Here is a 144179-nt window from a genome sequence, read left to right on the forward strand (position 1 = left end):
CCAGCATGTGCTAGAGCAATGTTCTAATTTTATATTAGTTCAATATTTTTTTCTAAAAGTCTTTGGAGAACTCAGTTGCAAACTGAGTAATCCTTCCCTTCTCTGTAAGTTCTATGGATATATTTCTCCTGCTCAGGGCAGTTTGCAGGACTGTAATCTACAAGTTTGGAGGGGAATTATCTTCACCCTTAGGTTTTTCACACTTCTGATCCTTGAATGCTTTTAGGGTTACACGTGGAACACGTCTAGCTCTCTAGTTCATAAAAACTACTTTGTAGTGTAGTGTTAGTTGCTCAGTCGTGTCTGACTCTGCAACCCCGTGGACTGTAGCCTGCCAGGCCCCTCTGTCCATGAAATTCTCCAGGCAAGAATACTGGGAGTGGGTAGCCAATCGCTTCTCCAAGGGATCATCCAACCCAGGGATTGAACCTGGGTCTCCTTCATTGCAGGCAGATTCTTTACCATCTGAAACACCAGAGAAGCCGATACCTTTAAAAAGCACCAATTAAAATACAATGAACTAGGACATAGAAGACAATTTATACACTCTCGCGCTTCCACGTGAAGCAGCTTGAAACTTGGGACCAACTTGAACGACTACTTAATTTGCTATATGAGAGTAAGTATTACAGAAGTTTGATGTGTGGGCAAGAGGACCATGTGGGTGTGAGGGTGTTGCCAAAGGGCTGTACCCAAGAGCATTCAGTGACCATTCCAGGACCCCTTTTTGACTGATGTTTAGACCATGTTGAGAAGACAGTTGTTATAACTGTGGGAAGTTGGTGGCATATGAAAGCACTGACTCAACCTTGGTACTGGAGAAGAAAGATGTTGAAGTCATTTACTTTGAAACTGACACTCCCATCCTCCAGTTTCCACAGCCCCAGAAAAGTTCCTTATCCAAAATTGTAATATTGATGTCTATAGACTCAATTATCTAAGCCTTACTCTTTTTTACTGTAGTTCATGTTATGTTATTATGTGCATATATAAAATAGGGCATATTATTCTCAAAAGTATCATGTGGTTTTAAGGAAGTGAAATATTAGTAAAAGCTATCCTTGCAACTATACATTATAGTAAGTGAAGTAAGTCAGAACAAAATACCATATGGTATCACTTATACGTGGCATCCAAAATATGGCACAAATGAACGTAATTATGAAACAGAAAAAAACTCACAGATAAAGAGAACAAACTTGTGATTGCCAGTGGGGATGGGAGAGGAATGGACTGGAACTTCTGTATTACATATCGAATCGATAAACAAGGTCCTACTGTTGGGAACTATACTCAATATTCTGGGATAAACCAAAATGGAAAAGAATATGAAAGGAATGTATGTATATGTATCACTGAGTCACTTTGCTATACAACAGAAATTAACACAACATTGTAAATCAACTACAGTTTAATTTTTAAAAAAAGCAAAAAAACTTCCCCCAAACTATTATCCTAGTTAAGAATGAAACAAACGAGACTATTTTTTTACTGTTCAGCATTTTAGGGATTTTGGCCACAAGATGGTGCTCTAACCCTACTTCTCAGTGAAGTATTAGTAGCATGCAAAGTAACATTATGGGGAACAGTCTTTTCTCCCCAAACAGGAAAGATTGATTACATAGAATTATAGTGAAATATGACTTTTCTAGACCTCCTACAGCTCTCTCCTGTGAGCTCGCCTTTTCTCCCCTCAGAGATGTAAGGTTAAGAATTTCATGTATGAGCAATTCACTTCTGATGAAAGAGCCAATGTTTGGAGCTCTTTTTATCTTTTCTAGAAAAGAGTGAAAATTTAAGGGCTGTCATAGTTAATATGTTGAAAATACCTTTTTTTTTTTCTTTTCTTTTTTTGGCCCCTTCTTGTTATTCTTTCCTCCTCTTTTTTTGATGAAAGAAAATGCACTGCAGAGGCAAGGGACACTGTCTATCTTGATACTTAATAAAACCAGATGGATGTGACCTTCCTTCTCATGGGGGTGGGGAAGGTGGGGTCCAGCTCACAGCTTTCCCCAGCTGCAGCAGCCCCTTGAGGATGCCCAGCAGGCAGCATGCTGCGCACCTCTGCATCTTTAAGCCCACCTTTTCTCCTCCCTTCAGCAGATCCCTGAGTCGTCTCTGTTGGGGAAGCCCTCCAGCATGGTCGCTAGAACCTAGAGCCATGGTTCACAACTTCTGTTGTTCCTCAGAGCATTTGAAAGCCGCAGTTCTTTCTGGGATACCAAGACTGATTGCTAGCCTGAACTGAGTCTTGCAGACTGAGGACAATTTTTCCAAGAAAAAGATGCATGCAGTCCAAAATCATGGCCGCAAGCACACGGGCTCCTGAAAGAAGCACGCTTTCTTGGCAGTAGTGGTAGCTGTGCGTCCCACTCAGCCTTCATTGGCTGTTGTTCAATTACCTGGCTGCCTGTTAGTTCTCACTAACGACCAAAGAGTAAGGGTTTTAAGAAAATTTTCTGAGACTGAGAAAATGGAATACGTTAATTTATTCCCCTTCAATTGAGGAGGAACCCATTATTTGGTTATTCATAGAACACCTTTTTAACCTATCTGTTGTGCGGTAAAATTGCACAGTGAACCTGTGACTTTATTTTAACGAGTTTTGCAGAAGAGAAATGAGGACATTGTTATCTGGAGAAGGACATTTCTAGTCAGACGAGGAAGGTCTACCTGACTTTCTGATGACACTTCCTTTACATAAACTATTGGAATCAGCGTTTCTACAGCAAGACGTGTCAGTAAGAGATATTTATCAGTAGACGATACAGTTAATGAGGCAAATGCAGTCAAAACAACACAACCCTCAGACTAACAACAACGATCACCATTAGGTGGGGCTCCTGACAACCTGCCACTCAGGTTTTGATCCTGGGATTGTTTTTTGTTTACGAGGGACAAGCACGAAGGCCTCCAGTCTTCTCTTTACCTTCTGCAGCTGAGATTATAAACTTTATTTAAAGTTTTTTGTTATTTTTTATTAAACCTTTTTTCTAATGTGGACCACTTTAAACTCTTTATTGAACTTGTTACAATAATTATGTTTTGTTTTTTTCTCCAGAAGGCATATGGGGTCTTAGTTCCTCAATCGGAATGCACCTCCTGCGTTAGAAGACAAAGTCTTAACCAATGGACCACCAGGGAAGACCTGGGATTACAAACTTTAGATGAAAGAGGTACAGCATAAAGAAGTTAAAAAACTTGTTTACATTTTGCTACCTCATATACAGTAATTTAATCTGCAAGCAAGGATGTACCTGGTATTGTGTAGAGTAGTGGTTTCTCATTTAGCAAATTCCTCCTTTAAATCACAACTGCCTCCTTTTTTCTTCAAGATTTCAGTAAGTGTCAGAGGTGCAGTTTGGGGAATCTTGAAAGAAATGGAGCTTAGCCAGTGGTGGTGTCCACACTTTGGCCGTCCAAAGTGGACTCTTGGTAGGACACAGTGTCTTTCTGCATCACAGGATGTCAAGGACATAGCAATCAGCCATCAGCTTACAAAAGACCTCACCTCTCCCAGGGAGTCACACCAATCACATCTACTCGTCCTGTTCCCAGCAAACTCCACCCTTCCTCCTTCAGTTTTTTAGGTCCTTCAGTGTGGAGCTCAGGTGTCCTTCAGCTTTTAGTTTTTGGAAAAACAAAGAGCTACAGGGACAAAAGCCACTCCTTTGTGTCTTTTTGTAAAGTGCTCTGATGATTGGCACTTTTTTTCAGGTCATCTGTCATCATTTCCTTTTCAGGACGAAGACTCAAAGGCCAACAGTACGGCGCTTTCAACTTGCTTGGGTCCGTGCCCACTCTTTTTCCCCCTCATGTGTCAGGTGAATTGAAATCCCCATCTCATTAAGTGTCCAAGGAGTGAGTTTCCTGGTTGCTGATCTCTGCTTTTCTGTAAGTTTACCATTTTATGACCTTAGGGAAATCGCAGCCAATCTCCTGTCCAACTTCAATGTGACATCTAATCCACATAAGAATTGTTTGCTGAAATATCCACATAGCAAATAAAGATTCTGATACCCAATTCCAGCTTGTGCGGGGGTTTTCCCCACACCAGCTGCGGGTCCTACAATTCAACTCAATTCCAACACTACCCACCTGAAGAGAGCATCAGATTCCACAGATTAAGTGCTCATAAGACGCTCCATTTGACATGCCAATTGCAAGCCCAGGTTGTTATCTGTGCCTTTGACCCACTGGCTATAAATTAGAGGTTTCCATGACCCCTCCTTGGGTTCAATAAATTTGCCAGAGCAGCTCCCGGAATGCAGAGGAATATTTCATTTACTAGATTACTGGTTTCTTATAAGAGGACATAACTCAGGGACAGCTGGATAGAAGAGACCAATAGGGCAAGGGCTGAGGGAAGGGCAAGGGCAAGGGCAAGGAGTTTTCAAGGAGCATGGTGCCCTCCCTGTATCTCAACTGTTGAGTTCACCAATCCAGGAGCTCTGCAAGCCGTCATCTTGGGTTTTCACAGAGACTTCATGTCATAACCTGCTGCTGTTGCTGCTGTTTAGTTGCAAACTCGGGTCTGACTTTTGGCAACCCCATGGACTGTAGCCCACCAGGCTCCTCTGTCCAGGGGATTTCCCAGGCAAGAATGCTGCAGTGGGCTGCCATTTCCTTCTCCAGGGCATCTTCCTGACCCAGGGATTGAACTCGCATCTCCTGCACTGGCAGACAGAGTCTTTACCCCTGAGCTACCTGGTTTCATAAGCATGATTGGTGAAATCATTGGCCATCAGACTGATAGAATCTCTAGCCAGCCCCATAGCCCCAGAGGCTGGGGGATGGGGCCCCCGAATTACATGGTTGGTATTCCCCACCCTTGGGAGCTGCAGTTACCTTAACATATTAACATAACAGAAGACACCTTTATTGAGCTCCTCATTTAAGACATTCCAAGGGTTTTGGGAGTTTGGTGCCAGAAGCTGGGATGAGGAACAAATATTGTATATATATTTTTTATTATAAATCACAGCAGCACAGCAAATATAATCATTTAACCCAGGTCTGTCATATTTGTGGCAATCTCCATATTTTAAATTTATTCTAGTTTCCTTCAAAGTTTTCATAAATGTTATCATTTTGAAGGCAAGGCCTTCAGACCCACTAAGTGTATCAAAGATAAAAGTTGAATTTTAGAAAAATAATTCGATCAACTTTCCCCCTAAACCCAGGAATTATAAACAAGGTTTACACGTCAGCTCCCTGGGCTGGGAAGATCCCCCGGAGAAGGGCATGGCAACCCACTCCAGTATTCTTGCCTGAAGAATCTCCATGGACAGAGGTGCCTGGAGGGCCTATAGTCCATGGGGTCACAAGAGTCAGATATGACTGAGCAACTAAGCACAAGCACAAGGGTCAGCCAGGAGCAAAAGTGGGTATTGACTGATGAGTATAAAAAAGTTAAACTGGAGCCTATTACACAGAGTGAAGCAAGCCAGAAAGAAAAACAATACAGTATACTAACGCATATACATGGAATTTGGAAAGATGGTAATGATAACCCTGTATTCGAGACAGCAAAAGAGACACAGATTTATAGAACAGCCTTTTGGACTCTGTGGGAGAGGGCGAGGATGGGATGATTTGGGAGAATGTCATTGAAGTATGTATATTATCATATGTGAAACGAATCGCCAGTCCAGGTTCAATGTATGATACAGGATGCTTGGGGCTGGTGCACTGGGGGGGATGACCCAGAGGGATGGGATGGGGAGGGAGGTGGGAGGGGGGTTCAGGATGGGGAACACATGTACACCCATGGCGGATTCATGTCAGTGTAAGGCAAAACCAATACAATATTGTAAAGTAAAAAAAAAAATAATAATAATAAAGAATAAAATCTAAAAAAAAAAAAAATGAATAGAAACTGCAATAGAAACTGGAGACCAGAAGAGGGAGCTCTCACACCTGTGAAGACATGAGCCTAACAAGGAAAAATAATTTTCTTTCCTGGCAAGGACTCAGCCAGTGGGAAGACATGAAACCTTTTTTATCACAGCTTCTCAACTTCCTGTTCTCCTCTGTAAAAGCATTTCCTTATCTTGCCCTGGGGGTAGATAGTACTCCTCTCACCATTGTTGCATATCCCAAATTGTAATTCTCTGCCTATCCTGAATAAACCCATCTTTGCTGAAGAAATGCCTGGCATTCTACATGTTTTAGGTCAACAGGAGGAAGGACTAAAGATGAGTAAGTTGAGAGGATCAAATGAAAACCAGAGGATATACAGATATATTCAAGCTCAACATTCAGAAAACTAAGATCATGGCATCTGGTCCCATCACTTCATGGGAAATAGATGGGGAAACAGTGGAAACAGTGTCAGACTTTATTTTTCTGGGCTCCAAAATCACTGCAGATGGTGAAGGCAGCCATGAAATTAAAAGACGCTTACTCCTTGGAAGTAAAGTTATGACCAACCTAGATAGCATATTGAAAAGCGTAGATATTACCTTGCCAACAAGTCTGTCTAGTCAAGGGTATGGTTTTTCCAGTGGTCATGTATGGATGTGAGAGTTGGACTGTGAAGAAAGCTGAGCACCGAAGAATTGATGCTTTTGAACTGTGGTGTTGGAGAAGACTCTTGAGAGATCCTTGGACTGCAAGGAGATCCAATCAGTCCATCCTAAAGGAGATCAGTCCTGGGTGTTCTCTGGAAGGACTGATGCTGAAGCTGAAAGTCCAATACTTTGGCCAGCTCATGTGAAGAGTCGGCTCATTGGAAAAGACTCTGATGCTGGGAGGGATTGGGGGCAGGAGGAGAAGGGGACGACTGAGGATGAGATGGCTGGATGGCATCACTGATCGATGGACGTGAGTCTGAGTGAACTCCAGGAGTTGGTGATGGACAGGGAGGCCAGGGTTGCTGCGATTCATGGGGTCGCAAGGAGTCGGACATGACTGAGCGACTGAACTGAGCTGAACAGGTGTATATGGGCTTCTCCCGTGGCTCAGAGGGTAAAGAATGCGCCCACAGTGCGGGAAATGTGGATTCGATCCCTGGGTCAGGAAGGTCCCCTGGAGGAGGAAAATGGCAACCCATTCCGATATTCTTGCCTGAAGAGAATCCCATGGACAGAGGAGCCTGGTGGGCTACAGTTCCCAGGGTTGCAGAGCTGGGGCCAACTGAGAAACCAAGCACATGCTCAGATACATACAGCCTGAGAACCTTGACATCATGAACCTTCCATACGCTGTTTCCAAGTTTTATGCATGATAAATTTGAAACATTATCTTTTGAAGAGGCATTCAGAAATGAGACCAAATACTGCCAAATTTAATATGCCCAGTAAAATTGGACTAATTTACTAGGGAGCAGAATGCCTATATCACATAACAGGGCCACTACATTGACAACACAAACTCTTTTGGTCCTTTCTGGAATGAGAAGTGTAGAGTCAATTGTTAGCACTGCAGGCACTTTTATATCTTCCTGGACTAATGAGCACTTAGTCCTACTTCCTTATTTTATATATACACTTGCAATAGTTAAAGACTTTTCTAGGCTAACATTCTCTTACCCTTCCAAAATCAAGCCACTTAGGGAATGGTCATATTTATCTTTGTACTGCCTGGTACTTGGTACCCAGCAGGAATACAAATGAATGAATGAAGTGTATAATTCTCAAATTACTACTCACATTATACCTTTTTAAAACTATTCAAAATAACTGGATGGGATCAGAAAATTGAACACCAGTAAAACTACTTTAAAAGGCTTTAGTGACTATACTAGCACATTTGCTAGAATACAAGTGGTCTTAGGTAACCATTCAAAATAATTTTTTGGCATTTACACTTAAATCAGGAAAACAATTGTCCCCTTGCTCCCTTCTCTCTTGGTTAATAATCAAGGTTGTTGTTCAGTTGCGGAGTCACATCTGATTCTTTACGACCCCATGGGCCGTAGCTAGAGAATACTAGGGAAGGTTGCCATTTCCTTCTCCAGGGGGTCTACCCAAACCAAGGGATCAAACCCAAGTCTCCTGCTTGGCAGGTGGATTCTTTACCTCTGAACCACCTGGAAGCCCTAACAATCAAGGTATCCACATTTAAATAGTTGCAAACAGCCACACTCAGTCCATCTGACAAATAATGGTAGACGACAAACTGGTGAAGAGTTGAACGTGAGGTTTTAATGTACGAGGAGAGGGATAGAGCTAACAGGTTTTTTAAAAAGTAGTTTTTGATAACTACTGTTCTTACAAACTATTCTTATTTAGATAAGGGTACCCAAATCTCTAGAAAATTAATAAAAACAGACAAAAAATGGTAAACTTAGAATTGTGATGAGCTCTCCCAAAACACAAAAGACAAAGAAAAAACCCACAAAAACTTGCCTTGAAAAACAAGCGTTCTAGCCTATCATCAAAAATGAAACAGCCACTGTTCACCAGGTAATTTCTTTCTGCTCTTGCTACCAAACCCCTCCCTACCTTTGCTGGGAAGCCTCAGCCCTGGCCTGAGGAACCCTATCTAAAATTAGAGACAGGATTTCTCTGTGATAGTGGTTCCCCTGAATTGATGCTTTTGAACTGTGATGTTGGAGAAGACTCTTGAGAGTCCCTTGAACTGAAAGATTAAACCAGTCAATCCTAAAGGAAATCAGTTCTGAATATTCATTGGAAGGACTGATGCTAAAGTTCTAATACTTTGGCCATCTGATGCGAAGAACTGACTCCTTAGAAAAGATCCTGATGCTGGGAAAGAGGAAAGGCAGGAGAAGGGAACGACAGAGGATGAGATGGTTGGATGGCATCACCACCTCAATGGACATGAGTTTGGGTGAACTCCGGGAGTTGTTGATGGACAGGGAGGCCTGGCGTGCTGCAGTCCATGGGGTCGAGAAGAGTGGGACATGACTGAGCGACTGAACTGTGTGTGCTGTGCTAAGTCACTCAGTTGCATCCGACTCTTTGCAGCCCCGTGGACTGTAGCCTGCCAGGCTCTTCTATCAACAGAATTCTTCAGTCAAGAATCCTGGAGTGGGTTGCTATGCCCTCCTCCAGGGGATCTTCTCGACCCAGGGATTAAACCCAGGTCTCTTGTCTCTCCTGCACTGGAAGGGAGATTTTGGGAGGTGCTGGGGCAGGAACAGTGACTGCCAGATTTAGGTGAGGGACAGGAAGGCCAGGGGGTTTTTTGCTGTTTGCCTAAGTGCAAAGGTTTATTAGAAGAGACTGAGGTATTTTTAAAAGGCTGTTTCTTTTGTTGTATTTTCAAATAGCAGATAAATGGCTTTTTCTTCTTCTTCTTTGTTTTTTTTACTACTCATAACACTTTATTTTTACTTTGTACAAAATACAAAAATGCAAATCCAAAGAGTACAGACCAGTAGTTGACAGGCACACTGCACAACAGCAAACCTTGTCTAGCAAGACATTAGTTTTTTAAACTTTATTTTAGTGGATACATGCATTATATAAAATAACAACAACAAAAACACACAAAGAGGCTAAAGATTTCACTATTTCTACCCCCAAAGTAATACAAGATTACTTTCAAGACTTTGGATGAGACCCAAAAAAATTTTTAAAAGGCCAATAATATTTTTTTCATATAAAAGTAAAAGCTACCATAAAATGTCTTTTTTTCCCCCTCCCCCATCACGCTGATTAAATTTTTCTGAAAAGCCACACATATAAACAAAACAAAACAAAAATCCTGAACTGGATAGTAAATACTCAAGAGGGTTGTTAACCTAGGTAACCGCTCAGTAGTTTAAAGAATCTTTCAGACATTTTGAAGCCTTTCTATTCATTTCTCAGTACAGTGTTCCACCATCCTGCCCCTTACCCCCGTTAAGACTTTCCAGAACAGAAATGCTGCATCACTGAGTCTCTGAACCTAAGAACTAGTTTTGAAAAAGAAAGTCATGTACAAAAATATTTAACAGAACTAGGCAAGATGTAGGAAAGGAGTCTTTTCTTCATAGCAAAGTAGTCTTTGCTCTGCATGGTTCCTTCCGTATACTCTTCAGGGTTTGTTTATCTGCCCCATGAATAAGACAGCACCTAGAGAATTAAAAGGAAACAAAGCATAACTCTAGTCCTTCACATAAAATGGAAGATATATCTAAGGGGAGGTTTCTGGGCTGTCTTTAACCCCACTGCTCTTAAGCAATGCTATCCAATGGAATTTTTGCAGTGATGGGAGTCATATAACTGCCCCCTTTGCAGAGAAAGGAGAATCAGACTGTTTTTACACAGTGTGATGGCATCTCTCAAACACAGGATTTTAGGTTTTGTCTCTTCATTGTCCAATATGGTAGCGCTGGTCACATGTAGCTATTGAGCCTTTGAAATGTGGTTTAAGAAACTGAATTTTAAATTACATTTCAATTGTTGTTGTTTAGTCACTAAGTCATGCCCAACTCTTTTGCAACCCCATGGACTGTAACCTGCCAGGCTCCTCTGTCCATGGGATTTCCTAGGCAAGAATACTGGAGTGGGTTGCCACTTCCTTCTCCAGGGGATCTTCCCAACCCAGGGATCGAACCCAAGTCTCCTGCATTGGCGGGTGGATTCTTTACCTCTGAGCCACCTGGGAAGCCCTTCATTTTAATTAAAGTCAAAAAGCTAAGTCTCACGTGTGGCTAGAGGCTCCCGTTTGGACTGTTTGGCTCAGGAGCATACTAATTATAATGATTAAGATGCAATGAGATAAAAGGATAGGAAGCAGCTTAGGTTATTGATCAAAAGCAGAGTAAAAACTAGAATATGTTAGTTTCTACTCTGCACCAACATGAAGACAACCTCTTCACAAAGACAGTCTTAATTATTCTTTATAACTGTACTAAGAGGTAGGAATTACTGTTATTCTAATTTTAAAGATGAAGCTAAAAGACAGAGACAACTTTGAACCCATGACTCACGGAGCTAAGACTGACTGAACTAACAATTCTCAGGTCATAACAGCAGGGTGCCCTTACAAAGGTTGAAGACATGTAGCTTCCTGAAAAATTTACCTAATTGTATTCATTTAAAAAAAAGTCAGCAGACGTCAAAAAGCCCCAAAGGACTGCAGAGCTCTTCAGATGTTAAAATAAAAAAATAAAAAACAACAAAGAGACAAAACCTAAAATCCTGTGTTTGAGAGACGCCATCACACTGTGTAAAAACAGTCTGATTCTCCTTTCTCTGCAAAGGGGGCAGTTACATGACTCAAAGCGTTGGCACTTGTTGACACATGGGAGAAGGATTCAAAGCTAGTGAGCAATGGGAGAAGACAATCACTCACCTGTAGGATTATGTCGGATGAAAAACAGAAAAGGCCTGTCTACTATGAACCAGGGAGGCGACGACCTTGCAATCAGAATCGCAGCTGCAGGAAGAAAAGGAAAACCCATTGTACACCCAGCATGAGGCCAGCAAAGCAGCACGTATTTCAAGGCAGGACATCATTCCTGTCCCAGAGGCTGGCCACGAAACAACAGGCCCTGTGGTCACCACTGACGGCACAGCCACCATGGGCCAGGCCCTTTCCAATCTGCCTCACGTAGTTCACACAAGCCCATCTCCTTTAGAAAACATGCTTACTCCAGGTAGCGCTCTTACGAGGATGAACTGAAACATGTGACAGCTCTCAGAACATCGTGTGTGTTTCTGCTCAGTCACTCAGTTGGGTCTGACTCTTTGCAAGCCCATGGACTGTAGCCCACCAGGCTCCTCTGTCCGTGGGATTTCCCAGGCATGAATACTGGAGTGGGTTGCCATTTCCTCCTCCAGGAGATCTTCCAGACCCAGAGACTGAACCTGTGTCTCTTGCACCTCCTGCATAGGCAGGTGGGTTCTTTAACAGTGTATGCCACTTAAGAAGCACCCAACACGTATTCACTGTTACTATGAACTGTGCTTCATTCATACCATCTACCTAGCTAAGGCCTGGCCCCTGGTCCTTCTGGCCTATCCAAATCCTTTCTCAGTACCAAGGACCAGCTCACTTCTAATCCGTTTTGTCTGTGCCTTCTCCCTTGGACTCATCATCTAGACTTTCTTCGCATTGGCAGTATAGACTGCTCATCTGGGGCCTACTACCTGGCACCGCTGTTCAGCTCACCTGGTGCGGACACTGGAAGCAAACGTGTCTACGCTTATGGTCTTAAACACGTTTCCTCTGCCCTGTTTCGTAACGGTAGCTCTGATCTAATAAGGCAGTGATAAGGCCTGGCAGAAGGGCGGATATCTGGCATAACTGCCCCATGCTTGCTGCAATGGCCCAGTCTTCTTCCTCAAACCCCTGGGAAGTTGTAATGACTTAGGCTTGATGTTGTAAGGGAAACAGTTATAGCTATGCTTGGACAAACTGCTCAACCTAGGGTTATTACAATCAAATCAAGAGTCAGCAAGAGATATGGACTGAACTGTATCCCTCAAAATCTGTCCGCTGAATCCCTAGCCCTAAGTGTGACTGTATTTGCATACAGGGTCTTTAGGGAAGTCTTTAAGTTTATTTTCAAATTTTTAAAATTTGATTTTGGCTGTGCTGGGTCTTCGTTGCTGCGTGGGTTTTTCTCTAGTTGCGGTAGGCAGGCTTCTCATTATGATAACTTCTATTTTTGGGGAGCACGGGCTCCAGGGCACAAAGGCTTCAGTGGGTTTGGCTCCCTGGGCTCCAGGGCGCAGGCTCAGTAGTTGTGGCGCACGGGCTTAGTTGCTCCACGGCATGTGGGATCTTCCTGGATCAGGGATCAAGCCTGTGTCTCCTGTACCGGCAGGCGGATTCTTTACCACTGAGCTATGAGGGAAGCCCCAGGAAGGCTTTAAGTTTAAATGAGGCCATGAAGGTAGGGCTTGAAGCTAACAGGACTGGTGCCCTTATAGGAAGAGAGTGAGAGGCCAGGGACGTGAACACACAGAAGAGGCCATGCGGGGGCCACAGGGACCAGGTGGCTGTCTGCAAGCCAAGGAGAGAGGCCTTAGGAGAAGCCAACCCTGACAATACCTTGATACGGGACTTCTGCTTCCAGAAATGAGAAGTCAATTTCTTTTGCTTAAGCCGCCTACTCTGTGGTAGCTTGCCATGGTAGTCCTAGCAGACTAATACAGCAGGGCTGGCTTCGAGGGCATGCGACCTGGGCAGTCACAAGACCCCACACACACAGTGGCCCTATACTTGGTCTAGTGCTTTGTGGCTGCTGACTTGAAATTGTTGTTGTTTTTTAATATTATTTACTTATTTGACTGTACTGGGTCATGGTTGTGGCATGCAGGATCTTTAGTTGTGGCGTGTGGGTATCAATCCCTGATGAGGGATTGAACCCAGGCCCCCTGCATTGGGAGCACAGTCTTAGCTACTGGACCACCAGGGAAGTCCTTGAAATTCTTAGTAAGTTTTGAACAAAAGGCTCCATGTTTTCATTTAGCATGGGGCCCTGCAACTTACGTAGGCAGTCCTGACAGTACTAATGGCAACACTTCTCAATAACTTTGGCAAAATTTAGATGTCACTTTCTAGCTCTTTGTTTTAAATGTTATTTTAAGGAAATAAAAATTAAATGTTTATTCTAGAAAGGCAATAAAGGGTCTATTTTGAGCACAAGTGGTACATTTTAGTGAAATATTTGACCCAGTTACAAGTAAAGCTAAGACCGTCAGTTTATGAGTTCACAGAGTTTGGCCAGATCTATTCATCCAATTTCGTATGGATAATTAGGGGGTACAAAAACCAACCTAAGACTGTTCTGTTTTCTCCTCCATTATATGAGCCATTGAGGAGAACGCCAATGTGGAAGTTCTAATTATCCAGGAAGGCTGCGGAGCAATCCTGCCAGAATTCAACAGTTGCTGCTAATTCTTCACTTGGTCCTGGATAGACTCAATTGGCTATTTTCCTATTAGTAGTTGCTAGTATTTTGTGTTTCAATATGAAGATGGGGCTTTTCTGCCAATAGGAAGCCACAATATGCTTGATCCATCTGAGGGTGGGGGTGGGAGGTGTCAGTTAACCACCATCCCTAGGTCAAGTCTGAGGAGCGACCCCACAGACTGTAGCCTATCAGGGTCCTCCATCCATGGGGTTTTCCAGGCAACAGTGCTGGAGTGGATTGCCATTTCCTTCTTCAGGGGATCTTCCCGACCCAGGAATCGAACCCGAGTCTCCCGCATTGCAGGCAGATGCTTTACTGTCTGAGCCACCAGGGAAGCTGGATTAGAACACAGCCATGCCTGTTTGCTTGTATAGTCAGTCTATGCTGCTTTCACACTGTAAAGGCGGAGCTGAGAAGTGGAGAGGGAGCCTGTACAATCCACAAAATCATAAACTAGGTCCCATCCAGCTCTTGACGGAAAAGGTCTGCTGACTCCTGTCCTGGAGGAATTTCTACTGAAGTACTTTCTGTAATGTAACAGACCCTGAGCTTCACGGACTCGGGTTTTCCCCAATTCACCACTGTCTCCCGAGGGTCAGCCCGCAACGCCTGGCTAGAAATGCGACTCAGGACACAGAAGCTGAGTCGAGGAAGGAACTGGGTGTACTTGCTCCCGGCCCCGAGACCCAGGGCTTACTTACTTGTTGCTGCTGAAGCTTTGGTTCCATCTTCACTGACTTCGATTTTTGCTTTTTGCAAGATGTGAGAAACATGAAGGTTTTCTGACCCTGTTTCCAGAAAATAAACAGAAACAGCATTTGCTTGATATGCAGGCTGCTGGGTTAGGTGAGAGAAGTAATCCTGAAGCCATGGCAAGTTTCAGTCCTTAAAAGGTGTTAGGAAAGGGTGGGACGAATCCAGAGAGTAGCACGGAAACATATATTACCATATGTAAAATAGATAGCTAGTGGGAATTTGCTGTATGATGTGCAGGGAGCTCAGACAACGACAACCTAGAGCGATGGCACAGGGTGGGAGGGGGTTCCAGAGGGAGGGACATATGTATACCTATGGCTGATGCATGTTGATGGATGGCAGAAACCAAGATAATATTGTAAAGCAATTATCCTTCAATTAAAAATAAATTTTAAAAAATCCAAAAATCAAAACAAAAAAGTGTCAGAGGAAGTGACTTCTGACAGTCCCCATGATGGAAGGGTGTAGCGTGACTGTCAACTGTGGTGAATTTCAGTCTCTGCTAAGTGAACTGTGACGTCACTTCACAGCAGGGAGTCCGGGACCGCAAGTGTGTTATTGCCTCTGTCGGTTCAACTCCTATCACTTAAGAATTTTAAAAAGGGCAGAGCTTTAACAAGGTAATCTAGTTTTCTGGAAGAAGCAAGCCAACAATATTACTTTTCAATTACAGAATCTCACATCCAGAAAAAATATAGCACTTACACACAGGGAACCTGTGGCCGAGAGTGTTAAGAAACTGTCCCCCCGTCACATGGCTCATTAGTGGCAGAGTAAGAGCGGTCTTTTCCTAACAAAAGTCCCTCACTTAAGGGCAGAGTAGTGACAGAGAAGGAGGAGCCAGGCTCAGAAGTGCAGCTAGGCCCCTGGGACCTTCTATTGAACACCCTTTCCTTCTCAGCAAACCTCACCATTCCAGCAATACCCACTGGGGTCAGCATTTGAGGAGAATGCAGACAGAAGTTAATGCTGACCCTGATGGGACACAGGTCTGGTGCAAAGGGAGAAAAGCGCTTTTGGTGTTGTCTGCTTTTAAATCGTCTGCACTGGTGCTCCACTCTAACGTGACTGATCATGAATGAGAGGCACGTTTCCAGGGCCCTCGTCACCTGCACGGTTAAGCAGAACGTCTCAGGAGAACTTCTGGCACCTGCTCCTCCCTCGGGACACCTGTGAATACCCTGTCACAGGTATCTAGTATTTAAGCTACAATGCGTAATCCTGAAGGGGAAAGTGCAGGGTGAAACAGCACTTCCCAGGCTGCACTGGGATGAGCTTGTTCAAGCAAAGATGCTGACTCAGTAGGTCTGAGTCAGACCCACGATTGTGACTTTCAGACAAGGTGATGCTAATGCAGCTGGATGAGGGAAGAGAGTTTGGTTAACACGGGATGAGTCTCAGAACATCCATGGAGCCGCAGTTTTACCAGGGGAGACACGTTAATCCCCATGACAGGTACCCAGGTGTTCACTAACAGGCAACTGAGGTTGGTACTGAACTATTCTCTTATCACTCAAGGGGAAAAGTACGAAATGGAGCAAAAATAATGTTTAAGCCTTGTCTGTGGAAGGAGCTGGCTATGCTATCAATTAAAAAGACAAAGACCAACCATTGAGATATGACTCCAGGGGAAAAAAAATTACATGTAACTGGCAAATGAAGGGATATCATACCAGCTGTGTCCTAGATGGTTTGGCAAAGGCAATTAATGAGCCTCCTTTGAACTTATATTTCAGATTAATGGGATTGAGATGCCAAAATCCTATTTGCACATACTGGCACCTGCAGTTGTTTGGTGGAAGTTAAGCCATTTGAGAGCTCAAACATTCTTGATCTTGAAAATTTGAAAATACAGGAGAAAATTGTGCATTTGGGAAAAGAGACTAATATCTAATTAAGAGCCAAATTTTTAGGTTATGGAAACAATACATGAAATGTTCCTTTAAATGCATGCAGTCACGTAGGTTTCCCATGAAATGTACATGGGAAAGGTAAGGGATGGATGACTCGTGCTGACTTAAGTGATGAAGGCTTGGTAGCATCATTTGGTGAGGCATCCAATGAAACCCTGAAGAGTTTTACAGCAACACATTCCTAATGTTGACCTTTTCCTTCTGAACAAATCAGAAACTCGGTTTATAACATACTGTTCAAGTTTAAGAGCAAGTTTTAAATTGAACATACTTGTTATTTTTGCAAAATTCGCCTTTGATGGATCAAACATATCGGTGATGCCAAGGACTTTCAGCGGCTCCTTCAAATCTGTTTGTGCCACAGCTGTGAACCTAGCACAAAAGCCAAAAACGGGGAAAACCATTATAAATGATACAGAATGATATAATCAATGCCAGTGGGAAAGAATGTTTACAAACGTGTTTTTAAATGTATACTCTGAATAGTCATATCTTAAATTTTAACCCCAAGATTTAAGTACTAGGTGAGTAGAGAACAATCCATCTCTCAAACATATATATGGCAAAACGGAACAGTAACAGCAAGTAGGGGGGTCTTCACCCTCGTGGGCAACAGGCTCTCCATTCTAGCCTGAGGAAGAGCTATGGAAGTACTTTCTCTTATGCTGAATGGGGAGATACAGGGCTGCAATAGGAAAGAATCTCTGTATTCTTACAAGTTAATTGCTAAAGGGCTGTTGCCTTTAAGCTTAAATTATACCTACTGGCCCATCTCTGGGAACCCTGCCTCCCAGGTAATCAACATTAAGCTAACACACTTTTGTTTAGCTCTTAGGAAATAGGCCAGGCCCATCTGTGAAAGACTGCAGGGAGGAAGAAATTGACACATCCTCTCTGGAGACTGATGGAAACCAGGAAATGTTCAACTTTACTCCCTCCCCTTTTAGTATAAAAGAAGCCTGAATTCTAACTCAGGCAAGATGGGTCTTTGGAACACTGGTCCACCATCTTCACAGTCTGCTGGCTCTCTGAATAAAGTTGATGTTCCTTGCTCCAGCAACTCATCTCTCTCTCTCTTCCCTTTCTTTGAGAATATTTTTTTATTTGGCTGCTCCAGGTCTTAGCCGTGGCACTTGGGATCTTTGATCTTCATTGCGGCATGTGGGATCTTTAGTTGTGGAATGTGGGACCTAGTTCCCTGACGAGGGATTGAATTCAGGCCCCTTGCATTGGGAGGAGGAAGTCTTAGCTATTGGACCACCAGGGAAGCCCCAGCAACTCATCTCTTTATTGGTCTATTGCTCGATGAGCAGTAGACTCAGTAACAGGGTATTGACAAGTGTTTAGTATTCTACAGTCTTCCCCCGTATCCAACCACAGAACCACCATGGTTACTGGGATTGTGGATGCTCAAAGAGAGGAGATACATTCCTGATAATTAAGTGTTTGCATTCTGGAAGCATTTTACCATTAAATTAGGGGTAAACATTAGGAATGATATTCCTTCGCATATGATATGGATTTGTGGGATACTTGGACTATCGGGCATTATAGCTATACATATGTAAATGTCAGTTATTAAATCTGTCAACAGAAGATATGTTTACCAGATTTTATCGCATCCTGTGGCAGAGCAGCAAGGGTAGGTGAGCAGACCCATCACAGATGGGCTGTAGTGGTAATTTACTTACAATTATAATTTATGTACCTCACCAGCCTATTCATTTATGGCAAGCATTGCCTTATGTGAAGGCTTAGTTTACAACAAAAAACTCTTGGGAGGATTATTATAATACTCATTATGAATATATGCCTCTGATTGCTTATCTCAGTGACTAGAAAATTAAAAGCTATCAGAACTGGAAGGTATGCGTGTGTGTGTGTTCGATTGTATCCAACTCTTTGCGACCCCGTGGATGTAGCCCACCAGGTTCCCCTGTCCATGGGATTTCTCAGGCAAGAATACTGGAATGCGTTGCCATTTCCTATGCCAGGGGATTTTCCCAACCCAGAGATTAAACCCTCATCTCCTGCACTGGCAGGTGAATTCTTGACTACTGAGCTACCAGAGAAGCCCCCTTTGAACGGTGAGATATACTAAAAAGTGGCACAGCAGCTTGTGGTCTGGTAGAGGGCTTAGTGACCAGGCTGTTTTCTCTCCTTCCCCATTGCCATTATCCTGCTACAGAAGAGGCGCTGCTGCTGCTGCTGCTGCTGCTGCTGCTGCTGCTAAATCGCTTTAGTTGTGTCCGACTCTGTGTGACCCCATAGATGGCAGCCCACCAGGCTCCCCGATCCCTGGGATTCTCTAGGCAAGAATATTGGGGTGGGTTGCCATTTCCTTCTCCAATGCATGAAAGTGAAAATTCAAAGTGAAGTCGCTCAGTCCTGTCCGACTCTTCGAGACCCCATGGACTGCAGCCCACCAGGCTCCTCCATCCATGGGATTTTCCAGGCAAGAGTACTGGAGTGGGGTGCCATTGCCTTCTCCGCAGAAGAGGCATAGGGATTGAAAACCGACTTCTACAAAAGCATAGCTTTGTATTCCCACCATGCAACTTCCGCAAAATAAAGCGGGGTTCCATGATGCGTCAGCCTTCGGGTGTGCGGTATGTGACACAGTCACTCCCAGGGCTCAGGGCTCCCGCGCTTCTCTCTTTTGGGGACAGGGGCTACTTACTTGGGCAGGATGACCTGCACCCGCTTGGGCACCATGGTGCTCACCCAGCTGTCGATGGTCTTGGTGCTGATGTGAGGGACAATGGCCGAGAGTGGGACGGAGCTCTCTGTTGGCAGCGCGATCAGCATGCTGATGCTTTCGCCGTGGTAGGGCAGCTCGATGAAGTTGTACCATAAGCCACTGGGGGTGCTTGTAGACCCTGAAGAAATCAGAGGCAGGTTCAGGGCATCCTTGGTGACTTCCAGAAGGAGCATGAGCAGTTGCTGATGGCCAGGGTAGTTTTTTATTTATTTCTTTGTGATGACTTTGGGGCACATACTTTTATCGTTCTCCATTTTTTATATGCCCATTTCCCAAACATGTTTATTCACCTTTTGAATCTTTCAAATCTTTGGGGCCTACTACATAGTGTGTGTGTTAATCCCCCAGTCGCATCCAACTCTTTGTGGTGCCATGGACTGTAGCCCACCAGGCTCCTCTGTCCATGGGATTATCCTAGGCAAGAATACTGGAGTGGGTTGCCATTTCCGTCTCCAGGGGATCTTCCTCACCCACCCAGGGATCAAATCTGCGTCTCTTACGTCTCCTGCACTGGCAGGCAGGTTCTTTACTGTCTGAGCCACCAGGGAAGCCCCCACCATATACCACATAGCAGGCATCAACAAACATTTCATTTTCAAAGGATGGCCATTCATGCATCCGTTCTCCTTTTAATTGTAAGAAGACAACTGAAATTCAGGCCCCATATGTATATTTTTAAAAGATGAGGAACAGCTCATTTTCAAAATCATGATAACATTCAGGTGAGTGTGTCAGGTGGTTTGGTCCTAACTGCTTCGCCTTTGATTTCATTTTTTGTATTATAAGATCTCTAGAAGACAAATAAATGCCCAGCCACGTTCGTCTACACGGCACTCACTGCTTTCCCCCTTCATTTTCTGTTTTTATGAAAGCTTCCAAAAACAGCTTTCTTAGAAAGTCAAAGACAAGGGCAATTATTTCTTCCTTCCCTGGTAAAGAATTCTTTAGTCTAGACATGTCTAGAATGCCTTTGGCCACACTAAATCTAAGTAGAATTAAACCAGATCACAAGGCATGTAGAATACAGTGCTTTGTAAGAAGTTGACCTTTATCAGATGGATGAAGGGATGAATGTGAGCTGCCTAAGCATGATTCTTTTGGTGGAGTGTCTGTGTGTGTGAAGATGAGCTGTCGGGGTGTGGGGGTGCAGTAAACAGCTTCCCCTGTTTAGAGTCCACTCTGTGCCAGGCCCACATCTACTATGCAAACACATTTAGAATCTACAGCACCTCACAAAGTAAATTTAAGCAGTCCTATTTATAGCTGTGAAAGTGAAAGTGTTAGTCACCCAGTCATGTCCGACTTTGCAACCGCATGGACTGTAGCCAGCCAGGTTCCTCTGCCCATGGGATTCTCCAGGTAAGAATACTGGAGTGGGCTGCCATTCCCTTCTCCAGGGAATCTTCCCAACTAAGGGATCTAACCTGGGTCTTCTGCATCACAGGCGGATTCTTTACTGTCTGAGCCAGGAGGGAAGAATTTTATAGCTGGGGAGGCTACAATTAGAGACACTAACTAACTTGTCAAGAAGGGACACGTGGCTGAGAAGTGGAGCAAAGCTCCATAATGACTCAGTATGTCTAAACCCAAAGGTGCTCCTCCTTCACTCCCACTCCCTACTCACTCTTCATCCATTCTGGGAACCACCATGAGGGCTTTCTGATAGTTTACGGTACCCGTGATTACTAATAAAGACCCAACAATGACTTAAACCAGCACTTCTCACAAAGTCATCTAGAGAACACACAGCCCGCAAGACACCTGGTAGACAAAATGAATTCCACATCCCAGGAAGCTCCGGACACTTGATTCTTCTTGCACATTCATAATACACAACAGTCCGAGAAAGGTTCTGAGAGGTCCTGAAGAAACCTGTTTAACTCTAGTTATTCCCAGGTTTCCCAAATTTATTTGATCTTAGAGTCCTTTTATCCCACGTGGAGGGGCTTCCCTAGTGGCTTCATGGTAAAGATTCTGCCTGCCAATGAAGGAGACAATTCCTGGGTTCAATTCCTGGGTCTGGAAGACTCTGGAGAATGAAATGGCTGCCCACTCCAGTACCCTTGCCTGGAGAATCCCATGGACAGAGGAGCCTGGTGGGCTACAGTCCATGGGGTCATAAAGAACTGGACATGACTTAGTGACTACATAACAACAACAATCCCATGTGAAACATTCAAAACATTTAGCAACTAAGCAGTACCACCGAGGATCGCCCATCAGAGTCAGCACGAGTGCAGTCACGGCGGGTGTTGGGGAGGAGCCCAGGGAGCAGGTGTGGGGCCCAGAGGCGCCATGAGCATCCCAGGAAAAGAGCCTTCCACAGAGCATGCCTGAGCATCCCAAGAAACCTTTACATTAGCCATGCAATGGGAGACCTGTAAGAATTAACTACGTGAATGGAAAACCAGCATTGCTAGATTATGTGGCATTCTGAAATGTTTTCTTGAACACTTCCAACTTTAGAGGAAGACCTCAGTGATCCTGGTGAGGCTCCTTAACCTCTGTGTGCCTCCTGGTTTGGAGAACAGAGAGATCAGGAATATAAAAAGTGTGAAAAGCGTAACCAACAAGATCCTACTGCAATAGCACAGGGAACTCTGCGCAATGTTAAGTGGCAGCCTGGAGGGGGACTTGGGGAAGAGCGGAGACATGCATATGTATGGTCGGGTCCCTTTGCTGTCCACCTGAAACGATCCCAACATTGTTAATCAGCTATACTGTAATATAAAATAAGACGTGTGTAGCCGACAGGATCATTGTGAGGATGAATTTAGAAGCCATATACAAGGTACTCAGTGGGAGTTCCCTGGTGGCTTAGTGATAAAGAACCCACCTGCCAATGCAGGAGACGTGGGTTTGATCTCTGGCTTGGGAAGATCCCCCAGAGGAGGAAATGGCAACTCACTCCAGTATTCTTCCCTGGGAAAAATCCCATGGACAGAAGAGCCTTGTGGAGTCGCAGAGTTGGACACAACTTAGCGATTAAACAACAAGGTTCCCAGCAAGGCCCGGCCATGGTGGGTGCTCAGTGAATGCTGGCCCCCTCTTCCTCCTCCTCTGAATGACCAGGAAGGACAAAACATTTAAGAATGAGAGAAAAGAGAAAGTGAGTTTCTCTCATGATCTTCACTTGACTGTTCTCTGGGGATGACCTTTGGTAATCACTGCATCTGAGACAAGGAACTTCAGTAAGCCTTTTCTCCAGATAGGGATTGGGAGGGAGGTCCTGGTGAAGGGAGAAACTGCAAACTTTGATATGTAGTGAAGTGAAGTGAAAGTCGCTCAGTCGTGTCCGATTCTTTGCGACCCCATGAACTATACAGTCCACGGAATTCTCCAGGCCAGAACACTGGAGAGGGTAGCCTTTCCCTTCTCCAGGTGATCTTCCCAACCCAGGGGTTGAACCCAGGTCTCCCACATTGCAGGCGGATGCTTCACCAGCTGAGCCACCAGGGAAGCCCAAGAACACTGGAGTGGCTAGCCTATCCCTTCTCCAGCGGATCTTCCTGACCCAGGAATCAAACCAGGGTCTCCTCCATTGCAGGCAGATTCTTTATCAACTGAGATATTGGGGATGTAAGAAACACTTTTAGCTGTGTCTGTGTGTGTGTGAGTCGCTCGGTCGTATCGTGACTCTATAGACTGTAGTTTGCTGGGATCCTCAGTCCATGGAATTCTCTAGGAAAGAATACTGGAGTGGGTAGTCATTCCCTTCTCCGGGAGATCTTCCCAATGCAGGGATTGAACCTGGGTCTGCTGCATTGCGGGCAGATTCCTTACTGTATGAACCACCAGTAATACGACAAGATGGTGAAGCTCTTAGAATACATAACACTGTAGGAGGACACGGCAGGCTCTCCCTGAGGAAGAAGCACGCGAGCAAGTTGTGGGTCACTTGGTGTCCCCTGTTCCCATCATATGCCTCTGCCTGTGGAACTGCCCAGGCACCTGGGGTGCTGGTCTCAGCTCAGGACACACGTGGACCTCACTCTCACCCAGGTTCTGTCTCAGGGCTGCCTGAGAATCCAAGATGAGATTCTGTGTCTTTCCCCTGCATCATAAAATAGTCTCAGCAGAAACTGAAAATGATGGGAAAGAGAAAAAACACAACAACAAACCACTTCCTAGTAAATCTTTTAATTATCAAAGAAAACATCAGGTTCCTATGCTGGTAGAGCTCATTTTTGGAAATTCTGAAATCTGGGAAGCTGCTAATAAAGGACGGCTCCGTAGCATGAAATAAGGACCTGGAGGTGTTCATTAACCACTTCTAGAAGTGTTTTCTGTTCTGGTGAGAATCAAGGTCATGAAAAATGAAGTTATGAGCTGGAGTGTGTTCCAGGTGGGGCGAGAGCTGCTACTTTTACCAGGGAATCCAGCCTCGAGGGGACACATCGTTAGCTGATCATTAAGGTGAATAATGGCTAATCAATTTGCATCTAGTCGCTCAAATCTGCCTGATGTTCCATTTCTCCCCGGCCCCACTTTTCATCACAGGAGCAGATGACAAACGTCAGCTAGGATGACTCCATACACAGCCCCCTTCCACGCTTATCTTTGCTTGTGGAAAGTGAAAGTCAAAGTGTTAGTTGCTCAGTACTGTCTGACTCTTTCAACCCCAGGGACTGTAGCCCACCAGGCTCCCTAGTCCACAGAATTCTCCGGGAAATAATCCTGGAGTGGGTAGCCATTCCCTTCTTGGATCTTCCTGACCGAGGTATCAAACCCAGGTCTCCTGCACTGCAGGCAGATTCTTTATCATCTGAGCCATCAGGCTGAAAAAAAACACTTTTCCTCTCCATCCACCCAATCATGGAAGTACTGCTTTCATAGTGTGGTTGTACGGAGGGCAAAGGTTAAAGACATGATTATCTGGAGTCAGAGGACCTGGATTCAAACCCTGGCTCCAACTCACTAGCTCTGGGACTTGGGCAAGTTCCTGAACTCCAAGTCTCAGTTTCTCTATCTGTAAAATGGGATGATAGTACCCACCTTACAGAGCTGTTGGGAAGATTAAATGAGGTAACTCATGCCTAGAGCTCAGCCTACAGTCGCTACACACAGAAAAAAGCCTTCATCTATGGGTGTGAGCAGCTTTGTAAGATACTTTACTTCCTGAGTGTCAGAATCAATCCATCAGGAGAAACCACACCTGCTTCAGTGGGGCACAGCTCCTGGGTGGAATGAACCAGGTGAGGAAGCGGCATCTAGGGATTTTGTGTCAAAGCAGAGAGCCTGTTGCCATCCCAGACCTCCTTCTGCCCCAGGCCGTCCATCCTTTAACATCTGGGAAGCAGACTGAGGGTTCTCCAGTGAGGAGAATTCTTAGAGTATATAGAGATGTGAATGGAGCAGCCCCATTCATTCTAAAGAGAAGGGAAAGGGTGAAAGAGGGAAAAATCAGTTTTTTCTCTTAGATGAATGAAAGTGAAAATGTTAGTTGCTCAGTTGCGTCTGACTCTTTGTGACCCCATGGACTATAGCCCGCCAGGCTTCTCTGTCCATGGGATTCTCCAGGCAAGAATACTGGAGCAGGTTGCCAATTCCTTCTCTAGGGCATCTTTCCAACCCAGGGATCAAACCCGCATCTCCTGTATTCCCTACATTGCAGGTGGATTCTTTACTGCTGAGCCACTAGAGAAGCCCTCTTAGATGAACGGCGATCCACAAAATCTTTTAATGAACAGGCAAAGACTCAAACATGGAAAATACGGAGAAGATTTAGAACCTTCTGTAGGTGGTACTTTGCGGATGGTCTGGTTTTTCTGGAAAGCCCTATAAAGTACTCTGATTCCTACTTTAAGTCCTATAATGGAGGAGATAACCACGGTTCTTAGTGTTAAGAACCCTTCTCAGCCTGTAAAAAAGGAGAGAGAATATTTTAAATATTCAGTATCAGGAAAGCCTTGTAGATGAAAGTCCCTCTAATTACTTCAACTACAAGCAGCTTTGTGGATTTCGGGGTTCTTAAGGAACGGTTCAGGCTATTCTTAAATAGAAATCGAAATATATATTTGAGAAAAAGAAGCACACGTTGATCCACTGTACATGGTAGTCTACAATCAGGCTGCAATGGAAAGGGAGTCTGGGGAGAGTTGATGGAGATGGAGATGTGGTTTGAGCAACTGGGTTGAGTATTGGTGCCATTTGTTGGGCGAAGGAACACTGTGGGGAGAAGCAGACGGTGAGGGCAATAGTGTGACTACCTGCGGGACTAAAACTTGGTAGACAACTAAGCGGACATGTAATACGGACACACGGGCATGAGCTGTAAGCTCAGAGGAGAGTGGAAGCTGGAAACATACTGTGTAGTCACAGAACACATGCGCACATATTCATATACATGGATGTCTGGGTTCTTCTGTGGTCTTTTTCAAAACAAGTGAGTCTCTTAGGTCTAAATTCATAGCAATAAAAATAAGTTGTTAACAACGTTGACTCAGCAATTCCTATCCAAGGAAATTACCTTCATTTATTCATTTGGCCATGTGGCATGGTTTGCGGGATCTTAGTTCCCTGACCAGGAATCAAATCCAGGGCTCTGGCAGTGGAAGTGCAGCATCCTAACCACTGAACCAGCAGGGAGCTCCCAAGGAAATTACCTCTAGCAGTTCCAACACAAACATCTACAGATTCATGTACAAGAATGCGCATTCTAGTGTTGTTACAGGAGAAAAGTAAACAGCCATCCAGAGGATACTATGATATGCGGAATGCTATGTAGCTGATAAAAGGATCAAGCAGATCCAAAGAAGTGACATAAAGTTTTCCAAGGGAGATTGTCTAAGAAAACAGATTACCGAATAGAAATTATAGTGTAATCCCATGTATGCAAAGAGTTGCACAGACATTTTATATACCCACAGAAAAGGTCTCAAACGATACACCAAGCACTTAATAGGAGTTCTTATACTGGAAAGGGGATTATAGGGGGATATTTTTTTTCTACCTTATATACTGTTATGTTTGAAGATTCTGCAATGAGTGTGAAATATACTTCCACTAATTTTAAGGCTTTTTTTAAATGGAAAAATTTCTGCCCTCAAAGTACTTACAGTTTATGGAACTTCAGTCAGAAGGGTTTTCCCCTCTTATTTCCATCCTCTCCCTTACTGTTTTACTAAGTGAATCCTCTCAGAGACCTTGAGATCTCGGGTGAAAAGTCAGGAAGGCTGATAAATGGGCAAATGGAACAGCAATGTTCCAGCAAAGTGATCAAGGATGGCTCAGCTTGGCTGGGGCCCACAAGAAGCTGGGCAGCAGGCACGAGAGGCCATGTGAGTGACCAGCTGCCAGGACAGCCTGCCTCCCAACCCTGGCTGGTCATGTGGGTCAGACAGTGATGAGACAGGCAGAAAATGGGTGACCCACTGGGCGGTCCACTGTCATGAAAACAAAGGCCTGCCTGCGGCCACCATGGACTACTGGGCTTTCTTCACAAGACAAACTGGCCCCCTCTTTCCATGAAAAGCTGCCTTGCCAGCCAAAGGGGGAAACCTAGGAACAGACAATGCCACTGGACTCCACTGCATGGTCCATGGAAGGCCCTGGGTTCCAACCCCAGGTGCAGAAAGTGGGGCAGGAAAGACGGCCCTGGGCCACTTGCAGTGTTGACTTGGGACCACGGGGACTTTCATGGTCTGCTCTGAATTCAGCACAGGTGAGTCAGGGTCCAACAGCTAACAGGCAGGACACCAAACAGGGGCAATTAAGTTTCATGGAGGGACCATTTATAAAGCAAGGGGAGAACACAGAGGAGTCATAGGATGGTACCCTGGGCCACAAACCTGAGCGCCACTACCAGCCCTAGTCGGGGAGGGCTGAGGGGAGGGGCTGGTGGCCCAGAGACAAAGGGCCCTTGGGCAGCTCCTGACAGTGGGAGACGTTGCCTGGAGAGATGAGGTGCCCCGGTGATGCAGGGAGAGCGCTGGGGTGCCAGTGCCTGACCCCGCTCTTCCCCTTTACTCCACTGCCTACTGGTTCACCCCATCTGCCAACCAACAGGAAACCCAGGGGCAAGGAAACCCACTGATGCGGCCTCCTAGGGGCTCAGAAGGGAGGGGATGAGTGAGAATATGAATCAGAGAAGGTGGGGAAGAGATTCCCCACACTGTGGACCATAAGAACTCATTTGTCTCACTTTCTGTAAAGTGCACACATATTCTTAGATAAATTAGTTCTTAATTGAGAAGCCACCTGGAGATATAACTCCCTCCCAGGAACGTCCTATATGTTCAAGAAATTCCTATGAATACAAACATTTTCATCTTCATGGGAATGTCTACAGAAGACTTGCATTTGAATCTTTCCTGACTTACTCATTATTTTTTAGCAACAGAAATATACAGTGAGGCCCTCTCCAATTTGGTTTATTAGAATGTACAAATACTGATCTAAAACAAAATAGCCTTTCTTCAGATAGGAGCTAGAGGCAATGCTAGTGTTCTAAAGATGTCTTCCTAGGAAACATAACCTCCAAGTGATTTATAGACAAAATGAGCCTTCTATTTTAAAGTTTTTATTTATTTCCTTTTTTTTGGCCATGCTGTGTAGCTTGTGGGATCTTAGTTCTCTGACCAGGGATTGAACCCATGAGAGTGTGGAGACCTAACCCCTGGACTGCCAGGGAGTTCCCAAGAGACTTTTATTCTCCTCAGTTTCTTTGCATGACACCTTTCTGTAGGACTTTTAAGTACATATTATCTTTAAAAAAATGTATTGAGTGAGCAACAAAATACCACCTGGAAGCTTAATAAATGACAAGAGGGAAGAAAAATGACTTTGTTTATTGTATCCCTCCCATGAGCCGTTCCTTAATTTAAAGAATTAGGCAGTTAGAGATATGAAGAGACGTGTTGATCTAATACATACTGTCTATGCAAACAGTGCTTGGGACCCACATGTCCACATATAGATTGGAGACATGAAGGTTAACTTATAAATGAAAAGGGAGCTTAACTGGACCACGAGTATTTCAATGAAAGCAGGTTTATAAAATAATCGCCAGCCTTAGTTCTCTGTGGTAATGAGGCAGAAATGGGTCATTTCCCCCCCCCAACTATAAAACTGACATATGCTCATTTAAAAAATTTTCAAACTCAAAGAAAAAATAATCATTTGAAATACTACCACTTAACATTTTATTGAACATCCTCCAAGACATGACTGTATGAATATATAGCAAGTATTTTACATAAACGAGATGAAACAGCATCTGCTGTTCTGTAACTTGTTTTCTGAAATCAACCACATATTATATAACTTTCTACTTACATAAATCTAATTGTCATGTGTGTTCCACTACATGCACGTGTACAGCTTCTATTTGTTTGCCAGTGTGTGGTTATCGTCAGATTACAAATCCCTTGGTGTGACACTGTTGGGGCATCGCTTCTAGAAAGTCAGTCAGACCACAGCCCCCCTACCCCCACAGCACTCAAGGGCACCCATGTCCCCCCACACCAGAGTCATGACTGGGTTGGCCTTGTCAACCTTTGCAATTTTTGCTAGTCTGATCAGTGGAAAAGAAATCTAATTTTTGCTTTCATTTTTAATTTGGTAATGTAAGATTGCTAATGATGAGTTGACAGTGCATTCATATGCTTATTGTCCACTTATACTTCTTATGTCCTAAATAGCCCTTTTATCTTTAAATTTCAACCTAAAAGGGATGCATGTGTTACATACTAATACACGTTGCTGTTTAGTCGCTAAGTGGTGTCCCACACTTTCACAGCCCCACGGACTGTAGCCCACCAGGCTCCTCTGTCCATGGGATTTCCAGGCAAGAATACTGGAAGGGGTTGCCACTTCCTTCTCCAGGGGACGTTCCTGACCCTGGGATCAAACCCACGCCTCCTGCAGTGGCAGGCGGATTCTTTACCACTGAGCCACCAGGAAAGCCCATAGTATATAACCTTTGTAAATAATGCCAAGACTTACCACGAGCTTTTAAAAAAATCCTGCCCTCCCCTCCCCTGTGCTTTTTAAAAACTAAAAAGGCAGACTGCCCCTCAACTTAGTGATAGCGCTCGAGGGCTTTTCCACGGCTGGCACATCCTAGAACACAGCCTCACCCAGGGTGAACTTACCGCAGCGGAACACAGAGAGCTGGGCCAGCATGGGCACTTGGTAGGACTTTCCGTCAGCTGCCACAAACGTGCGCTTCTTGGTATTCTCAGGCAGAAACCGTGATCGCCACAAACCCTTAAAATACACTGCGTTGACCAGGACCAGTCTGGTGAGGGCACCATTGAGAAGATCTGGGGACAGCAGATTGTCGATCATACCTGCGCAGGCAGAGAACAGACACGGAGGACACTTGGTACCGGCCATCCATTAGCGGGCAAAGGCAGCTGAGGGATTGGGGGAATGAAAAAATCTAACAAGTTTTAAGATTCAAAGATTTTTAAAAGACCTTTCACAATATCCTCTTGTCCTTCTAATTGTTTTCCTCACTAAAAATTAAAAGCTGAAAAATTAAAAATCAGTGAACTAGAAAATACTTCAGAGACCCTCTATTTAGAGTCACCACACTTTTCATCAAGAAATTCTTTTAAAGTTGTAGGATATAACAGCAACATACTAAAAATCTGTATCTCTTTCTGTACACTCACAATGACCAGTTAAAAAATAAAATGAGAACAAACCCACTTATAATAACATCAAAAATAATCAAAGGAATATATCTGATAAAAGCACAGGACAAGAACACTGAAAAAAATTATTTTAGAACTAATACCCTATAAGCTCCCTGTTTTAAGACATTTTACTTATCCACATAAGCTATACTCATTAATTCATTTCTGTGTTTGATAATAACTGACACGTATGGCTGCCATTGAGGGCTTTTGGTTGGTACATGATAAACTGGTGTCATGTTGATTTATTTTAACTCTTGGGTTGATTTAATCCCAGTTAAAAATAAAGGAACATTTCAGCCTATCCAGTGTTATCAAAGCTAAACGCTTAATTTCTCTTAAGATTTTAGGAATGTGGAGCATTAGTTTGGAATCCCTGGTTATTACAAAGCTACTTAAAGAAGAGGTGGGACTAAAATCGGTATCTATGTTGATGGGCCAGGGATCCGTCTAGGCTCATATTACAGAGATTATAAAGAACCAGGGTCTGTCTGTACGGAAGAACTATTTGTTAAGGAAGAGCTCTTCACAAGACATCAGGTGGTCCAGCTTGTTTGTGCTGGAGTGGTTTCAGGATGCTCTTGTGAATACATGAAGATCCCCCTCAAGTGCTATCTCTGCCTAAAGCTTTGGATTTTCATTTAGGTTCCTTTTGCTTGGCTTTTAAAGATTCAACTGTGTGTTGGTGTGTGTGTGCACCTGTGTATGTGTGTATATCTGTCTCTGTGAGTGTGTACAGGTTTAAGAGAGACCACTAATACCAAAACTATTAAAAATGAGTTCACTGTAGCTTTTAAACCGAAAAGTACCTAATATAAATGCCTGTTACAATACATTAAATGGTGGGAATAAAACCAACAGCTTCTGAAGAAGCAAGACAATTTAATTCAGCAGAGAGAGCTTTAAGTCCTTTTAAATGAAGCTCAAGAAGACTCAGATGGACAATAAACAGATGTTTATGTGAGTCATGGTGAAGAAGCACACCAGCATGGATATACCCTGACCCGCAGGGTTCTCAGTAAGTCAGTGTCATCACTGCTCTTTACTTACACCAGGGGGCGCCAACGCCCCCTTACAGCAGGATCTGCAAGGAGAGCACAAGCAGTATAAATAGCCATCTTTGAATGCAAGGGGCCTCTGTGAACACTGGATCCTGTGGGAAGGAAGTGAGAATTCTGTGCTCCAGCGAGTCGGTTTCCCAATAGCTGTGTGTTGCCTTCGCTGGGACCATTATCCATCCAGTCCAACTCCTACATACCTTTGAGATACAGCTCAATGGTCCCCTCTTATAACTCTTGTCTGACCCTCCTCCCATCTCCCAAGAGTTTCCATAAAACCCAGGGCTCAGCACTATCGTTACCCTACAGCATTTTATTCTAGCCAAATGTAACATCTGTCTCCCTCAACTAAACTGTGAGCTGCACAAGAGCAAGCACCCCGTCATTGATTATTGAAAAATCACACCTAAGACTCTACGTTCACTCTTTTGTCGGTGCACACCAACAGTCTGAAGCAACCTCTTCTGCCCTTTTTCCTGAGACGGATAAAGCCTCTTACTGCCACCAGGTTTAGGCTAGCTCAGCGGTAAAGAATCCGCCTACCAATGCAGGAGACACAGGTTCAATCCCTGGGTCAGGAAGTTCCCCTGGAGAAGGAAATGGCAACCCACTCCAGCATTCTTGCCCAGCAAACCCCAGGGACAGAGGAGCCTAGTGGGCTACAGTCCGTGGGGGTCACAAAAGGGTCAGATACAACCTAGCAACTAAACAAGGACACTGCTACTGGTAGAACTAAGATATAATAAGGAAGCACAAAGAAATAACAAAAAAATGCATGGTTTAGAGGCAAGGAGGGAGCTGCCATCAATAATTGTCACGAACACGCATCCATCATCTATCCACCCATCCATCTATCCATGCATTCGTTCTTTGATGCCTGCCTACCATGTGCCAGGAACTCTTTTAGGTAAGAAAACAAAACAAAAATAAACCCTGCCCCTCAAAAAGCTATAGATTAGAGGGAGGGGGAGGCTGACATAAGTGACTTGGAAATACAATTGTAATAAATAGCCTGCAGTGAAAGCATGGATACTTAAGGATGTGAAGGCAAGTAAGAGGGGGATCCGATCTGGTCAGTGAGATCAGGGATGGGTGGGCTCCTTGAGGAAATATTATTTGAGCCTATAACTGTGAAAATAGTTCACATTCACCAAACATTATTTCCAAAGTGTCAACCACTCTGTTAAATGTCTTATGAGTATTATTCACATTCCCAGCCTTAATGTTATTATAAGAATTCTAATAGGTACCACTGTCTTTTTTTTTTTTTTTGGTCTGTCCTTCAGTTTTTCTTTTTTTGGCTGTACCATGAGGCTGGAAAGATCTTAGTTCCCCCACCAGGGATCAAACCCGTGCCCTTGGCAGGGAAAGCAGTAAGTCCCAATCACTGGAAGTCGGGAAAGTTCCGGTTCCGCTATTATATCATCTCCCCATTTTACAGAGGAGGATGCTGAGGCACAGGGAGTTTAAGTAAACAGACTGATGTTACACGGCCAGTAGGTGGCAGAACTGATATTCAAACTACTTACTGCTTGTAAGGGCTATGCCATTCATGAGATGGTGTGAAATGAATAGGCCAGGGGCTATCGGGGTGAGAAAGCATTCCAGAAAGCAGGATGCACGGGGGTGTCTGTGATTGGAGACAGGATGGCCAAGACTGGGATGGGGCCCTCATGGTTGGGTCCGAGGCCATAGAGAGGGTGTCCCAGGCAAGCCATCACCATATGCCTGGCACACGGGAAAGTCTTCCCCACCCTCTTCAGGGCAGGATTGGTCATCTCCACGTGGTGGTCTTCCACATGTAGACTGATTCACCTCCAGTGTCTCCCTGAGACGTCGCATGTAGCCAAGTGCCTCTGAGTGGGGCCGTTTGAAAATCTGTAGGAGTGTTTCTGGCTGAGTGGACAGTGACCAGAGATGCTACCTGTCTTGTAATGTTCAAAACAGCCCCACGCAATGAACGGTCCTGCTTCCTGCATAACTTTCCAACACTCCGCTGCAGAGTCATGTCGCTGAGAAACCTGCTCAAGGTCATCTGAGCCCAGAACCTCACTTTTCTTGCTTGTAAACACAAAGTATTTTTTTAATAATTTATTTTTAACTGGAGGATAACCACTTTACAGTAGTGTGTTGGTTTCTGCCATATATTTTGCGTACTGTTGATGGACACTGAATTTGCAGGGAAAGTGATGACCATGCAAACCAAGAGGAGCCTGTACTTGTTTTGGTCGGAAATTTATGAAGAGTTTTGCAGGGTTTTAGAAAAAAAACTGCATCAATGATGGTGACACAGCCTGCGGTTTCTGTGTCACCAGTAGAGCGGGCCTGACGCAGTCTGCTTTTGTGGCTGTCAATTCACAGTGTGAATGTCAATTCCCATGTCACTTCCTACTCTAAGATTCTGTCGCATATTCAGGGGTGGCTATACCCAAGGGTTTACCTTTTGAACTACATCCAAAAACTACTTTTGTTTTTCCTAGTATTACAGCTTGGCATTATATTAATTTTTTAAAATTTATGTATGTGTGCATAGGTTTCAGGAGCTATGCATTTCACTTCAAGAGAGTATGAAAATCTTTTTTTTTTTTTTGACAGTGGGAGTTAGGTCTGCAGGGTTGAAGAGCACTTGTTTAGCCTTACTGCTTTCCTTTCCCCAGATGCTGTGAGCAATGCATTGAGTCAGTGTGTGTTCAAAGTGGCCTGAAACTGTCGGGCAGCATCCTGAGGGACTTACTGCTCCCAGGACGCAGCAGAGGAGAAGACTAGGTGGGATCTGGCATGTCACATCACACAGCCACTCCGCATCTGAGTGCCATCAGCTTCCTGCCTCTGTTCTCAGTCCTGCAGGCTCAGAAATCACACTAATCCCCTCCCACTCGCTGGTCTCCTGATCATTTTGTGGTTTCAGGAAGGGAGCCTAGGTTGCACCATGCAGCGTCCTGTTAAGAAGGGATGGCACGGGTTTACCAACACCACCCTGGCTCTCCTCCACCCTCCAGAGCATCTTTTCTAGCCCCTCATGTGGTTTGCAAATATTTGCCTTGACAAGTTTAGAGGGAGACTAGGGGAGAACTTGCTTTAGTGCAGAAGGCTAGGCCCCTGCCTCAGAGATTCTGCCTCAGCAGACTAGGGGTCCAGTGATCTGAATTCTAAACACATGCCCTGGGCCGTTCTGGGGCTGGAACCATGCTTCAAGAGATGTGACCGCTAGAGACAGAGTTTCTCCAAGGTCCCTCTTTGGGCTTATTCTCCTTCTTGAGACTCTTTTGCTTCCCCTCTCATGACCTTAACTCCTCTCTTTGTGAAAGATGGTTTCCAAATCTCTGTTTCTAGCCTTAACTTTTCTCTGTTGTTCTGTACCTATCCCACCTCCTGAATGTTTCCCCTGAAACTGCACTTCACAAATGAGCAGGCTAAAAGTACTGATGTCAGACATTTCTTCAGTTTCACGGGGAACATTTGTACATGTGCACAAATGGCCATCACGGTGGACGTGCTCTATCTAAGGAAGGGCACGGCTGTGTAAGCACATGCCAACCACAACCCACCAACACACCTACTTCCTGCGATGACAGAGGCGAGGGGGAGGGAGGGGAGGAAGGGGAGGAGAGAGGCAACACGGGGCAGGGGGCCGAGAGGTCCAAACTGGTGTGTATAAAATACACCGCAAGGATGTATTGTGCAGCACGGGCATATAGCTGGTATTCTGTAATAACCGTGCATGGAGTGCAACCGCTAAAACCCGTGAATCGCTACACTGTACACCCATACCTTATATAATACTGTATATCAACTATACTCTAATAAAGAGAGGCAGGAAGGTGTGGGGAGGGGCTCAGCCCTGAACCTTACAGGCTGAGAAGCACATTCTGGGCAAGGGGGATGCAAATATACAAGCAGGAAGAAATGAGCAAAAAAAATCTGCAGAACAGACAAGGGCCTGGGGGCGGGGACCTGGAGATGAGATGCATCGAGAAAGAAGAGAATCCTTGGAGCTGTATCCTGCCCTGGTCCCTGAGCCGCAGCGAGACAAGTCCCGGGGGTGGGGGGGTGGAGGGGGACGAGCTGCGCCCACAGCAGGAAAAGGGAAGGAAGAAGACTGAGCCGTGGGGCTGCTAAGAGGGAGAGGACAGTGCAGTCAGTGGGGTCCAGGGCTTTCAGCACAGACAGGCCGCTGGACTCACTGACCTCAGGTAGGGTCTCAGGGCCTAAATCACGCCTTTGTCCACAAAGCAGAAAACCACCCCCACTTGCCCCGGGACCCATGGCCACTCACCCTGCGTCTCGTTCCTGACCCACGCGTTGATGGACGCACAGGCGGAGGCCGGGTCCTCGAAGTTCGCATTCCGGACTTCACATTGGAACACGTCCTTATTCCTCGTGATGAAGGGCACTTCCATCTTAGAGTCGTTTTTCACAAACACGGCGTTGGCCACCGTCACGATGTCTTTATTCTTCTTGGAGACAATGGCCTTGTTGATCTTCTTTAACATCTTACCGACTCCTGAAGCAGAAAGGAGAAAATGCAGAGATATTTCCATAAGAATTCAAGGCTTTCTTTTTTTTTTTTTTAATATCATCTAGAGTATGGAAAATAAGAACAGTATAATAAAAAAGATGAGTATGAGGAGCAAGAGACTAAATCATCTGATTTTTCAGTGGCCTCCTGTTAAGAAAAGAGGGGAGGGCGGAAAGTGATATGTAACTGTTAACAGCCCCTCAAGATCAGCTGCGGGCTTCCCAGATGGCTCAGTGGTAAAGAATCCACCTGCCAATGCAGGAGATGCAAGTTTGAACCCTGGGTTGGGAAGATCTCCTGGAGAAGGAAATGGCAAGCCACTCCACTATTCTTGCCTGGGAAATCCCATGAACAGAGGAGTCTGGAGGGCTACAGTCAGTCCATGGATCACAAAGTATCAGACATGACTGAGCACACAGACACATGAGATCAACTGTATGTCTTGCCTGAAATCAGGCATCTCCCTGGGCTGCTCCGCACCTCTCCCGTGTAGACCTCGCTCTCCTGGAAGAGGTTCCTGGCACCAGGCCAACAGGGAGACTCGAACCCTCGTCAGTTACGCACCCACGGGGGAATCAGCCCAAGGACTCTCCTAATCTGTCTCTCTCTCTCTTCTGAAGTGCTATTTCCTTTCCTGACAAAGATTTAATAGTTCAATTTCTTGTCTCTATTTTGAAAAAAAAAAAAAAAAAAAGGTATCAAGAAACATCAGAAAGACTATGAAAAACTGCCATGTGCCACCATCCAAGAACAATGTGATTTCTACTTGATACCAAACTCACAAAGGGGATTCATTTTATGGTGACATAAGCTTTATTTTTGACTTCCCATGGTAAAGCATCTGCCTACAATCCGGGAGACCGGGGTTCAATCCCTGGGTTGGGAAGATCTCCTGGAGAAGGAAATGGAAACCTGCTCCAGTACTCTTGCCTGGAAAATCCCATGGACGGAGGAGCCTAGTAGGCTACAGTCCATGGGGGTCACAAAGAGTTGGACACGACTGAGCGACTTCACTTTTCACTTTCCTCTAAGCTTTATTTTACACAAGCGACTTCACTTTTCACTTTCCTCTAAGCTTTATTTTATACAAGCGACTTGTATGCACTCCATTTGGTTTCAGGGCATGGAAAAGAGGGAAAGAAGTCATAGAGGATGAAATGCATGCCTACAAGAGAGCTTGACCCACAGATCCGTCTAACTCACTTGGGGTCCTTTCAAAATGACACTGTTCTAAAACAACCAGCAGGGTCACCTTGACGGTCACTCTGGAAGAGCGCAGGTGAGAGCCCCACGGTCCGGCCCTTTGTGAGGCCTCTGGGGACCCCACCCCTCGTGGGTTCTGAGAGGCGGGCCCAGCAGGAGCGGGCAGGCCCCCTGTATGATGAAGGGACCAGCCGCCGTCAGGGCCCAATCTTGGCACTCGTTCCTTCCAGCTGCATGGCCTCCTCCACCGGCCCCGGCCCCCTCCTCAGAAAAGGTCAGGGCAGGTCCGCCTCCCCTGCCCTGGATTGCCTCACCTCCCTCCACAACCCATGTACTGCCATCCTGAGTTCCCAGAGGCTGAGCCCAAACCAGGGCCTGACAGCCCACCCGGGCTCCCCCGGATGAGTCTGTCGTGTGAGCTGACGGTGAGCGACTTTGGGTCAGGGGAGGTTGCCCACAGACCGATATGTCAACATTTTAGAAATACTACCTGACGTGGATGTGGCTTGGCGGGAAAACAAACAAGAATCTAGCTGCTCTTTTAAAATGGTGTTGGCCGGCAGGGCCTGGCCGGCCCTGGGAGAGGCCAGGAACCCTATGGGTGGTTTGCTCTGAAGTTATAAATCACCAAGACTTCAGTGGGCTTCCAACGAGGGCAGCACAGTGTGTTCCAAGCATTTAGTCCTCCTCTGCTTCCAACAGGTGAAGGAACTGCAAACTCAAGAGGAGGTTTCACGCTGTGTAAACAAGAGCGCGGGCCAGCGTGGGAGGGCGGGGGCTGGTAGGCCTCTGGGGCTGGTGGCCCCAGAGGAGGCTGCTTAGAGAAGAATCAAGTTGGGGTGCAGAGGGAGGCGCTCAAGCTCCCAAACCCCCATCTCTTTCCTCTGCTCTGACGGTCAACAGGGTCAAGACTCCTAGAACCTGATAGCAAGCGGGAGTGGAAGAATGCGGGTGGGAAAGCACCTTCACTTCCCAATAAAGCAACCAAGAACCAGACGTGAGAAAGGAATTGTTCAAGGTCACGGTGTCCACTGGTGCCAAAGACCAGCGCTGCCCCCCATACCCCATGCCCTGGAGGAGGTGGTGGATGGAGACTCGGGTAAGAAAACCTGAGCTAAGGCTGAGTGACAACGCTTGGAGATGTAAGCTCCTAAGTTTAGGCAGGTAATTCAAACAGGGTTTTCTTTCAAGAAAACAAAACCATTCCTATTGGGCCTTACTTGAAAAAGAAATCAAGCTTTTTAGTTTGCAATAGTGATAGAGTCACAGGAAGTTGCAAAACCATATATTTTTCCCTGTATATTTCTACCTTTCACCAATTTCCCAATGATAGTATCTTGCATGATGGTAGGATACAGATCCACAGCCAGGAAACCGCCCCTGGCCCAGTCTCCCATGTACTTGTTTTACATGCATGCATGTGGGGTGTGCGTGTGTGTGTGCAGCTCTTTGCAATTTCACCCCCCATGGAGACTCACGTGTCCACCACCAGTGAGGACGCAGATGGATTCCCTAGCACAAGGCTCCCCTCCGCTGCCCTCCATGGTCACAGCCATCCACCTCCCCAAGCTTATGGATTTAAAAGCACACTCACAGCCATAATGCATCCTGAGCCCTCTACACCATGGGCGTGGGGCAGACGGGAAGTTTTGTTTGAGATGAGAAAACAGGAGCACCCAGAGATCAAGTGCCTGCCTGTAACCCCACAGCTGCAGAGCAAAGCCCAGAGCCCAGCTCTCCAGAGCCCCAGCATTGCCACTGGCCCCTAGAGGAGGCTGGTCCTCAGGTGCAGGGGGCGCTAGCGAGACCCCTCCCGGCTGAGCAAGGGGCCCTCCTGCCAGGGACAGCTGCACAGCCAGGCCCAGACACACGCACCGTTCACGCCGTATCTCATCACTGTGGTGAGCTGCTTCTTGGTCCTGCCGTCGGCTCCCAGCTGTAGCATCCCCAGGACGGACGCGATGCCGTGCGGAGAAATGATGATGTTGTCATGAGGCTGGGACTTGACGATCTGATTGAACACCTGGATGCCCGTGTCGGAGCCGAGTTCCTCCAGAGACAGAGGGTTGAACTGGGAGCACACAGAGGGCAACGTCACGGAGGCCACCAGGAAGAAAGGGAAATGCCAATTCATGGTTCCTTCCAGGAAGGACAACCTGAAAGAGGAGACAGAGAAAATATTTATGTTCTATACTGAACAAACATTTACGGAGGAACTACTTTGTAATCGGGATTCCCTGGTGGCTCAGTGGTAAAGAATCTCCCTGCCAATGCAGGAGACACAAGTTCGATCCCTGGGTGGGCAAGATCCCCTGGAGAAGGAAATGGCAACCTTCTCCAATATTCTTGCCTGGAAAACCCACAAACAGAGGAGCCTGGCAGGCTACAGTCAAGGGGTCACAAAAAGAGTCGGACACGGCTCAGTGACTTAACAACAACAAAACAACTCTGTACCCAGGTGGCTATGATTTACTAAATTCAGTGTAACTGCAGATCTTTACTATAGTGAAGATAGAACAGCACAGATGAAACTGTTTTCCTTTATATTTTGTGAGGGGGATGGGAAGCTAGAGGAAGGAAACTTCCACTTGCTGGTCCCAAGACTGTGGCAAACACGACTCTAATCATTATTTCTTTTCCATAACCACCCTTCATCCCATCATACCAATATTTACTGAGCACCTGCAGTGTGCCAGGCCCTTGTCTAAGTGCTGAGCACAGACTGTAAAGAAAATGGTCATGAGCCCTGCCCTCCTGGAGCTTATATTCCAGAGGGGAGACAGAAAACCAGGAGGCAATAGAGTCCTTTAAGAGAGGGATCAGGGGCACAGCAGTATGAATGGTGATGTAAGTGAAGGAAGCAGCAGAGGTGGGGCAGCATGGGCCTGGATGGGCAGGGAAGTCACTTCTGCAGAGGGACACACGTGCCAAGGCCAGAGTAACCAGAAGTGCGGATCAGGGGAAAGGATCCTCCACGCAGAGGAGCAGAGGAGAAGCAGAGATGGGTTATCAGAGGTCGATGTGGTCAGAGGTCGATGTGGCTGCAATACAAGGGACGTGGGGAGGAGGGGAGAGGGAGAGGGTGAAGTAGAAAAAGGGGCCGGATTCTGAAGGGCTTGTCAAGCCCCATCCGGTTCTTGCGTTTCATTCTACGGGTCGTGAGAAACCCCTGGAGGGTTTGAAATAGGGAGTGAATCTCTCAGGTTGCTGAGATTATCTTATTAACTACACGTACACGATTTTTACCATAAGCATATGATTTTCTTAACTAAAGAATGCTTAATGAAACTAAATTTAAGTGAAATAAATGTAAACCTGCAAGAGGGCAGAGCAATCGGAAATGGCATTGTTTACAGATATTGTCAGCTGTGGTGATTCCTTTGAAATACGCTTTCTTCCTTGACTACTGCTGAGCTTTCTTTGGCCGTGACAAGTAAGAGGTAGGAAATTTACATGTGTTTATGGAAAAGCAAATACTCTCGTTAAATAAGAATTTGGAAGCGGCAGCTGGTAAAACCAACACAGAACTCAAGATGTGGCTAACCTGGCTCCTCCCTAGATCTGGGCTCCTGATGGGCACAAATTTCTCCAGGAAACAACTGGTCCTCCTGTCATATGCTTCCCTGGTGCCTCAGATGGTAAACAGTCTGCCTGCAGTGCAGGAGACCAGGGCTTGTTCCCTGGGTCGGGAAGGAAGATCCCCTGGGGAAGGAAATGGCAACCCACTCCAGTATTCTTGCCTGGAGAATACCATGGACACTGTGTGTATTTGCATGGGGAAGGTAGAGGGTGTGTCTTCAGAGAATAAGACAGAGGGGAACCTTTTAGCAGAGGTAACCTGGAGGGGAAAATAGTGTCCATGTGCTCCAGGGAAGGAAAGGGAACCAGGACAGCATCAGGCAAACACGGGAATGTGTGTTCCCTTAGTTCTTGTTTAGTCACTAAGTCGTGTCTGACTCTCTGCAACCACCAGGCTCCTCTGTCCATGGGATTTTTCAGGCAAGAATACTGGAGGGGGTTGCCATTTCCTTCTCGAGGGGATCCTCCCGACCCAGGGATTGAAGCCAGGTCTCCTGCATTGGCGGGTGGATTCTTTACCACTGAGCCACCTGGGAAGCTCCTTGTCTCTTGTCTTCCTCTCTACTTACTTTTCCTGCTCCCCACTCCAGGGGATGTTCAATAAATGCATGTGGGGTTAAACTTGATGCCTTATATACGTTCTATTTTTGCTAATTATTTTTCATTGCAGCAAAATAATGTTATTGAGCATGACTAGAAAATGATTCCTTTTAAAAAATTTATCTTATCTCTGTGTTTCTGGCTGCACACAGGCTTTCTCTGGTTGTGGAGCATGGGCTCTAGGCTCGCAGGCTTAAGCAGCTGTTATGCACAGGGTTAGTTGCCCGACAGCATGTGGAATCTTCCTGGACCAGGGACTGAACCCCTGTCTGCTGAATTGGCAGGTGGATTCTTAACCATTGGAGCACCAGGAAAGTCCTAAGAAAATGATTCTGTTTAGTCCTGAACCTCACTCGCTTTTAGCTTCAAACGTTTTCCAACAGAGTAAAATGCACTAGGGTGGGAAGAGGCACCCACTACTTCCCCACCTGCTCCCCACTGAACATGCAGGGCCCCAAGGTGAACCACCAAGGGCATTGTTCAAAGATGATGGTGCAATATTCTTTATATTGGGAAACAAGCACGTTACAAAAAATTCAGAACATTCCGAGCTTAACTGTAGAATGAGAGTATAAATACAGCCTGTCTAAATTCAAAACATGTACGTGACCTACATACACTCCCACTCAGGGTTTTCCTATGGCCAGAGTGGCCTAGTCTGACTTTGGCACCTTGGACTGGCTCTAATACCACAACAATCCTCTGAGTTTCTTTTGGCCTGGTTGACAATGCAGAGCTCCCCAATCCTGACTATGGAAGCTTTACTCAATGCATCTAAAAATTAGACATTAGACACTGTGTCCATCCCCTCTCCCTCCCTTCTCCTTTTTTTTTTTTTTTTTTTTCCTGGAAATAAATGCCGGCTTTAACCTTTGAGATACTACAAAGCCAGCATAAATATAAAACAGTTGGTACCATCTTTGTTACAAATCCGGTGACTGGTACCAACTTCATCAATCTGAACTGTTGACGCTAGCATTTTGGTGGACTCTGGCAGCTCCCTTCAGTGTGCCATAATCCATATTCCCCAAACCTCCCAACAAAATTCTCCCGGATTAGCAAATATTTGAATCTGTATACTCAGAAAGGACACCAAATTGGTTTGGCCTCTGCTAGCTTAAAGTTGATTTATCCAAACACTATAGATTTATGTAGAAGATTGTAAAATGGGTAGAAAGGATCAGTAACCAGAAAAAGTTATGTTCCAAGGTCTTGCAATCAGCAAAGACTGTCTCCCAAATAAATAGCCACCTTATTTAGCAGAATTTTGCTTGGTTGTGAATTTTAGCTAAAAGAACAGTTTTATTATAAAGTGGGGGAAGTCTGCCAGGGGTGTTTTTCTTGGTTCCTTGGATTGGGAAGTTTTTGAGAGATGTCTGTGTGTAGTTTCATAACAGTACACTGGGACAGGGTCTGAGGCTGTGCAGAACTTGGAATCAGAGCTGTTTGTGATTGATGTTCTGGGCATAACTTCTTCTTGGCTTCAGTTTCATAGGCTAAATGCTCAGCTGTCTAAACTTACCTGGCTTGTGAGCATGTCTAAGATTAAGCTTTTACTTCTTCCCAAAGTTCTGTGGCCAGGACAGTGAGTATTAATCCAAACATTACTATCGGCTGATAACATTCCTGATATGAATACATATTCATGTTCAAACAGTCTTTTACATGAAATAACTGGTAGAGTTATCAGGCTTTGAAATGCTTACTCTCTAGAAGGAAGAGATTCTCATTATGGGAGGAACATAATATCCTATTTTATTTTTTTAAGAGAAATTACACTTTAAACATTCAGGTAAAAGAAGGAATAAAGATGTCGCCCAAATGTATTACACAGCATCAATATGGACGATCCTAAATCTATTTAATTGATTCAATTTCTTGAATAATCTTTTCATAGTAGTGAAAAGTCTCCACTTTAAGCCATTCTTATAGGGAGATCACAAACCTATAAATAAAGTCATTATTACAGGTGAAAATGAAAGTCGCTCAGTCATGTCCAACTCTTTGCAATAGTCCATGGAATTCTCCAGGCCAGAATACTGGAGTGGGTAGCTTTTCCCTTCTTCAAGGGATCTTCCCAACCCAGGGATTGAACCCAGGTCTCCCACATTGCAGGCAGATTTTTTTACCAGCTGAGCCACAAGGGAAGCCCATTATTACAGGTATATTTTTCCAAATGTGGGCTTCTATTTCCCCATGAACTTCTAGTTTCTCTTACTTCAAATCTTTCCTTTCGAGAGTGAGGAATGTTTTTGAGCTTTAAGTGAGATTTCGTGTTGTAAATTTGGCTTCCCAAATGGCACTAATGGTAAAGAACCCGCCGGCCGATGCAGGAAACACGAGAGACGTGGGTTTGATCCCTAGGTCATGAAGATCCCCTGGAAAAGGAAACGGCAACACACTACAGTATTCTTGCCTGGAGAATCCCATGGACAGAGGAGCCTGGTGGGTTAGTCTGTAGGGTTGCAAAGAGTCGGACACGACTAAAGCAGCTCAGCATGCATGCACACACACAGTGTTGTAAATTATGGGTTGGCAGCTTTGCAAACAGGGCTTCCCTGGTGGCTCAGTCAGGAAAGAATCCGCCTGCAATCCGGGAAGCAGGTTTAATCCCTAGGTCGGGAAGATCCCCTGGAGGAGATGGTAACCTACTCCAGTATTCTTGCCTAGAGAATCCCATGGACAGAGGAGCCTAGCAGGCCACAGTCTATGGGGTCGCAAGAGTTGAACACAACTTAGCAACTAAACCACCATCAGTGTTGCAAATGCCAGACTCAGAGAGCACTCTGACCACCTATATAAATGTACCACCTATCAAGGGCAGCCATTAGAGAAACACACTCTTTACAGGCCCTGTGACTCAACCATCACTTCTAGAAAGACGATGGCTCCAATGTGCAGCTCAAATGCTCAGCCAAATTTCAGTGCCATGCTTCCCACTGTTTGCTGACTATTTTCATCTGATTGTGCAGGATACTATCTCGGCCTGAAAACCCTTCACTGGTGAGTCGTGGAGGGCCACTGGCCTGGAATCTCTCATATTTATTTGGCCGCCCTGGGTCTTCACTGTGGCGCGTGCGATATTTGATCTTCACTGTGGGATCCTTTTTAGTTGCAGCATAGTTGCGGCAGGTGGGATCTAGTTGCCTGACCTGGCATCGAACCTGGGCCCCCTGCATTGGGAGCGTGGAACCTTAGCCACTGGACCACCAGGAAAGTCCCCAACTCTTCTCATAAAGGGCTGGTTTCCCGTGACTGGGTCTGTGGCATTGCTTCTCTCCCTGGCCCTCCACCCAGCACACCAGGGCTTCCCCCAACTCCTTCCATGGCCTGTGGGAAGTATTCCCTTATTGTCTCCGATGGGACTAGCCACCCCCTTCTCTGAATTTCCACAGCATTTTCTATCTACACCTCTCATTTTGTTTTTCAAGTATTTTTTTCCCTCCCAACTAGACTGGAAGTTCACAGAAAGCAGGGCCAGAGCGCTTTAGAACCCCCATGCCCTCAGGCTCTTGTTTAGGGCCCTGCCATTGGGGAGGAAAGCTAAATCTGAGGTCTAATCCAGCTATGTGAGGGTTTGGTCTGGAATACAAGGTGCTCTAGAAATATTTCAGGCCAGCAGTCCTCAACATCTCTGGCACCAGGGACCAGTCTCACGGAAGACAGTTTTTCCATGCACCGAAGATGGGAGTGAGGGGGATGGTTTCAGGGTGACCTGCACGAGGAACATACAACCTAGCTCTCTTGCATGCACAGTTCACAGTAGGGTTAGTACTCCCGTGAGAATCTATTGCCACGGCTGCTCGGACAAGAGGCAGAGCTTGGGATGTAATGCGAGTGATGGGGGCCGGCTGTAAATACAGATGTTGTGCTCACCTCCTGCTGTGCGGCCTGGTTCCTAACAGGCCATAGGGCAGTACTGGGACCCCGTTTTAAGCAACTAAAAGTGAGAAGATGTCACACACAATCTAGATGTAGAGTTCTCAGGAAAAAGGAAAATTGATGGGGATCTGGTAACACAGGGCCCTTATTCCCACGGCAGACATCCAGCACAGCAACCGCCCCTGGTGCTGACGCCTGCTTTTCTGCATCCCTGGTTCCCTCTGCACCCCACTGCCTCATCCCCGCCAGTTACCATCGCTCACATTACCTCCCTTGTAGAAAGGCATTGTGGCCAGATTCCTGCAGTCGCTCATCAGTTAAACAACGGGGGACCAGTAGAGCTGGTCACAAAAGATGAAGCTTATTTTCAATCTTATAAATTCTCTCTCTCTCTCTTTTTTTTTTAACAAAACAAAACATCTTTTACATAGAACACATGAGCAAATGATAAGTAATATACTTGTCAGCTCAAATGATAAATAATGTGATATCTGTCAAGTCTATTTAAAATAACAAATAAATGTCTATAAACAGTTTTGGGGGGAAAACACTGGAAAGACTCTTTCTGGTGCCAACTCTTAGCCAGATGATTCCCATCTGTTTTAAGAGGATACAGGAGTGTCTAATAAAAAATGCTCCATCCCTTCTTATTCTCCAAAATATGTTTAAAGTGATGTATTTGGTAAAATGTATATATTTTAAAAATCTTTCTGCCATAAAAGATTTCAAGTATATGCAAAAATAAATCCTTAATACCTAACATCCTGATAAAATAACTGTTAACTTGTGGCTTATTTTCTTTTAAAATCAAAGATTATTTTGGAAGTAAATGCTAGACAGTATATAATTCAAAGTATTTTCAATATACATTCTAAACCTAAGGAATACATACACATATTATCCCCCTCAAAAATTAATAACTATTTATTATGTTAAATATCTAATCAGCATTCAAATTTCCCCGATAGTCTTCCATTTTTGCAGTTTATTTAAATCGGGATCTAAATAAGCTCCATACCTGGCAACTGGTTGACACGTCTCTTGTCTTTTTAAAAATCTTTCCCTGGTTACTTTATTTTTAACTTTTTCCTGGGAAGCCTTTCTTTGAAGAGACCAATTTGTTTGTTCCATCATTTCCCAGTCTAGACTTTGCTGACTGCATTCATGTGATTCTGCTTAACAAGCTCCTCTGCCTTCCTTACTTTCTGTAAACCCATACTTAGACCTAGAACACCGGTCTGCAAACTCCTGGGTCTGATCTGGCCACACTTTGTTGCTTTGTCTCCGGCTGCATTTAAGCTCCTACCGCAAGTTGAACAGACAGCTGCCCAGTTGGACCGCAAAGCCAAGAAACATTTACTACCTGGCCCTTCATAGGAAGTTTGCCAACCTCCGCTCCAGAGGCTGATCAGATTTAAATCTCTTTTTTTGAAGGAGTATTTCACAGAGGTTTTGTACAAGGGGCCGGAATCAGGAGACAGAGGCTGTATGTGTCTTTTTTGTGATGTTAGCACTTACTCATGATCATTGCCTAAGTGCACTGTTTTATTACGGCTTGCCAAATGGTGCTGTTGTAATTCTTTCTTTATTAGTTGGAATATTTCTATAAAAAGAAATTTCCCATAACCAACTATTTGGTTGTCTTGAGGTTCAGTTTGTATAGCAAAGGCAATAATCCATTCCTTATATCATTCTCCAAATAATGACTTGGTTACTCAGAATTCTTAATGTTAACCAGAGGGGGTTTCCTTGTTTGTTTGCTTAGTATAATTATGAACGCATGTTTTCCAACATATTTTAAGGCTTTTGATTGACTGAGATGCTATTACTTTTATTGATGCTCAGAACAAGCCTCTTCAGGCTGGCCCCTGAACCTTTTATATGACCCTGCAGTCTCAATAGCTTCCTTGTTTCTGGTTTGGCAAGATGTTCTAGGCTTGTTTGACATACTTCCTGTCCCAGTTGGAACCAGATACTTCTCTAGGGAACTCTGGTTCCTTTTAGTGGGAGACAATATTTAGAGACCACAATCTGAGGATCTTGATCAAATAAACCCTAAATTAACCATGGGGATACTGGGCAACAACAATGTGGAAAAATACAAAATCCATTTACATCTCTCTCTGGACTACAGCCAAATATTAAAATTCAAATTATGGAAGACAGATTGCTTATATGTGAACTAGTTTGCTTCCCAGGGCTATACAGCCCTTATAGTCCTGGATGCTGAGAAGATGAGGGTATGAGCTGGGCATGAAAAGTTGGGCTAGGATAATTAAAACAGATCACCCTCATGTGGAGGTGGTAAGTCTCCTGGATAAACCCCATCCTGAGTGAGACCCTAACAATGCAAGCTCCTAGAATGAACAACTGGCCCACAGCATGACAAGGAGAGTCCCCCAGTTTACCAGGGGGAGAGGGGAGGCATGACAATCAGCTCCCTCCCCTTGATAAATGTTGACACATTCTCAAGTATTAGGAAACTGGAAACGGTTAATATCCTTCTGATTTCAGTGCTTCTAGGATCCTGGTTCTCGGAAACTAAGACCCTTCATTAATTTGCCTCTGGATTAACCAATTCTTCTAGCAGGGGGCTACAGGAGGTAGAGAAAATCAGATTATATTAGAATCATGACATCTCCCAACAGATTTCTTGATAGAGCTTCCCAAAGAAGTAAATGTGAAGGAAAGGCATTGGGCTGCCAGATTGAGACCTCTAAGAGGCCTGAAGTAGGACTGTGCTGCCTAGCCATCAGGCCAATGCTTCTCACCAATGCTCTGCCAACAGGCAATGGCCTAACTGGTAAGGGTACTTGGCAAGAGGCAGCCTGGAGAACTTCAGGAGTTGCCCTGTGGAGGTGAAGTCCATGTCTGTAAAATGACTGTAGCTGTTAATGCACAAGTATCTGTGGTTAAGTCTGGTCCTATGATGGAGGGAGGGGAACTCCAGTCCCTCAAACCTCTACAAACATTACTGATAAATGTCCTCCAGAATCTGTCCTCGTTTCCAAATATCTACCACATTCTCTTAAGATAGAAAATTAGATAAACAAGCAAAAGGAAAGGGCATCTTGATATCCTTCTTGGGAAGGGATGGAGTGTTATCTGAATGAGTTAGCATTCTTAAGACTTAAGAGAACAAACAGGAAATGCCAGCTGATCAAAGTGACAGCAGCTTGGTGGCTTTAAAATGTCTCCTTTCAGGTTACTAGAGAGAGGCTTAGAGAGACCTCTTTGGATTTTTTTCTTAAATTTCTTAAGACTTCAAAGCAGATGCTTGATCTGTGACACTAATTCCTTTTGCCAAAAAGGAACCTAAAAATTCCCAGGAAAGAAATGTTCAGCTACAGAAATGTATGGCAACAGCATCTAAAAGGTTCCTTCAACCAAGAGACACGTATTGTAAGTATGCTCTAACTAACATCCAAGTGCCTTTCATCCACACACCATTCATTCTGAAATCTCTTTTGGGGTGAAAGGGAAAGGCTAGGAGAAAGAAGGTAATTGGGGTTTTGTTAGTTTTCCATCTCTTTTTTTATGGTTCTTTTTTTAAAAATTGAGAATTGTCCAACTTTTAAAATATTTAAAATTGTCCAACTTTTATCTTTTAAGATAATGGGACGTTTATTTTCTTTTCCTCTAAGTGTCAGGGGAATTTTATCTAAGGTTCAAATCTTAGTTTTACCATCCACTAACAAAGAGATCCAAGGCAAGTCACAATCTTTATCAACTTCAGCTTTCTCGTTTACCATATTAGAAATTGAATTTCAAAGGTGGTCATGGGAATTCCATCTGCACAACAGAAAGACAGACAGGACCGAGCACAGTGCCTGGCTCAGAGCAGGGGGCTCAGTAAATGTTGTCTCCTCTCCCTCGATGCTCAAACAGTCTCTGATTTTCATTTCAGTAGCTGTTAAGAAAGTCTCAAGGATTGAGCTAAGAAAACAGGTCAAACAATACTTCCACCTTAATAGAGCCCTGTCTGTATATTTACAACTTCTTTAGACTATTTACAGAAAAGGAGACAGCAACCCACTCCAGTATTCTTGCTTGGAGAATCCCATGGACAGAGGAGCCTGGCGGGCTACAGTTCACGGGCTTGCAAGAGTCAGACACGACTGAGTGACAAAACCATCACCAGACTATTTACACAGAGCAATACAGTGCTGGTGTGTTCCCACTTCTTTATAAGAGAAAGAAGGGGTTTTATATGGTGGGAGTGGAGATAGGTAGGGCTTCCCGAGTGGCGCAGTGGTCAAGAATCCACCTGCTGAGGCAGGAGACGCAGGTGTCAGAAAGATCTCCTGTAAGAGGAAATGGCAACCCACTCCAGTATTCTTGCCTGGGAAATCCCTTGGACAGGGGAACCTGGCAGGCTTCATCCGCAGGGCCATAAAGACTTTCACAAGACTGAGCAACTGAGCATAGGAGGCAGGTAAGTATGTTCCAAAAAACCTTTAATGGTTGTGTGATATGTTTTTTTAGGCTGCTGACTTGGACCATTAAATGTTTTACATGTGATGTCAAGTCCTATAGACTTCCTTATTGACAAATCTTTAAGACACAACCGTTTATATGGATGACTTTCTAATCAATAGCCTAAAATATTAGAATGATACGGACTGGTGGTTCTCAATCTTTAGAACAAGGCAGCATATTTTTGAGACCTAAGAAAAGTATTACAGATGCTTCATGATGAATTATATTTTTAGTACTGGTGAAAAGACACAGTAAAATACTACCATGAATCCATAAACACCATTAAAATGCAAATTATATCTATCTATACATAGTAGCATCTTGATACATTTTAAGACAATCATGTTTTGAGATATTATTTATTCAGTCTATACTGAAAGTCAGACCAGGAACATGACTTTTCTGACCCTTGAGAATAACTCTGTTGTCATCTACAGGTCTTCAATTCATAGGTGAGAAATCAATGCTCTCTAGACTTGTTGCTTAAAAAAAAAAAAAGAGTAAACAGTAAGTGCTGAAAGTATAACTTGATAAAATTCTCTCTGAAAAACAATTCTTGGTATGAAAATTCTTAAAAGTGTGTATACCTGTTGGAACAGTAAGAGCTCTTCAATCTTAAGGTAACAATAATAATTATAAAAGATTTGAGCCTAAAAAGGTTCACTGTGGAGTTGTTTCTCGTAGCAAAATCACCACAATATTCTTTGCATTAGATAAATGCAACAGCAATGATCACTGCAACCTAAATTTCCAAGGGAGGGACACCGTGGGTGACCTCTTAGCAGCTCTGTGCCCTTTTCCTCCAGCATCTGTGTTCTTTGATGCTAACTGTATAAACCCGTTATTTTCAGAGGCTTGCCACTGCGAGTTGGAACCCACAATCTTAGTCAGTTGTAAGTGGCTGGGAGGTTACATACACCATTCTGCCCAGAAAAATTAAATAAACCTCCCAGCTCATACAGATCATACAAGGTGAAGAGATGTCTGAAAACTGACACATTTAGCCAGTCTATCATGCTGACTTCTTGGGATGCAGTTTAAAGGGTCAGCTGAGGGAAAAGTAAAGAAACACTGCCTTCTTTCTCCCTCTCCGTCCTGTGCTTAAATCATCAAATACTCAGAGTAAACAAGTGACCACAGCTCTGCAGAGCACAGAGACTGAACAGAATGCTTGTGCCTCTAGGGCCATGGTTCCAGCTGGGAGGGGGGTGACACTGCTCCCCACCCCCGGCCCAAGGGACATCTGGCAACGTCCGGAGATGCTTGGGTTTGCCCTACGTGGGAGGGGGTGCCACTGGCTTTTCACAGGTTGAGGCCAGGGACGCTGCCTGAGACGGCTCCCCGCTGCAGAGACATCCAGCCCCAAATGTTAGTTGTGCCAAGGATAAGAAGGCTGTTCCAAAGCACAAAAAAGCACACACGTGCACTCTTCCCCGTGTATCACGACTGACTTTCCTTAACTTAGAATCGAGGCCTCAGTCTGATCACAGACTTGTTTCTTGTCGAAGCAACAACTGTCACAGTGACTCTCCCTGGAACTCTGGGCCCAAGGCTTCTCTACCTAGGGGAGGAAGGCATCCTGCCCGTCCCTTCTGGGAATCCCAGACGGGAAGCTTTGTGTTACTGTTAGAGAAAGCTGTGGCCTGTCAGCCGCCTTATCAAAGCGGGCTCTTCTACAAGCCTGTGAAGTTCTGCGGCTGGAGCGGGGGTGGTGCCCATGTCATCCCGAGCCCCCTGCAAGGCGCAGCATGGACGGCGTTAACAGCAGGCGCAGCTGTTCCGGCACTGTGGGAGGACCAGCCCAAGCGTCCCTCTGCTGTGGCTCACCCCGATGTCCCTCCCATAAAGCAGGAGCAACCAGTCAATACCCCCATCAGCCTGCCCCTCCCCACTGCCTACTCCTCCACACCCAGTAGTCCTTTCTTTCTCCGCCCCCCGCCCCCCTCAATGGCTCAATGGTAAAGAATCCATCTGCCAATGCAGGAGATGCAAGGGACACAGGTTTGATCCCTGGAGAAGGAAACGGCAACCCACTCCAGTATTCTTGCTTGGAAAATTTCATAGACGGAGGAGCCTGGCAGGCTACAGTCCATGGGGTCACAAAGGGTTGGATGTGACTGAGCACGCACGCAAAGCAAAGCCCACTCTATCATTCAGGCTCACGGCACCAAAACTGCCAGGTACAGAGAAAAGCCTAAACCGCTCACACATACCCTACATTTATACTTACGGCTGACTGCGCTTACTCCTTGGCATGTTTCTGAACTAATCATATTCAGTTACATGCTTAGCTAAGCAAAACTGAGCCCAAACCTCTATTTTCCTCCCTTTCCTCATGAAAAGGGAGCAGAGGCCAGCAAGAGAGGGAAGGAGACTCAGCTGATGAATGCTGAATTGCGTCTCCAGGCAAGCCCTGCGCCAAATCACCCACAAAATGCCACCTGCAGGAGGTTCCCATTCTGCCCGTAGAGATACTCCTCGAAAGGAGCATTCAGAGGTAGTGTGAGGCCTCCCAGCTCTGGGAATGATGGTGGTGCTTTTTCTAGGCTCTGAGGGCCCCTGCCCTGGCAGTGTTAACAGAGGATGTGGGCTTTAATCAGGCAGGAAGTCGAAGGCTCCTGCATCCTTACTCCAGGCAGCAGGGGAAGCGGGTAAGGAAGCCATACTCAGCTAAGAAGAGAGGAACTCTAGATTTCGAAGGCTCAAATTCACAATGAAACCTGCTTGGTTCTTTTGAAATCAGGTGGTCTTTCTGAGGATGTCACATAAAGAACTGTTTAATAAGGAGGTACCGTTCGTCCATTTATCAATTTCACAAATATTTACAAAGCACTGGTGTGCCAGGAAGAGGACTAGGGGGAGAACCTGGACAGAATGGGCTCGGTGCCTACCCTCTGGAACAATCTAGTGACGCGGTTCTCCACCGGGGTGGTCTGTCCCCCAGGGAACATCTGGCAACAGCTGGAGGTCTTTGGTCATGATAACTGGGTGGAGGGGGTAGGGTGCTATGGGCATCTAGTGGGCAGAGGCCAGGGTGGGGCTCAATACCCTCCAAGGCTCAGGACAGCCCTGCACAAGGGCCTGTTCACTCCAAAACGTCAAGAGGGTAGAGGTTAGAAACCTTGGTCTAGAGGGAAACAGATTTCAATGAGACCATCATGAATCCTGGGTGGATGTTTACATTCATACTGACATACCTGCTTTGCAAGTGCTCTGACAGCTAGTACAATGGACAACAGAGGAGCCGAGACACACCTGGGGAGATGGAGGGACAGTCAGGGGCCGGGGAGGTGCTCTGAGGAAGGGCCAGCCTTGCAGGATGAGCTTGAAAGGACAAAGCAGGAGGGGGCTGGGGGCAGGGGAGAGTGCTCCAACAGAGGATCTCATGTGCAAAAAAGTTTTATGTTAGGAGGTCCTGTGGATGGTTCTGGAAACAGAGATTTTGATTTTTTTTTTTTTTTTTTAACTCCATCATCATTCTACAGTCCTTGTAGGACCAGGTCTACCCTGGGGCCATAATCTTAAGGAACAACTCATCATGACACACACCTCCTGAGTCTAAACTAGACGGAGGCTGGAAGAACAACGCTTCCCACTCCAATATCCATCCTGCCCCCTCACGTCTGCCTTCGGGATCCACAGTCAGACGCTGCACGTTAAAGGAGGCAGGAATCTATTTTGTCTTAGATTTGAAATTAAAAGTATGACTCCCAAAATGAAAAACTGATGAACTAGACCTGGTGGCTCACTGGTAAAGAATTTGCCTGCCAATTTGCCAGGTTTGATCCCTGGGTCGGGAAGATCCCCTGGAGAAGGGAATGGCTACCCACCCCAGTATTCTTGCCTGGAGCTAGAGAATTCTACGGATAGAGGAGCCTAGTAGAGAGTAGGACACTACTGAGCAACTAACACTTTCACTTTTCATTTTCATCAAAAATAAAAATATTTGCTCTAAACAAACTTATGGTTGCCAGGGGAAAGGATAGGGGAACAGATAGTTTGGGAGCTGGGAATGGACATATACACACTGCTATATTTAAAATGGATAACTAACAAGGACCTACTTCTGTAGAGCACAGAGAACTCAGCTCAATTGTATGTGACAGCCTGGATGGGAGGGGAGTTTGGAGGAGAATGGATACATGGATTCTGTATGGCTGAGTCCCTTTGGTATTCACCAAACTATCACAGCATTGTTAATTGGCTATGCCCCAATACAAAATAAAAAGCTAAAAAAAAATTTTGTTCTACCAAGGACTCTGCAAGGATGATGAAAAGACAAGCTACAGATTAGGAGAAGATATTTGCAAACATCCTATCTAAGAAAAGTCTAATACGGTATCTAGAACACACAAACAACTCTCATAACATAAAAGTTAAAAACAAACAAACAATTCAATCTGAAAATGGGCCAAAGAAACAGACTGACATTTCCTTGAAGAGAACATACAAAAGGCAAATAAGCCCATGAAAAGATATCCAACATCATGAGCCATTCAGTTCAGTTCACTCAGTCGTGTCCGACTCTTTGCGACCCCATGAATCGCAGCACGCCAGGCCTCCCTGTGCATCACCAACTCCCGGAGTTCACTCAAACTCATGCCCATCGAGTCAGTGATGCCATCCAGCCATCTCATCCTCTGTCCTCCCCTTCACCTCCTGCCCCCAATCCCTCCCAGCATCAGAGTCTTTTCCAATGAGTCAACTCTTCTCATGAGGTGGCCAAAGTATTGGAGTTTCAGCTTCAGCATCAGTCCTTCCAATGAACACCCAGGACTGATCTCCTTTAGGATGGACTAATTGGACCTCCATGCAGTCCAAGGGACTCTCAAGAGTCTTCTCCAACACCACAGTTCAAAGGCATCAATTCTTCGGCACTCAGGTTTCTTCACAGTCCAACTCTTACATCCATACATGACCACTGGAAAACCATAGCCTTGACTAGACGGACCTTTGTTGGCAAAGTAATGTCTCTGCTTTTCAATACGCTATCTAGGTTGGTCATAACTTTTCTTCCAAGGAGTAAGCATCTTTTAATTTCATGGCTGCAGTCACCATCTACAGTGATTTTGGAGCCCCCCAAAATAAAGTCTGACACTGTTTCCCCTGTTTCCCCATCTATTTCCCATGAAGTGATGGGACCAGACGCCATGATCTTTGTTTTCTGAATGTTGAGCTTTAAGCCAACCTTTTCACTCTCCTCTTTCACTTTCATCAAGAGGCTCTTTAGCTCCTCTTCACTTTCTGCCATGAGGGTGGTGTCATCTGCATATCTGAGGTTATTGATATTTCTCCCGCAATCTTGATTCCAGCTTGTGCTTCTTCCAGCCCAGCGTTTCTCATGATGTACTCTGCACAGAAGTTACATAAGCAGGGTGACAACATACAGCCTTGACATACTCCTTTTCCTATTTGGAATCAGACTGTTGTTCCATGTTCAGTTCTAACTGTTGCTTCCTGACCTGCATATAAGTTTTTCAAGAGGCAGGTCAGGTGGTCTGTATTCCCATCTCTTTCAGAATTTTCCACAGTTCATTGTGATCCACACAGTCAAAGGATTTGGCATAGTCAATAAAGCAGAAATAGATGTTTTTCTGGAACTCTCTTAGGGAAACACAAATTAAAACACCACCACAGGCTGGTACTATGCACCTATCAGAACGGCTAAAGTAAAAACTAGTGATAATACCAAATGCTGGAGAAGATGCAGAGAATCCAGACCGCTTACACATTACTAGTGAGAAGGTTTTAAAAGGGTACAGCCATTCAAGGCAACAGTTTGGCAGTTTCTTGTACATGTTGAACCATATGATCCAGCTATCTTAAACATTAAGAGAAATGGAAACTCATCACACAAAAACCTGCACCAATGTTGTAGCAGCTTTATCTGTAATAGCTTCAAACTGGAAACAACCAAGACGTCCTTCAACCAGTGACTGGTTAAATTAACTGTGGCACATCCTACATGGAACACAACACAAAGAAGGGACAAGCCGTGGATACACACTGCAACTGGGATGGGTCTCAAGGGAACTGTGCTGAGTGAAAAAAGTCAATTCAAAGGGTTACCCACTAGGAAATTCTCTAGCAGTCTGGGGGTTAGGACTGAATGCTTTCACTGCTGGGGCCCAGGTTCAATGCCTGGTTGGGAAACTAAGATCCCCTACAAATCACACGGCACAGCCAAAACAACAACAAACTGAAAGCCCAAAAATCACGTATGCTGTATGATTCCATTGATAAAATAGTTTTAAAATAACAAAATTATAGAGATGGAGAACACACTAGTGGTAACCGGGAATCAGCAGTCTGAGAGAGAGGTGGGTGGATGTGACTGTAAGGCTGACGTCAGAGGTCCTGATGATGAAACTCTTCTGTGTCTCGACTGGTAGTAACGCGAATCTACAATATGATAAAACTGCATAGGAGTCAGTACACACACACACACAAGTACATGTAAAACTGGACGAAATCTGAACAAGGTGGAGGATTATACAATTCAATGCTAATGTCTTAGTTGCAGTACTGTAGTTATAGTATATATTGCTGGGTACTACAGTTGGGCAAGGGCTTTCCAGGTGGTACTGTGGTGAAGAATCTGCCTGCTAATGCAGGAGACGCAAGACATATAGGTTTCATCCCTGGGTTAGGAAGATCCCCTGGCATGGGAAATGACAACACACTCCAGTATTCTTGCCTGGAAGATTCCATGGACAGAGGAGCCTGGCAAACTACAGTCCACGGGGTCACAAGAAGTTGGATATAACTGAGGGACTAAGCACACACACACACACACACACACACATAGTTGTGCAAGATGATACCTCTGTAGGAACTAGGTGAAGAGTTACAGGTGATTTCCCTCTACTGTTTTTTGTTACGGCATCTTAAAATGAAAAATTAAAAATAAAAAGCATTATTTTAAAATTTTAGTCAGCAAGTGCACCTTAAGACAGACCTTTGCATTATCTACTTTCTTTTCCCAATACTGCAAGCACACTAAAAATGTCAATATTCTAAAAAAAAAAAAAAGATGTCAAAACTATGTGTCTGAATAATTCTGCCTTTTCATAATTCTTTGAGAGAGCACCAATTCTTAGCTGTCTTGGCCACTGTAAGCTCCGGAGACAAACCACTCAAATTCAAACCGGGTCCCCCACCAATTCACTGCCTGATTTCTGACAAGCGCTATACTTCACCTCCCTACTGCACAGGGCATGTAACAGTGGTCCCTGCTGATGCGCTGATGTGAGGAATAAAAAAGGGCGGCACGGCTCAGGTTCTTCGGACAGTTCCTGAACACCAAGGAGTCCTTGGGTCTCTGTCCTCAGTCTCCGAACAGCGACTCTTCAGCCCATCCTAACAGTTCTTCCTCAACTGCAAAACTTCCCCAAATTCCAATCTCTGAAAATCAAAGGGAATTGTTAAAGCTGCCTTTTCTGTTTTATTCATGGTCTCTTTGAAACTGTGGGCCGTTGCCTTCATTTCTCTGGGCCTCAAGGATCTACTGTATGACTTTATCGTGGTTTCACGTGTGGGCGCAGGTCCTCAGGGAGGGGATCTGAGAGCAGCCCTGCCCTCCCAGGGCAGCAGCTGGGCCCCGTGAAGCCCCCTCGAACAGCCCTGGTGATGGTGTCAGGGCTGCTCTGGAAACGTTTTTTTTACAAAAATGTATCTGTCACTGGGAGACCTGATATGGGTATCAGGCTCCAGTGACTTCCTCGTGCTCCTTCTGAGATTGCCAGGCTCAGGCATAAGGAGACACGTTTCCTACCAGCTGAAAATGAAATAGGGCAGGACCAGACCGATAAAATTCAGAAAAGAGTTTCAGCGTGGCAAAGCCAGACGAGCCCTGTCTCAGAAGCGTGAATGGTGAGCGGAGTCTCATTACTGCTTTATTTACTTAGGTGGAGGGGAAGTCTAATACAGAAAATGCTTGATGATTGCCCAAGGAAGCCATTTAGAAATCACTCTGAGCTGCACTGGAAAGCCTATTATGATGGTAACTGGAGAGAAGAAGCAACCCGGGAGAAATATGTTAGATTTTAGCTCACAGTTCAGTTCAGTTCAGTTGCTCAGTCGTGTCTGACTCTTTGCAACCCCATGAATCGCAGCACGCCAGGCCTCCCTGTCCATCACAAACTCCCAGAGTTTACTCAAACTCATGTCCATCAAGTAGGTGATGTCATCCAGCCATCTCATCCTCTGACCTCCGCTTCTCCTCTTGCCCCCAATCCCTCCCAGCATCAGGGTCTTTTCCAGTGAGTCAACTCTTCACATGAGATGGCAAAGTATTGGAGTTTCAGCTTTACCATCAGTCCTTCCAATGAACACCCAGGACTGATCTCCTTTAGGATGGACTAATTGGACCTCCATGCAGTCCAAGGGACTCTCAAGAGTCTTCTCCAACACCACAGTTCAAAAGCATCAATTCTTCGGCGCTCAGCTTTCTTCACAGTCCAACTCTCACATCCATACATGACCACTGGAAAAACCATAGCCTTGACTAGAGGAACCTTTGTTAGCAAAGCAATGTCTCTGCTTTTCAATATGCTATCTAGGTTGGTCATAACTTTCCTTCCAAGGAGTAAGCATCTTTTAATTTCATGGCTGCAATCACCATCTGCAGTGATTTTGGAGCCCCCAAAAACAAAGTCTGACACTGTTTCTACTGTTTCCCCATCTATTTCCCATACTCTAAAACCCAATGTTTCTTTTCAAAAGATACAGAGAAGTCCCCTTACCCATTTTCACAGAAATTCTACGATGGGAAGAAAAAAGAGCCCTCCTCTAAACTTGCTGTTCCTCCCTGTACTACTTATATCCCAGTAAGGGCAGCTCCCCATCCATCCAAGAGTCTAAGCAGACAGTCTGGGAGTCACCCTGCATCCTCTCCCTGACCTCATTTAACCATCAGCAAGCTCTATCCTTCTACCTCTAAGATGCTTCCTGAATGGTCTATGTGCTCCACCTCCTTTGTACTCACCAAGCCACCGACATTCCTGGAAGAGGACATCAGTCTCTCACATCCCACCCAGAGTCTGCACTGTCCAGTGACCTTGCTGATAGGAAAGGCTGACCTTGACCCTTGGCGCCAAGACCTGCATCAAGCAGGTCTTCCCTGAGCTCTTACCCTCCCACAGCCTCCAATCCGGCTAGTCTGGTCTGATCTAGCTTCCTCTGCAGCTATACTCTCCCCCTGGCAGTATGCAAAACCTGCCAGGCTCTTTCCAGCTTCAGGTTTCTATAATCCTGCTCTGACTACCACACTTGTTGCCTCTTCTCTTTTTCCGGGAGTGGGGAGGAGTGTACTTTTTCTGTCCTGTTCACACTTCCCCAGCATCCAGTGCTGCACATGGGACACCACAGTGCTCTCTTGGTAACCAGGCATCAGTGAAGAAGCCAGGCCTTTGGTAATCACTTGAATTCACCTCATGGAATAATACTGATTTGGGGCTTGCCTGGTGGCTAAGAGGTAAAGAATCCACCCTGTAATGCAGGAGACATGAGTTAGATCCCTGGATGGGGAAGATCCCTTGGAGGAGTTAGCTATAATTTAGCAACTAAACCACAGCTAACATCGATCACAGAAGCCACCATCTTGCAAGCACCGAAAGGTTCGTTCAGATTTTTCCATTAGATGTTATGGAAAAATCCAAACGAATCTTTTGACCAACCCACTATTTGGGGAGTCATTTCTTTTTTTTCTAAAAACAAAACCAAAAACTTTCTAGACCAGGGCTTCACAACTTGGGCACTACTGACGTTCTGTGTTGGATAGCTCTGTGTTGCAAGGCATGCTCTGTGTATTACAGGGTGTTTAGTTGTCTCCCTGGCCTCTCCTATCAGATGCCACTCGTGGCTGTGGCAACCAAATGACTGCAGACACTGACAAACGTTCCTGGGAGAAAGGGGGCTCACCCCTGCCTAAGAACTGTTGGTCCTGGGGAAAGTTAAACACTAATGGTTAAGACTTCAATTCTGCCTACAGAATGCCTAATTAACCCATGCTTTGATTGAATTGCAGGAGCAAGAATGCATTTTTTCCTAATATCTAAATTTTATTTTTTTAAAAACTTTTAATTTTGTATTGGGGTATATCCCTGATAGCTCAGTTGGTAAAGAATCCACTTGCAAGGCAGGATTGGTTCCTGGGTCGGGAAGATCTGCTGGAGAAGGGATAGGCTACCCACTCCAGTATTCTCAGACTTCCCTTGTGGCTCAGCTGGTAAAGAATCCACCTGCAACGTGGGAGACCTGGGTGTGATCCCTGGGTTGGGAAGATCCCCTGGAGAAGGGTAAGGCTACCCACTCTAGTGTTTTGGCCAGGAGAATTCCATAGACTGTATAGTCCACGGGGTCACAAAGAGCAGGACACAACTGAGCTACTTTAACTTTTCACTATCATAGCCAATTAACAGTGTTCTGATAGTTTCAGGTGAACAGTGAAGGGATTCAGGTATACATAAACAGGTATCCAAGCGATGCATTTTTGAGGGGGCTTGCCATGTGGCATAGGGGATCTTAGTTCCCCGACCAGGGATCAAACCCACACATCCCTGCAGCAGAAGCTCAGAGTCCTAACAACTGGTCTGTAAGTGAAGTTCAAGAATGCATTTTAATACAGTGTTACCTAACCGGCATTTACATCTTTTCAGTTCGATGGGAATATGCATTTCAAGCCTCTCATAACATTTATGAACAACCACGGAGGGGCTAGTGGGTCTGTCCTGAGAGACTCAAGCTAGCTTTCTGTACCAGTGCGCTAGGCGACGGGCTGAAGTGAAACAGGAAAAGTGTGGCAGGGGTGGGGCGATGGAGCAGGTAGTCCAAGAAGAACCAGGGGAAGGCTGAGGCTTCTTACGTTTGATCCAACCTTCTGTCTGTGCCTGGTGTGTGAAAACAGGAGAGAGCGCCAAGAGGACACCTTAATGCTTTGGGTCCTTGCTGAGTGCCCTCCCGCAGGCAGCCTCAAGTTCTCTTTCTTTCCATGCTGTGGCAAAGCCCAGGAATGAAATGGGAAGGATGGAATCTCAACGCTACTCTCACCCTGTCGACCACCTGCCCCTTAGACTAACATAAGGCTATTGAGCTTGGAAGAATTCGAAATGACTTCCTACTTTTACCTGCCACACTGCAATAATATTTTCAATTATTGGTTAAACTGCAAATACTCCCACGAGTCATTTAAATAAATCTCACATGTATGAAATAGCCAATTGTGTTCTCAGAGCAATTCCCAGCTGTAAAAATAGACCCACACTGAATGTACTTTTTTCTGTAGCTAATTGAAAATACCGCACGTAGAATGCATGAGTGAAAGCCCCCAGGAGGAATTTCAATTTGCGTTCCCTGTTTTAAAATGTACAGTCAAATGCTGTCTTAAAGTGTTCTGCACATTTGAGTCAATACTGCTTGCCTGAAGCCCCAACACTCCTAAATTTTCACACCAGGAATTGACGACCTGAGGTTTTTAATGATCCAAGTGACTTTTTAAACAATGGCTTTAAGAGGGCTGTGTTTTCCAAGAATACAGACATTCCTGGACTTGATGGATTCAGACCTCTGCGGCCCAGAGAGGGCTTCCCAGGTGGTACTAGTGGCAAAGTACCCACCTGCCAATGCAGGAGACACAAGAGATGCTGGTTTGATCCCTGGATCGGGAAGATCCCCTGCAAGAGGGCATGGCAACCCACTCCAGTATTTCTGCCTGCAGAATCCCATGGGCAGAGCCTGCCAGGCTACAGCCCATAGGGTCACAAACAGTCAGACATGAATGAAGTGATTAGCACACACGAGGCCCAGAGAAAATCCCCCAGGAGGCAGCAACGAGTATTTAAACAAAATCCCAAAGGAACATTTAAGAAGATGACCACACTATATTTATGCCATCTTCCCTGGTGGCTCAGTTGGTAAAGAAACTGCCTACAGTGGAAGAGATCTAAGTTCAATCCCTGGTTCGGGGAGATCCCCTGGAGAAGGGGATGGCAACACACTCTAGTATTCTTGCCTAGAGAATCCCATGGACAGAGGATCCTGGTGGCCTTCAGTCCACGAGGTCACAAAGAGTCAGACACAACTGAGCAACTAACACACCACTCTGTATTTATATGTTGTCTGTTACCACACCCTGGCAAGAACCATCCAACCAGCAAAGCTATGCAAAGCTTAGAAACCATCCAAAGTGATGGGAAGCATAATTCCAAATTTGGCTTCAATCACCCAATACTGAGGTCCTTCCTTTAGTCTGACTCAGTTTCCCTTGCTGAGGTCCCTGCTGGTGCTTTCTGAAGGAATCTGGCGAGGGGAGAGGGCACAGAGGAGGGAGGTGTTCTAACCCACGTCCACTTGGACATGGTGGTAGAATAATACTATTGAGCCCTAGGCCTGCCTGTGTGGGATAAATCGCACCCCTGCTCTGTGACTCCGCTCTCCCATCAAATCAGTGATACCTGCCCCCGGCCCCATCCAGCAGAATCCACACACGAGACACCATCCTGAGAGGTGACCTGACAACTCTGGTCCCACAGAACTCTTCCTCATGGGACAAGCCTTTACACAAAGCTGAGGGAGAACAGGGATTTCTGAAATTAAAAATCAGCGACTTACAATACTGTGTTGGTTTTCCGTTTTTTAGGTGTACAGCACTGTAAATCAATTATACTCCAAGAAAATTAAAAAAAAGAGAATCAGTACCAGATACACCAAAAAAAAAAAAAAGATCAGTGACTTAATGAAAGTTCTCCTCACCCATCTCTAACCTCTGCTATAAGATACTGCAGTGAGAGATCATTAGGGATGGAGGAGGAGGCTGGGTTTCTTTTTGTCACGGTCACAGTTTTTTGGGGGGCTCCAAACTCACTGTAGATGGTGACTGCAGCCATGATATTAAAAGACGCTTGCTCCTTGGAAGAAAAGCTAAGCTAGACAGTATATTAAAAACCAGAGACATAACTTTGCCATATAGGTCCATATAGTCAAAGCTACAGTTTTTCCAGCAGCCATGTATAGATGTGAGAGTTGGACCATAAAGAGGGCTGAGTGCCAAAGAATTCATGCTTTCAAACTGTGGTGCTGGACAAGACTCCTGAGAGTCCCTTGGACAGCAAGACGATCAAACTAATCAACCCTGAATATTCATTGGAAGGACTGATGCTGAAGCTGAAGCTCCATTACTTTGATCACCTGATACAAAGAACTACTCTTTAGAAAAGACCCTGATGTTGGGAAAGATTGAAGGCAGGAGGAAAAGGGGACGACAGAGGATGAGATGGTTGGATGGCACCACTGACTCAACAGACATGAGTTTGAGCAAACTCAGGGAGATGGTTAAGGACAGGGAAGCCTGGCATGCTGCAGTCCCTGGGGTCCCAGAGTCAGACGTGAGTGACTGAACAACAATGCAACTGGAGAATGTCTCTCCAGTTTCTCAGGACCAGTTATGTTCACCAACAGGGGAGCTAGTGAGTCACTGCGCACAGGAGAGGGAAGGGCTAATTTATGAAGCTCTTCCTGTGTGCACAGCCCTGTGAATGCATGGTCTTACTGAATCTCACATGAGCCTTTTGGGTTTGAGCTGAAGTAACAGGTATGCAGAGAGGCTGAGTCATCTGCCTCACATCACACAGCAAGAAAGAGGCCTCAGACGACATGGACATGCCCACCACCATGTGATGGACATTGCCAGAGGCTTCTCCCGGAGAGAAGGCAGAGGTGGTCCCAGAGAGAAGACAGAGGTAGTCTCGTCACTTGCCTCCCCCGTCCACTCCCTCTGGGTCCACTTTCACTCCCCAAGTCAGAGCTCAGGATTGGCGCTGATCCCTTCCCCCAGCTTTGCCTCACCTTCTGCTCCTGGATGCTGAACAGTGTTCTGAGCACATCTGCCAAACCTCCGCCATGCTGCTGCAAGAGGCGCCCCTTCTTCCAGCATGAAAGTCTCTGTTTTTTTATGTTATAAGTACCATCTGTGCTTGAGTACATGGTGTCTCCCAAACAGGACAGTTCCCTTGTCCAGCAGAGAATCCCAACACCTCCATCCCAGCGACCCCATCCCGCAAGTTCTGGTCAACATGACTAAATAAACTTCATGACTGTATGTGAAATCACATATATTATGATCTAGAAATAGAACCTTTCCATTTCCACCTTCCGTGAAGCAATTTAATTCAGAGTTTTCCCCAGACATCCTCTCCATGCCTGTCATCGTTTTTTGAGTCTAACCATTTCCTTCAGCACATTATCTACTTTCCTTCCGAGCTGCCTGTGATAGTGTACTTTTCAAATCCGTGTGTGACACTTCATGAAAATGTCTATCCTAAGCCATAAGAAGCCCCCCCACAGATCTTCAGAACAGTGGCCCTCACAGACAAAACTATATCTGTGATCCCCACAGCATATTACTGGCTGTGCTACATTAAAGTGACCCTTTGTGGCTTAGATAAACTTTGACCTGACAAAGTAGTTAACCTTCTGAGCAAACCCATTTCCTCTTCTTCAGAAGACAGGGCGATAGCTTGTGCTGTAGGTGGGAGCGACCATAAGACTGAAATACAGTCAACAAAATGGGAGTAGAAATGCTGCCTGCAGGCCTGGCCCATCCAGATCCGCCACATGCAACCTGCCGTGACCTTTCTGGTTCCACCAGTTTGATGCCGACCAGCATCACGCCCTTGGAATCCACCTGTGAAACGAAGTGGAACCACATGATGGAAAGAGGCTGCATCACTGAACCATCAGGCTGGAAAACAACACATTAATCTGGGGCTCTATGCAAGTGGAGAATAACGTGCCATCACGTCTGCGCCATGGCACATGTTTGGGTTTACTTGTTACACCAACTAGCATGACCATAACTAACACAAGACATTCAACATTTGGTGACTGTGAAACCATGACCTCAGGAATAATGACTAAGCCTGTATTCAATTTCTCTGCCTTTTTAAAAAAATGCCTTTTCATCATGCAATCTCTCTAAGCACTCATACTAAGTATTGATAAAGGTGATTTCAGGCTTACGTGCTTTCTGTCTGTGTTCTCATGAGTCTCACCCATCCGGTGCTTTTGGTAAGCTCTGACCAATAAACATATCAAGATCTTTGCAAAATGGAAGATTTTGTAAGGACCCCAATATAGAGCAAACCTCTCTTTGTCCGAGGGACAATTTCAGAAAAATTTTCACTTCTCATTCACACAGTTTTTGAACTAGGACACTCTCTTTTTCACAGACAAAATTCTCCCATTTTAGTGCCTTTGGGGGCTTCCCAGATGATGCTGGTGGTAAAGAACCCGGATGTCAATGTAGGAGATGTAAGAGATGTGGGTTCGATCCCTGGATTGGGAAGATCCCCTGAAAGACAGCAATGCAACCCATTCCAATATTCTTGCCTGGAGAATCCCATGGACAGAGGAGCCTCGGGGGCCACAGTCCATAGGGTTGCAAAGAGTCAGATACAACTGAAGTGACTGACTTAGCATGCCTGCAATGCTTTTTAGTGACTCATTAAGGCATCTCCAAGGTACCAGTTTGGCATACCTGACCCAGAAAAGAGCAGGCCTTGCTGCAATTTGGGACTCTTCAGTGTCTTGAAGTCTAGAGTATTTACTGAAAGTTACGTGCAAGTAACGTTTTACACTTTCCAAAGTCATACATTAAAACTGCCATATTTTTTATGAGATCTGATCTCTCTGCCATGGAGAAGTCATCTCCATGTATTTAGCCATAGATAGCCCAAGAGAGACTAAATGGCCAACTTTTATTACAGATACAAACAAGTAAATAGCAATTCGCCATAATTGAGGGCAAAATGGATTTTGTGGAGAGTAACTTGAAAGAAAAAGAAAGGGCCACATTACCCGAGAGGGCCATGTGCACGTTTGTGCTTGTCAGGCACAAGCCAATGCTTCACATTGTGCACACTTACTCTACACACACAGACACACGCAAACGAACACACATGAGTTGTAGCGACTGACATTTGGGAAACTCCTCTGAGGAAAGGGCTTTAGCATCAGCATGGCTGAGCCTCCCAGGCTCCTGGAAAGTGGGTATCACAGCGCTCAATTCAAGGGGGAGGAAACTGAGACCTGGACACAGTCCATTTCTTGCCCAGCTTCTTGACCCGCAGGGAGCCTCCGAGTTTCTCATTCACAGCACATCCTAGGGCTGGTCAAGTGACCTGATTCGTAATACTTCCTATTTCCCTGTCTGTAAAACAGGAACAGTTGAATCTCTCTCTGCAGTGAAGCTGCATTCTTTATCATCTCCATTCTTTAGCTTTGGAAATGATGCTCAGGACTGATGGCGGGAAGGTGGGGTGGAGGACGTGAGAGTATTTTGCAGGCATAAAACTACTAAGCGTAGAACAAGACACTTAAATCTAGGTTCATTTGACTTCCCAAGTCACCCTCTATCCAGTCATGGTCTGTGGGTTCGACCACCATTGTTTAGCCTTAGTTGTTCCCTGCAAACACTGTTTCAGAATCAAAAATCTCTACTGAGACACCCAGACCTGGAGTGAACATCCCGTGGGCAGGAATCTCAGAAGGGTGCTTCACACACTTGAATCTCAATGTTCTCACCTGTGAAATACAACTAATTTCCACCTTACTTAATTTCCATCTGTTTAGATTCAATAAGATCAGGTATAAAAGGTGTCTCACAGCACTTGACACCCTGATGACTCAGTGATCTTTTTCTTCATTCCTCGTCTCAACCATCTTCTAGGCTCCTCTGTGTCAGGTACTGTGGAAGGAGACCAGAGGAATAAAAGAGACTACAAAATCCTGAAGATTTCCTAGTGGGGCGTAGAAGACACACAAATAACTAGAACACATGATAGAGGGTATGAGAAAAGCACATTTTTGCCAATGTATATACATAAAATATACTTATCCTTCTTAAAGAAATTTTAGACTAATAAGTGATATACGTGCATGAAACAACTCTGTTTTCAGTAACTGCTGAATCAATCCACATTAGTATGACTAGCATTGGTCATGATTAATGACCTAGCTGCTCAAGAAGAGGTTCACTATGAACAGTTCAGCATCTCTGGCCAATCTTCTAAGTTGCTATTTTAATTAACGTGTCTTTAGGAAATGAACACAGGTTTGGCAAGACACGATATGAGTCTATCACTAAAGTAACTTCAAAGAGAAAATTCACACTTTTAGAAAGAACACTCTATAATTAAGTCATCACCCAGAATCTCCTTGGCATTTCCCAACTCATTGTCCGAGCAACAATTCAGGTTCAGGCATACATTGGGTGCTATAAAAAATCCCACATGGATATTTGCCAGTAAAATTCTTAAATCATACTAATGGCAGTAGAAAATACATTTCCTATCCAGGAATGTTGGCAATGGTTAGTCCAACATTCACAGAACTCTTTTGTATATTGAAGGAATCAAATCATAATTAGATGACCATGGGTTTTAAATATGTTCGCCATGTGCTTAAAATGGCTACTTCTGGATATACGGACATCACTGGATACAATAGAATGAGTTTTTCACAGTCGGACAAACAAGAACAAAAGGGGAAGACTTTGGATTCTGCATCTGCAGAAACCTAAATATTAAAGATTACTTTTACCTAAGATTACTTTTCCTATTGTATAATTTATTCATTCTTCATAACTACGATAAGAAAAAAAAAAACAAACAGCACTCAGTCTGACAAGGCTAGCCTGCAATGCACCCCTAGAAAGACCTAATGGTAACACTTCTGCTTACATTTTCTCAAAGGTGGACTAAAAAGGAGTTTATTTCATGCACCAGCTATCCTTTGGTCTGTGGCCAATACTAGAGGAGCTGGACACTTGTGGAAAAGACAGATGACCAGCTGATCACTGGGAATACTGCTCACAAGAGTTTTACAGAAAAGGGGTCTGGAAACTAAGCATGCAAACACAGACAGCAAGTCACTCATTCATGAGGTCAAAGGCACAGTGAAAACGCAGGTCCCAGAGGAGTGAAACGTTCACATGGACTACTGTGACAAATAGAACCCCACTTCCATCTCGTCTCCTGCGAGTCAACTCCACTCAGAACTCTGTGCTCAGCACCTAAAGCATACTCTCCACTGCATCCTCACAACACTTAAGATGTGATTACCTTCATGCCCGGGCTTCCCTCATAGCTCAGTTGGTAAATCATCTGCCTGCAATGCAGGAGACTGTGGTTTGATTCCTGGGTGGGGAAGATCCCCTGGAGAAGGAAATGTCAATCCACTCCAGTAGTCTTGCCTGGAGAATCCCATGGACAGAGGAGCCTGGTGGGCACAGTCCATGGGATCGCAAGAGTTGGACACAACTTAGTGACTAAAACACACAAAACACCTTCATGCCCAGTTCACAGATGAAGAAACTGAGGCTTGGAGAAGTCTAGCAAATTGGCTACAGCCTTCTGACATCCAGCTAGTATTCGATATAATGTAGATACAGATGAAAGCCCATTCATCTCTACATCCTCCATACTCTTAATTACTACACTATACAAAGGAGGAGGAGGAGGAGGATGGGGAGAACATATCCCATAAGATAGGACAAACTCCGAAATAAAGTTAAATATAAAGAAAACCATAAAAACAAGTTAAATCTCAATGTTTTAACCTAAGTCTCTACACAGTTGTGGAGTAGACATCCTTTAAAAATAATGTCACCTTTGTTCTTTAGTTCAGTTTTATCCAGCTTAAACATATGTTATTCCCTTGGACTCCGGGTATATGCACTCTACCTTTTCAATCCAAAGGTCAGTATTAATTTTAGAGTGTGAGTCCCAGGGAAAAAAACAAGTATCTAAGAAATAACTGGGCCCAGGGGCCCAAAGGCGTGAAAACATTACTTCAAAGGTAACACAAAAGTATTAGCCTCTTTCCGTTTCTGTTTTGGTTGTCTTATTGAAGGACATCATACAGCAAGGAAAGAAGATAGTCTCTTGAAAGGAGGCCCGCGGTTTGACATAGGTTTCTTTTTGAGAGGTTATAAATATTGATGAATCATAAATCTTCGGTGCTTCCTAGTGTAGAGCTCACATGTTTACAGACCTGGGTTCAGGCTCTGGCATTGACACATACAGGCTGTATGAGTGACCACCGATATCTGGGCTGCTCTACACGGTTCTGCACAACTGTCTGAATGGGAATGATGTTAGTATCAGTCCTACAAGGAGCCATGAGGCTGGAGGAGAGACGCTGAGCCTCTGTCAACTGCATACAAATACTAACCAGCACACCTCTCTCAATACTCCTTCTTCCTCTGACTGCAGGCTTTGGACACGTGACTCAGAACCTGGCCAATCACAGTCACTTATTCCCCTGCCCACAGCCATTGGTCCAGGGAAAGGCACATGACCCAACCTGAGCCAATAAGAGTGCCTCCCTGGGATTTTTTTCTGACCTGGACAGCCAGGAAGCTCATCTTTCCTCTTGGATCCTCAGACTGTAGGCAGGTCAGCTTGAAGGTGCCTGCAGTCATATTCAGAGACAAGACACGGTGGGAGAGAAAAGAGGCTCAAGGACGTCTAGTTCCGGTCACCTCCAGGGTCAAAGCACCCTTGCCCTGGCTCGGGGTCAGCAATGTAAGCTAGTAGCTCCCCAGGCTCTCCGTGTTTTTGAGTCAGTTATTTTGATTACACTTGATTATACTTCTGCACTTGTAACCAAAAGATCAGACAGTAATTAAAGTGCATATAATCTAATCAGTGACCAAATCCTCAATAAAAATAATTTTCTCCTAAGTGGATTCATTGGTTAAAAAGACAAAAAAAAAAAAATTTTTTTTTAAGTAGAAAAGGCAAACACAGCCATTATTTGTACTCAATTTTTTCAAAAGAAAGAATCTATTTTCATTTTCAGTCACTTTGTTCATTTTCCAGTGGGGTTCGTATTCGGCGTTAAACTTTCTCACCTGCCCACATTCACTTTCAAGATTTGGCCCATAAAAACTGGGGCCAAAAACAAATAGTTATTTTTTTTCTATAGCTGTATTAGTTGACACTAAATGCAGAGGGTATGCGGGGGGTGGGACACAGGGTGGGGACAAAGGACTGATGCTATTTTTATCTTGCTCATAGAAATTCCCCAGGTTACTGGACTTCTCACTGCTGTAAGGTGGGGGAGGGCATTACAAAAACAAAACAAAGTATATTCACCAAGGTTTGCAATCACTGTAAGAAATCCTTTCTGCTTTTTCATAGGATTTATTTGTTTTACATTAAAATGTCTTCATATTATCATCCTCCCAAGAATGAACTGATAAAAATAAAAAGGCACAGTGGGCTTCAATTTTCCAATTATCTTCTGAGGCAAAGGGCAAAGTCTGAGGTCAGACTGAGGCAGGAGCATGGGGTGTTCCTGGTCTCTTCTTGAATTAGGGCATCCACCCCAACCTTTGAAGGAATTCAGGGAGGAAATGGGGATGAAATGTTTGTCAAAATGCATGAATGGAATTACAAATAGAAGACTGCTGAGGCTCAGTGGCCATCCCCATGCACAAAAAAGAGGCACAGAAGGAACGCCAACTTCTCTGGACTGGGCTGACATCCAGACCTGGAAATCTAACAGCAGAATAAAGGGAGAATCATTTACGTGTAAATTGACTTGGCCTGTTAGGTGAAAGGTAGCATTTCTCAAAAGAGAAATAAAATTGTCCTAGTCTTTCAGTGTTCTTAGACAAATTGTGAACTTAGACATAAGAAATAACCTAAAGATGTAGTTTATTGCATTTGACTCCATTCCATACCTAAGGGTATTTTTTTAAACCCAATATTGATTTTTAGATTAGACATGCAATCTACTCATGAGGAAAGATGGTTCTGCAAAGAGAAGGCGGACACATTTATGAATGGAGACAGAGGTTTACAAAGAGGATCCCAATATATGGGACTCAATGTATCACATATTTTTATAAATGCCTCCAAGTAGGAATACAAACCAAATACATTTTCCCGTTGGGCCTCAATGCTATTCCTGAGCCCTAAAGAGCCAAAATGAATGATTTATTTGGTTGAAAAGAAAAAATGAAAGAGAAGAATTAATTTCATGAAGATAAACATAAAACTGCATTTAAGAAAAAATTTCATCTAGGCCTGATATTTATGAGAAAGCTGGATCAGAAAGGAAAATAAGCCAAGAAGTTAAACTGTTTTTCTTTTTTTTAAATAAGACATGTTTGAGATCACTATTTCAACATACCTATTGTATAGGTAAGGAAATTAAGATCCAAATGGTCAACTATATAAGTCCTTTATGGCACAGTGCAGACCCTCTCCCAACCCAGGCCTCCTTCCACTAAACTTTAGCTTAAGACATTAGCCCAAAAACTGCCCTGGCAAATGCTGGGGGGAAAAAAAAAATCATAACAACAACAAAAAATGGGTCAGAAAGAAGACATGCTATCACCATCATTGAAAAGGTTAGTGGAAATAAGCTAGAAGGTATTCTACCTTGTGGGCTTCCCTGGTGGCTCAGTGGTAGAAAATCCACTTGCTAATGCAGAAGACATGGGTTCAACCCCTGGTCTGGGAAGATCCCCTGGAGAAGCAAATGGCAACTCACTCTAATATTCTTCCCTGGAGAAACCCATGGATAGAGGAGCCTGGTGGGCTATGGTCCATGGGATCGCAAAGAGTCAGAAATGACTCACAAGCTGAATAACAACAATTCTACCTTCTACAAATTGTGAAATAGCCAGTGGACTTCAAGGAAGACGGAACGAAGCCAAAAAGGGTTCAAATAGGGATAACTGAAGTGAACACAGCCACAGAAGCCCTTCTGTGTTAGACTTCTACTTTTTTCTCAGTAATGTTCTGTCTTAGAAGACATGGTTGATCAAATATTCTTTTTATGTTAGGATATAGATTGATTAAGTGCAGAAGTACCAGCACCAGGGGTAGAGGTCTAGAGGCAAAGCTCCCCTTTAAGCTCAGAAGACAAGCACTGTTTCATAAAATGTGCAGCAAACTTGTGAAAGATATGAAAATGGTTTAGTTCAACATCCGTTAAATGCCTTTGGGTCATACACCATTGCTGGTGTAAGTGTAACCAGAACTCAGGCACAACTTCACACCACTTGGGAATCGGGTGGATAGAGCATTTTGCTATGACACAGTAACTACCATCAGAAAGGCATCCATTGGGCAGTGTACGTGTGTGTAAACATCCCACATGTGCATCAGGGAGGACTGGCAGACACTACCGGGCTTCAGGAAAGACTTTTTGGAACAGGTGACACTAGACATGAGTCCTGAAAAAGTGGAAGTTGGCCAGACAACAAATGCAGAAGATGGAGAAAGAGAATTCCAGGCAGAGGTCCAGGAGGAGCCAAGGTAAGGAGGCAAGGGCAGCATCATGGTGTGAGAAGTCTGCAGGGAGTTCAGTTTTGCAGGAAAATAAAGTTGTGGTATTAGAGAAGACTCTTGAGAGTCCCTTGGAGAGCAAGGAGATCAAACCAGTCAATCCTAAAGGACATCAACTCTGAATATTCATTGCAAGGACTGATACTGAAGCTGAAGCTCCAATACTTTGGCCACCTGATGCCAAGAGTCGACTCTCTGGAAAATACCTGGATGCTGGGAAGGATTGAGGGCAGGAGGAGAAGCGGGTGACAGAGGATGAGATGGTTGGATGGCATCACCGACTCAATGGACACGAGTTTGAGCAAGCTCTGGGAGACAGTGAAGGTCAGGGAAGCCTGGTGTGCTGTAGTCCATGGGGTCACAAAGAGTTGGACACAACTTAGCGAGTGAACAACAACAAAGCAGGGAGGTGGGAAGGGACTGAAAAGCTTGGCCTTTGTCAGGTCATTACAAATGGCCAGCGGCCTGGGGAGGTGCTGGAGAGAAGGGCACTATGGAAAGTTCACTGGTTGGGTGCTGAGGACTTCTGGGATAGGACTGCCCAAAGGGAGCTAAGCGATCTTGGGAACACAGTGCCTGACTCTGGGCACCATGTGAAATGAGCGCCGCCATGTTCCAAGGGCTGAGGTCTTTTGGCTTTGGGACACGGAATTCAGCCTGCCCTGTCTCCTCACGTGATAATGGGGCAGGAGGAGGGTGGTGAGGTCTGTGGAAATGGTTTATAAACAGCAGAGACTGCATCTCAGTACAGGTGAGACAACACCAGAATTATGTATCAGCAACTTTCCTTGAAGAGGCTCAAAAGCATTTTGAAAAATTCTGGTACAGCACCTTTAAACGTGAACAGAAAGATCACGTCTTCAATCTGAGATACCTACCTTGTGACACAACACAGCTACTCCTTCAGAATAGGGCTTTGTCCCCAAGAGGGAGGCACTCAGCAGCAACACGGACGATGGTTTGAAAGGGGTACAACACTAGTGTGAAAGACCAGGCAGGAGACGGTGCAGTCAGTCACTCAGGACTGCCCGTGGTCATCCCCCAGCCTGTGGCTGCCAGCTCAGAAGACCATGGGCACTGGGAAGCTGCTGTAAGGAGGGACCAGGGGGTCCAGGGGGAGTAGAAAGCAAGCAGTCTCCAGCCTACCCGGGCCCTGGGAGCTCCATGCCAGGCACGTGCTGCTACATGGCAATGCAGGCCTCCTGTTCCAGGGCCCCTGGTTTTTAAGAGTAGCTGTAAATCCAAGTGATAACCTTTCTAAAGATTAACTCAATTTCTGTAGACTTGCGTTCAGGCCAATGACATGTCTGCCAGTTAGAAATGGCACACTGGCCATCACTGTGCCACTTCTGGACTGCAAAGCAGAATAGGACCACAGTGACTGCAGCAGAAGTTTAACGGATTTCACAGCACCAGCACTAGGACCAGGACTTGGTGACTGTCTGGATGTAGGGGGTCTGGTGGTTGCTGGAGGAGTCTGCTGACCCTGGGAGGTCCCTGCTTTAGCACCCTGGTGAATGGTGGTGCCATCACGTAAAACAGGACAGGTTTTCACTAAGGATGAAACAGGTGTGGGGTGGATGATTAAAAACTAAAATTGCTTTTGGACTTATTGTGGGTTTTCTACCTCAAGAGCATGGATCGGCCCACTAGACTGTAGGGAGCTAGCTGGAGATACAATCTGGGACTTTGAACTGGTGAAAGTGGAAGCCATAGGAAAATGGTAACTCTAACACTCCTCATAGAGCTCAATATGGATGAGAACTGAGCCCCAGGAAACCCCAGGAGGTAGTGGAGTTGCCAGGGAGGCAGAAGGCAAACCAGGAGGAGATGGCAACTAGGGAAAAAGAAAAGTATCCATGAGAAAAAGAAGAAAGATCCACACCCAGTCCTGCAGAAAGGTCTACAGGACATCCTCAGATCCTTCAGGAATTGTGGTGTCTAGACAGGGAAAAAATGGAAACAGTGACAGACTTTATTTGGTTGGGCTCCAAAAATCACTGCAGATGGTGACTGCAGCCATGAAATTAAAAGACATTTGCTCCTTGGAAGAAAAGCTATGACAAACCTAGACAGCATATTGAAAAGCAGAGACATCACTTTGCCGACAAGGGTCCATATAGTCTAAGCTATGATTTTTCCAGTAGTTATGTATGGTTGGACCATAAAGTAGACTGAGTGCCAAAGAATTGATGAGTTTGAGCTGTGGTGGTGAAGAAGATTCTTAAGAGTCCCTTGCACATCAAGGAGATCAAACCAATCAATCCTAAAAGAAATCAACCCTGAATATTCATTGAAAGGACTGATGCTGAAGCTTAAGTTCCAATACTTTGGCCACCTGATACGAAGAGCTGACTCAGTGGAAAAGACCCTGATGCTGGGAAAGATTGAGAGCAGGAGAAGGGGGTGACAGAGGATGAGATGGTTGGATGGCATCCTTAACTCAATGGACATGAGTTTGAGCAAACTCTGGGAGATGGTGAAGGACAGGGAAGCCTGGCGTGCCACAGTCCATGGGGTCACAGAGAGCTGGACACAACTGAGCGACTGAAGAACAACTCCTACTGTGGGGAGACTGGCCAGGTTGCAGAGAGTTGAGAAGAAAGGGGAGCCTGAGGAAGGGTTAACTCACTTCAGAAGACTTGGATACACAGGTGGTCACTATAGCTGAGTTGGGGATGCAAGGACAAGGAGGTTATGGTGTTTTAAAAATACTGATAACATGTACACCCGTGGCTGATTCATGTCAATGTATGGCAAAAACCACCACTATATTGCAAAAAGCATCAAATGTAATTACCCTCCAATTAAAATAAATAGATTAATTTTTTTAAAAAAAGAGTTCATGGGGAAACATGAGGCACTGTCATATGTGTCTCTCTGATCTTCTCTAAGTCCCAGCCCATCCCCTGATTTTTCTTCTATTATTCTACCTTATTGCAACTCTATCAGAGCATAGTTATGTTTGCTTTGTGTCTGCTTGCTTCCACAAGAAAGACTGTTCCAGGAGAGCAGGGACCTGCTGTTTACCATACATCAGGGCCTAACAAAGTGCCTGGACACAACAGCTGCTTAAGATTTCGTGGATGTGGGTAACTGTGGAAAAGTCTGCGGGAAGGAAATGGGGTAGGACATGGAGAGACATCAATCCAGTGACTCCTGTTTTCCCGACAGAATGGGTCATTCAGTTCAGTTCAGTCGCTCAGTCGTGTCCAACTCTTTGCAACCCCATGAATCACAGCACACCAGGCCTCCCTGTCCATCACCAACTCCTGGAGTTCACTCAAACTCATGTCCATCGAGTCAGTGATGCCATCCAGCTATCTCATGCTCTGTCATCCCCTTCTTCTCCTGCCCCCCAGTCCCTCCCAGCATCAGGGTCTTTTCCAATGAGTCAGCTCTTCGCATGAGGAGTGTCAGTTTCAGCATCAGTCCTTCAGCATCAGTCCTTCCAATGAACACCCAGGACCGATCTTTAGGATGGACTGGTTGGATCTCCTTGCAGTCCAAGGGGCTCTCAAGAGTCTTCTCCAACACCACAGTTCAAAAGCATCAATTCTTCTGTGCTCAGCTTTCTTCACAGTCCAACTCTCACATCCATACATGACCACTGGAAAAACCATAGCCTGGGCTAGATGGACCTTTGTTGGCAAAGTAATATCTCTGCTTTTTAATATGCTATCTAGGTTGGTGGTTTGAACATTCTTTGGCATTGCCCTTCTTTGGAACTGGAATGAAAAGTGATCTTTTCCAGTCCTGTGGCCGCTGCTGAGTTTTCCAAATTTGCAGGCATACTGAGTGCAGCACTTTCACAGCATCATCTTTCAGGATTTGAATGGGTCATTAGTCACCTGCCAAAGGGGAAGGAGGGTAGGGAAGAGATCTCCTATGGTCAAGAAGAGTTGTGATGGGAGGACCAGTCTGCAACCTGGAAGGCAGGAGCCTGTGGTGCAGAGACACTGAGATGCTGATTTCAGAAGCTGAGCAAGCTTCTGGGTGAGGGCAAGACCCAGATGTACAGGACCCAGTAGCGAGAGTGGGTGGAGGTCCCGGGAGTTGAGATGGTCAAAGAAGCAGGCATGGGAGCATCTTCCACATGAACTGTGGGACTAGGGGAGGAGAGAAAGCCCACAGGTCAAAGCTGTCCATGCTGTGGGAGAGGGACTGGTTGGCAGAGGATGGCCACAGAGACGGGTAGCTGGGACCTGACTAGGTCCCCACCTCATTTCCAACTCTGCCACCTCAAACAATTTCTGACTAGTATCTAGTTACTGACGTGTGGAACTGAAAATTACTGTCCTTTAGAAACTGACTCATTTCTGTCCTTTTAAAATTACGCTAATAAGTGAAGTTCACGGGGGATGAAATTTTCTGCATAGATTCATTTTTTAAAGAATAAAAAAAAAAAGATGACACCTTGCTGACCTTCAGTAATTGCCCTACACTGTACAATATTTTTGAACCTCATTTCAAGAAAGAATCAAACCTCAGAGTTGAAAGAAACCTGACATGATTTCAGCTAACACCTTCATTTGCATGCCTGAAGAAAATTTTCACTGAAATATTGCAAACAGCACATAATTACTAATTTAGATATGCAGACAGCATTGAAGGTATCTTCAATTTCTGAAGTGTGCTTTAGATATACAAATTAGCAACGCTTACATTTTTCCCAGTTATCAGTGTTCAACTTTCGATATAAAATCTCCAAAGTATAAAATTATCACGTAGATTGCTCCTGAACAGTTCAGAGAAGTAAACTGCTTCCTGGCTTGAAAGAGGAAGTCAAATCTTCAAACACCTTTTTATGTTGATGCTAAATATAAGAATATAAATATAAAAACGCTCCCTGAGAAGTAGTCAAAGCAAGCCACAGCAGCATTCGAGATTTCTCAAGAGAGACATAGGCGAAGATTATTTTTCGTTCATTAAAACAGTAAAACCTTTGAGAGCATCTTCCATGACACCTGAAGGTGGAGTGCGGTCTTATGTAATAGAAGCCTTCCCTCCGCACTCAGTTTGTAGGCAAATTAAACACCCAGTTCCCCCAGAATTTCTGAGTCCTTTGACCTTACCTGTAGGCACTAATTAGTATTGCAAGTCCCATTGCGACAGGCGATTAAAAACAAAAACAAAAAAGGAAAGATCTGCTTCACAGGGTTAAATCGGAGGCAGGAAACCAATTTAAAGGTTCTCCCCCAAACCACCGGTTACCCCCACCCTGCTCAGGCAGTGGTAACAAGTAGGAGTCCGTAGGGGTCCTCCCTAACAGGAGGTGCACCAGTAAAGTACGGGGTAGGGGACGCCCGCGAGTACCTGGGTACCCCAAGTTCAGGGTCAGGGGCGCCCGCTAGGACAGACCGGCAGCAGCCACGGCGGCTCCAGAACTCCTGGTCGCGGGCACACCTGGACGCCACCGCACGCGCGGCCCCTCGGCTCCCAGCCCTGGTCCCACCCCGGCTCCCCGCGGGGCCGGGCCCGCACGCCGCCGTGGCCGAGGCAACCGGGTCGGGAGAGACTGAGAAAGTTCCTCCGCCCGACGCCGGCGCCCTCGGTCCCCGCTCGCCCCGCAGCCTCCTGGCCGGGCGCAAGGTCGCGGCGCGGAGCCTGCGGCGCGCGGAGCCCCGGGACCGTCCCCGGCGCGGCGGGCAGCCCCGGCCGCTCCCCTCCCACCCCTCGGGCGCCGGGGATCGGCCGCGGGCGCGCAGCCCTGTACTCACCGCCCCTCGCTCGGGATCCCCAGGTGGCGGCCGCGGGGCGCGGCGCGGCGCGGCCCGAGCCGGAGCCGGGTACTGGCGGGGCGGGGGAAGTCTGAGGAGGAAGAGCGGCGAGGAGAGAGGCAGCGGCGCCCACACTAGCCGCGCAGCCCGGCAGCCCTACAGCGCGAGCCGCCGGCCACAGCGGCGGGGGCTTTATCGGCGGCCCGCGCGGCCCCCGCCCCTTCCTGCCGCCCCCGCCCCCGGCCCGCCCCGCCCCGCCTTCCCGCCGCCTTCTTTGTGTGCCGGCGGCTGCCGCGTCCCCGCGCCCGCACTCCCCGGCGCCCCCGCTCCCGCCGCCGCCCCGCCGAGGCCCCCCGCTCCCCGCGGGTCCCCGTCCCGGGGCTGCGCCCGAACAGCGCCGGGAGGCACGCCGACCCCGAGGTGCGGCGCCAGCCCGGGCCGTGCTGCACGTGGGTCGCCGGGCTCGGCAGGGGGTGTGGGAGGTGGGGAGGGACCCGAGGACTCGCGGTGCGTCCCTGGGACGCCGGGCGAGTCGTCTGGGCTTGTTCCCCCACCCCTCCATTCCCCAGCCCGCCTCGGGAGAGACGGGGTGGGAAGCCTCGGGAGAGTGCCTACCGTTCCGGGTGATGGGGTGAACGGTGCCAGGTCGCTGCTGGGGACGGACAGATCGCCGTGTGCCCCAGAGCCGACTTCTCCCGGCCTCGGGGACAGAGAAGCGGCCGCTGGTCGCCCTAGGCAATAGGCAGACGAGGGAATCCAGAAAACTGAATTCCTGCTAGTGGTGACAGCGTAAGGTACCCGCAGAGCCCAGGGCATCCGGCCCTTCCCAACCGGTTACTGCCGCCGATGGGACCTTGTGCGCCGCAGAGAGGCACAGACCCCAGAGGCTGGCGACAAATCACTGTCCCACTTCCATCTGTGTTACCCAGATCTCCCGTATTCAGCCCTCCTTTGCGTCAACTTAGGTTCGTGGGTACCCAACTTTAATGACATATAATTTATGTCGCCCTTAAACAGTGCGGAATCCTCATCACCAGGCCCACGGCCCCAACTGTGAGGAAAAAAAAAAAAAAAAAGTAAATCTGAAACACGTCCTTGAACTAAGCTTGCACGTACTGATGAGAGCATCTTGGACCCTTAGAAGGGTTTTCACAGCCTCTCATATAGGGAAATTATCTATGGGAGGTTTGGCCCTAAAACAAAAAGGAAACAGTCCACCGAGAGAAAATGCCTTTCACTGCTTTACTCTTATGTCTAGTATTTATATTCAGTTATATGCAGGATACAGATCCTTTTTCCTTGTTGTTCCCTCTGCCTGAAATGCTTTTTTTTTTTTTTTCTCCCTACGGTCTTCCTAATGACTACTTCCTTTTACCTCGGGTCACAACTCAAATGTCACCATCTCTAGAAAACCTTTCCTGGTCACTTGAGCTAAAGCCACTTCCTCCTTTCTCCAACCCATTACATTCTTCATCACTTTCATCATGATTTTTTTCTTACCTGTTTCTTAGCTAGTTTTTCGCCCATCCTTCCTCATTAGAATATATACTCCCAGAAAGCAGGGAAGAGAAACCAGTTGAATGTGGTTTCTAACTCACCTAGTTCTTAGTGCCTGAAGCCAGTACTCCATCAAAGTAGTTGCTCAATAAATCTTTGTTGACTAATGGGTGGACAAGTGCCAAGTGACTATTAGCAAGGTTAGGTCTTGCTTCAGGGTCAGGGTTATCACTTGGTCTCATCTGGCAGGTTGAGCTGGAGCTGGGAACAATGAGATGGAGGTGGAAGAGGATAGAGGAGAAAGCCCAGAGGCGGAGAAACTGGGATTCATGTGTTTGAGAAACTGGGATTAATGTCTTCCAGATAGGAGTCATCCAGGGGACTAGAGGAGAAACAAATGAGAACCAAGATGTAGGTGAAGCCAGCTTATGAAAGCCTGCCTGATCCCCCCCATCCATTTCTATCTCTGTCACTTTTGAAAACATTTATTTTTGGTTGTGCTGGGTCTTTGTTGCTGTGCATGGGCTTTCTCCACTTGTGGCGAGTGGGGGCCACTTTCTAGGTTCGATGAGCCGGCTTCTCTTTGCGGTGGCTTCTCTTGTAGAGCACAGGGTCGAGGGTTCGCGGGCTTCAGTAGTTGCAGCACGTGGGCTCAGTATCTGTGGCACATTGGCTTAGTTGCTCCCGTGGCATGTGGAATCTTCCTGGACCAGGGATCGAACCCATGTCCCCTGCATTGGCAGGTGGATTCTTATCTGCTTACTCCATCACGTTTTTTAAACTGAACACTTTTATTGAGATAATTGTGAGTTCACATTGTAGTTGTAGGAAATAACAGAAAGGTTCCTTGTATGCTTTGTTCTGTTTTCCCCAAGGGTAGTATTTTATGAAACTACTGTATAACATCACAATCAGGATATTAACATGGCTAGATTGATTCATGTCTCAAACATTTTGATAATTACTTTCAATTTCAAATTTTTGGTAAAATTACTCTGATTTTTGAAAGAAATGCATATTCTTTTAAAGGTGTCTCTTGTTTTAATGGAATCAACTTTTTTTTAAGGTGAAAAATGTTTTATTTTCCCAGTTAGAACATAGTGAGGGTTCAGATTCTTCATCTATAAAAGACAGTCCAAAATCTTTGGAACTTGTCTCTGACCATTCACTTCCCCGCTCTACCCAGGACTGTCGAAGGAACGTTTTGAGCAATACTGTACATGACTTGTCAATTCTGAAATCAGACAGGATGCAGTGTTAACTAATATGCTGAACTATGCCTAGCCACTAATGGGCCTTTCTCTCTCCTTGGACATTGGATGAGACTGCCAATGAGTGCCTCCCAGAGGGAAGTGATTCAAGACAAAGGCCCATTCTGCCAGTGCGATATGCTGGGAATATCAACTATGCTTGCTACAAAATGTGCATGGAGGCTGCTGGCCGGTCTCCCCAATGCCCGCAAGAGGACATAGGTGCAATCTCTCAAGCTTTCCATGTCATTCAAGTGACCAGTTATGTTGATACCCATCATTAGGGGCTGCCCAAAAGAAGCTGTGTTGTTCCTACCTCACTTGGTGCCCATGAGCAGCAGTTCCTCTGGTGTTTGACCCTCACTGAAATGGATTTTTCATTGGTGTGCATTTTCAATCAGCATTTCCCTCCTGTCTCTACCTCTCTTTTGTTTGAAAAATCCAAATCGCTTAATGCTCCTACCCACTTCTTTTTCTACGACTTCACAGTCATAGCAGGATTTCGTTTTGTCCTTCAATTGTGTGGCTTGCCTTAATCCTCTGATAGAGCTTCAGATTGTTTATTCCTTAAAAAAAAAATTTTTTTTTTTTCAAGTGACCTGGAGTTTGGCCAGCTCGAGCCAGTCTCTGAGTTTGGCTTTGTGTCCATAAGCTGCAGTTGGGAGAAACGCAAGAAAATGCCCAAACAGAATAAAACAAATGATCTATTTAGTCTCGTTTCCTCTCTTGGAAGAGGTCCAGCTTTGAGTGCTTTGGAAGAAGATGAAAATCCACCCCCCTGCCCCACCCCCACCATTCCCTCAAATACCCAAACAGTATGACCTTGTATTTAAATAAAAACTACCCTTAGCTCCCAATGGGTGATGGTGTTTTGTCTGGAAGAACTACTGATGTTTCTATAATAAGATAATAATGGTTGCTCCTCTCCTATCTAACCCCTAATTTAAAATACATTTCATCACAAGTCGACTTGTTACACAACTTCACAGATGCAAATGCTGTTTCACAATATGGTTTTCACCAGAGGCAAGGAGATTGGTTACAACAGTTCACTTAGACAATTAGTTTCTGGGGCTATTGCTTTGGTCTGATTTCTTTTTTTTAGCTTATAATAGGCAATTGTCTTTTTATTTCCCTTTCAAGTTGGCTTTCAAATAAATCCAGTTTCCTCTTGCTATAACTTCTGAAACAATTCACACTTTCCCATTGTCATCAATACTTTTCCCCAAGAGCTTCAGAGAAAAGACAACGCTAGGTGCTGTGTTGAGAATGACTTGCTGCTTATATTTGACCAAAGGAAATGGAAAGCCCTGGGCGCTGATGGTCATTGTGATGCTCACCCATTAAGACAAGAGCCTAACTCTTCTTCCTTTAATCACTGAACGTCTCTTCTTTTATACTCTCTCTGCCCTCTCTTCATACCTGCGTCACTGTGTCTCCCTCACCACCCTTCTCTCTCAAAAGTTACCAGTAACTTCCAATGCCAACCCCAGTGGTTTTCCATCATTCATCATCACCCTTGTTCTCTTGGCACCATGGAACTCCGGTGTTTTGTCCATTTTTGAAATTCCTTTGCCTTTTCTCTCTCCTCCAGTTCCTCAGCCAGCCTTTATCTTTGGCTCATCAAATCTTCCTCCTTCCACATGTGGGTGCCATACACTTGTCTGCCCTCAGCTGTTCTCCTCTCCTTCAAATATTCTGTCAGTGGCAGGACCATTGATTGGTTTGTGGCCACCCCCGTCTATTCCCTGTCCTTTGATTGCCAAATCGGGTTGCCTTTGAAGAATTACCTCTCCTGCTTTATGCATCACCTTGTTGGCAGTGGATGATATGGTGTCTTTACTTCTTCTAGCCAGGGGATGGACATATGACCAAACTCACTGGATCCCTTCCCAGGACCCTGAATTCTGAAAGGAGTGGGGAAAGTAGTTGGAACTGACTCATCCTAGCTTGCTAAGATTGTTTATGAGTTCTTCCCATCTGGATCTCGAGAACCATCTTGGTCCCTGACTCTTCTGATTAGAAGTCCTCACTGGACTCTTCTTTGTTAGATTTGGTTTCTGTTGCTTGTAACCAAGGACTCTTAACAGAGACATTCTAGATGCATGTAACTTTGCTTAGTTCTGGATGATTTCCAAGCCTGTATCTACAGATGGCCTTGACCCCTGTCCAACTTCCTACTCCCATTATCTCCAAATACCTGGCAGATATTTCTAATTCATATCCCACCATCGCCTCCCACCTAACATGTCTAAAGCCAATTTATTATCTCCTTGCCAAAGCATCTCTTCCTCCTGAACTCCATAAGGCAGCAGTCCTCAACCTTTTGGGCAACAGGAAACAGTTTCATGGAACACCTTATTTTTCCATGGATAGGGGATAAGAGGGCTGGTTTCAGAATGATTCGAGCACATTACATTTATTGTGCACTTTATTTCTATTCTTACTACATCAATTCTACCTAAGATCATCAGGCATTAGATCTAAGAGGTTGGGGACCCCTGCCATTAGGATTTTAAAGGAATGACTACCATCTCAGTCACAGAAACGAGAAGATAGAAATGAATTCTGACAACACCTCTTCCCTTTATTTATCCTATATCCAGCCATTTCCTGGATGGGATTAATAGCGTTTTCCTGACATCTCTCATCACTCCAGCAGTCTTGCCTGGAAAATCCCATGGACGGAAGAGCCTGGTAGGCTGCAGTCCATGGGGTCGTGAAGAGTCGGACACAACTGAGCAACTTCACTTTCCCTTTTCACTTTCCTGCATTGGAGAAGGAAATGGCAACCCGCTCCAGTGTTCTTGCCTGGAGAATCCCAGGGATGAGAGAGCCTGGTGGGCTGCCGTCTATGGGGTCGCACAGAGTCGGACACGACTGAAGTGACTTAGCAGCAGCAGCAGCAGCACTCACATATATGGACCCTAAACAGGCTTGGCTGGAACTCCATCTTCTCTCTCCTCCACTTTGTTCATCTTTATGGGCCTTTCCCCTCCTTCATATTTCAAACTAAGAGGCTTCTTTCTACGTTGATTTTCCAGCAATATGCAGACTTCTTTACATGATAGCGCAAGACTCTGAGATGGTGAAACCAGAACTTGCAAGACCTCTTAAGGACTAGCCTTGGATTTAGTACAATGTCACTTCTGTTGCAAGGCTTCCCTGGTAGCTCAGCTGATAAAGAATCTGCCTGCAATACAGGAGACCCCAGTTCGATTCCTGGGTTGGGAAGATCCTCTGGAGAAGTGATAGGCTACCCACTCAAGTATTCTGACCTGGAGAATTCCATGGACTGTATAGTCCATGGGGTCGCAAAGAGTCGGACATGACTGAGGGACTTTCACATACATACACTTCTGTTGTATTCAGTCACTTCTGTGACATTCAAAGTAGAACTATCTCAAAGAAGGAGGAGTAGTAGACTCTGCTTCTTGATGAGAGAGACAATAGTCACCTAGGGCTACCATGATAATATATCACAGACTTAAACAACAGACATTTATTCTCACACAGAGAACTTAGAAATCCAAGATCAAGGTACTCTTAGGGTTGGTTTCTGGTGAGACCTATCTTCCTGTCTTTCGAATGGCTGCCTTCTCACTGTGTCCTCATGTAGTCTTTTTGTGTGCGTGAGGAGAGAGAGAGAGATCTTTATTGTTTCCTTTTATAAGGACACCAGTCATATTGGAGAAGAGCCTCACACTTGTTTCCTCACAGATATGTGGAAAATAGCACTCTAATGGCAGAAAGCAAAGAGGCACTAAAGAGCTTCTTGATGAAGGTGAAAGAGGAGAGTGGAAAATCTGCCTTAAAACTCACCAGTCTCATCACTTCTTGGCAAATAGATGGGGGAAAAAATGAAAACAGTGGCAGATTTTCTTTTTATTGGGCTCCAAACTCACTGCAATAGTGACTGCAGCCATGAAATTAAAAGATGCTTGCTCCTTGGAAGAAAAGCTATGATAAACCTAGATAGCATATTAAAAAGCAGAGACATCACTTTGTTGACAAAGGTCTGCATAGTCAAAGCTATGGTTTTTCCAGTAGTAATGTACAGATGTCAGAGTTGGACCATAAAGAATGCTGAGCAGTGAAAAATTGATTCGTTTCAACTGTGGTGCTGGAGAAGACTCAGAGTCCCTTGGACAGCAAGGAGATCAAACCAGTTAATCCTAAAGGAAATCAACCCTGAATATTCACTGGAAGGACTGATGCTGAAGTTCCAGTACTTTGGCCATCTGATGCAAAGAGCCAATTCATTGGAAAAAACCCTGATGCTGGGAAAGATTGAGGGCAGGAAGAGAAAGGGATGACATAGAATGAAATAGTTGGATGGCATCACTGACTCAATGGACATGAATTTGAGCAAACTCCAGGAGACGGTGAAGGACAGGGAGGCCTGGTATGCTGCAGGCAGTAGGGTTGCAAAGAGTCAGATGTGACTTAGCAACTGAAAAACAATCCTAATTACTTCCTTGAAAGGCTTATCTTCAAATTAGAGCCACACTGGTTGGGGCTTCAACATATGAATTTTGGAGAGACACAATTTAGCATAAAACAAGAGAAGTGGAAAAGTCACTTTGCAAAGGACCTGCAGAATGGGAGGGATCAATTTTGGACTTAATTCACCATCTTTCTCTGCCACTGAATTAATAATTTTCATGCTTGACAATTTCCCCTTCTCAGCCTAGCTGGTGTTGAGATCTCCTCACTCAGCACTCTTGCAGCTCTAAGTACGGGTTGTTTATGTCTCATGACCACATCCTGTCTTGGGTATAAGCTTTTGGTTTAGGCTCTAACTTCAAGGCAATCACAACTTTTTTCATATCTAAGTTTTTATTTCTGTGTTCTCTTCTAGCTCCCTATACCATTGCATGGGGGTAGAACTAGACGACCAGACCCTGGGAACCAGAAGACCTAGGTTACTGGCCCATTCTTCCTCCTCTTGATTGTGTTTGTGAGCAAGTAATTTGATTTCTCTGAGCCTCAGTTTGAAAGAATAGCAATGCCTTTTTAGGTTTGTCTTGAGAAGAAATATGATATTTAGCAGGAAGCGTTTTTTGAAATCCAAAGAACCTCACAGATATGATTACTTGTATTACTCTGGTTGGGCTGCCATAACAAAATACACAGAGTGAGTGGTTTAAGGAAGAGAAATTTATTTTCTCTCAGTTCTTGAGACTGGAATTCCAAACCAGGGTGCCAGCATGGTCAGTTTCTGATGAGACTCTCCCCCTTTGGTTCTGGGTGCCTTCTTCTCAATGTGTGCTCACATGACCTCCTCTTCGTGCCTATGAATGGGAGAGAGAAAAAGAGAACTCTGATGTCCCTCTTATAAGGAAACTAAACCTATTGGATCAGGGCCCCACCCTCATGACCTCATTTACTCTTAGTTTCTTCCATAACGACCCTGTTTCTAAATTCTGTCACACTGCAGAATAGGGCTACAACAGATACATTTTGAGGGGACAAGCATTCATTCATAACATTACTGTTGTTTGGGGCATCTCAGGTGGCACTTAGAAGTAAAGAACCCACCTGCTAATGCAGGAGGCATAAGAGATGTGAGTTCGATCTCTGGGTCAGGAAGATCCCCTGCAGGAGGAAATGGCAACCCACTCCAGTATCCTTGCCTGGGAAATCCCATGGACAGAGGAGCCTGGTGGCTATAGTCCAAACAGTTGCAAAGAGTCAGCCATGACTGAAGCAACTTAGCATGCATGCACTGTTGTTTTTTTCTGGGAGAACACAAACATTCAGCCCACAACATTATTATTGTTAATTCTGAAACACACAATTGATTGTTTTTGTTTTTTTTTAAATATTTATTTATTTGGGTGCTCCAGGTTTTAATTGCAGCATGTGAAATCTAGTTCCCTGAGCAGGGATCGAACCTGGACACCTTGCTCTGGGAGAACAAAGGCTACTGGGCCACTGAAGAAGTCACGCAATTGATCTCCACTGGTCTGTCTTGATTCTTTGTTGATTCTGCTCTATACCAACTCTTCTGGCGTGCCTTCCATAGTGCCTGACACATCATAGAAATCAATAGATAATAGCATTTATTATTGTTTTTCCAGTCCCTATGGACAGATGTTTGGGAAGAGGAAAGCGAAGGCAAGTGTTCTGAGATTTCCAGATCCAAACAGAAGGAATGTCTTTTCCTAGGTTCCCAACTTCACCAGGTTAGAAAACTGTCTTCAAATGTCCAGGAAGACCCCTGAATTATCAAAGGTGACTCAGATTGCAGAGTGAGAATAACCAGGGCTTAAAATCTCAAGAATGACTTCCAAGTGAAAAAGAAATTTTTTTTTTTTTAAATTGCAGTTTGCTTAATAATCTCTGTAGCCAGTCACAGGGCAGGAGCTGAAATGCACGGCCTCTTGCCTCCCTGTAGGGCAGCTCCTGCTGTCCCAAGCTTCCAGCATCTGCTGTGGAGAAGATCCCTGTGTTCTACCCTCTTCAGCTTCCCCCTTATCACCTCTCCTTACATACCATTTTAGATTTAATGCAGATAACCATGCCCCATCCTTATGACACCTTGAGAAAAGACTGGTTCTTATTAAAGAAAAAGTCAGTTATTAAATCATACCAGACATAGAGATCCATTGTCATTTTTAAAGTAATAATTCCATAAGGGACCACTAAAGAAGCCTCTGTAGTCTTTCCAAACTAGGCGTTGTGCATTTCTACCCTGAAGGATCTAGGAACCAATGACTGAACCTCAAGGGACCCTGTAAGTGTGATCTTTGACTAACTGTATCTATCAGCACACATTGCTGATGCCTGTGTCATCTTAGCATTGCACATTTCTTCAAAGACTTCTAGAGTGAAGAAGGAACCTTACTGATCAACAGGCCAGTATTTCTTAAAAGTATAATCCAAAGATGGCTGCAAGATCATCTTTGAGATTCTTATTAAAGTTGCACCTGGGAATTCATCTCAAGATCTACTCATTCAGCAGCCATCTCAATATGAATTTTTTTTAACAAGCCTGTCATACACATCATTTATACACATACATCTAAACACTGATGTAGTCCAAGCCTTTACTTCTTTAAAAAAATGTTTAATTGAAGTATAGTTGATTTACCATGTTGTGTTAGTTTCAGATGTACAGCGCAATGATTCAGTTATACATGTTTATATCTATTCTTTTTCAGATTCTTTTCCCTTATAGGTTATTACAAAATATTAAGTAGAGTTCCCTGTGCTATACAGTAGATTCTTATTGTTTATGTATATATGAGTGTGTGTGTTACGTATATGTGTGTGTGTGTGTGTGTGAGTTCCAAACTTCTAACTCCCCTCACCACTTTATCCTTTGGTAACCATAAGTTTGTTTTCTGTGTCTGTGGGTCTGTTTTACCAAAAGTTTTACTTTAGTTTTAGGTTTGAAGGATTTATTAACAAAATAAACCACTCTTTATTCACAAATACACAATTTCAATTTTTTATAGAAGATTATTTGACTTAATCTCAATATACAGTCATTAAAAGGAAAGAAATAGAAGCAACAGAGAGAAGTAACAGCATCAGTCAGTTCAGTCACTCAGTCATGTCCGACTCTTTGCAACCCCATGAATTGCAGCATGCTAGGCATCCTTGTCCATCACCAACTCCTGGAGATCACTCAAACTCATGTCCATCGAGTCAGTGATGCCATCCAACCATCTCATGCTCTGTTTTCCCTTCTCCTCCTGCCCCCAATCCCTCCCAGCATCAGAGTCTTTTCCAGTGAGTCAACTCTTCTCATGAGGTGACCAAAGTGTTGGAGTTTCAGCTTCAGCATCAGTCCTTTCAAAGAAATCCCAGGGTTGATCTCCTTTAGGATGGACTGGGTGGGTCTCCTTGCAGTCCAAAGGACTTTCAAGAGTCTTCTCCAACACCATAGTTCAAAAGCATCAATTCTTCGGTGCTCAGCTTTCTTGACAGTCCAATGCTCACATCCATACATGACCACTGGAAAAACCATAGCCTTGACTAGATGGACCTTTGTTGGCAAAGTAATGTCTCTGCTTTTGAATATGCTGTCTAGGTTGGTCATAACTTTCCTTCCAAGGAGTAAGTATCTTTTAATTTCATGGCTGCAATCACCATCTACAGTGATTTTGGAACCCCCCAAAAAATAAAGTTTGACACTGTTTCCACATCTACTTCCCATGAAGTGATGGGAGCAGATGCCATGATCTTAGTTTTCTGAGTGTTGAGCTTTAAGGCAACTTTTTCACTCCCCTCTTTCATCAAGAGGCTTTTTAGTTACTCTTCACTTTTTGCCATAAGTGGCAAAACCTACATATCTGAGGTTATTGATATTTCTCCTGGCAATCTTGATTCCAGCTTGTGCTTCTTTCAGCCCAGCGTTTCTCATGATGTACTCCGCATATAAGTTAAATAAGCAGGGTGACAATATACAGCCTTGACATACTCCTTTTCCTATTTGGGACCATTCTGTTGTTCCATGTCCAATTCTAACTGTTGCTTCTTGACCTGCATATAAGACAGCATATACATCACCAAATTGGGCCTACCACCGGAATTGAACAGTGCTGGAAAGTCCCTCGTTAACAGCAATCTGGAGTCCCAAGCGAGGAAGTGTCCTGGGAGGTGCATCCACTCCATGGGTGAGAATTTGAATTGCAGTTTGGGGGTCTCCCCCTTATAATCTCAGGCCGCAAACTGATATCATTAGTTTGCATGCAAAAATGCAGCTCTGGTTTTACATTTGCAATGCTATTTGTTTCACCTTGTAAGTCACAAAATTTCTTAGGCCCTGGGCTAGGGGAGAGGGGTCCTGGCCAGACCCTCAGGGGTTTAAGAAATTATAGGGCCTGCTCTCTTTCTTATCTAAAGTGCTGCCTGATCTGCTGTGCTTGCAGGCAGTCACAGAATCCTGGCAGTGTCTAGGCAGGTCAGAAGCAGGTCAGAGGCCAGCTCTCCTGCTTCTGAATTCTGAACAAGATTTTCTCAATTTTAATTTAACAGGGTCTATTTATGTTTTGCAAATAAGTTCATTTGCTTCACTGTTTTTTAGATTCAACACATAAGTGACATCATATGTTATTTTTCTTTCAAACCCTTACTTCTGAAGACATAGTCCTTAGACTGGTGGTATCAGTATCACTGAGTAGCTTGTTAGAGATCCAGAATCTCAGGCCTTATCCCAGACCTACTGAATCAGAACAAGATCCTCACGTGAGCCATATGAACATTCAAATTTAAGAAGATTGCTCAAACTCACTTATATACAAGGCAGCTGGGATCCAAGAAGCCAGTTGACTTGCCCAAGGTCACATGGGTAAACCATGGGATCATATGGGTAACTGGATAGGAACCTATGCTTGCAGTAGGTGGACCCCTGTTGAAATCCAGGCACCTCTATTTTCTAGCCTAAAATCTTAGGTAAGCCCCTGAACATAGCACCAAACTTGCCATTATTCATTGTTATTGAGGTTTCATAGGCCTGTTGAAAAGGTAAAATGAAAAGCATGTAAAGAGCACCTGAAAAATTCTCAGTAAACAGCTCTGATGATCGTTACTCTAGCTTGGATTTTCTGATTCTGTGCTGCCTCCTGGGCATCCCATGTTGCTTGCAAGAAATGGGAAAAATAGTGCTTTGGATAAATTTGGTCTTTTTGAGCCTATTCTATCTAATTTACATTCTGGGGTTTGAAAGAATGAGGACAAGGGTGGGGGCCCTCAAAAAGAAACATAATGCAGCTGAAGATTTCTCAGATCCTTCTTCCCGACTCCTCCTAGCTTGGCCCTTCCTTCGTGTCCAGCAGAGACAGCCACCCCCTGGAGAAATGATCAGGGGAGTGAGGTGTTTGTTTGCGCATTTCCACTGCCTTCAGGGGCTTCTCCCTTTCTTCACCCTCCTCTGACCCCCAGCATTCTCACACAGACTCCCTACAGCCTTCCTAAAGGGGGCTCCTCTTCCCATCTCCCGGAAAGCTCAATAAACTTAGGGTCTTACCCCGATACATCAAAAGTCACCTTCTCTGTGCCTCACAACAGAGGATGGCCCAGGCAAGGGATGAGGCACAGTGATAAAGCAAACGTAACGCTTGCTTCATGCTAATGTTAAGTTGCTTCAGTTGTGTCCGACTCTTTGCAAGCCTATGGAATATTGTCTGCCAGGCTTCTTTGTTGATGGGATTCTCCAGGCAAGAATACTGGAATGGGTTGCCATGCCCTCCTCCAGGGGATCTTCTGGACCCAGGGATCTAACCCACATCTCTTATGTCTCCTGCATTGGAAGGCAGGTTCTTTACCACTAGTGCCACCTCGGAAGATTCACTTCCTTTCAAATAATATTTGCATTTTAATAAGCTCTTTTCTTGTCTTAAAGACTAAACAGTGAGCAATATATTATCAAGTTGTTAGGGCATTTATATGATGGTGTAGGCTCATCTTATACTCTCTACAGAGTCCTAGAACCAGTCATTTCTTCAAGGAGCCCTGATTCCTTTTATTGGGGAGCAGCATTTAGAAATGAATATCTGGACACCATGTGTGTTTGTTGCTGCTGAGGCATGGGGCATTGCTAGAGTCGCTATGCTATAGTTTTAATGCATAAGTTGTATCCGTATATATGATACCCGATGGCTCTGAGAGTGTCCCATCTCTTGCTCACTGTACATCTCCTGCTTGACCAGCTTCACCTACACTTTGCTTGCCTAACTGACCTTTCCTGTTAGTTGTAGAGCCCAATCACTGAATGCTAACATACTTTCCCTCGGCCCCAGCTGGTGATTGTTCTAAACTTTAGATCAGAACCATCTCTACTAGGATAGTTTATCAAAGGGCCATCTTCTTCTGTTGGTTTTCCTAACATCAATTGTCTGTATAAATGGTAACCTCCCTCTCCCTCTTCCCAGCCCCTCTGCTCTCCCCACCAGTGAAGACTGCTGCCATGTCCTGTCTATTGTCTGCTACACACAGTGGGCTGTCACTTCAGGACCTTGCTTCCAAAGTCTAAGCTCCTCCCTATCCATTAAACCACTGATGTCTCTGTAACTGATTCTGGACTCTTTTTTTGAGTCTTGAGGCTGAGCAAATAAGGGCTTGCAGGCCTGTGGAGTACATTCTAAGACATAGATGTGAAATAACCTACTCAGTGCCTCTTTAAACCTATATTCTGGACATTTACTTTGATTTACTCATGAGAAAAAGTTTTCATGTGTTCTAGAATACATATCTTTGTAACACTGAATGCTTCTGACTCTTATTCATGGGAAAATACACTCTGTACCACCCTACAGCAAGACAATTAGCTCAATAGCAATTTTATCTGACACCCATTAATATATCAAGATGTATATTCACATAATACATTTTGTACTCGCATCAAAATCTGGCAATAAGTCTATAAAGTTGCCAACCAATGAATAGCAATAGTGGTTTGTCTGTGAATGCCATCCCCCTTTCTTGCTATCAGAATCAGAATTTCATTCAGGTATCTATCCATCTATGTCTCTGATACCTATCTTAGAAGTAAATCCTCTTTAATCTTGGCCAGCGATAATTTTATTCTCTTTGCCAGTGCTTGGTTTAGAGGTAGAAATTATCCGTAGGGAAGTCAGTTGGCAGGAAGCTTCTGAAAAAAGTTGTCTTGATGATAAAAAGTGGTTTGTACTGAAAGAGGGGATCACTTCTATTTGTTGCCCAGAACTACAGCAATCACTTTGTGACTATGGGAGGAACTAAGTTACATGCTAAGGATGGAAGAGACAAAAGAAAGACTCTGAGTCTTTGATGATATCACTGAGCTGCTGAATTAACTAACTCAGGGGATGCCCTACCTAGGAACACCAAGTTATATAAGATAATAAATAGCCCATATTGTCTTGGGAATTTTGAATCGTTATTTCTTTTACTTGCAACCAAAAGCATCATCATGAATACATCCTACTTTAGAATATTTTAAAGCAATTAACTTTTAGGAGAATCCAAATCCTTTTTCAGAATTCACCCATTCACTCACTCTTTCATTTTAAATAAATATTTACTGAGAAGTGGCAGCAAAAAAGAGATTGATCAATAATCACATACACATAAAATGAAAAACTGTGATAATCAGTAAGAAAGGAAAGTATAAGAAACTATGTGAGGGAAAACTGGAAGGATATAATTTAGACTGAAAAGGAGTGGTGTTAAGACTTCACTTAGCAAGTGATGTGTGTGAACAGAGGTCTGAAAACAGGTAAAGGAGGAGGAAGGTATAGGGATGAGGCACAGTGTATGCAAATCAGCAGCATGATGCCCTGGAGGAAACTGAAGATCTATAGGATGAGCCTGAGAGGTTGCGGGAGGGCGTGGTACATCGCAGACTGAAGAGGTCTGCAGGCTCCAGATGACACAGGATGGGTCCTGCAGACGGTAACAATTTCTCTCTTTCTTCTACGAAAAAAAAAGAGATAAAGTTATGTGCTCTAAGCTGCGCTTCTCTAGTAGCTCAGATGGTAAAGAATACGCCAAGTCTGCAATGCAGGAAACCCAGATTCAATCCCTGGGTCAGGAAGATCCCTCAGAGAAAGAAATGGCAAACCACTCTATTGTTCTTGCCTGGAAAATTCCATGGACAGAAGAGCCTGACAAGCTACAGTCCATGGGGTCGCAAAAAGTTGGATATAACTGAGTGACTAAACACACACACACACACACACACACACACACGGTTGTGCAAGATGATACCTTTGTAGGAACTAGGTGAAGGGTTACAGGCTATTTCTCTCTAGTGCTTTTTGTTATGGCATATCAATCTGCAATATACAACCTGCCCAAGCCTGCAGGGACATGGCTTTCCCACGACCTCTCCTTTCAAGAAAATTTTGGCTGCACCACACAGCTTGTGGGTGGGATCTTAGTTCCCGGATAAGGGATTGAACCTGCATTCCCTGATTGGAAGTGTGGAGTCTTAACCACTGGCCTGCCAGAGAAGTCCCCAACCTCACCTTTTTCCTCCCATCCCTCTATGTACCATCTCTCCAAATATTCGTCTTGAATCAGGATCACGAGAATCATAAGTGTGCTGACAAAAGCCGAACACCCATGGAGAGCAGAGCAAAAGGGAAGAAATGAAGAAGCAAAAGCAAAGATTTCAGTGGATGAATGGGAGTGGAAGGGTGGGACCCTCTAAGTCAACAGGCTGCCCCCATCAGCTCTGCATTTTAAAAGATCATTCTGGCCCTGGTTTGAATCTGCTGGTAAAGGGTGAGCACAAGCATAGGTCAGGAGGCCCCCGGGACAAAATTGCAGAAGCTCTGATGGCTCAGACCACAGTGATGGAGGAAGAATACAGGTGCAGATATAGGGAGAGTAGTGATAGGATGGAGAAAGGGTGGGTGGAGGGTAGTGTCTCATCATCAAAGCTATGGATCCCATTTTCAGGAAAATGAACATTCACAACGTTTTATATAAATACAGTGACTCCTATTGTGGACTCCCGAAACTCACTCTCATTCCTGAGCTTAACAGTCCTGCCTCAAGGGACAGAGTTGCAGACTTTTGGAAAAAAAAGTACTTCCTTCATCCCCGCTTCTGATAGCAACTGAGTAACAGTGGGGCCAGTGTCATTCTTTGTGAGGGTTGCCCCAAGTGGTTCAGTGTTGCCTGACCTGAGTAAAGCCTGAGTAATAGCCCAATACCTGCAAGACCAGGGCGCCACCTGTGAAGAGCCTGGTCAAAAGGACAGCGCAGGAAGGGCTTTCACAACTTTTTTTTTCCCCCAAAAAACAATGAGTAAAGAAGAAATGCAGTTTCAAAATGGGAAAAGCCAGTGGATATCTAGGGGAATTCTGGGGAGAGGTGAAAGGAGGCAGGCCCTCGATAACAGAATATCCAGGACAGATGCCGAGAAGCGGGAGGGCATGCAAGAGGGAGCAAGGTCACATCAGGTCCCGTGACTCCCAGCCCTGCTTGTGTGGAGCCAGGCAGCTCACAGCGACCCTTGTCCTGGTGGCCTATGCTAAGGAGCACAATGCCTGCCCCACATCATGTAGGGCTGGTCCATCAAACCTGCCTTCTGTTTTGCAGCCTGTGTTATGATGACGTTTTCCAACTTGGTCCCCAAGGCTGTAGGGATTCCTCCACAGGCCTGTGGGGGCGGTTAAGCAGACTCAGACTGGGCTAGAGCTGCAGGGACTGAAACAATTAGGAGTGAGCATTTAGGAGATCCTGCCCAAGGAAGGTAGCTAGCCATGTCAACTATCAGGTAAGATTGGGTGTAATCAGGCCTGGCATAAGCAGCCAGCTGGTCTAGTTTGAAGATCAAGGGTACAGCAGTAAGATCTCTGAGTAGCCATAGTAACCAACATCAATGGTTGGTATTTTGAATCCAGGGGGGATATATTCTGGATGAAGCAGCGTTACTGACAAATGGCTGTTGGGTTGAGGAACAGGGTTCAGCTCACTGGAGAAACAAGGAGGCAGGAAGGGGCTGAGCAGGTTTTTAGGGTTCTAGTCCAGCAGGTAATGGATCAGGATCTGGCTGGATACAGTGAGAGGAAACACACAGTGCTGGCTGTGAGCAGGGCTGGAGGGAGTACGCAGGTTCTGGTTCCCGCTCTGATCTTTCAGGTGACAGTTTATAAAGCCTCTTGATGAAAGTCAAAGAGGAGAGTGAGAAAGTTGGCTTAAAGCTCAACATTCAGAAAACGAAGATCATGGCATCTGGTCCCATCACTTCATGGCAAATAGATGAGGAAACAGTGGAAACAGTGTCAGACTTTATTTTTTAGGGCTTCAGACTTTATTTTTGGGGGCTCCAAAATCACTGCAGCTGGTGACTGCAGCCATGAAATTAAAAGACGCTTACTCCCTGGAAGGAAAGTTATGACCAACCTAGATAGCATATTGAAAAGCAGAGACATTACTTTGCCAACAAAGGTCCGTCTAGTCAAGGCTATGGTTTTTCCAGTGGTCATGTATGGATGTGAGAGTCGGACTGTGAAGAAAGCTGAGCACAAAAGAACTGATGCTTTTGAACTGTGGTGTTGGAGAAGACTCTTAAGAGTCCCTTGGACTGCAAGGAGATCCAACCAGTCCATTCTAAAGGAGATCAACCCTGGGATTTCTTTGGAAGGAATGATGCTAAAGCTGAAGCTCCAGTACTTTGGCCACCTCATGTGAAGAGTTGACTCATTGGAAAAGACCCTGATGTTGGGAGGGATTGGGGGCAGGAGGAGAAGGGGACGACCGAGGATGAGATGGCTGGATGGCATCTCTGACTTGATGGACATGAGTTTGGGTGAACTCCGGGAGATGGTGATGGACAGGGAGGCCTGGCGTGCTGCGATTCATGGGGTCGTGCAGAGTCGGCCACAACTGAGCGACTGAACTGAACTGAACTATCTAGGCTCTGGGTCAGACACGAGTGTGGCCCTGGCCAAACTATCGCAACTGGATATGTTGCCAGGCGTGTCTCTCATTGCCTCGTGAGTACAGTTTGAACAACACCTACCAGGTAAAAGTCTCTGGTTTTCATCCTGGGCTTACCTGAGATAGTCAGACTCCAACACTGGCATATGGACTTTTGCTGAGGTGTAACATTAGAACTGCTCACCCCTCCATTCATTAGACTCTCCTCCCCGCAGGATTTCCCTTAGCCTGCTCGGTCCAGAAATTGTTCTCTTGGGGTGCTGACCATTCACCACCTTCCTCCAGAATCCTCAGGCAGATTCCCACCAGACTGTGCACTCTGTCTCCACCTCCAGCACAGGGGATCACCCTGGTATCACCCAGCCATTTCTAGTCCGGGTCTTAGAGACAGATTTCCTGTTCTGAGTTCTGGCTCCAACACTTCTTATGAAGTAAAATCTTGAGTAGATTTCTTCACCCACTGAGCCCTAGTTTCTTTACCCATAGATGAGAAAAATAACCTTAGAGCAAGGATGGATAAAAGAATTTCATGCGGCCATGCGTGTGAAGCCCTTGACCTGAAGCCCAGCACATGTAAATACTGTGTGATATTATTATTATAGCACATAATTGGTTGGTCTGGTTGGTCTTAGAACTGGTGCTGCCCGCTGCCCTTGCCCTGGCTCCTTCTTATTTTGGCTTCTGCCCTTTCTCCATCAATCTAGAATGCTGCGATACTCTCAGGCCGAGGTGCCTTAATGTGCCTTAGGGAACCTCTGCCATTGAATTCATGTGAGAAGATATTCACATGTATATTAATAAATATGCATGCAGCCATGAAATTAAAAGATGCTTACTCCTTGGAAGAAAAGTTATGACCAACCTAGAGAGCATAGTCAAAAGCAGAGACATTACTTTGCCAACTAAGGTCCATCTAGTCAAGGCTATGGTTTTTCCAGTATGTATGGATTTGAGAGTTGGACTGTGAAGAAGGCAGAGTGCCGAAGAATTGATGCTTTTGAACTGTGGTGTTGGAGAAGACTCTTGAGAGTCCCTTGGACTGCAAGGAGATCTAACCAGTCCATTCTGAAGGAGATCGGCCCTGGGATTTCTTTGGAAGGAATGATGCTAAAGCTGAAGCTCCAGTACTTTGGTCACCTCATGCGAAGAGTTGACTCATTGGAAAAGACCCTGATGCTGGGAGGGATTGGGGGGCAGTAGAAGAAGGGGACGAAAGAGGATGAGATGGCTGGATGGCATCACTGACTCAATGGACATGAATCTGAGTGAACTCCGGGAGTTGGTGAAGGACAGGGAGGCCTGGTGTGCTGCGATTCATGGGGTCACAAAGAGTTGGACACAACTGAGTGACTGAACTGAACTGATGTATTTTTACAATTTTATTTGTTTATTTTTGACTGTGCTGGGTCTTCATTTCTGCATGGATTTTCTCTATTTGCAGGCAGCAAGGTCTACTCTCTAGTTGCCGTGCGAGGGCTTTTCATTGCAGTGGCTTTTCTTATGGAGGCTGTATAAGCTCAGTAGTTATGGAGCATGGGTTCAGTTGCCCCAAGCCATGTGGGATCTTCCCAGACTGGGGATTGCTCCCATGTTGCCTGCATGGGCAGGAGGATTCTTTACCAGTAGGGCACCAGGGAAGTCCCACATGCATATATTGTAAAGGAAGGATAGGGATCAAATTCCATCAGTTCAGTATGATTCTTCCTTTTTAAAAAATCATTTCCATCCTGAACGGAGAACAGACGGACCTCTACCCCTTCTGAAAACATAGTGAAGGTTACACCTCTTCTTTCAGAAAACTTGTTAAGGGTTGAGTACATTGGATTGATGGGAGAAGATCATTTGATGCTTCAGCTTGGTTCACAGCAGGACTGGAATTGATTTAATAATGGTAAGCATACAAGGAGATATTTGTAGGAAGGGCAATAACATGTTATTCCCCACCATCCCTAATAATAACAGTATAAAAGTAAGTTAATTATAAGAGGCAAAAGTCATGGCATCTGGTCCCATCGCTTCATGGCAAATAGATGGGGGGTGGGGGCGGATGGAACCAGTGGCAGATTTTATTTTCTTGGGCTCCAAAATCACTGTGGATGGTGACTGTAACCATGAAATTAAAAGATGCTTGCTCCTTGGAAGAAAAGCTGTGGCAAAACTAGACAGCGTATTAAAAACCAGAGACATCACTTTGCTGACAAAGGTCTGTATAGTCAAAGCTATGGGTTTTCCAGTAGTCATGTATGAATATGAGAATTAGACCATAAAGAAAGCTGAGTGCTGAAGAATTGATGCTTTCGAACTGTGGTGCCAGAGAAGACTCAGAGAGTCCCTTGGACCACAAGGAGATCAAACCAGTCAATCCTAAAGAAAATCAAACCTGAATATTCTTTGGAAGGACTGATGCAGAAGCTGAAGCTCCAGTCCTTTGGCCACCTGATACAAAGAGCTGACTCACTGGGAAAGACCCTGATGCTGGGAAAGATTGAGGGCAGGAGGAGAAGGGGACAACAGAGGATGAGATGGCTGGATGGCATTACCAACTCGATGGACATGAATTTGGGTAAACTCCAGGAGTTGGTGATGGACAGGGAGGTCTGGTGTGCTGCAGTTCATGGGGTTGCAAAGAGTTGGACACGACTGAGTGACTGAACTGAACTGAACTGGGAGTTAGTGAAGAACAAAGAAGCCTGGTGTGCTGCAGTCTATGGGATCACAAAGTTCAGACTTTGCATCTGAACAACAAGAACAACAAAAGTCAGTTTAGGTACAAAGAAGAGAGGACAGAGATAGTTCTAGCAGAATAAGCTTAGAAAATACAAAACTTGGAATTGTTCTTGAAGTCACATTTAAGATATAGAGTGCAGCGATGTTACTAGGTAAGCACTCAGTGTGGGTCTGTTTAGTCTATATGGTCTCACAGGGAAGCAGTAATTATCATGGCATTTTTCCTCATAATGGATAAATTTCCTTCTCCTTCACCTTTTTTTTTCAAAAAGATATTTGAAATACAACTTTGCCCTGATTCTAAACAAAAAGGAATGGGAACGACAGTAACAAACAAGATTCCATCTCTCAATATTGTCATATGACTATAGCAGTCTTCTATTTGAAACTCAAGGAGGAAACAACTGTGTTCCAAAACACCTAAATATGCAGGTCCAAAAAATGAAGGTTGTTTTTTTTTTTTTTTTCACATTCACTCCAAAGCCCATCCATCTCCTTCAGGATCCAAAGATTAAGCACATGTTCTGCTTAGCTATATAATAAAGTGGCAAACACACCGCACCACTGACATCACAGGACAGTTGCCTATAAAACTAGACTTCCGACGCTGGGCCCCAGCTTCACTTTCTCACAGGTCACAATCTTCATCCAGGAGAACATTTATCTGAGCAACCTCTAAATCATCCTTGTACTGTGCTGCCAAGGCTGGGTCCATGAACACCTCTGGCAGGGCAAGAGCAGGCAGGCATGGTGACAGTCCCCAAGGTAGGATCTCCAATCAGTTTTCTAGCAAGCCAGAGGAAGGGCTTTTCAAAGTTGCAGTTAGTTTTGGCAGAAATGTCATAGTACTGAAGATTCTTCTTTCGGTGGAAGACAATGGACTTTTCCTTAACCTTGCTGTCCTTAATATCCACTTTGTTGTCACACAACACGATCGGGATATTCTCACACACTCACACCAGATTTCTATGCCAGTTAGGCACATTCTTGTAAGTAACTCTCAATGTTACATCTCCCAACCAGCTGTATCCCATACATTGAACTTAATCAGTCCTCAGTTGGTATGGAACAAAAGAGGATGGACCTCAACACCCAAGGTAGCTACATACGTCTTCTCAAATTCACCAGTCAGATGATGTTTCATGAATGTAGTTTTTCCTGTACCACCATCACCAACCAATACAAGTTTGAACTAAATTTGGGGTTCTCCTTGGGCAGCCATCGTGAAGCATCTCCACACCTATCTGACTGAGGCCTCCTTCAGTTTTTAAAACTGAAAAGTGTCGTTTTATTTTAATTGATGTATAGTTACTATATAATATTATGTAAGTTACAGGTGTATGATATAGTGATTCAGTTTTAAAGGTTATACTCCATCTATGGTGGTGGTGGTTTAGTTGCTAGTCATCCAACTCTTTGCGACTCCACAGGCTGTAGCCCTCAAAGCTCCTCTGTCCATGGAATTTCCCAGGCAAGAGTACTGGAGTGGATTGTCATTTCCTTATCCAGGAGATGTTCTCAACCCACATCTCTTGCATCTCCTGCATTGGCAGGTGGATTCTTTACCACTGAGCCATCTGGGAAACCCCATACTCCACTTATAATTATCGCAAAATATTGGCTATCTTCCCCATGTTGTGCAATATATCTTTGTAGCTTTTTAAAAAATTGAATTTAACATTTTATTGGAGGATAATTGCTTTACAATGTTGTGTTAGTTTATGCTGTACAACGATGTGAATCAGCTATATGTATACGTGTATTCCCTCCCTCTTGAGACTCCCTTCCGCCTCCCTCATCCTACCCCTCTAGGTCATCACAGAGCACTGGGCCGAGCTCCCTGTGCTTCTGACTAGCTATCTATTCTACATGTGGTAGTGGACACCTGTCAATGCTGCTCTCGATTTGTCCCACCTCTCCTTCCCCCATTGTGTTCACAAGTCTGTTCTCTATATCTGCATATCTATTCTTGCTCTGCAAAGAGTTTCAGTAATACCATTTTCCAAGATTCCCATATGCATACATTAATATATTTATTCACTTCAGTTCAGTTCAGTCGCTCAGTCCTGGCCGACTCTCTGCGACCCCATGAATCGCAGCACGTCAGGCCTCCCTGTCCATCACCAACTCCCAGAGTTCACTCAAATTCACGTCCATCAGGTCAGTGATGCCATCCAGCCATCTCATCCTCTGTCGTCCCCTTCTCCTCCTGCCCCTAATCCCTCCCAGCATGAGTCTTTTCCAATGAGTCAACTCTTCGCATGAGGTGGCCAGAGTACTGGAGTTTCAGCTTTAGCATCAGTCCTTCCAAAGAACACTCAGGGCTGATCTTTAGAATGGACTGTTTGGATCTTCTTGCAGTCCAAGGGACTCTCAAGAGTCTTCTCCAACACCACAGTTCAAAAGCATCAATTCTTTTGTGCTCAGCTTTCTTCACAGTCCAACTCTCACATCCATACATGACCACTGGAAAAACCATAGCCTTGACTAGACGGACCTTTGTTGGCAAAGTAATGTCTCTGCTTTTCAATATGCTATCTAGGTTGGTCATAACTTTCAAGGAACAAGCGTCTTTTAATTTCATGGCTGCAGTCACCATCTGCAGTGATATTGGAGCCCAAAAAGATAAAGTCTGTGTTTCCCCTCTATTTGCCATGAAGTGATGGGACCAGATGCCATGATATTAGTTTTCTGAATGTTGAGCCTTAAGCCAACTTTTTCACTCTCCTCTTTCACTTTCATCAAGAGGCTTTTTAGTTCCACTTCACTTTCTGCCATAAAGGTGGTGTCATCTGCATATCTGAGATTATTGATATTTCTCCTTGCAATCTTGATTCCAGCTTGTGCCTCTTCCAGCCTAGGGTTTCTCATGATGTACTCTGCATATAAATTAAATAAGGGTGACAATATACAGCCTTGACATACTCCTTTTCCTATTTGGAACCAGTCTGCTGTTCCATGTCCAGTTCAAACTATTGCTTCCTGACCTGCATATAGGTTTCTCCAGGTAAATATATTTAATATATATTAATAAATAAATGTATTTATTAAAATAAATATAAATTTATATATTTATATTTACTTATAAAATAAATATTTATACATATATAAATATATGTAAATTTTTGTATTTATATATTTATATATAAATTTATATATATTATAAAATATAACCGGATGGGACAAATAAATATAAATATATATTTATATTTATTCATAGAAATAAAAATAAATACATTTATTTTATTTAATAAACATATTTCTTCAGTTCAGTTCAGTTCAGTTCAGTCACTCAGTCGTGTCCGACTCTTTGCGACCCCGTGAATCACAGCACGCCAGGCCTCCCTGTCCATCACCATTTCCTGGAGTTCACTCAGACTCACGTCCATCGAGTCCGTGATGCCATCCAGCCATCTCATCCTCTGTCGTCCCCTTCTCCTCCTGCCCCCAATCCCTCCCAGCATCAGAGTCTTTTCCAATGAGTTAACTCTTCACATGAGGTGGCCAAAGTACTGGAGCTTCAGCTTTAGCATCATTCCTTCCAAAGAAATCCCAGGGTTGATCTTCAGAATGGACTGGTTGGATCTCCTTGCAGTCCAAGGGACTCTCAAGAGTCTTCTCCAACACCACAGTTCAAAAGCATCAGTTCTTTTGTGCTCAGCTTTCTTCACAGTCCAACTCTCACATCCATACATGACCACTGGAAAAACCATAGCCTTGACTAGACGGACTGTAGTCGGCAAAGTAATGTCTCTGCTTTTGAATATACTATCTAGGTTGGTCATAACTTTCCTTCCAAGGAGTAAGCGTCTTTTAATTTCATGGCTGCAATCACCATCTGCAGCGATTTTGGAGCCCCCCAAAATAAAGTCTGACACTGTTTCCACTGTTTCCCTGTTTATATCCCATGAAGTGATGGGACTGGATGCCATGATCTTCGTTTTCTGAATGTTGAGCTTTAAGCCAACACTTTCGCTCTCCTCTTTCACTTTCATCAAGAGGCTTTTTAGCTCCTCTTCACTTTCTGCCATAAGGGTGGTGTCATCTGCATATCTGAGGTGATTGCTATTTCTCCCGGCAATCTTGATTCCAGCTTGTGTTTCTATTATTAATATATTTATCTTTTCTTTCTGACTTACTTCACTCTGTATGACTGACAGGTAATATTTAATATGTATGATTGGTTAAATATTTATTTATTTGGCTGCACTGAATGAGTCTTAGTTGCACAGCACATGGGATCTTCAATTGTAACATGCAAAATGTTGGCTGGTGGCACGGGGGCTCTAGTTCTCTGACCAAAGATTGCACCCAGGACCTCTGAGTTGGGAACACAGAGTCTTAGCCACTGGACCACCAGGGAAATCCTGCTTGTAGCTTGTTTTATACCTTATAGCTTGTATCTGTTAATGCTCTCCCCCTATATTGCCCCTCCCTTGCTTCTCCCACTGGTAACCACCTGTTTGTTCTCTATATCTGTGAGTTGGCTTCTTTTTTGTTATCTTCTTCGCTTTCCATTGTTTATGTGTGTTTTTACTTCCCCATATTCTCTACTCCCTTTTTCATTTTGCCTTAGTGACTGTGTTATTGTTGTTCAGTCATTCAGTTGTGTCCAGCTCTTTGTAATCCCATGGACTGCAGCATGCCAGACCTCCCTGTCCTTCACTCTCTCCTTTACTTGTGTCCATTCAGTTAATGTTGCCATCCAACCATCTCATCCTCTGTCACCCGCTTCTCCTCCTGCCTATGATCTTTCCCAGCATCAGGATCTTTTCCAATGAGTCGGCTCTTTGAATCACGTGACCAAAGTATTGGAGCTTCAGCTTCAGCATCAGTCATTTCAATGAATACTCAGGACTGATTTCCTTTAGGATTGACTGGTTGGATCTCCTTGCTCTCCAAGGGACTCTCCAAGTCTTCTCCAGCACCACAGTTCAAAAGCATCAATTCTTTGGCACTCAGTCTTCTTTATGGTCCAGCTCTCACATCCATACATGACTACTGGAAAAATCATAGCTTTGACTACATGGACCTTTGTTGGCAAAATGATGTCTCTGCTTTCTAATACACTGTCTAAGTTCATCATGGATTTCCCTGGTGGCTCAGATGGTAAAGCGCCTGCCTACAGTGCAGAAGACCTGGGTTTGATCCCTGGGTCAGGAAGATCCTCTGGAGAAGGAAATTGCAACCCACTCCAGTACTCTTGCTTGGAAAATCCCATGGACAGAGGAGCGTAGTAGGCTACAGTCCATGGGGTTGCAAAGAGTCATAGCTTTTCTTCCAAGGAGCAAGCATATCTTTTAATTTCACGCCTTAATTTCATGCTGTAGTCACCATCTGCAGTGATTTTGGAGCCCAAGGAATAAAGTTTGTCACTGTTTCCATGTTTTCCCTATCTATTTTCCATGAAAGGATGGACCAGCACGCCATGATCTTCATTTTTTGAATGTTGAGTTTTAAGCCAGCTTTTACACTCTCCTCTTTCACTTTCATCAAGAGGCTCTTTAGTTCCTCTTCACTTCCTGCCATTTAGGGCAGTGTCATCTGCATATCTGAGGTTATTAGTATTTCTCCCATGAATCTTGATTCCAGCTTGTGCTTCATCCAGCCCAGCATTTCACATGATGTACTCTGCATTTAAGTTAAATAAGCAGGGGGACAATGTACAGCCTTGATGTACTTCTTTCCCTATTTTGAACTAGTCTGTTGTTCCAAGTCCAGTTCTAACTGTTGCTTCTTGACTACATATAGGTTTCTCAGGAAGCAGGTGTCAACTACAAACAGGCACTTACCAAGAGCATTGCCAATGACTGAACAGCAAAGGCCTTTGCCATCTGCTTCTACAGAGACTGAAGCCCATGCTGCTATAGCTGTTGACCTTCACCAACCCCTGAGGGAGTTCAGGGTGGAGAGAGGCACTCTGTGCTCCAGGGAATCTGGTGGGACAGGTCTTTAGATAGTTGGATGTTTTTAGGAACAGATTTTATGATCTCAATCTTTGCATCTCCTCATATCTAGAGAAGCACTAAATCCCTTCATGGTGACATCAGATCCTCGTGACTAACAGAAACCTTCTGTAAAATGAATGCTTCATGGCACTGAATTTCCCCTTCACCAAAACCTTGTATATTGACTTTCCCCCACTGCTGCTTTGGAGCAGTCTCTCAGAGCTACCTGAGATGCTGCCTCCCGGATTGCAGTCCTCATCTTGCCCCAAATAAAACTTAACTCGCAGCTCTCAAGTTGTGCATCTTTTTTTAGTCAACAGTCATGGCAACCACGAAGGGACCCAGAGAGGATTTCCTTCCTTCCACTGGACTCTGCGAGGAACTGGCGCTTTGGTACCAGCAGTGGGCACTTGCACCCATCCACCTCCTCGAGGAGTGCAGATGAATTTGGGTAAGGCTCTCCTGTTTCTCAAATCTCCCATATTGGTTGAGATTCTGAGTTTTATTTGGTGGGGGAGCAGGTTACCTGCCTCCTCCCAGTAGAAAAGATATTGGCAGGGGGTTGCCCAGGTGAAACATCTGAGGCACACCCACTCATGGTCGAGACAATGAGTGGGGCTTGGTTGAAAGATACCAAGAAATTCCCACCCAGTCAAAAGATACTGAGTACGAGGCTGGCTGACAGATGGCAGAATTGCCTACCCAGTGGAAAGGTACTAGGGAGGGGGGCTTGACTGGAAAAAAATCAAGAAATACCTGGGGCTCTGCTGAAAGATGCTGAGGTTGCTCTGTTGTAGGAGACTGAATGGTCTTGGCTAAGTCATTAAGTAAGAGGCTGACCTGACAATTTTCTCAATTTGACTGCCATTATAGAATTTGTCAGGATAGAAGGGAGGAAAATATTTGAGAGCTTTGCTCTGAAGGGAAGGGACAAGACTCCTCCTGGCCAGGTTTGGTTTTCTCAGGTGCCTGAGAAATTTACGGGAATGGTGGAGGCCTAGTCCTCATACCATGCAGTGGTCCCATAGGAAAACCCACTCATTAATTAAAATACTTGCTCATCTGGGAGTCATCATAAGAACTGGCCATTCAGTGACCTAAGCAGCCATGGTGGTCTTAGATTGCTGGAGGCAGAATCCGAGACACGTAAGAGGAGCTGAAATGACTCTGGGGTGGCTCCAGGAGGAGTTACACTCACAAGCAGCACATGGGCCCACTACACAAGTTCATGAGTGATTTTTATACCTGACAAATTCAGCTTAAAATGGGAAACAGAATCTCTCAAAAACAGAAACAAAGGGGTGTCAGAAAGCCAGCCTCTGACTAACACTCTAGCCAGATTCGTGTACAATACTATGGTGCTCATACTCGCAAGTACCTAGTTAATTGGAGAAATTATACTAAAAGAGATCTCAACCTAAATGGTCAAATTGGGGTTCTTTTGATATTCTAAAATTGATATTTTTGCACACACAGTTAGAAAAGGCCAGCTGTGATTTGACTGGTATCTAGAAGTTTCTAAAACAGGAAATGATAGAGTAAATTCTTCACAGAAAATCAACAAGAAATTTCTTGAAACTATATCAAAACTAAAAAAAGGCTGCTAGAACTGACTTTGCCAGGTCACAGGTCTAGTCAAACTGGGAAGTCACGTTTGGCATTTAAGCCATTTGGCTTTTCATTTCTGGGCATCTCTTTGCCTTTTGTTTCATTTGGAGTGTGACTCCTGGCTGGTGAAGTTCTGTTTTGGTTTTGTTTTGTTGGTATGGTTTGAGTACACAGACATCTGAAACAAACTACTTGAGCTAATATGGGAATTGCTCACTGTAAGGTTCCAGACTCCATCTGGGAACCCCTTGGGAAAAAAGAAAAAAAAAATTTGATGGGTCAATCTATAGCTGTGATCCAATGACAAGAAAAATGGCCTAAAAATCTTAGATCTTTATTGATGTAAGATAGGAAAATGGACTAAAGTTCCCTTATGTCCAGGACTTCCTCCTATAATCAACAGCTGGGGACTGATCAAACTAAGACCCCTACTTCCCCAGAGGGATAATCCCTGCTGGGACTGATCTGCCCTTGTTATCAGCCAAGTTGAGCACTATCTGGTCTAAATTTTGGCTATAAAACTATGGTCACAAAAAGATACGATTTTTGACAATGTGGTCACAATATTCTTTAGACTCCAGAGGAAACTTGAAGAAAAAATATCTTATTAAGAATTCTTGCCTTGAGGAAATAACTTCTCTTATACCTTTAGATCAGAGTTCTCTGGACCACTTATCTAGACCATCTCTAATTCCTGAAACCAAAAGGAAAAAAAGGGGAACAAAGCCTTTTAAAATTTTATTCCAACTATTTTTCATTCATAACTAAGTTTGGAAAACAAAGCTATAGGATCTCTTTTGTCTATTTGAATACATGTATGTCTCAGTGTGTGTTTTTGTTTTTGTTTTATAATATTGTTGATTGCTGAGACCAGTTTGTAAATGAGCTCTAATCTAATTGGCCTTATGCTGGTAAGTCACTTCAGTCGTGTCCAACTCTGTGCGACCCCATAGACAGCAGCCCACCAGGCTCTGCCATTCCTGGGATTCTCCAGGCAAGAACACTGGAGTGGATTGCCTTTTCCTTCTCCAATGCATCAAAGTGAAAAGTGAAAGTGAAGTTGCTCAGTCATGTCTGACTCTTCGCAACCCCATGGATTGCAGCCTACCAGGCTCCTCTGTCAATGGGATTTTCCAGGCAAGAGTACTGGAGTGGGGTGCTATTGCCTTCTCCGAACTGGCCTTATAAGTACTTCCAAATCAACTAATTCTAAATACAAGAGAAAGTAACCTAAATGAATCTCAGGTTCATGTGAACTGGAAAATATTCAGTATTAAATGCCTGATATTAATGTTTACTTGTTGATCTAAATAATGTAGTCATGTCTAACAGTAATTAACATTAAGCAGAATAGTTTCATTGTACCTAGGTTTAATATGTTAAATATTATTATATCTGTTACAAGTTTGTCAGCAAGGGAATTATCTCAAGTGAAGAAACTTCTAAAACAATGTAAATGAGATATGAACCTTTAGATAGACTGTATTAAAAGTAATTATGCTCTTTAGGAATATGTGTATAAAATAGTCTCTCCAGATTGGGGTAACTTGAACTTCTAAGGGTTGTGCTAAACTAAGTGTTGGAAGTCAATTGAATAGCTATGTCATTTCCAAATAAAATAAGATTTTGAAACATTTGCTACTAAACACTGATTTCCTCTTACAGAGAAACTAAAGAGATTTAGGATTAAAAATAAATGATGTTTGGTGCCATCCTAAAATGTTCTCTCTAAGAAAATTAAGGTTTTAGAAATTATCAGTGGTATGTATGCTCACCAATCTATAAAATGCTAATATGAAAATCAGTTCTTGGTTACTTAAGGGAAATAGAAAGTGTGTTTTAGGTAAAAAAACGTATGGGGAATGGAACTGCATTTTATGAAGGGGAAAGGAAGTAAGCTTGACTTACAGGTGGCTTTTTAGGATGGGAGAATACAGTAATGGGTACAGAAAGTGATAAGTTTTGTGAAAAGTGAACCATGAAGAAAGAGTTTTGTATATGGTTAGGTCTAAGTTTAAAATAAAGTTAATTAAGTTTACCTTTTTTAAGTAAAGTGAGCTGGTGCAAAAGCTTGAATTTAGCTTTTCTCTCTGTTAAGAGGACACCCTTTCTTCAGATACTGAACTGCCTTTGATAATAGATTTAAGTTTCTTTATCTCTTAAACGATCTGTTCTGAAATCCTTTATTGTTACTTTGGTGAAATGAATAGCTATTGTTTCACAATGGCCTATAAACCTATCTGACTGAGTGTTTTAAACCATTTTGATATTTGTTGACAAGACTTCCTAAATCATTCTAATGAAGAAGATTTCTAGCTAACTTTGGGATGCTTCAGAGGGCCCCTGAAACATCCCAAAGAGAGATATAACACTAATTAGGTTCATTTTGTATACAGAATTACATGGGGAGTATTGTCAAGTGAGTAATAAGTCTCAGGTTATATTGCATGGTAAATGTGGCTAATATAGATATCCTAGAAACTGTACGGAATTTCCAAAATTCTGATATGTTTGGGTAAAATGTTATCAGGTATAATTCTAGTTACTGTCTCAAAATATTGTCATAGCACTAACCACATTTCACAAAAATGCTTCCTCTTCAAGAAGATTTATAAAAAGGACTTTTGGATAAATATCAGTTTCTGAACTGGGTAAGGATTCTAATGGAAAATCTGATGACTTCACAAAGGTTAACAAAAGGACTGAATGAACTGGTGAATATGCTTATAACTTTTATGGTTTCTCTCTAAAAAATTACTGATTTGAATCTGTATTTTCCAGGTGTAAGAAAAAAAATCCTTCCCCTCAAACTAATTATGACAGTAATTTGGTAAAATTATATTTTATAAACAAATTGAAACATTTAACTTTTCTCTCTAGCTGAACCCTCCAGAGACTGGAAGCTCTTAGTTTCCAGTAACTTTATCAGGTAAGTTAAGAAGGTTATCCCAATAACAGGTACAGAATCTCAAGGAATTTTGGCGATCTTGAGAAGGGAGAAATTTACTTAGATCTGTCAGGCAAAATCTGTGATAAGCCTTTGGCATGACCTTCCTAGCCCTGAAAGGTTTTATTTTAAAAGTTCAGTCTGAGACTCTGTAAAAGCCTCAGTTAAAGCAAAAGAGTCTATGATCGATTATGGTTATATAAATCATCAGGCCAAGATTATTGAGACCAGACCTATATTACAAACAGGTCTTAACTTAGTTATATTTGGTAAAAATGATGGTGATTTTAGGGAGAAAGAGATGTTTCAATGAATGTTAAATCCCAGTTTGTTAATGGAGGTCTGTATCTACTAAGACTCATTTCCTGGATAGTTCTTTGCTGTTAAGGTATATTAATGTAAATTTTAATTGAATTATTAAAGGATACTCTAGGGTTGTTTCTGAAGCTTATCTCAGTAATCTATCTTTGGATGAAGATCAGACACCTCACACATGACCTACAACCAAGACTGGAAGAAGACTTAATTTAAGAAATTGTCTCCAACCTGGATGGAAGGATCTTTCTATCAGGTCCTCTTAACTAGCTCATGGCTGGTGAAATTGAAGGGAAGTTAACTCTTGGATTAACTTGCACTTGCAAAGGCCCCTATACTGGACTGGTCCATAGAGAGGCTTGCTGACCTCAGACTCACCTTAAAACAATGCTCAAACAGAGGAAACTACATTACACTAGGATGAGGAGAAGATGGCATCAGAAGTATACAGCTTCCCCAAAATGCTGATCCGACTCGTATGGTCATTTATGATGTCCTTGAATCCTTGGACCTATGCCTATCAATCAAATGTTTTCTATCATGGACACGAGTCTATGCTAGTTTAAAACTCAAACCAATTGTTTGGTTGTGGCCAATTACCTGTGTCTAGGACTTCTGGGTTACCTTGGTGGATTTCTGTGCTCTAGGGCTCTGATTAGATACCCCCTAGGAAATTTATTTTAGATGAGTGTTCAGTCCTATTCTATTTTCATGATATTACTAGATGGGATCCTCTCACCTGGCAAATTAATAATACCTGCTCTGATGCTGGCCATAGATTTAAGTTTTCTTTTAGGGTCATTCAAACTCAACCAGAGTGATGAGCTAAGTATCAATAAAAAAAGTAACCTCTCATCTATTAATAGGAAAATTCCCACAATTATGGGGTGGATCTACATGGTTAACACCAGGCTATGGTCATTTAAGTTTAAAAGCTCCTCTATGTTGGGAAGGGTTAAATCATACTAAAAATGATCAACCTGGTAATTATGAGACAAGACTGGGTGCTTTATGGGCTATGTCTTTTATTACCCTTAGAGAGAGTGATTGGTATAGAACTCAGTGGATTTGTAGCACTAATTTATAGCCTTCACATCTACAGGGATGGATATGAAGGTATAGCCTGGGATTCCCATAAATTTAAGGTCATACATGTTAACAAATTAGAGGTAACCCCAACCAATCTATCATTGGTATGATAGCAGTGGATCAAGGATCTGTATCCTACTGGTATGACCATTTAGCAGCTTTATATGTGTGTGTGTGTGTGTCTTTGCCTGTGCCTTCAATGGAGTTAGAGGATGTAATTGACCATACCTAAGCCTACCAGGCTCCTCTATCCATGGGATTCTTCAGGCAAGAATACTGGAGTGGGTTGCCATTTTCTTCTCCAGGGGACTTTCCCGATCCAGGGATCAAACCCTGGTCTTCCGCATTGCAGGCAGACACTTTTACTATCTGAGCTACCAGGAAACCTTTTGTAAAATGAGTCCTTCATGGCACTGAACTCCCCCTTCACCAAAACCTTGTATATTGACTTTCCTCCACTGCCGCTTTGGAACAGTCTCTCAGAGCTATCTGAGATGCTGCCTCCAGGGCTGCAGTCCTCATTTTGCCCCAAATAAAACTTAACATGCAGCTCTCAAGTTGTACATCTTTTTTTAGTAGACACAGGGAAGGTGGTCTGGTATTCTCATTTCTTCAAGAATATTCCACAGTTTGTTGTGATATACACAGTCAAAGTCTTCAGCAAAAGTAGATGTTTCTCTGGAATTCTCTTGTTTTTTCTATGATCCAGTGGATGTTGGCAGTTTGATCTCTGGTTCCTCTGCCTTTTCTAAAACCAGCTTGAACATCTGGGAGTTAGTACACATACTGTTAAAGCCTCACTTGGAGAATTTTGAGCATTACTTTGCTAGCATGTGAGATGAGTGCAATTATGCAATAGTTTGAACACTCTTTGGCATTGCCTTTCTTTGGGATTGGAATGAAAACTGACCTTTTCTAGTCCTGTGGCCACTGAGTATTCCAAATTTGCTGGCATATTGAGTGTAGCACTTTAACAGCATCATCTTTTGGGATTTGAAATAGCTCAGCTGGAATTCCATCATCTCCACTAACTTGTGCATAATGATGCTTCCTAAGGTCTTGAGAGTCCCTTGGACTGCAAGGAGATCCAATCAGTCCATTCTGAAGGAGATCAACCCTGGGATTTCTTTGGAAGGAATGATGCTAAAGCTGAAACTCCAGTACTTTGGCCACCTCATGTGAAGAGTTGACTCATTGGAAAAGACTCTGATGCTGGGAGGGATTGGGGGCAGGAGGAGAAGGGGACGACAGAGGATGAGATGGCTGGATGGCATCACGGACTCGATGGACGTGAGTCTGAGTGAACTCCGGGAGATGGTGATGGACAGGGAGGCCTGGCGTGCTGCGATTCATGGGGTTGCAAGGAGTCGGACATGACTGAGTGACTGAACTGAACTGAAGGTCAACTTGACTTCACACTCCAGAATGTTTGATTCTAGGTGAGTGATCACAATGTCATGGTTATCCGGGTTCTTCAGACCTTTTTGGTACAGATCTTCTGTGTACTCTTGCCACCTCTTCTTAAATCTCTTCTGCTTCTGTTAGGTCCATACTGTTTCTGTCCTTTATTGTGCTCATCTTTGCATAAAATGTTCCCTTGATATTTCTAATTTTCTTGAAGAGATCTCTAGTCCTTCCCATTCTATTGTTTTCCTCTATTTCTTTGCATTGTCAACTTAGAAGTCTTTCTTATTTCTCCTTGCTATTCTTTGGAACTCTGTATTCAAATGGCTATATCTTTACTTTTCTCCTTTGCCATTCGCTTCTCTTCTCTATTTGTAAGACCTCCTCACACAACCAATTTGCCTCTTTGCATTTCTTTTCCTTGGGGGTGGTTTTGATAATTGCCTCCTGTACAATCTTGTGAACTTCTGTCCATAGTTTTTCAGACTGATTTACCATGGAATGGCCTGGTGGTTTTCCCTACTTTCTTTAAGTCTGAATTCTGCAATAAGGAGTTCATGATCTGAGCCACAGTCAGCTCCAGGTTTTGTTTTCACTAACTGTATAGAGCTTCTCCATCTGTGGCTGTAAAGAATATAATCAGTGATTTCAGTATTGACAATCTGGTGATGTCCGTTTGTAGAATTGTCTCTTGTGTTGTTGGGAGAGGGTGTTTTTCTCTTGGCAAAACCGTTAGCCTTTGCCCTGCTTCATTTTGTTCGCTAAAGCCAAACTTGCCTGTCACTCCAAATATCTGTTGACTTCCTACTTTTGCATTCTAGACCCTATGATGAAAGGACATCATTTTTTGTGTCAGTTCTAGAAGGTCTTGTAGGTCTTCATAGAACTGTTCAGTTTCTTGGGCACTAGTGGTTGTGGTATAGACTTGGATTACTGTGATACTGAATGGTTTACCTTGGAAATGAACCAATATCATTCTGTCATTTTTGAGATTGCACCCAAGTACTGCAGTTCGGCCTCTTTTGTTGACTATGAGGAATATTCCATTTCTTCTAAGGAATTCTTATATAGTCTGAATTAGTGACTATAGTAAGATCTTTTTTATGCCTAATTAAGCTGAACCCCGGGTTTGATCCCTGGGTTGGGAAGATCCCCTGGAAAAGGAAATGGCAGCCCACTCCAGTATTCTTGCCTGGCAAATCCCATGGACCACGGAGCCTGGTAGGCTACCGTCCATGGGGTCACAAAGAGTCAGACATGACTGAACGACTTCACTTTCACTTTCAAGCTGAAAGCTAATACCTTCTCTCCTTTCAAGTTACCCTTAACATATTACATATTTTGTCTCCCATCTTCACTCCAGGCCTAGTCTATGAATTGTTTTTAGTGATATCTTAATCTTGACAGGCTTCCCTGGTAGCTCAGCTGGTAAAGAATATGCCTGCAATGCAGAAGACATCAGTTCACTTCCTGGGTTGGGACCCACTGCAGTATTCTTGGGCTTCCCTGGTGGCTTGGATGGTAAAGAATCTGCCTGCAGTGTAGGAGACCTGGGTTCAATCCCTGGGTTGGAAAGATCCCCTGGAGGAGGTCATGGCAAGCCACTCCAATATTCTTGCCTGGAGAATCCCCATGGACAGAGGTGCCTGGTGGGCTACAGTCCATGGGGTCGCAAAGAGTTGGACACAACTGAGTGGTAAGCACAGCAGATAAGTCTTGACATAGAGCTGAAGATGATAGAGCAACAGGAGGGAGATATTTACTTTAGGTTTTATTCAGCTTTCCAAAGTCTTCTGGGCGTAGTTGTCTGTGTAGACTTCTGATGTTTGAGTTCTCAGCACCTGCTTTTTGTTATTCAGATTATGGAGCCCTGATTTTGCTTTGGGGACCCACCTCCTTTTCTTCTATACACACCATTGGATGCACTCCTTTGGGATCTGAGGCAACCTAGCCCTCCCTTGGGCAAGATTAAGTAGGTGTCACAAGTTAGGCCAAGTGTCTTCCTAGAAGTGGAATCATAAAGAAAATTGGCACAAAAAAGACTAAAAACAGCTGGAGGCTGTTCATTAAGACAATGACGATTTGAAGGGGTGACATAGTAAAGAGATCCTGGCACCTCATATTTGGAGCTACTCTATTCCTTGTCTTTTCAATAGTCTGTGGGGGCTTTTTATTTGTTCATTTTCTCTTTTCTTTTGATTATGAGAGTCATCCCATATCCTTCTCAACAAGTTCCTTTTTGCTTAATTTAGTTACAATTGACTTCTGTGCTGTAAGCACAGAACCCTCAAAGACACTCCAGTACACTGCTCTTTAATAGATTATTAAATATTACAAAACAATTCCCATATGTTCTTTCATAAAACATCTTTTCTTGCTTTAAGGCACTAATAAAAATGTTGATTATTGGCATGGAGATAGTTGTAACATTTTGGGGAAGTCACCAGATGGTGACATTACATATTATTTCCTAATCCAATTTATCTTGAAATGTGTGTTTGTTAAATCTTGAGGAAATGCCTTATCATCATTATTATGTTATAGCTCTGCTTTAAAGAAAACAAGCTACAGAATATCTTGTGGGGATAGAATTTGGATGTGATGTAAGCAGTTCTTTGGCAGTATCTCAGAAGTATGTACTCTAACTTCAAAAAATTTATGTCTGAAAGCAAACAAATATCCTCAGATGGGGAATATTTCCTAAGTGGATGAAGCCAATATGTAGATTTTATTACAGTTCTGTCAGGAAGCAATGACTTATACATTGCTGTTGCTCACACATAAACCTTTCACAGAATATGATAAATGCTTCTTTGATATGTAGGCACTACTCTCAGCAAAACCCTCAAGCAGTGGACTCTGACCAGAAGCCACGTGTGTGATAGAAAAGAACTTTGCTTTGGATTATATAGAAAATTGCAGATTAAATTGTTATTCAATATGATAAGTAGGGGCTAGAGAAGAGTCTTACATTTGTCATAGGAAGTCCAAGGGTACTTTTTTTTTTTTTTTCTGACCAGAGTTATTTCGGTAGATCAGATCAAAAGAAGAAAGTGGTGGTAACACTGAACTCAGTGCTGCTGACTATGAGAAATTCTCATTGGTAAATATCAGCTTCTACCAGAAGGGAACAAAAAAAATTTTTTTTAATTTATTTTTTTACTGAAGGATAATTGCTTTACAGAATTTTGTTGTTTTCTGTCAAACCTCAACATGAATCAGCCATAGGTATACATATATCCCCTTCCTTTTGAACCGCCCTCCCATCTCCCTCCCCATCCCACCCCTCCAGGTTGATACAGAGCCTCTGTTTGAGTTTCTTAGCCATACAGCAAATTCCCATTGGCTATCTATTTTACATTTGGTAATACAAGTTTCCATGTAACTCTCTCCATATATCTCACCCTCTCCTCCCCTCTCCCCATGTCCATAAGTCTGTTCTCCATTGGTACCCTGTAAGTAAATACTTCTAGATTCCATACATATGCAGAATGGCATATGAATGTCATATGAATTTGAAATTTTTTATGAGGATTTTTTTTTCTCTTCTGTTTCTGGTTTTGATTTCTCTCTTTCACAAATGTTATACGTTAGGAAGTGCTGTGTAACAATCACTCCAAAAAGCAGTGGCTTAAAACAGCAAACATTACTTAGTTCATCAGTTTGTGTGTTGGCTGGGCAGTTCTTCTGGTCTTGGTTAGACTTGCTCATGCATAGGTGATGGGTTCATGGGCTGGCTGCTGGCTGGCTTTGCTGATATTGGCTATACTCTCACAGGTTTTGGAGAAGGAAATGGCAACCCAGACTAGTATTCTTGCCTGGAGAATCTCATGGACAGAGGAACCTGGCTGGCTCCAGTCCATGGGGTTGCAGAGAATCAGACACAACTGAGCAACTAACACTTTCACTGTATATTTGTCTAAGATGTTCTCAGATAGAACAACTAGGCTCTCCTCTACTCATCTTCCAGCATGCTACCTATACTTGTTCTTATCCCGGCTGAGAGAGAGACAGAGAGAAATGCAGTGGGAGGAGGGGGCAGGGGATGTGGAGGAAGCTAGAGAGAACAGGCAAGGTATTTTTTGAACTCTAAACTCAGAATTGGCACATAGATCTTTCTATGTCCAGAAGAGGAGATACAAAATCACATTGCAAAAAGTATATGCACATATGCAAAAATATAGAGAAGCATGAAAAATTGTGGCCATTTTTTATTTCTCACACTTAGGAATGTGGCAGTGCTGCTAATCTGGTTGTCTGTATGTGTGTGCCTGTCTGTCTGTCTCTGTGTGTGGTGTCAAATGAGAAGAATGGATGGAGAGGGATAGTGGACCAGAAAGGAGGGTGGAAGAGAAGAGAGTTCATGTGGGTTGAATGTCAGAAAGAATTTTGGGGGTTTGGTAAATGAGAGGCTTCCAACAGCCTCAGTGTAGAAGAGAAATAGGTGTAAGAGGAAATAGGATTTGGATACGCATTCCCAAGATTTAAGAACTTGATCTCTTAAAAAAAAAAAAAAAAAAGAACTTGATCTCTTGATATTCTATAAGAGATGCAAGTAAAGAATGAAATTTTTATTATGTAATCTTTTCGGCTATTGAGCCATGCATTTTTAAAATACAACTGTGTAAGGCGAAGCACTGTGGAGTCCCAGGACTCATTTGGATTAAGCATTTAGTCTTCTAAAGGAAGATCTTTTTTAAAAAAAAAAGCTCTACCAAACTTGAAGAAAATTAAAACATTGACTGTCTGCCCCACTCCCTCGCCCCCATTCCCCAGGGAGGACAATCAATCACATCTTGATGTTTAATATTTCCTGAGCACTCTCAGGTTTAGCAAGTCAAAATTTTGAGCGAATGTGGTGTTTTCTGAAGACTTTGTGATTTGAGATTTTTCAAATATCCGTGGGAATGTAAAGAAATCATGTATTGACTAATTTATAGGCTCATGATGCTGCCAGTTTATTTGAACATTTGACAGCTCCTCTGAGCCCACACACTTTTCTTCACCCATTTCTATAATAATGGTGTTAGTGCTTAAGATCTGTAATACCTACAGAATGAATGGGAAATGCCCTGAAAGTTAGATCAACCTGTAATTCAAATCCTGACTAGCTACGTGAGCTTGGGCACATTTCTTACCTGACTAAGCTTTTCTAAACTCTTAACATGAGGATAGCAATCCTTTTGTATACATTTGTAGTAAGGATTAAAGATAATGTATAATCAGTGTTAAGCACATACATGTTTATTTTTGACTCCTTAAAAAGAGTCTATAAACCAGCCCTTATTGAACCAATGTCAAGATAATAGGATTTCTCAAATTTGGTCAAATAAGCTTGTCTAAAGTCCAGTATCATGAACCAACAAAGACCCCTTTTCTTCTAGTTACTTATAAGAGAAAACCCAGGGTGTAGCTATGAACTTAGGTGTTGGTGTTAGGTTTTATATGCTATGCCACTGGGGCCATTGACAAATAAATTGATCATCAGGTATAGTTTTTATTTTCTGTATAATTATTCAGGGTACTTACAATTTACTTGGTGAAAAAAACAATATAAAACTTTAAAATGCAGTGAGTATTTAATGAAATGCTTAAACTTGGAGCTTTCTGGCCTTCAAGAAGAAATCAATAAAGGCTTAAGAGGATCTTGAAAATGAGGTAAGTTTTAGGGTATAGACATGTCAAAGAGAGCATCTGAAAGAATGCCTGGAGGGTAATATAGACCAGAAAGGCAGGTAGAAATTAGAGATATAAGTGGGTGTAAGGTGATCTGGTGGGGAAAAGTAGATGATGGAAGGTTTTGAATGCCTTTGAAGACTCTTGTTGGGGCAGAGGCTATGTTATCATTACAATTTCTGAATAAGTGGAAGGCATCCGGAAGATTAATGCATGGCAGGGACCTCCAGATTCTTGAGGCCGAGCCTAGAATCAAGGGTTGGCAGGAAGTCAGGCATATAGTGACAGAACCCTGCCTAATGTAGTTGTGGCAGGGGCAGGGAGAAGTCACAGAGACTCTTCACTATTGGACTTTTGGAGGGCTTTGGAGTTTTGGATTCTCCTGGGTCCTACTTAGTCAACTGACCACCAGTGTGATCCTGGCTCAAATATCTGCTTTGGGTAAAGATTCAGAAGGCAAAATCTGTCCTGTTGGATACTGGCTGGATGAACTCAGCATCCCTTTCCTTGTCAACTTTGCGGCTCCTAAGGTACCTGCCTATTACATGTTTCCAAGCAATGCCTAGTCCTTCAAGTGCTAGACAAATAGGAATCAGAACAGTGGGCCTCACCTGGAAGTTGATACAACAGCTACAATTTTCTTTCTATCTGAACTCTAATAAAACAGAAGGCAGTTCTCTCCCTATCCCTGGGCAAGGGACAAATAGAAAAGGGGAACATGGGATGAAATAATATGGGTCATTTCCTTAATGACTAACGTTCATTTTTGCCTTCCCCAGATTGTTAATTATAGATAAATTGGTCCTCAGGCCACTTCAGGGAAAAGTGAAGGTCAAATAAATCCTCTAATTCAAGAGTCAGCTGGACTTCTAAAGCTATACTTTTCTGACAACTAAAGGATGAGAACTTCAATGTTTTAAACAAATGATTTCTACTTTGTCCATTCATCTAACTACAGACACTTAGGTTACTTCCATATCTTAGCTATGGCAAATAATACTGCAGTTAACAGTGGGGTACATGCTTTCTTTCTTTCTTGGGTGTGCTGAGTCTTTGTTGCTGCACGTGGGCTTTCTCCAGTTGTGGCGAGCGGGGACTACTCTCTAATTGTGGTACTTGGGCTTCTCATTATGGGGGCTTCTCTTGTTGTGGAGCACAGGTTCTGGGGTGTGTGGGCTTCAGTAGTTGCCGCTCCTAGGCTCTAGAGCATGGGCTCAATAGTTATGGGGCATGGGCTTAGTTGCGCCTCAGCATGTGGGATCTTCCCAGACCAGGAATTGAACCCATGTCCCCTACGCTGGCAGGCAGATTCTAAACTACTGGACCACCAGGGAAGTCCTGCATATGTTTTCTTCAGGTAAATACCCAGAAGTGAAATTGCTGAGTGATACGGCAGTTCTATTTTTAATTTGTTGAGGAATCTCCATACTTTTTTCCATAGTGGCTACTCCAATTTACATTCCCATCAATAGTGCATATGGTTCCCTTTTCACCATATCGTTGTCAACATTTGTTATTTGTAGACTTTTTGATGATAGCTATTCTGACAGATTTGGGGTGATAACCTCATTGTGGTTTTGATTTGCATTTCCCTGATGATGAGTGATGTTGAGTATATTTCCATGTCTGTTGGCCCTCTGTATGTCTTTGGAAAAATGTCTATTCAGGTCCCCTGCCCATTTTTTTTCAACAGTGTTGTCTGTTTTTTTTGATTTAAGTTGTATGAGATCTTTGTCTATTTTGGACATTAATTCCTTAGGGAATATACCTTTTGCTAATATGTTTTTCCATTCAGTAGGCTGCCTTTTCATTTTGGTGATAGCTTCATTTGCTATGCAAAAGCTCTGTGTATATGTACACATATAGTACACATGCACAAATATACACAATGGAATATTACTCAGCCATAAAATATGAAATCTTGCCATTTGGGACAACATGTGCAGATCTAGAGGGTGTTTTGCTAAGTGAAATAAGTCAGACAGAGAAAGACAAGTGTGATATGATCTCACTTACATGCAGTATCTAGAAAACAAAGCAAACAAAACAAAATGAAAACTGATTTACAGATACAGAGAACAAGTGGGTGGTCACCAGAGGGGAGTGGGATGGGGTGGGGAAAATGCTAAAGAGCGTTAAGAGGTACCAACTCAATGGACTCGAGTTTGAGTAAACTCCGGGAACTGGTAATGGACAGAGAAATCTGGTGTGTTGCAGTCCATGGAGTTGCAAAGAGTCAGACATGACTGAATGACTGAACTAAACTGAACTGAAGAGGTACAAGCTTCCAGTTATAAAATAAATAAGCCACAGAGATGGATAAACCACATTAGGAGTATAGTCAATAATGTTGTAATAACTTTGCATGGGGGCAGATATCTGACTACCAGACTTATTATGGTGAACATTCTATAATGTATGCAAATATTGAATCATGACATAGTATGCCTGAAACTGGCATAATATTGTATATCAACTATATTTTAAAAAAACATTTCCATGTTTCCAAGCTGGATTTCAGCATGGAAGAAAGAAGGTAAAAGATTCAACCGGAGAAACCTCAAAGACAAGGTAAATTCCCTTCTAGTTTGAGGTGTTTTCTTATGGAGAGGCTCTGTCATGATGTGAGAAGGGGAGGGTGAGAGAGAGTGTTTTCTTGAAAGAATACAAATATTAAAATCTAACGCTTAAATATTTACCTGCAAATCATCTCTGGACTTTCTTGGTAGCTCAGCTGGTAAAGAATCTACCCGCAACGCGGGAGACATGGGTTCGATCTCTCGGTTGGGAAGATCCCCTGGAGAAGGGCATGGCAACCCACTCCAGTATTCTTGCCTGGAGAATCCCCATGGACAGAGAAGCCTGTATGGGCTGCAGTCTGTGGGGTTGCAAAAAACTGGACACAACTGACCGACTAAGCCAGCACACAGATCATCTCTATAGAAATCAAAAATTTAGAACAAACTGTGGAAAATTCTTAAAGAAATGGGAATAAACCAGACCACCTTATCTGTCTCCTGAGAAACCTGTATGTGGGTCAAAAAGCAACAGTTAAAACATTACATTGAACAACTGACTGGTTCAAAATTGCAAAAGAAGTATGATAAAGCTGTACATTGTCACCCTGCTTATGTAACTTATATAAAAAGTACATCATGCAAAATGCCAGGCTGGAAGACTCACAAGCTGGAATCAAGATTGCTAGGAGAAATACCAACAACCTCAGGTATGCAGATGATACCACTCTAATGGCACAAAGTGAAGAGGAACTAAAGAGCTTCTTGATGAGGGTGAAGGTGGAGAGTGAAAAAGCTGGCTTAAAACTCAGCATTAGAAAAACTAAGATCATGGCATCTGGTCCCATCACTTCATGGCAAATAGAAGGGGGAAAAGTAGCAGCAGTGACAGATTTTCTTTTCTTGGGCTCCAAAATCACGGCGGATGGTGACTGCAGCCATGAAATTAAAAGACACTTGCTCCTTGGAAGAAAAAGCTATGACCAACCTAGACAGCATATTAAAAAGGAGAGACATCACGTTGCCGACAAAGGTGCATATAGTCCAAGCTCATGTGTGGATGTGAGAGACGGACCATACAAAGTCCGAGCACTGAAGAACTGATGCTTTCAAACTGTGGAGCTGGAGAAGACTCGAGAGTCCATCAGACAGCAATGAGGTCAAACCAGGCAATCCTAAAGGAAATCAACTCTGAATATTCATTGGCAGAACTATCGCTGAAGCTGAAGCTCCAGGACTTTGGCCACCTGGTGCTAAGAGCTGACTCATTGGAAAAGACCCTAATGCTGGGAAAGATTAGGAGAAGAAGGCAGCAGAGGATGAGATGGTTGGAGAGTGTCACCGACTCAATGGACATGAACTTGAGCAAACTCTGTGTTATAGTTGAGGACAGAGAAGCCTGATGTGCTGCAGTCCCATGGGGTCGTAAAGAGTTGGACACAACTTAAAGAATGAACAACAATAATAAGCCATTGATATTTATTTATTTAACAAATCACTGCTAAGGATCTATCCTGTGCCAACTTTGTCTCAGGAATGAAAAAAACAGTCAATAAATGAAACAAATCCCTATTTGTGTGGGGTTGACATGGCAGGTAGAGAAGCTGGACAAGAGCCTTATAAAAATACTCTCTGTCAGGGGGTCCTAAGTGTTAAGAAGAAGAGTTAGTCTGGGAATGGGGGTGGAGAGGGATGGAGTTGATGATGGTGACCTGCTCTTTTAGACAGCGTGTCCAGGGCAGCCCTCTCTAATGGGATGCTATCTGAGGGAAGTGAGGAATGGAGCCGTGTAGACTGGGCCCAGGGAAAGGGCGCTCTGTGTGGAAGAATCACCACATAGGGTAGCCAGATAAAATATAGGATGTCCAGTTCAAGTTGAACTTCAGATAAAAAACCAAATTATTTTTAGTAGAAATATGTCCCCAGTATTGCATGGGACATATTTATACTAAAAAAAAAAAATCTGAAAATCAACTTGAACTAGGCATGCTGTATTTTATTTGCTGAATCTGGAAAGGCTTGTTAGGTCTTGAGGAAAGAGTATACTTGGTGTGTTCAAAGAACAACAAGAAGGCCCAAGATATGAGCAAGAGGAAGACTGATAGGAGATGAGGTCCCATAGGTGGCAGATGGCTGGATTGCAGGGAGTCTTTAAGCTACTGTACTAACTTTGGCCTTGGCCTTTGAGTGTGATAGGATAACAGGAGTCTTTGAGCAGAGAAATATCATGATTTATTCTTTTTTTTTCCTGAATGCTTAATGAATTTCATTCTATACTCATTCAAACAGATTACTGAACATCTACTAGATTTCCTGAGCTAGGACAATGTTAGGATCCTGTCCCTGCACTTAACATAGTAGGCAAATAACAATATACATGTTTGGATTGGCATAGGTAGCTCAGCCCAGAGTACCATCGGTAGATGGGTTACTTGGGCCAGAAAAGTCTGAGAAGCATTTTGGAGGAGGTTGGATTAAATGGCCCAGGAAGGATGGGAGGAAAGGATCATATTCTGCTCCCTCCCTCCCCACCGTTTTAAGCCTGTAGATGTTGTCCTCTAAAATGTGAAAGAAGCTCCAGGGAACCTTTTGGCGTCTGCACCCAATATCCCCTAGAGACAGGGCTCCCCACTACATCACACAGAACAGCACATTCAGAAGCAAGCAAATCATAGGAGGAGCATCCATCCCCAGGTCACAGGTCAGAGGACCAGAACTCTGAACAGAGTCAAAATGGATCTTCACCACACTGACATACCACATGCACAAACCTTGTCTGGAGTGAGAATAGGCACCTCAATAAACCATTTTACAGAAAAAAAAATCATTGCTTTTCGCTATGGAGTCCTTTCTCTGTTAGCACCCAGGAAAATTCCTGGTGCCCCAGAGAAGCTGAAACATTATTGTGGAATAAATATCCATCTTGTTCATTAATTTGCAGAATGCATTTTGAAATGCTTCCAATAGAGTAATCAGCTTCTTCAGTTAGCTCTAATTTAACTCTTTTTTTTTTTTCCCCCAGACTGCCTAAGTGAGTACAGAAGAGATTTCATCTCCTTTGGCTTCTCTGAAATGGCCAGAGAACCTCAGAGAAGGATAATGCTTGTGGTCTGGAGCCAGGGGACCAGCGCTGAGGATCTCCTGGTTCTCAAGGTGTGGTGTGCCTCTGCCAGTCAGGGAAATGCAGTCAGTGTAGATCCTCCAGGAGAGAGCCTTGGTAGGACTGGAGGACTGGTCTGTGTGCAAGCTTCTTTATTCTTCAGTAAAAAGCTATCTTAGGCTTTCCTCATGGTCCTGTGGTTAAGAATCCGCCTTGCAATGCAAGGGATACTGGTTCGATCCTTGATTCCAGCAGATCCCACATGCCACAGGGCAACTAGGCCTGTGTGCCACAACTACTGAGCCCACACACTGCCACTATGGAAGCCCAGGCGCCTAGAGCCTGTGCCCTATAACAGGAGCGGCCATGGTAATGAGAAGCGCGAGCATGCCCCATGCCTCATGCAGCGAAGAGCATGCCCCACTCGCCTCGACTAGAGAAAGCCCACGCGCAGCAATGGAGACTCACCACAACCAAAATTTATTTATTTATAAAATGAATAAATCCTAAAAATCAAACAAGAAGGCTCTACTAGGGCAATGGCTACCGCCCTACTCTTAAGAATGCCAAACACATTCAGAAACAAATTTATGGAGACTCCCTGTTTTCATTTCCTAGGCCTGCTATAACAAATTGCCATAAACTGAGAGGCTTAAAACATCAGACAGAAATTGATTCTTTGCATGGTTCTGCAGCCCAGAAGACCAAATCTAAGGTGTCGACAGGGCAGTGGCCCTCCGGTCTTTAAGGAAGAATCCTTTCCTGTATCTTCCATCTTCTGGTGGCTCCAGGTGTTCCTTGACTGTGGCAGCATCACTCCCATCTCTGACCCCATGGTCACATTGCCTCCTCCTCCTCAGTCATAAGATTCTCTATCTTATAAGGACATTTACCATTGAATTTAGGGTTCACCCAGATCCATATCTCAATATCCTTAACTGACTTATATCTGCAAAGACCCTTTCTCCAAGTAAGTTCACATTTACAGGTCCCAGGGGTTATGATGCAGTCATATCTCTTTTGGGGGGACACCATCCAATCCACTATGGGGCTTCTCTGGTGGCTCAGGGATAGAGAATCCGCCTGCAATGCAGGAGACTCAGGAGGTACAGATTCAATCTCTAGGTCTGGAAGATCCCCTGGAGGAGGGCGTGGCAATTCACTCCAGTATTCTTGCTTGGAGAATCCCCATGGTCAGAGGAGCCTGGTGGGCTACAGTCCATGGGGTCATAAAGAGTTGGACACAACTGAAGCAACTGAGCACGCATGCATGCATGCATCCAATCCACTATACTCTCCCAAACACAAAACAGGGAGAGGATCAAGAGAAAGTGAAATGGTATGAATAAAGTGAACATGTGTAAGAAGATTACTGCTATTGTATAACATGTGCAAACACAGACAGCAGCAAGTGCTGTCATTGCCTTGCCCGTAAACCCCCGCATCCACCATTCCCATACACCTATGGCTTCTAACTGCAGGCACCTCTCACACTCTGCCTAAGTATTCCCTCTCTTTGCTGGATTGTGTTTGCTCCAGAGCAGGTGAGGCAGAATGAAAGTTGCCAAGGAATTAATGCTCTAGGGGAAGGAATCGGCAGATGACAGATAGTAGTTAGGGGCAAATGTCCCAGCTTCCTTACTTTTCTTTCTTTATCAATCATGTATTTATTTATTTTTGGCTGTGCTGCATCTCTGTTGCTGCATAACCTTTCTCTGGCTGCAGTGAGCAGGGGGCTCCTCTTGTGAAGCGTGGGCTTTAGATGCTTGGGCTTCAGTAGTTACGGTATTCGGGCTAAATAGTGCATGGGCTCTAGAGCCTGGGCTCAGTTGTTGTGGAGCAAGGGCTTAGTTGCCCCTGCAGCTTGGGGGATCTTCCTGGACCAGGGATCAAACTGGTGTCTCCCGCATTGGCAGGCGGTTCCTTACCCACTGGACCACCAGGGAAGTCCTTCCTTACCCTTCTTGAGGAAAGCCAGTTCTACCCAAACTTTCAGAGTTCCGTGGTGGGACTGAGTCCTAATTGCCCACATCATTAACTTTCTTGTTGACTTCCTTTTTTTTCTCCATCTCACATCCTTTTTCCCCAGTGAGTGCTTCCTTGGATCACCTCCCCAGTAATCAACCCATATTGAAATAACTAGACTCAGGGGCTGCTTCAGGAGGAACCCAGCAGAAGACACATTTAAGTATATATGCTTTCATTTGAGTGCTTATTATGCTAAACACTGTGCTAACAACTTTATCATATCTAATTTACACAGCAATAGCAGCCATTTGAATGCCACATTCTTATTATCATTTTACAGATGCAGAAACAGAAAGTAAGCATCTTGCTTACAAGTTCACAGGTAGTAAGTAGTACATAGAAAGCTGGGATTGGAACTAGCTCCATGGATCTTCAAAATCCACATTCTCCTTAAACCCTTTGTGATACTTGATTTTTATATTCAAGCTCCTGTCTTAGGTTCCTCAGGGAACAAACTGTGAGTTGGAGGTTGGTCAGTAAAAGGTTCATTGGGGAGTGTCAGCAATATCAGCACTCATGGGAGATCGTGAGTTGGTCAGAGGAACAAATTGGACTGTAACACACCATAAACAGAAGAACTGTACAAAAAAAGATCTTCATGACCCAGATAATCACGATGGTGTGATCACTCACCTAGAGCCAGACATCCTGGAATGTGAAGTCAAGTGGGCCTTAGAAAGCATCACTATGAACAAAGCTAGGGGAGGTGATGGAATTCCAGTTGAGCTATTTCAAATCCTGAAAGATGATACTGGGAAAGTGCTGCACTCAATATGCCAGCAAATTTGGAAAACTCAGCAGTGGCCACAGGACTGGAAAAGGTCAGTTTTCATTCCAATCTCAAAGAAAGGCAATGCCAAAGAATGCTCAAACTACCGCACAATTGCACTCATCTCACATGCTAGTAAAGTAATGCTCAAAATTCTCCAAGCCGGGCTTCAGCAATACATGAACTGTGAACTTCCAGATGTTCAAGCTGGTTTTAGAAAAGGCAGAGGAACCAGAGATCAAATTGCCAACATCCACAGGATCATGGAAAAAGCAAGAGAGTTCCAGAAAAACATCTATTTCTTCTTTATTGACTATGCCAAAGCCTTTGACTGTGTGGATCACAATGAACTGTGGAAAATTCTGAAAGAGATGGGAATACCAGACCACCTAACCTGCCTCTTGAGAAACCTATATGCAGGTCAGGAAGCAACAGTTAGAACTGGACATGGAACAACAGATTGGTTCCAAATAGGAAAAGGAGTATGTCAAGGCTATATATTGTCACCCTGATTATTTAATTTCTACGCAGAGTACATCATGAGAAATGCTGGGCTGGAAGAAGCACAAGCTGGAATCAAGATTGCCGGGAGAAATCTCAATAACCTCAGATATGCAGATGACACCACCCTTATGGCAGAAAGTGAAGAGGAACTAACAATCCTCTTGATGAATGTGAAAGTGGAGAGTGAAAAGGTTGGCTTAAAGCTCAACCTTCAGAAAACGAAGATCATGATATCCGGTCCCATAACTTCATGGGAAATAGATGGGGAAACAGTGGAAACAGTGTCAGACTTTATTTTGGGGGGCTCCAAAACCACCTGGTGATTGCAGCCATGAAATTAAAAGACACTTACTCCTTGGAAGGAAAGTTATGACCCACCTAGATAGCATATTGAAAAGCAGAGACATTACTTTTCCAACAAAGGTCCATTTAGTCAAGGCTATGGTTTTTCCAGTGGTCATGTATGGATATGAGAGTTGGACTGTGAAGAAAGCTGAGTGCTGAAGAATTGATACTTTTTAACTGTAGTGTTGGAGAAGACTCTTGAGAGTCCCTTGGACTGCAAGGAGATCCAACCAGTCCATCCTAAAGGAGATCAGTCCTGGGTGTTCTTTGGAGGGACTGATGCTGAAGCTGAAACTCCAGTACTTTGGCCACCTCATGCGAAGAGTTGACTCACTGGAAAAGACTCTGATGCTGGGAGGGATTGGAGGCAGGAGGAGAAGGGGACGACAGAGGATGAGATGGCTGGATGGCATCACCGACTCGATGGATGTGAGTTTGAGTGAACTCCAGCAGTTGGTGATGGACAGAGAGGCCTGGCATGCTGCGATTCATGGGGTAAAGAGTTGGACACGACTGAGCACATGAACTGACACCATAAATAAGACTGAGCGCTAAAGAATGGATACTTTTGCACTGTGGTGCTGGAGAAGACTCTTGGGAGTCCCTTGGACAGCAAGGAGATCAAACTAATCAATCCTAAAGGAAATCAACGCTGAATATTCATTGGAAGGACTGATGCTAGAGCTGAAGCTCCAATCCTTTGGACACCTGATGCGGAGTCGACTCAATGGAAATGACCCTGATACTGGAAAAATAGAGGATGGGAGGAGAAGTGTCTGACAGAGGATGAGATGGTTGGATGGCATCACCGACTCAATGGACATGAGTTTGAGCAAACTCCAGGAGATAGTGAAGGACAGGGAAGCTTGGCATGTTGCAGTCCATGAAGTTGCAAAGAGTCAGACATGACTTGGCGACTGAAGAATAATAGCAGTCACAAAGACCTCACCCTGTTTTATGGGGAGCTCAGAAACTGAGATGGTCCTTCAGTGTCATCCTGCCTTGAGGCAAAGGGGGTGGTTATTTATATTCTCCTAGGATTATCCAGTCACTGAACATGGGCTGCCAGTGAGAAGAAAGCATGGTTTTGTGTGAAGTGGCTCTACTTGGCAGAGGACAGTTTCTGGAGGACGACTCATCTGAAAGTCCTCTGCTGTCAATTTGCAGCAACAGGGGGCGAGGGTATCAGAATATTGAGAGGGAGGATCTGGGTGGTAACTGAACATGCGCATTGCTGTTTATCCTCTACACTGCTTGGATCCACTCTTTGTCATATAATACATTCTGCGGATAACTCTCCTTGGATTCTATTGATCTATTTCTCTAGAGATACTTGGAAGAAAACTGTTAGTAGGATGAACTATGGGTCCCATCACTCTAGCTCATCTCAGAGCTGCAACTAATCTGCCTATTCCAGATCTCTCACACCCTCACCTGTTGATGACCCAGAACCCCCAGCCTGAGAGGTCTGAACATTGGTCTGTCAGCCCTTCTCAGGCTGTAGCTGCCATATTTACCCATTCACTATCTATCAAAACTGGGCATGACATTACCAAGAAAGGCTCAGATGGGTCACCTGGGAACGAAATATAATCTTCCTTCTGGAACAGCAGCCTCATCTCCTGTGAGTATCAGAATCAACCGCTCCTGCCAGGGTAGAGGCAACTTGCTTTATCTTCTTGTTTCTTGGCACAAGGAGAGTGAAGTGACTGGATGCAGCCCAGTAGCTTAAAGTTTAATGGGACCCTTGCTTTGCCCCTTGGTGCATGTGTTTCCATTCTGGGAACTAGGACCTTTACATCCATAGGAAGTAGAGTTTTGAAGCCCAAGAGCACTTCACTGGGCATGATGGCTGGTGGGACCACTCCTACTTCTGCACTGATTCTAGACACCTGTGTTCTACCTTCTGTGAGCCAACATCATACAATGGTGACTGATTTAGAGTATATACTGAGTCCTGGCGCAGTGGAGGGGAGGGAAGGTAGCTTCTCTTCAGGGTATCGCCTTCAAGATGGTGCCCTAATTATATCTTATAAAGTCCATTCTATTGTTCTATCAGGCCAGCAGCTTTGGAGTGGTATAGTAAGTCATGGGACCAGCAAAGCCCATGGTCATGTGACCCCTGCAACACCTCTATAGTGGGTTCTTTGGTCCAATATGACGTTATGCAGGACCCATGTCAGTGGATCAGATACTCACACAGTGTTGCTGGGTGAGGTCCTTTGGGAAGAAGAGGCCAACCCAGATCCCATAAAATGTGTTTCTATGTCTGTCAGAGTCAACTGCTGTCCCTTCTACGGTAGAGAGTCCAACGTAGTTCTCATCAAGAGATGGTATTGTGTCACGGCATTTGAAACAAAGGTTTCAAATGTGGGTTTCATCCCACAGAGGGCTTGGGGAAAGGATGATCCTTTAAGGTGGTCTTAATTTAAGGAGAGAGGTCACTTCCCCACTGACCAGTCATTGCATGGGGTCCCCAGAAAGGTAAAGACTTTGGGACAGACAGCTGCTTTCAGCTGCCGCGGATTCCCAAAGAGCAAGCCAGCTGAACGCCTTCACTTCCAACCGCCCCAGCAGCTGGGGAAGGAGCTGGCAGCACAGCACCTATGAGGGCTCATTCATCTTCTATGAGCGAGACTATGTTTGCCACTGTTTTTCTTCCCAGGAGAATAGATTGGCTCTGAATGGTCCTTTCTCAGAGCAGTTAGCAGATTGTTGGAGGTTTTTAGAAGGAATTATTTCAGTGGAGTGTTAGGAGGAGGTAGGAATCCAGGCATAGAAGAAATAACTCTGAAAAAAAGGAAACTGAGCTAATGACTCTAAACAGCCCTTGCAAGAAACTTTGTTGAGAAGAAGAAGGAGTCTGTATATTTGGGGAGAATGAGTTAGAATACCTTCCTTCCCCAGTAAGTGAACTTCTAAAATAGATGGCTGGGGTTGTGGGGGAAGTTTGGACAAATTTTTTCTCTGTGATAAACTAATTAGTCCTCAGGGGAACCAAGTCTATAGTTCCAGTTTCGTTACTTCCATTCCAGCTGAATCGGCTGGCTGGAGAGCAACCAGGCTTCAGGCAAGCTGCAGCAGTTAAATCCAGGATTATCTGGGAGGTCAAGTTATTGACTGAGTCAGACAGACGGGTTGGGTCTATATACACGTTATCTACAAAACATTTATATCATAGCGTGTGAGGTCTGATGTTAGGGAGTCTAGTGGGGTTTGGCTGAAACTTTGAGGAAACAATCCTATTTATGACCAAAAGGGAGAATAGATTCACTTTTCAAAAAGATGAACATAAGTGACTCTGGGATATTTTAACAGAACAAATTTGAAGGCGGCCGATAGATTCAGATGCAATCAGAAGTTTCCATGTTATCAAATGAGCAAGTCCATTGTCATTGTAATTTCTGGGCATCATTTTTGCTATGCATCTGTTTAGTGTATAAAATATTGAAAACCAAGCTCATTGTGCAATAAATATAACTGTTGGCCTGTATCCTTCAGGCCTGCCAGCCTTGTAGTTGCCCAGCCTCAAGACAGAAGAAAGAGCGTGAGACAGTGACAGAGACACCAGTGATTTAACAGATGGGGGCTTACACAGCTGATGCAAGGTCCTGGGGCAACGAGGCTCCCACAGTGTGCAGTCGACAGAGGGCAGGACAGAGCAGAAGGCTTTGCTACCTGTGGGAGAGTAGGTTACCTCTTATAGGGCAATTGACATCAGGGTAGTGCATCAGCTACCAAGGAAACCAGCAGCGGGGGGAATGTCCTTCACAGACTCTCAGGTTAATGACCTTCACAAGGGTGAGTGGCTCCCTTTGTCCAACCAGCAGGTGGAGCTCTTCTGGTCCGAGGGACAAGGAGCAAACATTCATGGAAGTACCGTGTAGATGAAGCAGGGACTGTTAAAGCAGGAATGTACAGAGAGCGAGAGAACAGCCATCGTGAGTGGGCTGACCATATAATACCTGATGAGAACAGGTGGGATTCTCATCTGCTCATGAATCATCTGAATAATTTCCTAAGTCCTATATTTGATTTTTTCCCTCTTGCCAGGAAGCCCTGCTCTCAGTCTAATCAGGAAGAAGTCAAGCTGGTTTGAGCAGAGCTACGAGTATGAAACTGAGCAAAGCTCAGCTTCAGTCCTTCCAGTGAAAATTCAGGGTTGATTTCCTTTAGAATTAACTGGTTTGATCTCTTTGCTGCCCAAGGGACTCTCAAGAATCTTCTCCGGAACCACAATTTGAAAGCATCAATTCTTGGGCTCTCAGCCTTCTTTATGCTCCAACTCTCACATCCATATATGTACTACTGGAAAAGCTGTAGCTTTGACTATATGGACATTTTGTGGGCAAAGGGATGTCTCTGCTTTTTAATACACTGTCTAGGTTTGTCACAGCTTTCTTTCCAAGGAGCAAGCATCTTTTATTTCATGATTACAGTTACTGCAATGATTTTGGAGCCCAAGAAAAGAAAGTCTGTCACTGTTTCCATTTTCCCCCATCTGTTTGCCCTGAAGGGATGGGACTGGATGCCATGATCTTAGTTCTTTTAAATGTTGAGTTTTAAGCCAGCTTTATTATCTTGAATTGAATGAAGAGTTGAACCAGGTATGTGTAAGAGTCAGGCATGGTTCATCCTTGGACATCTTAAGCATGTCCTTTATTGGAGAACAGTCTGGATTGACCTTCATGCTCAGCAACTTTGAAAGCACCTTTGTATGCTCAGAATCTTTTTCTTATGCCCCTCTAAACTCTTCTCATGGCTATCTCTTTTTCTTCCCTCAGAGATCTGAGCTTAAATGCCTCTTATGTCTAAAGTTGGGAGCTATTATTTGATAGGCAGCTGCTGTATCTAAAGTAGATACTTCCCTGTTTTTCTCTTCATCCCATTAAAAAAATTTTTTAAGAGCTTATAGGCTAATTTGTAATCATCTGGGAGCTTTCTAGGTGGGGCAGCGGTAAAGAATCCACCTGCCAGTGCAGAAGATGCAAGAGACACAGGTTAGATCCCTGGATTGGAAAGGGCCCCTGAAGGAGAAAATGGCAACCCACAGCAGTATTCTTGCCTGGAAAATTCTATGGACAAAGGAGCTTGGTGAGCCCATGGGGTCGCAAAGAATTGGACATGACTGAACACGCGCATTGTAATCATCTTATTTATGTGTTCATCTATTTCACCCAGCCGGATGTAAGCTCCATGAGGGCGGTGACCAATTAATTCTGCATTATTTCACAGTCAAATCCCAGTGCCTGGTACCCTGTGATCAGCCAATAAGCTCATGCTGATTGAATAAATAATAACGAACAGGTTTGGTTTGAAAAGGATGCAAAGGCAAAAGCAGGGCTTCATTTTGGTGTCAAGGTATAGAGTTGGTCTTGGTCTGTTAGTAACCAGCTCCCTAACTTTGGACACAGCTTTCAGCCTCTCTGGTCTTCACCTGTAAAATGAAAGGTTAGAAGAGGTTCAGCCTGACTGTGCAGTTATGTGACTAGAACTGACACAGACTGGAGACATTTTGGAGTTTTACAAGTGTGCTAGTTTATGCTGTAGCATCACCTCAGGAGTTTCTCTTTCTAACTGATTTATGTACCTTATGTTTCATAAAGCAGCTTGTTCTGACCCAAGGTGTATCTACAGCCAAAACTGAACAAGTCCTTATTGGAAAAATACATCCATGTAATTAAATTCCAGGATTCATGATTTCCCAAACCACTTTACAGAGAGGATATGGTCAGTCAATGTAGAAATTTCCAATACAAATTCAATCAAGCTGTAGGGTCCACCATTCAAAATGGTTACAAATAACATACAGGAAACTCAAAACTTTTGTGGTCTATTCAAAATATTTCACATGCTTGAAGCAATGGCCTTATTTACTAAGATATCCACAAATTATTCTTTCATGTTAAGAACAAAGGTATTGAGAAATACCCTTGGCAGATTTGTTGGTGGGGACAAAGGCATACTATTACCATTATATTTATTCTTTGACCGCAGAAAAGTGGTCATCAAGGTTGAGAAACATATGCCCCACACATGAGTTGCCAGTTGAGCCTGGGTTTCAGGTTCTTTTGTATGGATCAATGTCACTTTCTTTAGCACCACAAGTAGAAGGAAGTCAGGTCTGATTCTCTTGGTTTCTGTGATATCAGCAAGTCTTTTCTGGGGTCGAGATGATTTCTAGAACCTAGCTATTCATTTCATCACCCTTAAAACTTCAGTAGTGGCTTCCACGGGGCTGGGGAGGGTAAAGTAAAGCAAGTCCCAGTGTCTATAATGGTTCGTAGCATTTACATTTTGCTGATACTTAGTTGGCTTTGTGGCATAAATATTACTTAGAGCCCTGAACTGCTGAGTTGGAGAAGTAGGTAACAGGGTAGAGGTGAGCTCAGCTGCAAGGACTCAAAAGACCATATCATCTGGGAATGGCTGGTCTGGAAATGAGATGCCCCAGATAACATCACTGACTCAATGGACATGAATTTGAGCAAATTCCAGATAGTTGAAGCACAGGCAAGGCTGCCTGCTGCAGTCCATGGGGTCGAAAAGAGTCAGACACGACTTAGCAACTAAACAACAATAACAAGGCTACTGTGGCCAGGCTGCTGTGTAGAGACCTCATCCATGGAAACATGGATGACCTAGTGCCTTTATTAACAGTGCACAGTGATAGAGTTTTTAGTTTGGATTCATACTCAGAGAGTGATTAAATGCATTTCTGTGTTTTAAGAGGGATTAGTAAAAGCTTATAAACCAAAAGGGTGTGTCCCAGAAGAAGCAGACTTTTTTTTAAAGAAACCTAAATTCCCTTGATATTGACTAGACAATTTTTTGAACCAGTGGTAAAGGATGTATTTATTCAGACCTCAGATTCAAGTCTCCATAAGATCAGAGAAAAAAAATGTCCCAACGTGTCAATAAACACATTTTATACCCTTGTTAGGGCTTCCCTGATGGCTCAGACAGTAAAGAATCTGCCAGTAATGTGGGAGACTCGGCTTTGATTCCCGGGTCGGGAAGATCCCCTTGGTTAATCTACCCCAGGAGAAAGTAGTTCCCTCCAGCCTTCCTCTTAGAACTCATCACGATTAAGAAGTCTTTGCCCCGTCTCCTTTTTCGAATTCATGTTTCCTTTTTGTTTTGCACACTGAATGTCGTGTGGGGTCATAGTCCCCAGACCAGGGAATGAACTTGCACCCCCTGTGCTGGAAGCATGGAATCTTAACTACTAGATAGCCAGGGAAGTCCCTCTCCTTTTTCTTGCATTTTCCCGCTTTGCTCTCTCCCTTATCCCAAAGCCTTTCATGAAAATTTCTCCAGAGTGCTAGACTATTTGCCTTTTCCCTTCTTTACTTTTAGTCAAGAAAAATCCATATTCTCTCAGCCCCCGAACCTTCTAAAAGTGTGAATTTTACAGATTCCTTTCCCTTCGTGAACACATTATAGGAAATATGAATATAGATAGGAAATACAGGGTGTCCATTAAGTACAGAAACATAGATAATATTATGTTATTTCTTTATATATTGAGGGTCTCATAGAGAATATTTTACATATTTACTTTTTTCCCAGACTCTACAGACACCTCATATATTGCCTGAATCCCCGAGCTTCCAAGGCTGAAATCTATAGACGAAGCTTGAGGCTTTGTTGTTGCTGTTCAGTTGCTAAGTCACGTCTGACTCTTTGCAGTCCCATGGACTGCAGCACGCCAGGCTGCTCTGTCTTCCACTATCTCCCAGAGTTTGCTCAAATTCACATCCATTGAGTCGGTGATTCTACCTAACCATCTCTTACTCTGCCACCACCTTCTCCTCTAGCCTTCAATCTTTTCCAGCATTAGGGTCTTTTCTAGTGAGTCAGCTCTTCGCATCAGGTGGCTAAAGTATTGGAACTTCAGCTTCAGCATCAGTTCTATTAAAAAGTTATTATGTTAAGCTGTTCTTAGTCACATACAACAGAGTGTAGGAGTTTATTCACTCCTTCCTAACAGCAAGTTTTGCCAGGGCAGAGAGTGGACAACATATAGTGAAATGGAAACTGGGAGATGGGAGGAATCATACAAGATGGTTAAGGCAGAGGCTCTGGTCCCTTCCTGCCACTCCAGCTCATCACCTCAGTTTCTGCCAAAAAGAAATGGTCGGTGCCTAGCAGGTTAAATTCTCCCTACTTTTCTCAGCCTGGCTAATAACCAAGAAGTCCTAAGTTACTTCTTTCTTCTGGCTAACTTTATTCAGTCATTTTTCTTTTTTGTTTTGAACTTTTTATTTTATAGTGGAGTATAGCCGATTAACAATGTTGTGACCATTTCAGGTGCACAGCAGAGTGACTCAGCCATACATATCCATGTATCCATTCTCCTCTAAACTCCCATCCCATCCCGGCTGCCACATAACATTCAGCAGAGTTCCCTGTGGAAGCTACAGAGTTCCCAGTAGGACCTTGTTGGTTATCCATCTTAAATATAGCAGTGTGTGCATGTTCATCCCAAATTTCCTAACAATCCCTTCCCCCACTCTTCCCCCTTGATAAGAGTCATTTTTCATGCTCTACAATGTGCCAGGCATTGTGCTAGTTGCTGGATGTGTGATAGCAAATAATGCATGTCCCTGCTTTCATGGGTCTTACAATCTAGGACTAACAGGAAACAGGCAAAGAAAAGAAGAAACCTATAATCAAGTGTGATTAGCCCCATGAGGGAAGCAAATGAAGCTCTATAATAGAGAATAACAGATAAGTGACCTTTATTATATATCAGGCAAGAGAGTTTCTCTGTGGAGGTGAAAAGAAAAGGGAAAAGAGACATAGATGTGAAAAGAAAGATGGATGTTCGGGGAAGGGAAATAGGAAGTGTGAAAACCATGACTCAGAGGGCAAGTTGGAATTTTAAGAAGAATGTTCAACCATGAATCACTGACTCTACCTAAAATCTTCAGCAAATGTTTTCAGGCATTGAGTATTCAATCATAGGATGATTTATAGTTCTCATACCAGTTGACTAGTTTCTGGGTTGGGGGATATCTGACTGAGATAGAAGGATAGTATTTTTAAATATTTTTTTAAGCTCATTTTAAGCAACTGAATACTAGAGGTGGGGGGATTGGGGTGAGAGGGAATTCTTGAAGTCTAAATGAAACATAGGAGTTTCCCAGTTGATGCTAGTGGTAAAGAACCTGTCTGCCAACGCAGGAGACTCAAAAGACGCAGGTTTGATCCCTGAGTTGGGAAGATCCCTCCTGGAGTAGGAAAAGGCAACACACTCCAGACTTTTCTTGCCTGGAAAATTCCATGAGCAGAGAAGCCTGGCAGGCTACAGTCCATGGGGTCACAAAGAGTCAGACATGACTGAGCATGAGCACACAAGCACACAAATGAAGCATAATTGTTCAATAGATACATTTTTTAAATGTTTTCTTTGAATTCTAGGCACTTTGTCTCAGTAAACCTCCTTTCACTGTTGGCACATTTTTGAGTGTCTGGGTCTCAAGTCTCCAATCCTCATGCGTCTCAGAGAGAGGGGGATAGTTGGGGAAGAGGTTTTACACACGTGGTATAAGATATCACAACTGCTAGGAGTCCTTAGCAGTGCCTTGCCTAGGAAGAGGAGGCTAGCTGAGCTGAAGTTCCCTTCAGCTCTCCAGTTCTATGGTTGGCAGGAAGCCAGTGTCTTCTGTATTAGCCATCCCTTGTGTGTGCCTGTCAGACTTTCTTTTTTTGGAAGATTGTCCCTTCCACCATGATGGTGGAACATCAGCCATGTTTTTCTTGACCTAGGGTGGGCATATGACCTAAGATTGGCCAATCAGAGTAGCTCTTTACTCTGGTAATGTTGATTGGACTAGCCATGAGCACGTGACTCAAGCAAGTCCCACCAGAGCCCTTCCATGAGATTTTTATATTGGGAATACTGGAAGATAGTCTCTTTCTTCCTCCAGAATCAGAAGATAGACAAGGTGTGCTTGGGGCCATGAATAGATGTCTTCAGGTCAGATGGAGAAAGTGCCTGAAACTAAAATCGAGCAGTGGTGAATGGAAAGATGAAGAGGGAGTAAGTTCAAGTGTCACAAACAGCCCCAGATCTCACTATCTTTGAAGCAAGATGTACATATCAGACTTCCCAGCCAACACACTGTCTTTTTGGCTGAAATGCTAGTTTGAGTTGCATTTCCATCTCTTGCAGTCAACACAACTTCCAATTTTGTTTTTCTTTCATTTTCACCAAATCTTGATAGAAAACTTATATAAATTCATGTATGGGTTCCATCCACCACCAAACATTGGCAGCTCCTCATAGAGGACAGTTAGGTAGCTTTCCTGGACTCATTCAAATTTGTAACAGAAGACTTTTAATTCTTCAAGTACAGATTACCATCCAGAAAAAAAAAAAAAATCAAAGCATATGTTTGCATCTGTGATAAGAACAAACAGTAATAAGAATAAGTTGCTTAATGGGAATTTTACTTATAACAACCTTCTTATCTAACTGGAAGTATAACTTTCAGACAAAGCTCTGTTCTCATACCTAACCAAAAAACCAATTTTTTTTTTCCCTCAGGTTGGGAAACAAGCAGAAATATTTGTTTTTATTTCTTGGAATTAGAAAGGAAACTCATAAGTTGCAGAGGTTGATGACCTGTATTTGTGACTTGCACAAAGTGCTTCTACTTCTTTCTGAATGTTGAAAATAGTGGGGTTGTTGTCTGGTTGTTTAAACCAATCCTGAAGATGAGTCATTAGATTTAAACCCCAGGAAGTGAAGACTCAGAGGGAGAGGAGTTGAGCCTGTGACCTCCTTTCCATCCTTGCTCAGTGTAATGAAGAAAGAAAATCTAACCCATGGATAAACTGGAAACACTGGAGGGACCCTAACTTCAGACCCACTTTTATCATGTTTAAGAAACTGAATAATAAAGTCTGTTAGCCTCTCTCAGTTTTCTTATTCAAATGAGTAAGAGTTCTCACGATAATTCTGTGAAAAATCTTGAATTGATGAAGCAGCCATCAGCAGACATTTTTAGTGATCTTAACACACAAAGGCTTGAAATGTCACTTAAGGAGCAAATCGGCGAGTCCCTGGGGAAAAATAACCACTTTGCCTTGGAATCCTAACTGTATTTCTGCCAAGTCAGGTGGGTCTGGGAAGTCCTAGAACTCTGTTTTATAGGATAGCATTCCTTTTCTTCATCCCCTTTAGCTACTTAGTGAAAATGACCAAATGCCATATCATAATGCTCTGGGGCAAATCAGAAACTTCAAGCTGGAAGAAAACTTATTCACTTTCCAGATGAAGACAGAGTGACTCACAGGAGTTTTGAAACTTGCTCAAGGTCTCATAAAGGTCTTATAATTTTTAAGGGTGGCTCAGTCACCAGGGGTGATGCTAAAGTTTTAAGCATTTGTCACGAATTCTGCCCAACAGATTGCACTGGCGTTTTTTTCAAAGTATGTGCCTTATAATACTGGTGAACAGAGGTTCTGGGCATAGATTTTGCTAGACAAATGACTTTAGGAATTAGCATGTACCGTATCTTTTCTTGGAACATACTGACAACACAGATTCTGCGGTAAAAACTACATTTGACTGAGACTACATTTATCTGAGAATTTGGGCTTTCTTTACCTACGTGACTCAGTGGTAAATCCACCTGCCAGTGCAGGAGATGCAGGTTTGATCTCTGGGTCTGGAAGATCCCCTGAAGGAGGAAATAGCAACACATTCCAGTATTCTTACCTAGGAAGTCCCATGGACAGAGGAGCCTGGCAGCCTATAGTCCATGGGATCACAAGAGTTAGACACAGCTTAGCAACAAAATAACAACAGCAACAAAAATCAGCATATTAAATGACAAACCTAGACAGCATATTAAAAAGCAGAGACATTACTTTACCAACAAAGGTCTGTCTAGTCAAAGCTATTTTTCCAGTAGTCAGGTATGGTTGAAGAATTGATGCTTTTGAACTGTGGTGTTGGAGAAGACTCTTGAGAGTCCCTTGAACTACAAGGAGATCCAACCAATCCATCCTAAAGGAAATCAGTCCTGAATATTCATTGGAAGGACTGATGCTAAAGGTGAAGCTCCAATACTTTGGCCACCAGATGGGAAGAACTGACTCATTAGAAAAGACCCTGATGCTGGGAAAGACTGAAGGCAGGAGGAGAAGGGGACGACAGAGGATGAGACGGTTGGATGGCATCACCGACTCAGTGGACATGAGTTTGAGCAAGCTCTGGGAGTTGGTGATGGACAGGGAAGCCTGGCGAGCTGCAGTCCATGGGGTCTGACACGACTGAGTGGCTGAGCTGAACTCAACAACAATCAGAGAATTTGCCCAATATATTTGACCAAGGAACACTTGTTGTGTGGAACATCCACTAACTTGAGATCAAAAGTGGGAAAACATATTTGCTGTTTGGTATTTGTTCTGCCACAAGAACTCAGTCTCCTGGGTACATTTTTCACTTTTGTCCTGGGATTTATTGGGCCAGTTTAGATTTTATTTAAAATGCTAAATTAAAAATTAAATATTCCACTGAAGGAAAAATCCAAGCATATTGTTTCTGGTGTTTTTATAGCACATCTTAGGAAATAGCAAAGTACCATAACCCAGTGAAAGTTAGCCTGTGGTTCTTGGAATCAAAGAATCCGACAATTAACTATCTGAGTAAACTTGAAATATGAATCCATGAGTCAGGATGAACAAACCAGCTCTGCATGGGTGTGCCTAGCAGACTAGGAGTCATTAATAACCCTATGTGGGTCTATTAGCCAACACTACCGAATATCTTCCAGTGAAATTGCTACATCTCTCTAGAAATCATTTCAGATGCCTCAGGCAATGGCATAAGTGAATAAAAATGAAAAGGAGAGTGGTAGGAACCATGCTGAACTGGGGAGTACTTGATCACTTAAAAGCCAAAATATAAAAAGGTTTTTATCCTATGTTTTCCAAAGAAAACTCACCTGGGGACAGGATTAGTTGTGTGAGCTATCAGTGTACAGCACTTGTCTTGAACTGAAAGATGTGCATGTGTGATTATTTGCTTAGTTGTGTCCAACTCTGTGACCCCCATGGACTGTAGCCCCCTTCCAGGTGAGAATACTAGAGTGGGTTGCCATTGCCTCCTTCAGGGGATCTTCCTGAGCCAGAGACGGAACCCATGTCTCCTGCACTGCAGGCAGATTCTTTACTGCTGAGCCATCAGGGAGGCCCCGAAACTGAGAGACGAGATTTAAGTAATAGCAGCCAGAATGATCCTAGAAAATAGTGATGTTCTGCTATCTGGTAGGACTAGGGAACAGAGCAGATGGCTTATCAACATCGTGATTTCTGATTCACGATTGCAAGCCATGAGTTTTATCTAACCAACAACATGCGGATTTGCCATTTCCATGCAATTGGCAGAGGGGAAAATGTATTTAGCATCCCAACTTGACTGATTATTATTGATTCTCTTAATGATTCATTATTGCAACCCACTCCAGTATTCTTGCCTGGAGAATCCCACGGACAGAGGAGCCTGGCGGGTTATAGTCCACAGAGTCATAAAAGAGTCAGACACGACTTAACAACTAACATTAATGATTCAGAAGACACTAAAAGTGCCTGGTGATGCTTTGAGCTGTAGTCTCATTGTATCAGGGAAATTCAGAGGGGGACACAAGGAGGGATTTAATGCTCTTAGGGAACTTTCTGTGATTAGGTTAGATCTTTAGAATTTGCTGGCCACAATTTAGAAACGAGAAGATTGCTGAAAAGCGAATGAAAGGTTGAAAGTCAGTAATCACATGAAAACAGCGGGTCATGGGCTTAGCTAGTTTGTAAGAGTTGCCAAGAAGCTGCTACCTAAAGCAGGTTTTCGAGAGAGGAAAGGTAATTTCTTTTTGGAAGAGGTTTTAAAATTTAGGTAAATAATCCTATCATCAGTAATGGTGAGAGTACTTGCCTTCCTAGATGCAGAAAAAGCCATGACCTGTGCTGGTTGCATTCTGATTCAAGAGCATTACCAAATCTTCCTCTAGGAATTTCAGAACACAGGACAATCTCTTTGTTAAGTCTCTAGAGGCAATGATGTTTCCTCTCTAGCCTCAGAAACATTCCCATAAAGCCTCTTACTGTGCCATACCAATTGTAGACACTTAATGTCACCCAGAAAAAAAAAGTGTGTTCACTGGAAGAACAGTAATACTGGCTAGCATTGACTGACTGTTTGGTGTATAGGGGAAAGGCACTGAACTGGGGCTTCGTGTGTTTGTGTGTGTGTGTGTGTGTGTGTGTGTGTGTGTTCTTAGTTGCTCAGTCCTGTCTGATTCTTTGGGACTCCATGGACTATATAGCCCGCCAGGCTCCTCTGTCCATGGGATTCTTCAGGTAAGAATACTGGAGTGGGTTGCCATTTCCTTCTCCAGTGGATCTTCTCAACCCTAGGATAGAACCCAGGTCTCCTGCATTGCAGGCAGAATCTTTACCATCTGAACCACCAGAGGGACTCTACAAAATGTCATTAATTCTTACGGTGACCCCTATTTCTTAGGTAAGGAGACTGAGCCTCAGAGAGGTTCGTACCTCCTCTATGGTGACATGACAAAGCTACAAGTGACAGGCCAGGATCATATGCTTTTTTTTAAAACTGTAGTAAAAGTCACATAACATAAAACATACTATTTTAACCATATTTAACTGAACAGTTCAGTGGCACTAAGTACATTCATATAGTTGTATGAATGTACAATGAAACTCTCACCATCATCCATCTCCTGAATTCTTCATCTTCCTAAACTAAAACTTTGTCTCCATTGAACACTAACTCCCCATTCCCCCTCCTCACCCTTTCTATCCCCCAGCCCCTGGTATCTACCAATGTACTCTCTGACTGTATGAATTTAACAAGTCTAGGCATTTCGAATAAGTGGAATAAAACAGAATTTGTCTGCCCCTAATGTGTATTGGAATGTGTTTTTAAGGTTAACTTAAAATATGTTCTACAAATCGATTGTACCTTCTACTTCGCTTTATAGCAGGTTCTCACTGGTGGTGGTGGTGGTTCAGTCCCGAAGTTGTGTCTGACTCTTGAGACCCCATTGACTGTAGGCTGCCAGGCTCCTCTGTCCATGGGATTCTCCAGGCAAGAAAACTGGAGTGGGTTGCCATTTCCTTCTCCAAGGTTCTCATTAGAACCTAGTAATATTTGCAAAGCAGAAATAGAGATATGAACATAGAGAACAAATGTATGGACACTAAGGGGGTGTGGGGGGAAATATGTTGGGAGATAGGGATCAATATATATATATGCTGCTGTGTGTAAAATAGACAAATAATCAGAACTATATGCTTTTCAACATACTTTGTAATAAGATATGGATTTGGAGGGAGTTGCTGGAATCTATAGAAATTATTGTGATTTGGGAAGATATGACTCAAGAAGAGATTTGAAGATGAATGAAACAGGGCTTTAGAGAGAGGAGGAGCACTGCAGCATTACAAGGGCACAATGTTATTCATCTTATCTGAGCTTTAAAACCAAGTGATGCACATATTTTGGCCATGTGACTGGGACCCTGCTGAGAACTTGGGTTAAGAGCATGCAGTGGGTTAAAGGAGAGTGGGACCATAAATAAGGCCGAGTGTTGAAGAACTGACACTTTCGAATTGTAGCACTAGAGAAGACTCTTGACAATCCCTTGGACTGCAAGGAGAGCAGACCAGTCAGTCCTAAAGGAAATCAACCCTGAATGTTCGTTGGAAGGACTGAAGCTGAAGCTGAGGTTCCAATACTTTGGCCACCTGATTTAAAGAGTCGACTCACTGGAAAAGACCATGATGCTGAGAAAGACTGAAGGCAAAAGGAGAAGGGGGTTGCAGAGGATGAGATGGTTGGATAGAATCGCTGACTCAATGAACATGAATTTGAGCAACTCTGGGAGATAGTGGAGGACAGAGTAGCCTGGTGTGCTACAGTTCACGCAGTTGAAGAGTCGTACATGATGACAATGGGTTGAATAGTGTCCTCCTAAAATATATGTCCAAGTCTTAACTCCTGGAACCTCAGAATGTGATCTTATTTGGAATAAGGGTCTTTGTAGATGTAATTAAAGTAGAGCTCTCTAGTTAAGATCATTAAACCCAATGACGAGTGTCTGTAACAGACAGAAAAGAAGACAGATGCAGAGCAGAAAGCCATATGAAGATGAAGGCAGATATTGGAGTAATCTGTCCACAAGTCAAAAAATACCAAGGATTTTCAGCACCACTAGAAGCTAGGAGAGATACAGAATGGATTCCACGTCAGAACTTCCAGAAGGAACCTATTGTACTGATTCCAGACTTCTGGTTTCCAAACCATAAATTATTTCTCTGTTTTAAGCACCAAGCTCATGGCAATTTGTAGTGACAGTCCCAGGAAACTGATAGAGTACCTGTCACATTTGTTTCTGCAGATCTGCCTCCACAGAGTTCCATAGAGCTCTGGTGTCTCGCCAGGGTCAAAGTGTACCTTCTGAGAAATGGCTTCTTGATGGAGAAATTGATCTGAATGCTTTGGTGTGGAAGCTAGAAATGGGTCCCATAATGTGACCTCTTGGGCCTTCCGAGAGGGCATAGTGGTAAATAATCCTCCTGCCAATACAGAGGATATAAGAGATGCAGGCTCAATCCCTGAGTCAAGAAGATTCCCTGGAGTAGGAAATGGCAACCCATTCTAGTATTCTTTCCTGGAAAATTCCATGGACAGAGGAGCCTGGAGGCTACAGTCCATGGGGTTGAGAAGAGTCAGATACTACTGAGCACACACACAGATACACACACACACACACAATATGACCTCTTAAGTGGTCAAGTTTATTTTCTTGGTGCAGAATTTTCTAAACTGAAAAACATCATTAGTTTGAATTCTTCAACTCCTCATCTTGATTTCTCTTTAATTCTTTCTGTGATCTGGCCTTAATTTCTTCCATATCAGTTTCCTGGTTGGTAAACCAGGACTGCACCATCAGCTGCTTTACTCAACCACTGGCCAGAAAGACTGAGTAGTCTGAATTGCAGTACTAAGCCCAAGGAACTGGTGTCATTGCTGCTTCCAAGTTCTTTTGTCCCAGAAGCTGTTGCAGGCTTAACTTTTGGTGTTGCAAGTTCGTGACGATCCCCTGTAAAGGGTTAATATTCTGGCATCAACATATTCCACCACAGATTCATGATGCAATGTCTCAGTGGGCACCGTCAGTAAGCCTGTCATGGAAACAAAGGCCCAGAGCTCTTAGACGATGCTCTGAGATATACCTTTAGCGAAGATTCGAAACACACATCATGAGCCTGTAATGAGCTAAGCCAGTTTTTCCCAGTGGACATGTCTATCTAACCTATGCTGCACTAACAGGTTCCTGTGGGTGAGAGGCACTCAAATACACTGCAAAGATATGAACAGGTAAGAAACATGTCCCCCATACTCAAGACTAGTCTGTGCACTGTCCAGCATCACCCAGCACCATCACACTATTTCATTTCCTGTTCCATTTTGTTCTCATAAGGTTTAAGTAAAGTGTTGTCCTGGCAGCATTTCCTCTGTGCTACGTTTTGAAAATGTTTGCTCTCTTTGCTGGTAAAGGCAGGTGACTGTGATGCTTTCAGTTGGTGAAGCAACAGTGCTCTTTCCACCTTCATCAAAGCTAAGCATCCCTTCTTACTGTTTCACTCAAAATTTTTGGCAGGTATTTCTCAATAGTTTTTTGGTGCAGCAGCACTTATAACAGACAAAGTTTTTCTCCATTGAGCATGTATTCTGATGGGG

At 44.0% G+C, this 144179-nt stretch overlaps 1 protein-coding gene and 1 pseudogene across 3 annotated transcripts; both read right to left on the minus strand.

The window, feature by feature from the left end:
- Window positions 1-9393: 9393 nt before the first annotated feature.
- SERPINE2 (serpin family E member 2) lies at window positions 9394-78161 on the minus strand. 3 transcript variants are annotated; one of them, XM_060411346.1, is made up of 9 exons: window positions 77906-78161; window positions 38548-38828; window positions 35227-35454; window positions 29344-29541; window positions 19169-19367; window positions 16760-16860; window positions 14521-14607; window positions 11251-11334; window positions 9394-10025 (listed from the first exon to the last, which is right to left on the minus strand). In XM_060411346.1, exons 2-9 carry the CDS (start codon window positions 38804-38806, stop codon window positions 9988-9990), a joined length of 1194 nt encoding a protein of 397 aa, XP_060267329.1. In that variant the 5' UTR covers window positions 38807-38828; window positions 77906-78161; the 3' UTR covers window positions 9394-9987. The 3 variants fall into 3 exon arrangements, with proteins under 3 accessions (XP_060267329.1, XP_027821043.1, XP_060267328.1); XM_027965242.2 differs by lacking the exon at window positions 77906-78161 and adding an exon at window positions 77291-77455; XM_060411345.1 differs by lacking the exon at window positions 77906-78161 and adding an exon at window positions 40782-61524 and having other exon boundaries at window positions 38548-38984.
- A 20615-nt stretch (window positions 78162-98776) lies between these two features.
- LOC114112900 (GTP-binding nuclear protein Ran-like) lies at window positions 98777-99370 on the minus strand (annotated as a pseudogene).
- Between the last annotated feature and the right edge of the window lie 44809 nt (window positions 99371-144179).

Source organism: Ovis aries, chromosome 2 (assembly GCF_016772045.2).
Source record: "Ovis aries strain OAR_USU_Benz2616 breed Rambouillet chromosome 2, ARS-UI_Ramb_v3.0, whole genome shotgun sequence".
Taxonomy (NCBI): Eukaryota; Metazoa; Chordata; class Mammalia; order Artiodactyla; family Bovidae; genus Ovis; species Ovis aries.

Excerpts from the sequence above, each read along its gene's own strand:
- SERPINE2 (XM_060411346.1), bottom strand. The coding sequence starts at position 38,806 with ATGAATTGGCATTTCCCTTTCTTCCTGGTGGCCTCCGTGACGTTGCCC. Across the intron at positions 19,368-29,343 it reads GCTCTCTGTGTTCCGCTGCG|GGTCTACAAGCACCCCCAGT; the intron begins GTAAGTTCACCC and ends TGATTTCTTCAG. Across the intron at positions 16,861-19,168 it reads GTGCAGGTCATCCTGCCCAA|GTTCACAGCTGTGGCACAAA; the intron begins GTAAGTAGCCCC and ends CTTTTGTGCTAG.